The following is a 134,859-nucleotide window of genomic DNA, read 5'->3' as shown; positions in this document are numbered from 1 at the left end:
GTAATAATTCTCTCACTCTGACGGGAGGTAATTATTCTCTTGCTCAGACAGGAGGTAATTATTCTCTCACTGACCGGAGGTAATTATTCTCTCACTGACAGGAGGTAATTATTGTCTCACTGACCGGAGGTAATTATTCTCTCACTGACGGGAGGTAATTATTCTTTCCCGACAGGAGGTAATTATTCTCTCACTGACGGGGGGTAATTATTCTCTCACTCTGACAGGAGGTAATTATTCTCTCACTCTGACAGGAGGTAATTATTCTCTCACTGACAGGAGGTAATTATTCTCTCACTCTGACGGGAGGTAATTATTCTCTCACTCTGACGGGAGGTAATTATTCTCTCGCTCAGACAGGAGGTAATTATTGTCTCACTGACAGGAGGTAATTATTCTCTCTCACTGACGGGAGGTAATTATTCTCTCACTGACGGGAGGTAATTATTCTCTCACTGACAGGAGGTAATTATTCTCTCACTCTGATGGGAGGTAATTATTCTCTCGCTCAGACAGGAGGTAATTATTCTCTCACTCTGACGTGAGGTAATTATTCTCTTGCTCAGACAGGAGGTAATTATTCTCTCACTGACAGGAGGTAAATATTCTCTCACTCTGACAGGAGGTAATTATTCTCTCACTCTGACGGGAGGTAATTATTCTCTCACTGACAGGAGGTAATTATTCTCTCACCCTGACGGGAGGTAATTATTCTCTCACTGACAGGAGGTAATTATTCTCTCACTGACAGGAGGTAATTATTCTCTCACCCTGACGGGAGGTAATTATTCTCTCGCTCAGACAGGAGGTAATTATTCTCTCACTGACAGGAGGTAATTATTCTCTCACCCTGACGGGAGGTAATTATTCTCTCGCTCAGACAGGAGGTAATTATTCTCTCACCCTGACGGGGGTTAATTATTCTCTCACTCTGACGGAAGGTAATTATTCTCTCACTCTGACGGGAGGTAATTATTCTATCACTCTGACGGGAGGTAATTATTCTCTCACTCTGACAGGAGGTAATTATTCTCTCTCACTGACAGGAGGTAATTATTCTCTCACTGACGGGAGGTAATTATTCTCTCACTGACAGGAGGTAATTATTCTCTCACTCTGACGGGAGGTAATTATTCTCTCGCTCAGACAGGAGGTAATTATTCTCTCACTCTGATGGGAGGTAATTATTCTCTCACTCTGACAGGAGGTAATTATTCTCTTGCTCAGACAGGAGGTAATTATTCTCTCACTGACAGGAGGTAATTATTCTCTCACTCTGACAGGAGGTAATTATTCTCTCACTCTGACGGGAGGTAATTATTCTCTCACTGACAGGAGGTAATTATTCTCTCACCCTGACGGGAGGTAATTATTCTCTCACTGACAGGAGGTAATTATTCTCTCACTGACAGGAGGTAATTATTCTCTCACCCTGACGGGAGGTAATTATTCTCTCACTGACAGGAGGTAATCATTCTCTCACTGACAGCAGGTAATTATTCTCTCACCCTGACGGGAGGTAATTATTCTCTCACTGACAGGAGGTAATTATTCTCTCACCCTGACGGGAGGTAATTATTCTCTCACTGACGGGAGGTAATTATTCTCTCACCCTGACGGGAGGTAATTATTCTCTCACTGACAGGAGGTAATTATTCTCTCACCCTGATGGGAGGTAATTATTCTCTCACCCTGATGGGAGGTAATTATTCTCTCACCCTGACGGGGGTTAATTATTCTCTCACTCTGACGGGAGGTAATTATTCTCTCACTCTGACGGGAGGTAATTATTCTCTCACTCTGACGGGGGGTAATTATTCTCTCACTCTGATGGGAGGTAATTATTCTCTCACTCTGACGGGAGGTAATTATTCTCTCACTCTGACGGGGGGTAATTATTCTCTCACTCTGATGGGAGGTAATTATTCTCTCACCCTGACGGGAGGTAATTATTCTCTCACTCTGCCGGGAGGTAATTATTCTCTCATTGACGGGAGGTAATTATTCTCTCACTCTGACGGGAGGTAATTATTCTCTCATTGCCGGGAGGTAATTATTCTCTCACTCTGACGGGAGGTAATTATTCTCTCACTCTGACGGGAGGTAATTATTCTCTCACTGACGGGAGGTAATTATTCTCTCACTGACGGGAGGTAATTATTCTCTCACTCTGACGGGAGGTAATTATTCTCTCACTGACGGGAGGTAATTATTCTCTCACTCTGACGGGAGGTAATTATTCTCTCACTGACGGGAGGTAATTATTCTCTCACTCTGACAGGAGGTAATTATTCTCTCACTGACGGGAGGTAATTATTCTCTCACTGACAGGAGGTAATTATTCTCTCACTGACAGGAGGTAATTATTCTCTCACCCTGACGGGAGGTAATTATTCTCTCACTGACGGGAGGTAATTATTCTCTCACTGACGGGAGGTAATTATTCTCTCGCTCAGACGGGAGGTAATTATTCTCTCGCTCAGACAGGAGGTAATTATTCTCTCACTGACAGGAGGTAATTATTGTCTCACTCTGACAGGAGGTAATTATTCTCTCACTGACGGGAGGTAATTATTCTCTCACTGACAGGAGGTAATTATTCTCTCTCACTGACGGGAGGTAATTATTCTCTCACTGACAGGAGGTAATTATTCTCTCACTCTGACGGGAGGTAATTATTCTCTCACTGACAGGAGGTAATTATTCTCTCACTGACGGGAGGTAATTATTCTCTCATCCTGACGGGAGGTAATTATTCTCTCACTGACAGGAGGTAATTATTCTCTCACTGACGGGAGGTAATTATTCTCTCATCCTGACGGGAGGTAATTATTCTCTCATCCTGACGGGAGGTAATTATTCTCTCACTCTGACGGGAGGTAATTATTGTCTCACTGACCGGAGGTAATTATTCTCTCACCCTGATGGGAGGTAATTATTCTCTCACTGACGGGAGGTAATTATTCTCTCACTGACAGGAGGTAATTATTCTCTCACTCTGACGGGAGGTAATTATTGTCTCACTCTGACAGGAGGTAATTATTCTCTCACCCTGATGGGAGGTAATTATTCTCTCACTGACGGGAGGTAATTATTCTCTCACCCTGATGGGAGGTAATTATTCTCTCACTGACGGGAGGTAATTATTCTCTCACCCTGACGGGAGGTAATTATTCTCTCACTGACCGGAGGTAATTATTCTCTCACCCTGATGGGAGGTAATTATTCTCTCACTCTGACGGGAGGTAATTATTCTCTCACTGACAGGAGGTAATTATTCTCTCACTCTGACGGGAGGTAATTATTCTCTCACTCTGACAGGAGGTAATTATTCTCTCACTGACAGGAGGTAATTATTCTCTCACTGACGGGAGGTAATTATTGTCTCACTGACAGGAGGTAATTATTCTCTCACTGACAGGAGGTAATTATTCTCTCACCCTGACGGGGGTTAATTATTCTCTCACTGACGGGAGGTAATTATTCTCTCGCTCTGACGTGAGGTAATTATTCTTTCACTGACGGGAGGTAATTATTCTCTCGCTCGGACAGGAGGTAATTATTCTCTCACTGACGGGGGTTAATTATTCTCTCACTGACGGGAGGTAATTATTCTCTCACTCTGACGTGAGGTAATTATTCTTTCACTGACGGGAGGTAATTATTCTCTCGCTCGGACAGGAGGTAATTATTCTCTCACTGACGGGGGTTAATTATTCTCTCACTGACGGGAGGTAATTATTCTCTCACTCTGACGTGAGGTAATTATTCTTTCACTGACGGGAGGTAATTATTCTCTCGCTCAGACAGGAGGTAATTATTCTCTCGCTCGGACAGGAGGTAATTATTCTCTCGCTCGGACAGGAGGTAATTATTCTCTCACTGACGGGAGGTAATTATTCTCTCGCTCAGACGGGAGGTAATTATTCTCTCACTGACGGGAGGTAATTATTCTCTCACTGACGGGGGTTAATTATTCTCTCACTGACGGGAGGTAATTATTCTCTCACTGACGGGAGGTAATTATTCTCTCACTGATGGGAGGTAATTATTCTCTCACCCTGACGGGAGGTAATTATTCTTTCCCGACAGGAGGTAATTATTCTCTCACTGACGGGAGGTAATTATTCTCTCACCCTGACGGGAGGTAATTATTCTCTCGCTGACGGGAGGTAATTATTCTCTCACTGACAGGAGGTAATTATTCTCTCACCCTGACGGGAGGTAATTATTCTCTCGCTGACGGGAGGTAATTATTCTCTCACTGACGGGAGGTAATTATTCTCTCACCCTGACAGGAGGTAATTATTCTCTCCCTGACGGGAGGTAATTATTCTCTCACCCTGACAGGAGGTAATTATTCTCTCACCCTGACAGGAGGTAATTATTCTCTCACTGACGGGGGGTAATTATTCTCTCGCTCAGACGGGAGGTAATTATTCTCTCGCTGACGGGAGGTAATTATTCTCTCACTGACAGGAGGTAATTATTCTCTCACCCTGACGGGAGGTAATTATTCTCTCACTGACAGGAGGTAATTATTCTCTCACCCTGACAGGAGGTAATTATTCTCTCACCCTGACAGGAGGTAATTATTCTCTCACTGACGGGAGGTAATTATTCTCTCACCCTGACAGGAGGTAATTATTCTCTCACTGACAGGAGGTAATTAATCTCTCACTGACGGGAGGTAATTATTCTCTCACCCTGACGGGAGGTAATTATTCTCTCGCTGACGGGAGGTAATTATTCTCTCGCTGACGGGAGGTAATTATTCTCTCACCCTGACGGGAGGTAATTATTCTCTCACTGACGGGAGGTAATTATTCTTTCACTGACGGGAGGTAATTATTCTCTCACTAAGTAAGGTTAATTATTTTCTCACTTACTGAGTTTCTCTCACTGACGGAAGGGTTTTCTTTACTGAAGCCCCTCCCCCTCCGCGGCAGGCGGCCGCTTCCCGCCAATTCCTGAACCGCCTGGCACGCGGCGACGCCCTGACGTCTTTATCCTTTGCCCCACCCCTGCGTCATTACGTACGAGGAAGAGGAAGTGGAGTTACTTTTTTATTGGGGGCGTGGCTGATGGTCAGGTTGTTGTCCAAATTCAGATCCTTCCCGCAGCGTTTAATGCCAGCTGATCCCAGTTTCCCCATCAATTTCTGTTTTTCTTTATGTCAGCGCTGTAACATCCCCAGTTCTTTATTTAAAATTATGCACAAAATTAGGATCGAAACCAGAGGTTTTATGCAAAAAGATCGTTTTCAATTTATCCAACCTCTTTCATCGCCTTAATGTAGGTTGCTTTATTCGTTTCCAGAATGTGAACATCACTTACAAGGCCAGTTTGTTGTCCATCCGTAGTTGCCCTCGAACCGAAAGATTTGCCAGGTCATTTCAGAAGGCAGTTAAGACTCAACATTTTTGCGCTTTTTGAGTTATATGTAGGCCACGATGGGTAAGAACAGCAGATTTTCATCCCCAAATGTGATCCATGAAGCAGATGGGTCTCAAAACATTTGAGTCAACTAAGTATTTTGGAAATATAATCATTGTTGTAATGCTGAAATAGAAGGCAGTAAGGTGATGACAGATTTTTAAATTTTGAAGGATTTTATTAGGGCTGACATGAACAAAAAATGCTTCCACATGCAACTGAGACAAAAACTCGAGGTCATAAACAAGGGAGATTGCAAGGAAAGCAATTAAGAATTGCACGAGCTTTCAGAGTGCTGCTGCAACAAGACCGAGACAACATGGAGGCTTGGGTTGATAATATTTATGCCACAAATGCCAGGCAATGGTCATTTCCAACAAGAAGGAATGTGGGCATTGCCCCTGACATTCAGTGGCATTGCCATAATTGAATCCTCCACTTGACCAGAAACCAATTAGACCAGCTATTCAAATAAAATGGCTACAACAGTAGATCACACTCTGGAAATTCTGTACTGACTTTCCAAAGCCTGTCCACCATCTACACATCAGGAGTATGATGGAATACTCCTCAGTTCCCTGGATGGGTGCAGGGAACACCAACTTAAACATTCAATCCCACCATCATTGATGCACAGTGGCAGCGGTAAATGCCAATTACAGGTTGCACTGCAGTAACACACCAAGATTTCTTTGACAACACCTTCCAAGCCTGTGAACTCTACCATTTAGAAAGTCAAAGGCAGTGGGTGCAACGGAACATCCCAGTTGAGAGTAAATTCAGCATTAGTTTTGCGGACCTCAATATAAAGCTTATCTATTTCACCTAGTAAGCTTTGCAATACATGAACAATGTCATTTAGAATGTTCTAGTGGGTTGAGTTTAAAAATGCAATGATCTAATCAGGAGTTGGTTGCTCACACACAGGGAGTAGGGGTCATTTTGGACAGAGGAGAAGTCAAGAGAAGTTAGGTACTCAAGGCTATAAAGGTTGGAAACTTGGTGCACAAGAACGCTGGGAACCAACAATCAAATAAAGGAAGCTGGAGTTAGAAGGATGAGGGGTAATCTAATTGAAACTTACAGAATATTGAATGGCCTGGACTGAGTGGATGCTGGGAAGATGTTTCCATTGGTAGGAGAGACTAGGACCCGAGGGCACAGCCATAGAGTAAAAGGGAAGACCTTTTAGAACAGAGATAAAGAGAAACTTCTTCAGCCAGAGAGTGGGGAATCTGTGGAATTCATTGCCACAGAACGCTGTGAAAGCCAGGTCGTTGAGTTTATTTAAGACCATTTAAGCCCATTGTGTCTGCTCCGCTATTCAATCATGGCTGATAAATTTCTCAACCGTTTCTCACGCTTTCTCCCCGTAGATAACTAGGTTTTTGATTGTTAAAGGGGGTCAAGGCTTCGGGGAGAAAGCGGGAGAACGAGGTTGAGAAACTTATCAGCCATGATTGAATGACAGAGCTGACTCAATGGGCTGGATGATCCAATTTCTGCTTCTATGTCTTATGAACCTAGTTACAAAGTATGACGAGGGCAGAATGGTAGATGTCGTTTACTTGGATTTTAATAAAGCCTTTGACAAGGTTCCACATGGTAGACTAGTTAGTAAAATTAAATCACATGGGGTTAAGGGTGAGCTTGCCAATTGAATACGAAATTGGCTTAACTGCAGGAGACAGGGTGATGGAGCGTTGGCTTTCAGACTGGAGGCCTGTGCCAGCGGTATTCCACAGGGATTGGTGTTGTGTCCACTTTTGTTTGTCATTTATAAATGATTTAGAGGAGAATATAGAAAGCATGGTTCGTAAGTTTGCGGATGACACCAAGATTGGTGGTATAGTGGAAAGGTGAACACAGTTATCTAAGATTAAAGAGAGATTGTGATCAATTGGTTCAATGGGCTGAAGAGTGGCAAATTTAGTTTAATTTGGAGTACTGAAACAAACAACACTTATACAATTAAAATGGGCCCTTGGGTAGTGTTCTAGAACAGAGAGACCCAGGGGTTCAGGTACATAATTCTTTGAAATTTTCATCACATAGATAGGGTGATTAAGAAACATTTAGCATGCTTATTTTCATTGCTCAGACTTTTCACTACAGGAATTGGGACATTATGTTAAGATTGGGACGTTAATGAGGTGTCTTCTGGAGTAATACCAGTTCTGGTCTCCCTGTTATAGGAAGGATATTATTAAAGTGGAGAGGGTTCAGAAGAGATTTACCAAGATATTGCCAGGTATGGAAAGTTTGAAATATAAAGAAAGGCTGGAATTTTTTTCACCAGAGTGTAGGAGGTTGAGAGGTGACCTGATAGAAGTTTATAAAATATTGAGGAGTATAGGGAGAGTTAATGGTATTTCTCTTTTCCCAAGGATGGGGGGTTTAAGACTAGGGGACACATTTTTAAGGTGAGAGGAAATTAATTTTAAAAACATGAGGGACATTTTGTGCAGGGCCATGGGGAATGGACTGGGACTAATAAAATTGCTTCTCAGGAGAACTGGCAGGAATTAAGTGGGCATCATGGCCTCCTTCTGTAACCACTCAAAGACTGGCACAGCAGGTTCAGGGAGGGTTGAAGTATGGCTTACTTTTTAAAAATATTAAACAGGAGTAGTAAAAGGATATGCTATTGGAGTTGGAAGAAGGCAGATGAGAGAAGACTTTTTAATTCAATCTTGCAGTGTGGGCATTGCTGACTAGACTGGCATTTTGTCTGTCCCTAGTTGACCTTGAGAAGGTGGTGATGAGCCACTGCAGTCCATGTGCAAACGAATGGTTGAGAGACATTAAGTAAATCGCAGGTCTCATCCTGATCAAAGTCCAGTGATATTTCTGATTTCCAGAGCATCCAAATGTACTCAATGCTTTCCTCCTCCACATGCCAGTTCAGATTTATTAGGATGAAAAATGTGCCTGGCAAAGGCCTGGACTGGTAGACCCCAGTGTTGTTAAGGAGTTCTAAAGATTTATCGAGGTCATTGTCAGGTGATCTATCCAGTATCAGCTCTTTGGACAAGACTTTGTGGCAGTTATAACTGAGTGGCTTGCTAGGCTATTTCAGAGGGCAGTTATGAGTCAACAACATTGCAATGGATCTGGAGTCACATGTAGACCAGACAGAGTAAGGATGGCAGTTTTGTTTTCCTAAAGGACATTAGCAAACCATTTGGGATTTTCACAGAAGTGGCAGTGGTTTCATGGTTACCATTAGGCTTGTAATGCAAGATTTCTTATGAAATTCTACCCTCTGCCATGGCAGGATTTCTACCTCAATCCACAGAACATTATTAACCTAATGATCCAGGTACTATGCTGGTAAGATTAGATTAGATTAGATTCGATTCGTTTCCCTACAGTATGGAAACACGTCCTTTGGCCCAACAAGTCCACACTGACCCTCCAAAGAGTAACCCACGCTGACCATTCCCCTAGCCTATATTTACCCCTGACTAATGCACCTATCACTACGGGCAATTTAGCATGGCCAATTCACCTGACCTGCGCATCTTTGGTTTGTGGGAGGAAACCGGAGCACCCTGAGGAAACCCACGCAGATACAGGGATAATGTGCAAACTCCACAGACAGTTGCCCGAGGTGGGAATTGAACCCGGTCCCTGGCGCTGCGAGGCAGCAGTGCTAACCATTGATCCACTGTGCTGCCCCCTGAACACTCCTCATTCCATGAAACATAAATAAAAACATGAAAAATTGAGACTGCATTATTTTATTTACATATTATACTCTCCCAACTAAAGCTTCAAACTTGTTTCAGAGGGTTTGTTCACAATTTTAAAACTGAGATCAATACAGTTGCAAAACAGATCTAGCAGCATCTGCAGAGAAAGAGTTAACATTCGGAGTCTCTATGACTCTTCAGAGTGAAAAACTAAAACTGGACTTGAATAGTTAGCTCTGTTCTGTCTCCACAGATATTGCCAGACTTGCTGATTTTCTCCGGTATTATATGTTTGTTGCAGATTTCCAGCACCCACTGTATTTTGCTCTAATTTTAGTGACCAAACAGGTTTACCTATGGAATCAAGATGGGTTGATAGGAACAGACCACAGATTACCTATAATCCAATAGAATCACAGATCAAACTCAGAACTGAATAGCTCACTGCTGCTCCTGTTTTTTGTGGCTTATTGCTTAAGTCGACAAGCAGGTAATCCTCCTCTTTGAATAATAAAGTTCCAACAACCAGTGTGAATGATGAATTTGTATGTGTAATCTGGTCCAGCTATCATGAGGTCAATACATTACCTTTCAATGTCAGATGGTTCCCCAAAAGTAGTGTGCCTAATAAGTTAGTTTAATTTTACCTTCGAGATCAGGTTCATGGGGCATTGATACTATTGTTGAGGATCCAGAATAACCTGCCAGTCCTGGGAATGGTCACATCTGTTGTTTATTGCAAGGCATGAAAATCTGGCATGGCACCTGCTTTCAACTGTTCTGACGTTTTATACCAATCCAACAATTTAAAGGTGACATTTCTTAGCTTTGATCGTGACCTCTTTCTTATCCAACTAGGTCGATTAATCTATCACATGGTAAGGCGTTTGACCCACACCGAAATTAAAATGGAAGTTTACTACACTTACAAAAATTTAATGCCAAATCCAGCAGGATGGAAACAACAGTTTTAGCCTTTGCCAGACACCATTCCTCAACCCAATGAGCATAAATCTGAACTGGTCAGAGGAGGAAAATGTCGAGTATATTTGTGTTCCAGGAATCAGATGCAACACTCTACTCTTATCAGGATGAGAACTGCAAGATACTTTACGTTTACCCAACGTCTCAACCATTAATCCAAAACATTGGATAGGAGATGGCTTCTATTTGGTCACTCAGGAAAAAAGAACAAACTTCATTTATACAGTACCTTTCAACACAATGCCCCAAAACACTTTACAGCTAATGATGTATTTCAGAAGTCTGGATATTATTGTAATGTAAGAAAGACAGCAGCCAATTGATGTGTATCAAACCTCCCAGAAAAAGGAATGGGTATAATAATTAAATAATGGTGGTTAAGACTGAAAAATGTGTTGCTGGAAAAGCGCAGCAGGTCAGGCAGCATCCAAGGAGCAGGAGAATCGACATTTCAGGTATGAACCCTTCTTCAGGAATGAGGAAGGTGTGCCAAGCAGGCTAAGATAAAAGGTAGGGAGGAGGGACTTGGGGGAGGAGCGTTGGGAATGCGATAGGTGGAAGGAGGTTAAGGTGAGGGCAATAGGACAGAGAGGGGGTGGGGGCGGAGAGGTCAGGAAGATGATTGCAGGTCAAGAAGGCGGTGCTGAGTCCAAGGGTTGGGACTGAGATAAGGTAGGGGGAGGGGAAATGAGGAAGCTGGAGAAATCTGCATTCATCCCTTGTGGTTGGAGGGTTCCTAGGCGGAAGATGAGGCACTCTTCCTCCAGGTGTCGTGTTGCCATGGTCGAGGCCAAGGACCTGCATGTCCTTGGCGGAGTGGGAGGGGGAGTTAAAGTGTTCAGCTACGGGGCGGTTGGGTTGGTTGGTCCAGGTGTCCCAGAGGTGCTCCCTGAAACGTTCTACAAGTAGGTGGCCTGTCTCCCTAATGTAGAGGAGGCCACATCGGGTGCAGCGGAGGCAGTAAATGATGTGTGTGGAGGTGCAAGTGAATTTGTGACGGATATGGAAGGATCCCTTGGGGCCTTGGAGGGAAGTGAGGAGGGAGGTGTGGGTGCAAGTTTTGCATTTCTTGCAGTTGCAGGGGAAGGTGCTGAGAGTGGAGGTTGGGTTGGTGGGGGGTGTGGACCTGACGAGGGAGTCGCGAAGGGAGTGGTCTTTCCGGAACGCTGATAGGGGAGGGGAGGGAAATATATCCTTGGTGGTGGGGTCTGTTTGGAGGTGGTGGAAATGACAAAGGATGATACAATGCATCTGGAAGTTGGTGGGGTGGTAGGTGAGGACCAGTGGGGTTCTGTCCTGGTGGTAATTGGAGGGGCGGGGTTCAAGGGCGGAGGAGCGGGAAGTGGAGGAGATGCAGTGGAGAGCATCGTTGACCAGATCTGAGGGGAAATTGCCGTCTTTGAAGAAGGAGGCCATCTGGGTTGTTCGGTATTGGAATTGGTCCTCCTGGGAGTAGATGCTGTGGAGGTGAAGGAATTCGGAATATGGGATGGCATTTTTACAGGGGGCAGGTTGGGAGAAGGTGTAGTCTAGGTAGCTGTGGGAGTCGGTCGGTTTGTAGTAAACGTCTATGTTGAGTTCGTTGCCCGGTACCTTCCCCTGCAACCATAAGAAATGCAAAACTTGCGCCCACACCTCCCCCCTTACTTCCCTCCAAGGCCCCAAGGGATCCTTCCATATCAGTCACAAATTCACCTGCACCGCCACACACATCATTTACTGCATCCGCTGCACCCGATGTGGCCTCCTCTACATTGGGGAGACAGGCCGCCTATTTGGGAACGTTTCAGAGAACACCTCTGGGACACCCGGACCAACCAACCCAACCGCCCAGTGGCTGAACACTTTAACTCCCCCTCCCACTCCGCCAAGGACATGCAGGTCCTTGGTCACCTCCATCGCCAGACCATGGCAACACGACGCCTGGAGGAAGAGCGCCTCATCTTCGGCCTAGGAACCCTCCAACCACAAGGGATGAATGCAGATTTCTCCAGCTTCCTCATTTCCCCTCCCCCCACCTTATCTCAATCCCAACCCTCAGACTCAGCACCTCCTTCTCGACCTGCAATCTTCTTCCTGATCTCTCCGCCCCATCGCCCTCACCTTAACCTCCTTCCACCTATTGCATTCCTAACACCCCTCCCCCAAGTCCCTCCTCCCTACCTTTTATCTTACCCTGCTTGGCACACCTTCCTCATTCCTGAAGAAGGGCTTATGCCCGAAATGTTGATTCTCCTGCTCCTCGGATGCTGCCTGACCTGCTGCGCTTTTCCAACAACACATTTTTCAGCTCTGATCTGCAGCATCTGTAGTCCTCGCTTTCTCAATGTTGGTTAAAGGGACAAATATTGGCCAGGACACTGGGAAGAACTTCCCAGCTCTTCAATATGCTACCGTGGAATCTTTTACATTCACTTGAAAGAGCAGGCAAGGCGTAGGTTTAACACCTCCAACAGTGCCACACTCCCTTACTTTAGCTTTGTCCCACTAGAGTCGCTGAACTGTGACCTTAAAGCAAAGCTTTAATCGTACAACACGGAAACAGACCCTTCGGTCGGACTCGTCCATGCTGACCAGATATTCAAAATCAACCTAGTCCCATTTACCAGTATTTGGCCCATATCCCTCTAAATACTTCCTATCCATATACCCATCCAGATGCCTTTTAAATGTTGTGATTGCACCAGCCTCCACCACTTCCTCTGGCAGCTCATTCCATACAGGCACCATCCCCTGTGTGAAAAAGGTGCTTTTTAAATCTTTCCCCTCTCACCTTAAACCTATGTCCTCTAGTTTTGGACTCCCCTACCCTGGGGAAAGACCTTGTCTATTTATCCTATCTATGCCCCTCATGATTTTATAAACCTCTATAAGGTCACCTCTCAGCCTCCAATGCTCCAAGTAAAACAGGCTCTCTTTATAGGTCAAACCTTCCAACCCTGGCAACATTGTTGTAAATCTTTTCTGAACAAGTTTAACAACATTTTTCCTACAGCAGGGAGACCAGGATTGAAGATTCGAGTGAGGCAAGAGTGTTACAACAGAGCCGTGACTGACACACACAGCAAAGCAACCAGATTCAGCATTAATTTCATTCAGATGGTTATTAGTTCAATCCTGTTTCCACAGTTGAATTCGCTGCACTCCGATGGAGAAAAACATTTTGTAAACATAGCACTTTTACAAAAACAAATTTAGGGAATTTTATTAATTGAATTGAATTTTATGTTACATAAATTGTTCAGTAACAAAACTGTAGAAGTACAGTCCTTATCTCCATGTACGTTACAGATTTGTGCTGCAGAGGACAAAAGCCCTACATTCTCACAGTCATTGATGTCTGCAACATTGCATTGTAAATAAATGTGTTATTAAAGGGTACAAACTGCCTTGTGATGATTTTGATGGCCTCCTGGGCAGCAGCTCCTAGGGAAATAAAAATATCAAACACAGCAATTAACAATGTAAATTACTGCTAACCAACTAACATGCAACGATACATAAAACCTTTGAGGTTAATAAACAATGCTGTATGATAGGAACATGAGAAATCACAGCCAGAATCGATATATGGTCACCTCAAAAAACACAGCTGGAAATGGCTTCAACTGGTTTGGATTAAGCTTACATACATCATTTATATTATGCAGCTATCCCTTACTTGGTAGATTGTGCTGCAGAGAAGTAACCTGCTGCATTAGGAGTCTGTGGACAGTTTTGGTTGAGAGTTCTGTTTGGTGTAGTTGTATGTTTACCAGTTTGGCTTGTATGGCTGTTTGGGAGTTAGAGACTTTGGAGGCTAGTTTGGCATTGATGGTGGTGAGGAAGAAAGAGTGAGATGTTTTTGGGAGCCCTGTGGATGGGGAGGGGTCAAGTAGGGCCTGATTATGAAAGCCATGGACAAGCATCGAAAGCCAGGTCTTTGGCAGCCTGCCTTTGGAATTGTTTTCCTTTTCTCACACTGATCTTCAGAATCCAGCAGTGTTCCAGTGAAGCTCAAGCTAAACCTGAAGAGCAGCACCTCACCTCTTGGTGAGGCACACTGCAGCCTTTAGACTCAACACCAAGTTCAACAATGAGACAGTAATCTCTGTGCATTTTGGTGTATGTTTTGTAGATTTCAGTTTTAATGTTGTTTTTGGATTGAAGGAGTTGTCCATAATTCCGATATTCACACCTCATCCAGACATTTTTATATTTCGTTACTTAGTACAATACCAATTTCTTTAATCTTGGACTACCAACACTTTTGTCGTTTAATCTCTCCTGTTTTCTACCCCTTCACAAACCTTCCCTTTTGTTCTTCCTGTCATCCCAAAACATGCTTTAAACCTTGTTCAAAATATACTTTCTCAACCCTCATGAAAGACCAAAAACGCTAACTTTGTTTCTCTCCATGTGCCTGACCTGCTGACCATTTCCAGCACTTCACCCCTTCACCACAAAAGGTTGTTCATGTTGAAAAACTCAAAACTGAGAATGGATACCTTTAGGAAAAGGTATTAGGGGATATGACAGCAAAACAACATTGTATAAGATGCAGTTGAGGCAGGGATTAAACATCTAGTTGAATGGCAAAGCATTAAAAGTCAGTGATTAAGACAACTTATATTTAAAAACTTTGAGAAGGTGCAGTGCAGGAAGTAAAAACAAGGCAAACAGTTTACATTGCAACACAACCAACGTGACAATTAGCTGCAATCCAAAATCACCCAATCTGAAAGAACTGAAACATACCTCCCAAAAATGAGGCAACAGCATGTGGTTCGGAAGCACCATACCGACAACTGAAAGAGAAAAGACATGCTCTTCAGAAACCTTTACGCATTTTAATGGATTTAAATTGCCCATAAAACACAGCAGCAATTTCCCTTGTAGGTGAATTGCAAGGATAGTCTCAAGAGTTCTTTCCTGTGGCCCTCAAACCTATGTCCAGGAGCATTAAAGTTAAATATTTAAGTTCAATCAACTCCATGTTTCTAAATTTAGTCACCAGACACCTAACTGTCATAATTAACATAGTCTTAGATACAAGATTAATCACAAGGAAATTAGGACAGTAAGTAGGAGAAATGCTTTCAACTGGAGTGATACGATGGTGTGGAATGAATGTTTGGAGTCAGTAATTATACATTGTACATCTAATATAGTTTCAAGGAGCTGATGCTGTTGGAGGATTGGTGAAACTCCACACTGATCTAATCTTAAAGGGGTCTGAAAAATTCAATCCAAGGAACGGTGGCTCAGTGGTTAGCACCACTGCCGCACAGTGTCAGGGACACAGGTTCAATTCCAGCCTTGGGTGACTGTCCGTGTGGAGTTTGTACACTCTCCCCATGTCTGCGTGGGTTTCCTCCCACAAACCAACGATATGCAGATCAGGGGAATTGGCCACACTAAATTGCCTGGTCAAGGATATGTAGATTAGGTGCAATAATTAGGGGTAAATATAGGGCAGGGGAATGAGTCTGGGTGGGTTACTCTTCAGAAGGTCAGCGTGGACTTGTTGGACCAAAGGGCCTGTTTCCACACTGGAGGGGTTCTAATATAAAATGAAGAAACCACCCCCATCCTCAATTATTGTAGTTTCAGGATGCTGCATCAACTAGTGTGCAGAATTCTGAAATACCGCTATGCTAATAGAGTGCCAGGGCTCTGAACAAGTTGGTTTTAGGGGATTGTGAAATCCCCACATTGAGAGGAAATATGAGCTCGATGGGATTCTAAAGGAGTTTGAGGTGGGTGAATTGAACAGTAACACGTGAACCTCTCCCAGCTGCTTTTCCCTATTAGAGACATCTTCCATTGAGGTGTCTCTAGACAACAGTGACATGTACAAGAACACAAATACAAAAACATACAATTCATGAATGTAGTCATCCTTCACGGATACAGAGACACCCCACTCCTGCAGCAAGCCAACCACACACGATTTCAACTTTCCAATGTCCTCTTCAACTTGGTTATTACAAACACCTGTTGGAACAATAATTCATTACCACCACAAAACACAGCTGCTTTTAACAAAATAAACACAAGAGCTCTTGACTATTGGGTTACAGTTCAGCAACAATCCAATCCATGATCAGTTCAGCAATTCTACCAGGAGACAGAGACCAGGAGCAATCAAGAGCTGCTGAGGAAACTGACACACTCAACTGATGCACCAGCTGAGATCAGTGGTCCAGGAAACATATCCTGGTTTTTCTAAAGTTTATTTCCTGCATCCCCACTGACCCACTCTGCCATCATATTATTTCAGGAAGTAGAGTGATTCTGTTGGAAGTACGTGGTGGTAGAACCACCAAAGCGATATCACAGAAAATGACAGAATAAGCCCTGACGGAATAAACTGAGGTCCCCACTTCAGGCTAGAATTAGGAGGAAGCAAGCTAGGAAAAAGTTAACTGTGATGGAGTTAGTAAACAGGAGTGCACATTCTCACAACTAACCAGCTGGTCACAGGTCAGTGCTAATAATAAGTTTATCTCCTATCCTGTGCTCAATTATTCTATGTACTTATGATACAAAATCTCAAATTCAAATTTGCCAATGGCACAAGGAGTGGCAGCATTATAAACTGCTGACAAATATTCAATTACAAGGAGGTATTTCATTAAGTGAATGATATTGATTTACCACAGATTTGCTCAATTTTGGTAATTATGAGGTCATTTATTTTGGATCTTAAAAGGAAAGATTACTTTCTGAATGGTTAAAAGTTAGGAGTTAGGAGTTCAAAAAGACTTAATGATCTATGAACATAAATCATTAAAATGTCATAAATTTACAGAAATTAGTGGAAAAAAGTTATTTAAATGCTGGCCTTTGCATTGGGAGGATTAGAATACCAGGAGGTAGAAGTCATGTTTCAGTGATAGAAACTGCTGAAAATGTGTTGCTGGAAAAGCGCAGCAGGTCAGGCAGCATCCAAGGAACAGGAGAATCGATGTTTCGGGCATAAGCCCTTCTTCAGGAATCCCTTCAGTGATAGAAAGTCCTGGTTAGATCAAACCTGGAGTGTGTTCAGTTTTGAGTACCACAGCGTGGGAAGGATATATTAGTCTTGGAAGATTTACGTGAATTATACCTGGTCTCCAAAGGTTAAATTACAAGGAGTGAGCGCAGCAATTAGGATAGCATTCCCTGAAAATCATAAAGTTATGGATCACACCTTCAAGTGATTAAGAGAAATGTTATTTTTTAAAATTCACATGTAGGATGTGGGTATCGCTGGCTGGCCAACATTTGTTTTCCTTGAGGAATTACTCTCAGTGTAACACCACTGAATGTCAAGGTTAGGGGGAGGTTTGGTGGTTAGATTGTCTTTTATTGGAGACAATCATATCTTGGCATTTGTGTGGCATGGATGTTACTTGCCACTTGTCAGCCCAAGCCTGGACATGGTCCAGATTTTGTTGTATTTGAACATGGACGGCTTCAGTATCTGAGGAGTTGGGAATGGTGCTGAACATTTGCACAATCAGCAAACATCCCCACTCCTGACCTTCTGATAGAGGGAAGGCCATGAATGAAGCAGCCGAAAATGGTTGGGCCTCAAACACTATCCTGAGGAACTCTTATAGAGATGTTCTGGAACTGAGAAGACTGAACAACCACGACCATCTTCCTGCAAGCCAAATCAGGATCACACCCAGCGGAGAGTTTTCCTCCTGTTTCCCATTGATGCCACACTCGGTTGAACGCAGCCTTGTTATTAAGGGCTGTCACTGCCACATCACCTCCCCTCTGGAATTCAGCTCTTCTGTCCATGTTTGAACCAAGGCTGTAATGAGGTCAGGAGTGATCCTGGCCAAACCCAAACTGCTCACTAATGCCCAGTTTGTTATTGATGCTCAAGAGTAGCCTAATGGGGTGGTAATTGGTTGGGTTAGATTTGTCCTGGTTTTTGTGAAAGGACATATCTGGACAGTATTCCACATTGTCAGGGAGATGCCAGTGTTGTAACTGCACTGGAAGAGCTTGGCTAAGGGAGCAGCAAGTTCTGAAACAAAAATATTCAGTACTATTGCCAGAATGTTGTTAGGGTCCATGGCCTTTAAACTATCCAGTGCCTGTTACTTAATGTCACATGGAGTGAAACAAATTGATGGAAGGCTAGCATCTGTGATGCTGGGGACCACTGGAGGAGGCGGAGATGGATAATCCTCTTGGTACTTCTGGCTGAAGATTGCTGTAAAAGCTTCAGCTTCATCTGTTGCTGAGCTCTACCACCACTGAGGATGGGAGTATTTGTGGAGTCTCCTCCTCTAGTGTATTGTTTAATTGTCCATCACCATTCACAACTGAACATGACATGACTGCAGAGCTTAGATATGATCTACAGAATATAGGAATGCTTAGCTCTATCACTTGCTGCTTATGCTGTTTAGCACGTAAGTAGTCCTGTTTAGTGTTGTCACCAGGTCATCACCTCATCTTCAGGTATGCCTGGTGCTGCTCCTGGCATGCTTTCCTGCACCCTCCATTGATCCAGGGTTGATCCCCTGGCTTAGAGGGAGTGGGGGATATGCTGGGCCATGAGGTTACTGATTGTGTTGGAGTATAATTCTGCTGCTATTGACGGCCCACAGCATCTCAGTGCTTCAGTCTTGAGTTGCTACATCTATTCAGAGTCTGTCCCATTTAGCACGGTGATAGTATCACACAACACAATGGGGGCTACACTGCAGTGGTTGTTCTTACCGATAATGTCATGGACAGATGTATCTGCGGCTGGCGGAATGGTAAAGATGAGGACAAGTATGTTTTTCCTGCTTGTTGGTTCCCTCACCACCTACTGCAGACGCAGTCTAGCAGCTACATCCTTTAGGACCTGACCAACTCAATCAATAGAGTCATAGAAGTGTACAGCACAGAAACTGACGATTGAGTCCAACTCGTCCATGCCGACCAGATATCTAAAATTAATCTAGTCCCATTTAGAACATAGAACATTTGTCAGCTCTTGGCCCATACCTTCCTATTCATATACCCATCCAGATGGCTTTTAAATGTTGTAATTGTACCAACCTTCACCACTTTCTCTGTCAGCTACTTCCATACAGACACACCCTGTGTGTGAAAAGAGTGTTCCTTAGGCCACTTTTACATCTTTCTCCACCTCACCCAAAACCTATGCCCTCTACTTCTGGCTTCCCCCCATCTCAGGGAAATGCTCCCATTGATTTTATAAACATCTAAGGTCACCCCTCCGCCTCCGACACTCTAGGGAAAACAGCCCCAGCCTGTTCAGCCTCTCTCTATAGCTCAAAACTTCCAACCCTGGCAACATCCTTGTAAATAGTTTTTGAACCATTTCAAATTCCAGAACATCCTCCCTTTGGAGAGGAGTGCAGAATTGCATGCAATATTCCAAAGGTGGCCTAACCAATGTCCTGTACAGCCACAACATGACCTTCCAACACCTGTACTCAATGCACTGACCAAAAAAGGAAAGCATACCATAGAGTCACAGAGATGTACAGCATGGAAACAGACCCTTCAGTCCAACCCGTCCATGCCAACCAGATATCCCAACCCAATCTAGACCCATCTGCCAGCACCCAGCCCATATCCCTCCAAACCCTATATTCATATACCCATCCAAATGCCTTTTAAATGTTGCAATTGTACCAGCCTCCATCACTTCTTCTGGCAGCTCATTCCATACACTTACCACCCTCTCCATGAAAACATTGCCCCTTAGGTCCCTTTTATATCTTTCCCTTCTCACCCTAAACCTATGCCCTCTAGTTCTGGACTCCCCCACCCCAGGGAAGAGACTTTGTATATTTATTCTAACCATGCCTCTGATAATTTTATAAACCTCTATAAGGTCACCCCTCAGCCTCTGACGCTCCAGGGAAAACAGCCCCAGCCTGTTTTCAACTTCTCGCTATAGCTCAAATCCTCCAACCCTGGCAACATCCTCGTAATTCTGAACCCTTTCAAATTTCACAGCATCCTTCTGATAGGAAGGAGACCAGAATTGCACACAATATTCCAACAGTGGCCTAACCAATGTCCTGTACAGCCGCAACATGACCTCCCAACTCCTGTACTCAATACTCTGACCAATAAAGGAAAGCATACCAAATGCCTTCTTCACGATCCTATCTACCTGCGTCTCCACTTTCAAGGAGCTATGAATCTGCACTCTAAGTTTCTTTGTTCAGCAACACTCCCTCGGACCTCACCATTCAGTGTATAAGTCCTGCTCTGGTTTGCTTTCCCAAAATGCAGCAGCGCGCATTTATCTGAATTAAACTCCATCTGCCACTCCTCAGTCCATTGGCCCATCTGATCAAGATCCTGTTGTAATCTGAGGTAACCGTCCACTACACCTCCAATTTTGGTGTCATCAGCAAACTTTCTAACTATACCTTTTATATAAACTATTTGGATGTGAACATAAATGATGAAGAGTAGTGGAACTAGCATCGATCCATGTGGCACTCCACTGATCACAGGCCTCCAGGCTGAAAAACAACACTCCACCACCACCCTCTGTCTTCTACCTTTGAGTCAGTTCTGCATCCAAATGGCCAGTTCTCCCTGTATTCCATGAGATCTAACTTTACTCATCAGTCTCCCATTGGGGAACCTTTTTAAACGCCTTACTGAAGTCCGTATAGATCATGTCCACCACTCTGCCCTCATCAATCCTCTTTGTTACTTCTTCAAAAAAAACTCTATCAACTTTGTGAGGCATGATTTCCCACGCACAAAGCTCTGCTGACTATTCCTAATCAGTCCTTGTCTTTCCAAATGCACGTACATCCTGTCCCTCAGGATTCCCTCCAACAACTTGCCCACCACCGACATCAGGCTCACTGATCTATAGTTCCCTGGCTTGTCCTTATCACCTTTCTTAAGTAGTGGCACCACGTTAGCCAACTTCCAGTGTAAGCACCTCACCTGTGACTATCAATGATACTAATAACTCAGCAAGGAGCCCAGCAATCACTTCCCTAGCTTCCCACAGAGTCCTAGGGTACACCTGATCAGGTCCTGGGAATTTATCCACCTTTGTGTGTTTCAAGACATCCAGCACTTCCTCCTCTGTAATATGGACATTTTTCAAGATGTCACCATCTATTTCTCTATATTCTATATCTTCCACGTCTATTTTCACAGTAAATACTGATGCAAAATACTAGTTTAGTATTTCCTCCATCGCCTGCGGCTCCATACAAAGACTGCCTTGCTGATCTTTGAGCATCCCTATACTCTCCTTAGTTAACCTTTTGACCTTAACACATTTGAAAAAACCCTTTCGATTCCCCTTAACTCTATTTGCCAAAGCTATCTCATGTTCCCTTTTTTCCCCTCTTGATTTCTCTCTTAAGTATACTCCTACTGCCTTTATACTCTAAGGATTCACTCGATCTATCTTGTCTATACCTGACATCTTTTTCTTAACCAAAACCTCAATTTCTTCAGTCATCCAGCATTCCCTATACCTACTAGCCTTTCCTTTCACCTTAACAGGAATATAAATTCTTCTCCATCTAAACCCTTAACACTATGGCAGTCCCAGTCAATGTTTGGAAAGTTAAAATCCCCCACCATAACCACTCTATTACTTTTACAGATAACTGAGATCTCTTTACAAATTTGTTTCTCAATTTCCCTCTGACTATTAGGGGGTCTATAATACAATCCCAATAAGGTGACCATCCCTTTCTTATTTCTCAGTTCCACCCAAATAACTTCCCTGGATGTATTTCCTGGAATATCCTCCCTTAGCACAGCTGCAATGCTATCCCTTATCTAAAACGGCACTCCCCCTCCTCTTTTGCCTCCCTTTCTGTCCTTCCTGTAGCATTTATATTCTGGAACATTAAGCCTCCAGTTCTGTCCATCCCTGAGCCATGTTTCCATAATTGCTATGATATCCCAGGCCCATGTTCCTAACCATGCCCTGAGGTCATCTGATTTCCCTGTTAGGCCCCTTGCATTGAAATAAATGCAGTTTAATTTATCAGTCCTACCTTGTTCTCTGCTTTGTCCCTGCCTGCCCTGACTGTTTGACTCACTTCTTTTCTCAACTGTACCAGTCTCAGGTTGATCTCTTTCCTCACTATCTCCCTGGGTCCTACACCCTCACCGTACTAGTTTAAATTTTCCCAAGCAGCTCTTACAAATCTCCCTGCCTGTATATTAGTCCCCTTCCAATTCAGATGCAATCAGCCCTTCTTCACTATCATAACTACCTGCGACTCCACTTTCAAGGAACTATAAATCTGCACTCCAAGGTCTCCTTGTTCAGCAACACTCCGCAGGACTTTAGTACTGCTGCTGAGCCACTCTTGGTGGTGGACATTGAAGTCGCCCAAACAGAGTACATTTTGTGTGTTTCCACCCTCCGTGCTTCTTCCCAGTGTTGCTCAACATGGAGGACTATTGATTCATCAGCCAAAGGAGGACGGTGCATGGTAGTCAGCTGGAGGTTTCCTTGTCTATGTTTAACCTGAGACATCATGAGGTCGAGAGTCAATGATGAGGCAACTCCCTCCCAACAGCTTACACCTCTAGCCAACAGCTCTGCTGGGTCTGTCCTGTCAGGACATATCCAGAGATTGTGATGGTGGTGGCTGGGACATACTCATGGAATCATACCTTACAATTACTGTAAAGCTGTAACTGGACTTGTCAGTGAGACAGCTCTCCCAATTTTGGCACTCGTTCCCATGTATTAGTAAGAAAGACTATGCAGGGTACAAAGGGCCGTTTTTGCTTAGGTCGATGCTAGGTCGTCTTCCTGGTTTCCTTTCTTCATTGAGACTTGGCTGTGGATTTTTACACTGGAATGACATACTAGGCCATTTCAGAGGCAACCACATTGTGATTTCAGATGTACAGCATGCAGGCCAGACCAGGTGAGTGAGGTTGGCAGACATCATTCCCCGAAGGACATTACTGAACCAGATGGGTTTTTTCTGACAATTGATCAATGGCTTCATGGCTATCAGCAGATTCTTAATTGCAGATTTTTAAAAAATTGAATTTATTAAAAATTCCACCATCTACCGTGGCAGATTAGCTGAATTTCTGGATTAATGGTCAAGCAATAGACTAATAGCATTATCACCTTTTCAATGGGATGGTCAGGTAGATAAGAAATAAAAATTCTTTTGGCTGTGAACATATAGTTCAAGAATATGTAGTCTAAAAAATATAATCAGACCATTTAGGACACAAGATAGTAGACACATCAATATGCAAGTGGGTGCAATGGTGGCTCAGTGGTTAGCACACCTGCCTCACAGCACCAGGGAGCCAGGTTCGATTCCATCCTCCAGTCTGTATGGAATTTGCGCATTCTCCCAGTGTCTGTGTGTGATTCTTCAGGTGCTCCGGTTTCCTCCCACAATCCAAAGGTGTGCAGATTAGGGTGAATTGGCCATGCAAAATTGCCCATAATGCATTGGTTAGGTAAACGAGTCATGGGAAATGCAGGGTTTATAGGGATAGGGTTTTTTTTTTGGTTGTGGGGGGGGGGGGGGTGGTAGTGGGGGGTGTTCTGATCTGAGTGTGATGATCTTTGGAGGGTCAGCTTGGACTCGAATGGGCCAAAATGACTGACTTCCACACTGTAGGGATTCTATAATTCTATTCTATGACAAAGGGTGACAAGAGTTAGGAACTTGTTTCCCCAAACAACAACTGGCACTAGGTCAACTTCGAATGTTAAATCCGAGATGGATAGATTTTAGTTATGCAGAGGTACAAAGGGATAGGGGATAAAAGGTAATGTGGAGTTCAGTACAACCTGAGGCTGGCTCAAAATGCTTTTTGTGCTAATAAATGAAATTTGTAAAACATTGTCAGTATTAATATTAGAAGGTCAGTAGCCAACTTGTGCATGAGCTCCCATGGGCAGCAATGTGATCAGTTAAATTTTTTTCCCCCCAAGTGATATAGATTGCTGGATATCTTTGCACTCTTGTGAAATAGTGACATGGAAACATTGACACACGGCTGAGTGGGTGGATGGGATCTCAGATTATGTCTCATTTGAAGAACAGAACTGACCGTATGGCCTTCTTTCAGTACTGCACTGGAGCACCAGCCCAGAATTTGGTGCACGATTGGTTAACGGGCTGAAACCCACAAACTTCGGAGTCAGAGGCGAGGGTGCTATCCACTGAGCCACAGTGACACTGAATAAGAGAACATTCACATGTAGGTGAAGTTACCTAGTCTTACCAGACTATAGGGCCAAGCTCTCATTAGATAGAAACAGTTACAGGTGGTTTAACCAGAGGGTCACCATGCCTCAGGTAAGGGCAGAGGTTGAGAAGGACAGTCCTTCATTGTAACCTTAGCCAGTGCAGGAATTGAACCCATACTGTTAGCCTCATGCTGCAATGCAAACGAGATATTCAGCCAACTGAGTTAACCAAGCCCCTCTATATTACGAATTTCAATCTGAAAAACATATGGAGTTAATCTGAACTTGAGAGTTACACCTAGTCAGGAAATAGGTGTCAGGAGATAGTTCCATAACCGACATGGAATTACATACCTGGGTATCGCCCATGTTGCCTGTGAAAACAATCCACAGCTCGTAGCATTATGTACAAAACCATTTCACTGTCGAGATTCTCCATACAAGATGCTGTATGACAAAAGAAACAGGATTAGCCAGAGTTTTACAGCCTCAGTGAAGATGAGAGGTCAAGCATCCTGGAAAGGGTTTTGGAACAAGCTGATGGGAAAGGTCGCAGTTCAGTGATCAGTTACTGTGTGAAGTTGATTAGAAATAAGCAGCACTGATCGAGACTGGGCAACTATGCTACATGCAGAAAGGAACATTGACCATTTCCACAGATTAAAATGGTTTAATATTATTGAGCAAAGTACAAGACAGATATTCTACCTTTCATTGCTATCTGAAGTGCAACAGATAAAAAAAAAAGTGCTCTGTTGTCAAATAATTAGCAATCAAAACTTGACGATAAGGCACTTAAGTTGTTCATCTTGAAACATATAAATCCTGAAGGTACATGACCAGATGGATGGGGAAGGGAGGTTTTCTCTTGTTGGAGAATCTAGTTTAAAAATAAGGTGCCACCCATTTAAGACAGAGATGAGGCAAAGGGCTCAGTGTCTTTGGAATTTCCTTCATGAAAAGGCAGTGGATGCAAAATCTGTCAACATTTTTAAAGGTAGAGTAGAAAGATTCTGCTGGAAATGTGTTGCTGGAAAAGCGCAGCAGGTCAGGCAGCATCCAGGGAACAGGAGAATCGACGTTTCGGGCATAAGCCCTTCTTCAGGAATGATTCCTGAAGAAGGGCTTATGCCCGAAACGTCGATTCTCCTGTTCCCTGGATGCTGCCTGACCTGCTGCGCTTTTCCAGCAACACATTTCCAGCTCTGATCTCCAGCATCTGCAGCCCTCACTTTCTCCTCCTAGAAAGATTCTGGACTACCAAGGGAAGGAAAGATTACTGGGGATATGCAGAAATGTACAACTGAAGTTAAAATCCGATCAGCCATAATCTTATTGAATAGAGGAAGAGGCCCAAAGGGCGGAATAGCCTATTCTTGTTCTTTCTTCATAAGCAAATGGACATCACAAGGCCAGCATTTACAGTACTGCCTATCCCAAACCGCTCTTCAAAAAGTGGTAGTGAGCTGCCCCCTGAAGTCCACGTGGTGTCGACGCACCAACAATTATGTTAAGGAAGCTACTCCAGGGTTTTGATCTAGTGACAATGAAGGAACAGTGATAGATTTACAAATTAGGATAATGATTTGCAGGAGAATTTGCAAGTGGTGGTGGTCCCACGTTCTGGCTCTGGGTGGTGGAGGGTGTAGGTTTGGAAGATACTACTGAAGCAATTGCTGCTGTGCATCTTGTAGATGGTTAAATGTGCAGTGGGAGTAAATGTGATATTGTGACAGATGGGTGAAACCTTTGTCATAGACATTGGTTTTAAATTAGCATTTTAAAGAAGGGGAAAGAGACAGAGAGAGAGACTTAGGGAGAGTATGCCAGAGCATCGGAACAAGCAGCTAAAGCCACAGCAGTTACTGGTGCTGCCTACATGTGCAGAATCTGGCAGTCAAAAATTAGAAAGGTGCTAATATAAGACAAGTTTTGATTTTTGATGTTCAATGTTCGTAAATGGGAGCAAAATATTTCTGGAAAATTAGCTGTGAGGTTTACTGATGATGAAGCATACAACCACACAGAATCAAAAGGAACATATCAAGCAACAAATCTCTCTCACTTTAGACAATCTCTCAAAATTTTCACTTTTCTACAAAGCTTAAATTTGATGAATACGAGTGTCTCTTGAAAGATAAGGACACCAAACGTACAGGAACACCATCAGATTTAAGTTCTCAAGCAAATCGTATATCATCCTCACTGCTTCTTTGATGATGCTGGATCAAACCCTTATCAAACAGTACTGTAGGAGCACGTTCAATACAGCAATTCAAGGTGACGTTGAGGCACCTTCTTAAGTGCAGCTAGAGACGGGTAATATTATGCTGGCTCAACCAACAACATCCTTATCCCAACATTCATCTTGTTAAAGATCTTGCCTCAGAGTCAATATGGGTTGAACCCCATTCTAATCAATCCCTGGCAGTGAAGATGGGAGTTCCAGCTGTGAACACTGGTTTGGTGTTTAGATTAGATTCCCTACAGTATGGAAATGGTATTCCGAGACATAGCCACATCGGTTTGGTGTAATTGACCGCCATCTCATGGATAAGTCATTATTACAAACCTTAAGAGCCTTCTACCACTTGGGGCTTATTACGCAATTCTGTGATATAATGTGGTGAATGCCGATAATGCCAATACATCCTTCAATTACGATATGCCTCCCCTGCCTGCCAAGAAGTGGATTTTAACAGCGATGTATCGTATCCCCTGACCAGTAAAATGGAGGAGAAACTGAGGACTGCAAATTAGATGGAGGGTGTGGTGCTGGAAAAGCACATCAGGTCAGGCAGCATTTGAATCGACGTTTCAGTTAAAAGCTCTTCATCAGGCTTTTGCCCAAAACATCGATTCTCCTGCTCCTTGGAAGCTACCTGATTTGTTGCGCTTTTCCAGCACCACACCCTCGACGGTAAAATGGAGGTTCAGCCCCTCTGATAGTGTAACACACCTACAGTACAGAGGTTTGACGCAGTTCAACACATGGTCTTCCAAAATTCTGAATAAATTAAATGCTTACAACTGCAAAACTCCTGTAAAACAGCACAACAGTTTTGTCACAAATCTTTCATCTTCAGACATAGTCTGACTTACTGCTCATGCCTTTTTTTTTAAAAGTATAATGATATTCGTAGCCCCATAAATTGATAACATTTACCTATTTCTTCTTTATTTGTCGTTTCTGCATTGAACTCCTCTGCCAGCGAACGACATCGCACAAGGCGAAGAAAAGCAGCATTCCTGCCTGGTGGGGGAAGACAGCCATGATCAGGATTAGAAACAATATCGTTCAAACTAAAAATTCACTCAAAACAAATTAGGGGAAACTGTGACAAAATATGCAAGAGCATTATCATCCCTTCCCCCTTCTGATTAAATTGCAGACAAGTTCTGCTATCAAGAAAAGTTGGAAAAATAGTTCCTGTATCAACCTACAACACTAACCATCTTTAAACCTATAGGTTAGAATAGTCATTTACTGTCACTTGTATTTATGAAAATATAGTGAGAAGTCTATAAGTCACCATAACTCAATGATATTTTAATTATAGAAATAATAAAAAGAAATCATTTAGACGAAGTTAAGACAAAGTTCACTTGTGTTCCCAGGTTTATGAAATGGATAAGGGACTCTGCTACTGCTGAAGCAGCCCCCTGCCACTACAAGGACATCAGACAGGACCCACTACTCTTTCACACAGCAAGACACCTGATCTCAACTGGGCTAAGAATGAAATTCAGTAATGGGATGTCAGATTGGGATGTAACTCAGATGCTAAAATTCAGTCTCCAAATCTTTTCACCTCTCATCTCCTTTAAAGGTGTGGTTTAATTGAATGCAGAACAGGCTCAAGGGGCTGAATAAACTCTTCCTAAAACACCCTTAAAGCCACACACATTTATTAAGCTTTTGGGCAACTATCCTAATGTCTCCTGATATGTCAGTTTCTGTCTAATGTATAATTCTGTGATGAACCTTGGGATGTTTCGCCCTGTTACAGGTGTAACTGTTAAATCCAAGTTGTTTATTTAAAAAGCAGGGCCCTACAACCAGTAAAGGCTGTTTGTTTTAGACAGCAGCAGTGAAGGGGGAACTGGCAGCTACCGATGCACCCTTGTGAAAAATGTGTAGGAAAGTTACACAAACCTAATCACTTGATCTCCTCAATGATGGCAGGTGTTAAAATCATTAGCAGGTCAATACAAAATTAGAATTTGCAGCATCATGGGAACCCTACCCTTTCTGAAATGAGCCCACATGAAATGAATAATCAAAACAAAGGGAAAGGATTTCAGGACTTTTGCAAAAAGCAATGATCAGGAAAAGATGAAATTTGTTTTTTCATCCCAAAATATGGGCATCACTGGCATTAATGTTCATTCTTAAGTACCCTGCAAAGAGAGTGTGGGCCTTCTTAAAGCTCTGATCCATCTTCTCAGCCACATCAGGTAGTAGCAAGGAGTCAGCAACTTTCGGGTGGCACTGGAGTCATACATAAACCAGAGCAGGCAATGATGGCAGCTTTTCTTTCCTAAAGAATGTTAGTGAATCAACTGTATGTTCACAACAATCCCACATCTTTTCATTTCTACATGTTCTAACCAGAATACAAATTTGTAAATTACCAGGATGGGACTTAAACTCATTCTCTGGGTAATGTGTCTAATAACATCACCACCACACTACCCTATTCACTTTGTTGCTTCATGCAGTTTGAGAACATTAAGCTCTTATGTATTGTCAAAATGGCAAAGCACTGCCAACTAGTGGTTGCAGCAAGTTCACTTACAGAAAAGCCAAATGTCTTTCTCAGAGATGGTATCGGGAGGCTGCAGAAGGAACATAATTCATTTTTAATTTGGACATCGCAACACAAAAACAATGAATCAACAGTGGCCATAACAGAAGCTAATCCATGTCCCATTCTCAAATCATGAATAGAGAACGTCCACTGTGATGTAAACTGTGGGATTTCTCTGCATAATTTTTACTGTTAGTTTTTAATGTTAATCCACCAGCAACTGGTGGATTTGGATAATTATTTGGATAGAAATAGCGTGCAAGGTATTGGGAACTGGCAGAAAATCATTTAACAAGCTGGTGCACACATGATGGGCTGAATAGCCACCTCGTATAAAACTAAGAAAAAGAACAGGATAGACCGCATGGCAAAACTTTGAAGAACAATATTGCACAAGGATCAAACTCTGGAAATTTGCAAAGACAAACACTATTGGTTGGAATTGTAACTAAATTCCACAATTAATTGGGTAATAGCCAAGTTGGGTTGTGAGGCTTAACTTGCTTACTGAGGGGTCTTAGTTTGATTGTTACTTGCAATAAAGTTTAAATCATTGTTTCAGTACTTGATTGAGATTGCTTCATGAGTTGGACCAAAGGGTCTGTTTCCATGCTGTACATTTCTATGACTCTAAATAGCCGGACTAGAGGTAACTTGTGGTGATTTACCCAGAACAGATCACATTCTGTGGATTTCAATCTGAAGAGGCACGCTGCACTAAATCTTTGTCATTGTACTTTTTAACAGCAACCGAAAACTGCTTTCAGGTCTCCAGAGTGGAGGAGGGTCTCAGGAAGTTTGTTTTGTGCTTTTTAAAGCAGAGGTGGTGAACAGGAGAAACAAGAGCAGACATTGTTGGAGAAATTCAGCAGGACTGGCTGTACCTGTGAACAGAAAGTAGATTTAACACTGAGTCCAATGTTAACTCTATTTTCTCTCTACAGCCGATGCCAGATTTTACCCAGCATTTTCTGTTTTTGTTTCAGAAACTCAGTGCTCCATTTTATTACGGTGAAGGGGAGCTTTCTGAAAATAAAGCTGTTCAGCATGATGAAGGGTTTTATAAACAAGGAGAAACCTTTCCAATGACCAGAAACCAGAGGACATAGTTTTACTTTAATAGGCAAAAGAATCAGAGTGGCACAAGAACATTAGCCATTATGATTTGACAAAGACTGTGTGAAGTTCAGTGGAAGCACCTTCAACTTCAAATCTAAATTGGATAAATACTTGGAAGAGAAGTTGCAGAGCTATGGACAGAAGTAGCAGGGGCCAGAAAACATCTAGATGGCTATTTTAAGAAGCCAATAAAGGTTTGATAGGAACAGGAATAGGTCCTTTGGTCCAATGAGTCTCCCTCAACATTCAATTAGAACTTGGCTGATCTTCTATTTAAATACTTTTCCTGCACTATTTCAAATCGCTAGCTCAAATTAATAGTCTCTAGAAACTTATCGATTTCTATACTTAACTGGCTTAATGATTGTGCTTCCAAAGCCTTCTGGGTATAGCTTTCCAAAGATTCACCACACTCTGTGAAAACAATTCTCCCTCAGCTCAATCTTAAATGGCTGCCTATTATCCTGAGATTATATTCTCAGCTGTAGACTCACCAGCCAGAAGAACATTATATCTAGATCAGCCTGTTATGTCCCATTAAGAATTTGTAAGTTTCAGTGATAACACTTCTTATTTGCCTAAACTCTACAAAATATAGTTTCTTCAACCTCTCTTCATAAGTAGATCGCACCATTCTAGAGATTAATCCAATGAATATCCATTTGAACTCTGTCTCTGGCAAGTACATCATTCCTTAGAAATGCAAATGTTGTAATGGTAGTGTTCCTACCGCTGAGCCAAAAGGCCTGGGTTCAAGTCCTGCCTGTTCAAGAGGTGCATCATAACATCTCAGAACAGGTTGATCAGCAAATATTTATCCTTCCTTCAACAAGGAGACCAAAACTGTACAACAGTACTCCAGGTGTGATTTCACCAAGATTCTACACAACTGCAACATGAAATCTTCTGTACTCAACCCCCTTTGAAACGAATGACAACATGACATTTGCCTTCCTGATCACTTGCTGCATACAAGCTTTTAGGTAACTCATGGACATGCAGATCCTTTAGGCACCCACACTTCCCAACTTCTCACCATTTAAGAAATATTGTCCCTTTCTGTTGTTCCCCACCAAACCTCACACTTAGTCACATTATGTTTCATTTACCACATTCTAGCCTACTAAACCTACTCAAACCAACCCAGTTTAATGTCATTAATGTCATCAACAAAATTTTAAAATATTACAATTGGCTCCCATATCCAAACCAATTTTGTAGACCATGAACAATTGTGGACAGGCACTGATCTTCTAGTATCCCACTTGTAACAACTTACCATCCTGAGAATCATCTGTTTATTTCTACTCTCTGTACAACAGCCAATTCTCAATTCAGACTAGAATGTTTTCCTCTGTCATGTGCTCTAATTTTATTTGTCATCCTCTTATGGGAGACCTTATCAAAAGCCTTCTAAAAATCTAAATACAGTACATCCATTGGTCTTCCTTTGTTTAAGCTACAAGTAACATCCTCAAACAACTCACGTTTGTCATACATGAATTACTTTGCATTAACGCATGTTGACTCTGCCCAATTTTGCCATTTCTTTAAGTGTCCAGTTGTCAGATGCCTTTATAATAGGTGAAATGTTAGAATCGCTCTCTTACGTCAAGCTAACAGGTCTGTAGCTTTCTTCCTCCCTTCTTAAAGCACAGGGTTACAAAGAATAAAGAAAGTTTACAGCCCAGGTACAGGCCCTTCAGCCCTTCAAGCCTGAGCCGATCCAAATCCACTGTCTAAACCTATCACCCAATTCCTAAGCATCTGTATCCCTTTGCTCCCCACCTATTCATGCACCTGTCCAGACGCATCTTAAATGCATTTAGCAAGCCTGCCTCTACTATCTCTGCTGGCAACACGTTCCAGACACCTACCACCCTCTGTGTAAAGCAGTTTCCGTGTGTATCCCCCTTAAACTTTTTACCTCTCACCTTGAACGAGTGACACCTCGTTATTGAATCCCTCACCCTGGGAAAAAGCTTGTCTCTATCTACCCTGTCTATACCCTTCATGATTTTGTAAACCTCAATCAGGTTCCCCCCTCAATCTCCTTTTTTCTAGTGAAAATAACCCCAACCTACTCAACCTTTCTTCATAGCTAGCACCTTCCATACCAGGCAACATCCTCATAAACCTTCTCTGCACGCTCTCCAAAGCGTACACATCCTTTTGATAATGTAGCAACCAGAACTGTACACAGTATTCTAAATGCGGCCGAACCAGTGTCTTGTACAATTTTAACATGACTTGCCAGCTCTAATACTCAATACCCAGTCCGATGAAGGCAAGCATACTAAATGCCTTCTTGACCACTTTATCCACCTGTGCAGCCACCTTCAGGGTAAAATGGACTTGAACTCCCAGATCTCTTCTGCTCTTCAACTTTTCCCAAGGCTCTTCGGTTTACAGTTTAGGATTATATTCTAATTAGACTTCCCAAAATGCATCACCTCACGTCTGCATGGATTGAACTCCATCTGCCACTTCTCCGCCCAACTCTCCAGTCTATCTACATCCTCCTGTATTTTCTGACAGGCCCTTATGTTTTCTGCTACTCCACCAAACTTCATGTCATCTGCAAACTTACTGATCAGAACAACAATGCCCTCTTCCAAATTATTTATTTATATTACAAACAACAGTGGCCCCAGCACTGATCTCTGTGGAACACCACTAGTCACCTTTCTCCATTTCGAGAAACTCCCTTCAACTACTACTCTGTCTCCTGTTGCTCAACCAGTTCTTTATCCGAGATTAGAGTGGTCTTGGAAAAGCACAGCAGTTCAGGCAGCATCCAAGGAGCAGGAAAATTGACATTTTGGGCAAAAGCCCTTCATCAGGAATACAGGTAGAGTGCCTGCAGGGTGGAAAGATAAATGAAAGGAGGGTGGGGGTGGGGGACAAAGTAGCATAGAGTACAATAGGTGAGTGGGGGAGGGGATGGAGGTGATAGGTCAGTGAGGAGGGTGGAGTGGATAGGTGGAAAGGAAGATAGGCAGGTAGGACAGGTAAAAACAGTGACTGCAGATGCTGGAAACCAGATTCTGGATCAATGGTGCTGGAAGAGCACAGCAGTTCAGGCAGCATCCGAGGAGCTTCAGCAAAATTGACGTTTCGGGCAAAAGCCCTTCATCAGGAATAAAAGACAGAGAGCCTGAAGCGTGGAGAGATAAGCTAGGGGAGGGTGGGGCTGGGGAGAGAGTAGCATAGAGTAAGAGCTTCAGGGCAGAGGAAATGACCTGTGAGTTGCAGTGGGAGAGGGACTCCCTGAGATTCTTATAGAGAGAGGAGGAAAACTTCTTCAAGGCAGGCATCCTTGCAAGAGGATTCGCAGTAGGGTTAAAATCAACAAGGTAAAAACACAGCATCCGCAGTCATAGATCCCATCCGGCCCTGGGGATTTGTCCAACTTAATAACCTCTAGCCTACCCAACACATCTTCCCTCCTTATGTCAACGTGATCCAGAGTAAACAAACGTCTATTTCTAATCTCAACATTCATCATGTCCCTCTCCTCTGTGAACACTGATGCAAAGTAATCATTGAGAATATCACCCATTTTCTCAGGTTCGACACACAACCTTCCTTCCTTATCCTTTAGTGGGCTGACCCTTCTCTCGTTGCCCTTTTGCTTCTCATACAAGCATAATGGTCTTGGGATGCTCCTTAATTCTGCTCGCTAAAGTTATTTCATGACCCCTTTTAGCCCGCTTGATTCCTCGTTTAAGATTGGTCCTACTCTCCCAATATACCTCCAAGGCCCATTCTGTTCTTAGTTGCCTGGACCTTATGTACGCTTCCCTTTTCCTCTTGGCTAGTCGCACGATTTCTCCTGCAAGCAATGGTTCACGAATCTTGCCTTTCCTATCCCTTGTTTTCAAAAGGGACATGCCTATCCTGCACTATCTTCAACCTATTTTTGAAAGCCTCCCCCATATCAAATGTGGACTTCCCTTCAAATAGCTGATCCCAATCCACATTTCCCAGCTCCTGCCTAATTTGGATATAATTGGCCTTGGCCCAGTTTAGTACTCTTCCCTTAGGGCCACTCTCACCTTTGAGGAGAAAGTGAGGTCTGCAGACGCTGGAGATCAAAGCTGAAACTTTATTGCTGGAACAGCACAGCAGGTCAGGCAGCATCTAGGGAACAGAAGATTCGACGTTTCGGGCACATGCCCTTCTTCAGGAATGAGCAGAGAGTGTTCAGCAGGAGAAGATAAAAGGTAGGGAGGAGGGACTTGGAGGAGGGGCGTTGGAAATGTGATAGGTGGAAAGAGGTCAAGGTGAAGGTGATAGGTCGGAGTAGGGTGGAGGCGGAGAGGTCAAGAAGACGACTGCAGGTCAGGAAGGCGGTGCCGGGCTGGAGGGATTCGGCTGAGACAAGGTGGGGGGAGGGGGGATGAAGAAACTGGTGAAGTCCAAGTTCATCCCCTGTGGTTGGTGGGTTCCCAGTCGGAAGATAAGACGCTCCTCCTCCGACCGTCGCGTTGTGGTGGTTTGGCGGTGGATGAGTCCAATGACCTGCATATCCTCGGTGGAGTGGGAGGGGGAGTTGAAATGCTGTGCTACAGGGTGATTGGGTTGGTTCGTCCGGGTGGCCCAGAGGTGCTCTCTGAATCGCTCCGCAAGTAGGCGGCCTGTCTCCCCAATATAGAGGAGGCCACACCGGCTGCAGCGGATGCAGTAGATAATGTGGGTGGAGGTGCAGGAGAATCTGTGGCGGATATGGAAGTTTCCTTTGGGGCCTTGGAGAGAAGTGAGGGGGGAGGTGTGGGCGCAAGTGTTGCACCTCCTGCGGTTGCAAGGGAAGGTGCCGGGAGTGGAGGTTGGGTTGGTGGGGGGTATAGATCTGACAAGGGAGTCGCGGAGGGAGTGGTCTCTACGGAAAGCTGATAGAGGAGGGGAGGGAAATATATCCTTGGTGCTGGGGTCTGTTTGGAGGTGGCGGAAGTGACGGCGGATGATGCGCTGTACATGGAGATTGGTGGGGTGGTAGGTGAGGACCAGTGGGGTTCTGTCCTGGTGGCGGTTGGAGGGGCGGGACACAAGGGCGGAGGAGCGGGAAGTGGAGGAGATGCGGTGGAGGGTATCGTCGATCACGTCGGGGGGGAAATTGCGGTCCTTGAAGAAGGAGGCCGTCTGTGTTGTGCGTATTTTGAACTGGTCCTCCTGGGAGCAGATGCGGCGGAGATGAAGGAATTGGGAGAATGGGATGGCGTTTTTACAGGGGGCGGGGTGGGAGGAGGTGTAGTCCAGGTAGCTGTGGGAGTCGGTCAGTTTGTAGTAGATGTCCGTGTTGATTCGGTCGTCTGAGATAGAAACAGAAAGGTCTAGGAAGGGGAGGGAGGAGTCCGAGACTGTCCAGGTGAATTTGAGGTCGGGGTGGAAGGTGTTAGTGTAGTGGATGAACTGTTCAACCTCCTCGTGGGAGCACGAGGTAGCGCCGATACAGTCATCAATGTAGCGGAGGAAAAGATGGGGGTTAGGGCCAGTGTAGTTGCGGAAGATGGATTGTTCCACATACCCTACGAAGAGGCAGGCATAGCTGGGGCCCATGCGGGTGCCCATGGCTACTCCTTTTGTTTGGAGAAAATGGGAGGATTGGAAAGAAAAGTTGTTCAGGGTGAGGACCAGTTCAGTCAGTCGAAGGAGGGTGTCGGTGGAAGGGTACTGGGTGGTACGGCGGGAAAGGAAGAAGCGGAGTGCTTTGAGTCCTTCGTGATGGGGGATGGAGGTGTACAGGGACTGGATGTCCATGGTGAAGATGAGGCGTTGGGGACCGGGGAAGCGGAAATCCTGGAGGAGGTGGAGGGCGTGGGTGGTGTCACGGACGTAGGTGGGGAGTTCTTGGACCACGGACGTAGGTGGACGTAGGCTGCATCCGCTGCAGCCGGTGTGGCCTCCTCTATATTGGGGAGACAGGCCGCCTACTTGCGGAGCGATTCAGAGAGCACCTCTGGGCCACCCGGACGAACCAACCCAATCACCCTGTAGCACAGCATTTCAACTCCCCCTCCCACTCCACCGAGGATATGCAGGTCATTGGACTCATCCACCGCCAAACCACAACAACGCGACAGTCGGAGGAGGAGCGTCTTATCTTCCGACTGGGAACCCTCCAACCACAGGGGATGAACTTGGACTTCACCAGTTTCTTCATCCCCCCTCCCCCCACCTTGTCTCAGCCGAATCCCTCCAGCCCGGCACCGCCTTCCTGACCTCTCCGCCTCCACCCTACTCCGACCTATCACCTTCACCTTGACCTCTTTCCACCTATCACATTTCCAACGCCCCTCCTCCAAGTCCCTCCTCCCTACCTTTTATCTTCTCCTGCTGAACACTCTCTGCTCATTCCTGAAGAAGGGCATGTGCCCGAAACGTCGAATCTTCTGTTCCCTAGATGCTGCCTGACCTGCTGTGCTGTTCCAGCAATAAAGTTTCAGCACTCTCACCTTTGACTACAAATATTCTAAAACGTACAGAATTGTGGTCATTGTTCTCAAAGAAATCACCCACTGCAACTGAAAAGGATATGGAAGATATAGACTGGAGAGAAATAGGTGGTTATATCTTGCAAAATGTCCATATTACAGAGAAGGAAGTGCTGGATGTCTTGAAATGGATAAAGGTGGATAAATCCCCAGGACCTGATAAGGTGTATCCTAGAACTCTGTGGGAAGCTAGAGAAGTGATTGCTGGGCCTCTTGCTGAGATATTTGTATCATCGATAGTCACAGGTGAGATGCCGGAAGACTGAAGGTTGGCTAACGTGGTGCCACTGTTTAAGAAGGGCAGTAAGGACAAGCCAGGGAACTATAGACCAGTGAACCTGACGTCGGTGGTGGGCAAGTCGTTGGAGGGAATCCTGAGGGACAGGATGTGCATGTATTTGGAAAGGCAAGGATTGATTAGGGATAGTCAACATGGCTTTGTACATGGAAAATCATGACTCACAAACTTGATTGAGTTTTTTGAGGAAGTAACAAAGAGAATTGATGAGGGCAGAGTGGTAGATGTGATCTATATGGCATTCGACAAGGCTCCCCATGGGAGACTGGTTAGCAAGGTTAGATCTCATGGAAGACAGGGAGAACTAGCCATTCGGATACAGAACTGGCTCAAAGGTAGAAGACAGAGGGTGGTGGTGGAGGGTTGTTTTTCAGACTGGAGGCCTGTGACCAGTGGAGTGCCACAAGGATCAGTGCTGGGTCCACTACTTTTTATCATTTATATAAATGATTTGGATGTGAGCGTAAGAGGTACAGTTAGTAAATTTGCAGATGAAACCGAAATTGGAGGTGTAGTGAACAGCGAATAGGGTGACCAGATGGGCCAATGGGCTGAGAAGTGGCAGATGGGTTTTAATGCAGATAAATGCAAGGTGCTGCATTTTGGGAAAGCAAATCTTAGCAGGACTTATACACTGAATGGTAAGGTCCTAGGGAGTGTTGCTGAACAAAGAGACCTTGGAGTGCAGATTCATAGCTCCTTGAAAGTGGAGTCGCAGGTAGATAGGATAGTGAAGAAGGCGTTTAGTATGCTTTCCTTTATTGGTCAGAGAACTGAGTACAGGAGTTGGGAGGTCATGTTGCGGCTGTACAGGACATTGGTTAGGCCACTGTTGGAATATTGCGTGCAATTCTGGTCTCCTTCCTATTGGAAAGATGTTGTGAAACTTGAAAGGGTTCAGAAAAGATTTACAAGGATGTTGAAAGGGTTGGAGGATCTGAGCTATAGTGAGAGGCTGAACAGTTCGGGGCTGTTTTCCCTGGAGCGTTGGAGGCTGAGGGGTGACCTTATAGAGGTTTACAAAATAATGAAGGGCATGGATAGGGTAAATAGGCAAAGTCTTTTCCCTGGGGTGGGGGAGTCCAGAATTAGAGGGCATAGGTTTAGGGTGATAGGGGAAAGATATAAAAGAGACCTACGGGGCAACTGTTTCACACAGAGGGTGGTATGTGTATGGAATGAGCTGCCAGAGGATGTGGTGGAGACTGGTATAATTGCAACATTTAAGAGGCACTTGGATGTGTATATGAATAGGAAGGGTTCGGAGGGATATGGGCCGGGTGCTGGCAGGTGGGACTAGGTTGGGTTGGGATATCTGGTTGGCATGGAAGGGTCTGTTTCCATGCTGTACATCTCTATGATACTACCACCTGGCCTGACTCATTCCCCAACACCAGGTCCAATATGGCCCCTTCCCTCATCGGACTATTGACATACTGCTCTAGAAAACTTCCTGGACACTACTTACAAATTCTGCCCCATCCAGACCTCTGACATTAAGTGTATCCCAGTCAATATTGGGAAAGTTAAAACCTCCCATCACCCCACCCTGTTGCCTCTACATTTTTCCATAATCTGTTTACCTATTTGTTCTTTTACCTCACACTCACAGTTGGGAGGCCTGTAATACAGCCCCAATAATGTAACTGCACCCTTCTTATTTCTTAGCTCTCCCCATAATGCCTCCTGCTCAAGCCCCCCATAGCATCTTCCTTTATCATGGGCCGTGATATTATCCCTGATCAGCAATGCGACTCCTTCCCCCCCTTTTACTTCCCTCCCTGTCCTGTCTGAAGTGTCTATATCCTGGAACATTTAGTTGCCAATCATGTCCTTCCTTCAACCAAGTCTCTGTGATTGCAATAACGTCATACTCCCAGGCACCAATCCAAGCCCTAAGTTCATCTACCTTATCCACTACACTCCTTGCATTAAAGTATATGCAATTCAGGCTGCCAGTTCTTTTGCGTTCATCTGCTCTTGGCCTACTCTTCCCCTTGGTAATGCAAACTTCATGATCCTTACAGTCTCTAGTTTCCATCTCGCTGCCTACTTGTCTTCTCTTCTGGTTCCCAGCCCCCTGCCACATTAGTTTAAACCCACCCCAACAGCAGTAGCAAAACTCCCCGAAAGACATCAGTTCCATTCTGGTTCAGGCATAGACCATCCAATTTGTAGTAGTCCCACCTTCCCCAAAGCCGGTCCCAATGTCCCACAAATCTGAACCCCTCCCTCCTAACCATCCCTCAAGCCACGTGTTCATCCTGCCTATTCTTTCATTTCTACTCTGGCTACCACATGGCACTGGTAGCAATCCAGAGATCACTACTTTTGAGGTCCTTCTCTTCAACTTCTCTCCTAGCTCCCTGAATTCAGCTTTCAGGACCTCATCTCATTTTTCTACTTATATAATTAGTGCCTAAATGCACCACAACAATTGGCTTTTCACCCTCCCCTTTCAGAATGGTCTGCAGCCGATCGGTGACATCCCTGACCCGAGCACCTGGGAGGCAACATACCACCCGGGAGTCCCGTTTTCAGCCACAGAACCACCTATCTACTGCCCTCACAATAGAATCCCCTATGACTATGGCCCTACGAGTCTTGGCTGGTTACAATTATAGGCTGTAACAACCTTTCTAGAATCTGGAGTTAGAAAAGGTAATCACCGATACATCCACTAATCCAATTGTTGTTTTCTTCAACATTTTGGGATGAAATTTATTTGCTACAAGGGATGTATCAACCCTTAATTCAGCTAAATTTTCAAGTCCACCCTCTTTACTAAATCTAATTTTTATTGGTTCCCCAATTATACAAGTCTCTAAGTTGCTTAGTTTTTCTGGAGATTTTCAGTGAAAACAGATGAAAGGTAACTGCTTAGTTTCTCTTCCATTTCCATTCTTTTTTCCAAATTCTCAGTTCCCATTTGTAATGGGCCTCCATTTCTCCTTGTTAACCTTTTTCTCTTTCCTATATCAATAAATGCAGACAGCAAAAGCCTGTGTACCTCATTCCTTACATTCATTTTCCTGTCTCCATTTCCTTACTGGTTCCTTGGTCCTCCTTTGCCAATCCTAAATCACTCCCAGTTCACAGGCTTGCCACTTTTTCCAGCATTCATGCAAGCTACTTCCTTTGATCTAATGCAACCTTTAACTTATTTTATTGACCACGGGTTAATTGGCCTTCCCCACTGAGTAACACATTTGTCACATTTCTTTTACCTGTCTACCATTAAATCCTTCTGCATTTTCCCTATCCACCATAGCCAACTTGCCCCCTCATACCCTCAGTTTCCTTTGCACAGACTTAAGGCCTTAGTTTCAGAATGTCAAAATCAAACTTAAGACATTTACACTACTATGTTATGGCTACCATTTCCCAAAGGTTCCTTTACAACAAAGTTATTAATTAGCCTTTCCCATTACACAACACTCAATCCAAAAACAGCTCAATTCCAGGTTGAAATAAAAACAAATTGCTGGCGGTACTCAGCAGGGTCTGGTCTGATAATTGGCCTAGGAGTAGGTCAGAACAGGCGACTGTACTAAAAGCAACCATAGTCATAAGAGATCGGAGTATGGGGTGGATATAAAAACATGGAAGGATAGAGTCAGGCTGTAGAGTTATTGAACTTGATGTTGAGTCCCAGAGACTCCAGGTACCCAAGAGGAAAATGAGATGCTGTTCTTCAAGCTTGCACTGAGACTCGCTGGAACATTGTAGCAGGCTTACGACAGAGATTTTGATATGGGAACATGGTCTGTTGAAGTGGCAGGCAACTGGAAGTCCAGCTCACTTTTGAGGACAGAATGCCAGTGTTCTGCAAAGTGGTCACTCAGTCTGCATTTCATCTCCCCAGTGTAGAGGAGACCAAACTGAACAATGAAATACAGTGAACTAGACTGAATGAAGTACAAGTACATTGCTGCTTCACCTAGAAGGTGTGTCTGGGACTTTAGATAGTAAGGAAGGTAGTGCTAAAGAGGGAGGTATTACACTTTCTGTGATTGAATAGGAAGATGCCATAGGGATAGGAGGTGGTGTTGGCAGTGGAGGAGGCATGGACTAGAGGGAACGGTCCCTGCGGAATGCTTACAGGGAAGGGAACATGGGTCTTGTCATAGCATCCTATTGAAGGTGACAGGATTCTCACCTACTCCTGGGCCTTCTACCATATTAAATGGGTTACTCTCAGTACCGCTTACCTAACAGACTTCATCTTTTGCATAAATACCACTTTCGCCAAGCCGCTAACAGTTCTGATGACTCAAAATATCAACTCTGCTTTCTTCCCACAGATGCTGCCAGACCAGAGTTTTGCCAGCATTTTCTGCTTTTGTTTCAGATTTACAACATCTGCGATTCTTTGTTTTGTTTCAATTCCTGGTACCTTGCTTGATTCCATAATTCTTGAAAAGGTAGAGGAATGAGCCACATAAACACAAAAGCAAAACACTGCAGATGAAAATCTAAAAATAATATAAATCTATATATAAAGAATATGAAAGTTGGGTTACAATGTCAGGGTACTGTCTTTTTGGATCAGACATTAAACTGAGGCCTGATAGGAACTTGTGCAGGTGGATATAGAATATTCAGTTATTACTGGGAGGAGACATCAGGATTTTCCCTCCTGCCTGCCCAACAGGATCATAATCAGATTAGGTGATCATTCATCACATTTAGTTTTGATGGGCTTGGTAACTTCTATAAAGCAATTCATTAGTAAAAATGCAATAAGGAAAGAGTCGAATACTACGTAACTTTACCCTGCCAATAGATTCCAGTATTTCAGTGACATAGTCACCTATAACAGATGCATCTTCTTTTGCCTTTTCACGATATCTGTGAGAAAAAAAGAAGCAGAATCAAGTACACAAACATAACACAGAAACAAGAACTGTCAGCTATTTCAAACTAGACACCAAATGAAATGATGTAAAGGGTGGAGATGGTCACCAGACCTGTGATCCAGTGTAGTACGGAGCAAGTACCACCTTGCTTGAGATTCCATCTTTCCAAAAAGCTGACAAAGCGAGATTTTTCCGTTCATGTTGCTATGAGGAGCTGTGACAAGCAGATGGCACTCTAAGGGCAAGGCGCTCTCTGTAATCTGATCTTGTGATCATGACTGATTTCTAAAAGAAAATTCCAGCTGAGGCCTGATGAAAGGTCTGAACTGAAATACTAACACACTTTCAAGATTTACAGCAGTATCTGATTCTATCAAAATCTGGTATTGATTCTTATTGTGAGAGAGATGGGGCCTATTGGAACGAGAGCTTTAATCCTATTTAAAGTCCTATTTAATAATCGTATTTAAAGTTCTGTTTGAATGGAAATATCACACCAGAACCAGAAAGTCAGGTGTTAGTTGGGTATTAAAAAGGTATTTACAACATAGAATCAGGCCACCCGGACTGACAGGCTCAGTTTCGAAGTTGTGTGCCGTATGTACGCTTCCCCGCCTTGGCAGTGAAATAGGGATAAGACCGAGGACATCTCGGAGAAAACTGAAGGCTTGGATACAAAGAAGCAGAACGCAGTGGATGACATTGTGGCATCTCCTTGGTGAAGCCTGAGACAGACTTTTTACAAAATTTGTTCAGGCGATTTGGGTGTCATTGGCTCGACTAGCTTTCGTTGTTCACCCTTAATTGCCCAGAGTACAGTTAACAATCAAACACTGTGGGTCTGAAGTCACATGTAAACCAAACCAGCTAAGGACAACAGATTTCCTTTCCTAAAGGACATTAATGAACCAGATGGGCTTTTAAAACAAAGTCGGTGGAGTAGTGGACAGTGTAGAAGAATGTACAGGTTGCAGAGGGACTTGGATAAACTGCAGAATTGGGCCGAGAGGTGGCAAATGGAGTTCAATGCAGCTAAATGTGAGGTGGTGCACTTTGGGAAGAATAACAGGAAGGCAGAGTACTGGGTCAATGGAAAAATTCTTGGTAGTGTGGATGTGCAGAGGGATCTTGGAGTCCATGTACATAGATCCCTGAAAGCTGCCAGCCAGATTGATAGTGCTGTTAAGCAGGCATACGGTGTGTTAGGTTTTATCGGTAGAGGGATTGAGTTCCAGAGCCGTAATGTCATGCTGCAACTATACAAAATGCTAGTGTGGCCGCACTTGGAATATTGTGTACAGTTCTGGTCGCCTCATTACAGGAAGGATGTGGAAGCATTGGAAAAAGGTGGAGAAGAGATTTACCACGATGTTGCCTAGTCTGAAGGGAAGGTCTTATGAGGAAAGGCCGAGAGACTTGGGTCTGTTGTCGTTGGAAAGACGAAGGCTAAGAAGGGATTTGATAAGATAGACAAGATAATCCGAGGATTAGATAGGGTAGACAGTGAAAGTCTTCTTTCTGGGATGATGATGTCAGCGTGTACGAGGGGGCATAACTACAAATTGAGGGGCAATAGATTTAAGTCAGATGTCAGAGGCAGGTTCTTTACTCAGAGAGTGGTAAGGGTGTGGAATGCCCTACCTGCTAATGTAGTTAACTCAGCCACATTAGGGAGATTTAGACAATCCTTGGATAAGCACATGGATGATGATGGGATAGTGTCGGGTGATGAGCTTAGATTAGTTCACAAGTCGGTGCAACATCGAGGGCTGAAGGGCCTGTTCTGCACTGTATTGTTCTATGTTCTATGACAGTTGCTATTTGGCCAGGTCTCTCACATTGAATTCAGATTTCACCACCTGCCAAGTGGGCATTCAAACCCATGTCCCCACAGCATTAGCTTGGGGCTCTAGATTGCTGGTCCAACGAAGTGACTACTACGTCACTGCCTCCCCTATGTAGTATAGGGACTTTCACACAATCCCCTCAGTCCTGAAACTAGAATCTAACCCATTTTTACACTGATGAATTTTCTCTCAGTTATAAGTGATTCTACATGAAAGAAGTTGAGAAAAACAAGTTTAAATTCCTACAAATCATGACCACAGCAAGAACGTTTCTACTGATTGTACAGTCTCTTAGAAAGACCATATGGAAGGCTAGTGTGACAAGTTGAAAATCCCTAGACTAGATGCAACTCTTGCAATATGCCCATAATAAAAATAATAATTTGCATTTATACAGTCCTGTTCATACCTTCAAGATGTCCCAAAATATTGGGTCAACAATGGCATACTTTTGAAGTTCACTCACGTATGTCAAGGAAGAAAGTTAGCAGCTAAACTTCATACAGCAAAATCCCACAAACCACAGTGCAATAAAATCAGATCGTATACTTTAGTGATTGTGTTTGTGGAATAAATAACGGTTAGAAGACCAGCTACTCTTTTCTCTGAAGGGTAACTACAGCTTATACAGCAATGTGATCATAATGAAACGATCCAATGTGCTTTACAGAGCATTATAAAACAAAGTGTAACATTGAGACACTGGAAGATATTTGGACAGATGACAAAACTTTGTCAAAGAAGTTTAAAGGACTGCATTAAAAAGGAAAGCAAAAGTAGAGAAGAGAGTAGCAGGGAGGGAATTGGCACTTGGGACTGGGCAACATCAGGCCACGGTGGTGTGATTATAATTAGGGATACTCAAAAGATCAGAATTAGATGAGCACAGATCAAGATAGGGAGCAACAAAGTTATGGAGGGATTTGAAAAAAGGGATGAGTATTTTAACATATAGTTGTAAGATAAAAAGGAAACAATGAAAGTCAGGGAGCACACGAGTGTCAAAGAAATAGGATGTTTTGATGTAAGTTAAGATGCAGGCTGCACAGTTTGAAATGGTTTCAGGTGTACGAGATGGCAGAATACAGAATACCAGGAGAGAGTGCTAGAGGTAACAAAGACATGATGAATGAGGGTTTCCTCAGACTAACCCTACTGTAGACGAGCTTAAACATGGTGAAGTCGGGTGCTTTTATGGAGGTCATACAGGCAGTCTGAATGACGACATGAATACGAGGTCAGAAGCTAATTTCATAATGAAATGTGAAAAAGGCTGTACACAGACTGACTTAATCTCTGACTGGTCTCTGTATGTTCACATTGATGTCTGGATGGATGGAGTTCGGAGTCAGGACCAAAAATAATGGCTTTCAGCTTCCCAACATTTACTATTGTGGAATCTATTACAGTTACCAGAGAAGGGAGGTCTCCACTAAAAATATGGTACTTCAGACAGCATGACACTCCCTCAGGACTGACCTTCTGACAGTGTGCATACCCTCAGTACTGACCCTCCAATACTGCAGTGCTCCCTCAGTACTGATCCTCCAACAGTGTGGCCCTCCCTCAGCAGTGACCCTCTGACAATGTGGTTCTCCCTCAGCTAATGTACTTGGAACATTAGCCCACACATGGTGCTCATGTCTTTGGAGTGATGCTAGAGTGAATAACTCAGGAGGAGGAAAAACGCAGTAAGCAGCAGGATAACCTTTAGTTGTCAGGGAAGACCTCTGCAGAGGCAGAACATTAGGAAAAAGAAAAGCTTCCTCATATCAGGACAAAGGACACTTTTGAGAACAGCTGAGAGGAACTGATGGTACTCAAATTCACCAAACTATGGAAAAGGCAAATACTTTGGTTAAAGCACTTCGGTTACATACATGTTCTGCAGTCTAATGAACTTGGTCGAGTCTGCAATCATGTCCGGGATAGTGCCACGTACTGGCAAGTTTCCTAGTCCTTCTTTTTCCACAAATTGCTTCACAGCTCGGGTTAGGATCCAAAATGAAGGACTCTGAACAATAAACACAACCAGCAGGTCAAGTATGGTCTTGCACATGCAACCATCACTGCAGTTATAGGCAAACACAGCAATTCTAAGAACAAAGACCTCCCAATAAAACCGACACATTCAAACAATTTGGTGTTTTTTTTATTTCCTCCTGTTAGGTTCTTTTACTCTTGCGGTTCTTATACACTTGAAGCAACTGCAGCACACCAACTTCTGTGAACAAGCAGCCAAATTTATTAAACACAGTACAGTGCAAGCTTTCTGGAGGAACCTTTAACACACTTCACAGAGCTTACGGGGTTGTGGCAAAAAGGAAACAGTTAAAGTTTATTAAAGCTTGTACAATCTAGATGACCCTCTTTGGCCACCCCACCCCCCCTTACAGGCTTGCAAGGTTGAGTCCAAGTGAGGCACTCAACAAAGAAAATACATTCTCTTCATACAGGTCAGTTGGCCATGCTTACAGATGCTCTGGCCACACACACACACCACACTATACCACACCTCCCCTTCCCCCACCCCCCAGTCACATGCCATACAAGCATTATTGTTGGAGGGAATCCTGAGGGACAGGATGTACATGTATTTGGAAAGGCAAGGACTGATTAGGGATAGTCAACATGGCTTTGTGCGTGGGAAATCATGTCTCACAAACTTGATTGAGTTTTTTGAGGAAGTAACAAACAGGATTGATGAAGGCAGAACGGTGGATGTGATCGATATGGACTTCAGTAAGACGTTGACAAGGTTCCCCATGGGAGACTGGTGAGCAAGGTTAGCTTTCATGGAATACAGGAAGAACTCAATTTGGATACAGAACTGGCTCGAAGGTAGAAGACTGAGGGTGGTGGTGAAGAGTTGTCTTTCAGACTGGAGGCCTGTGACCAGTGGAGTGCCACAAGGATCGGTGCTGGGTCCACTACTTTTTGTCATTTATGTAAATGACTTGGGTGTGTACATAAGAGGTATAGTTGGTAAGTTTGCTGATGACACCAAAATGGAGGTGTAGTGGACAGCGAAGAAGGTTACTTCACAGTACAACAGGATCTTGATCAGATGGGCCAATGGGCTGAGAAATGGCAGATGGAGTTTAATTCAGATAAATGCGAGGTGCTGCATTTTGGGAAAGCAAATCGTAGCAGGACTTATACACTTAATGGTGAGGTCCTAGGGAGTGTTGCTGAACAAAGACACCTTGGAGTGCAGGCTCATAACTCCTTGAAAGTGGAGTGCAGCTAGATAGGATAGTGAAGGAGGCATTTGGTATGCTTTCCTTTATTGGTCAGAGTATCGAGTATAGGAGTTGGGAGGTCATGTTGCAGCTGTACAGGACATCAGTTAGGCCACTGTTGGAATATTGCATGCAATTCTGGCCTCCTTGCTATTGGAAGAATGTTGTGAAACTTGAAAAAGTTCAGAGAAGATTTACAAAGATGTTGCCAGGGTTGGAGGATTTGAGCTATAGGGAGAGGTGAATCGGCTGAGGCTGTTTTCCCTGGGGTGTCAGATGCTGAGTGACCTTATAGCGGTTTATAAAATCATGAGTGGTACGGATAGGATAAATAGACAAAGTCTTTTCCCTGGGATGGGGGAGTATAGAACTGAGGGCATAGGTTTAGGGTGAGAGGGGAAAGATATAAAAGAGACCTAAGGGGCAACTTTTTCACGCAGAGGGTGATATGTGAATGGAATGAGTTGCCAGAGGAAGTGGTGGAGGTTGGTACAATTGCAACATTTAAAAGGCATCTGGATGGGAATATGAATAGGAAGGGTTTAGAGGGATGTGGGCCAGGTGCTGGCAGGTGGGAGTAGATTGGGATGGGGTGTCTGGTCGGTAAGAATGAATTAGACCGAAGGGTCTGTTTCCATGCTGTACATTTCTATGGCTCTATGACTCTATAAGACAACCCCCTGTTACTCACAGTCACATGCTACCCCAGGTACAATGGCAGGATGAGATCATCTTCGGAGATAATGCAAATACCAATGCCCTAATCCTGGGGAATCTTTATGTAGACAATTTCCTGACTCAGTGATTTCCCAAGACAAGGAAGGTGAGAGAGATCGCTGACCAGAAAGCATTTCTGAATGGGAGATTGAATGGATAGTTTAACTTGACAACTAGCAGGGGATTAATGTCTAATTGAAGTGTAAATTACAGTGGATAGTCATCCGCATTGTTTCATGGCAGTCGTTCCCATCCAAAGATAGGGTTAAACTGCACTTTCATATTACATTAATGTTCACAGAGGTAGTACAATTTAATCTTGTAACATTACAATCCTATCCTGTGAGTCACTACTGAAGCAGTCCTATTCAAGTGCAATGTTGTGAAATGTAAAAACACGTTGTAGACAAAATTGTAGGCATTGAGCACCATGCCAGGAAGATGGCATAACACATTCTTTTCTGAAATAACAGTAGGTAGTAACCTAGTTGTCAGCTACCAAAAGACAACTGACACCAACTCATTCAGCTTACCCTTTATGAACAAATGTTCAAGTGAGTTACAGGTCTTAGAAAGAAGGGGACACAAATCAAAGGGAAATATCAAATCCCAGGTCATTACCTACTCTAATAACGGGGGGAGAATACCTATTAGATTAGTCAATGGATCTCAACACTGTGCTGTCTTATCCAATAGCTCAGGATAACACGTTAAACAAAAACTGATCTTGTGTGTGCGGGTGGGTTGGGGAATCAGGGATAAAGACATAATATAGAACATTCTCTTCTTCAGATTAAAATGTTCAAATGTTTTCATTAAAAAGGGTTTGTTTTGTTCTTTAGTCCAACCTGCGCATTGATATTGGTGCATCTCTCATCCTTGAACAGCTCTTCTACGTTACTTGGAATCTACAAAGATACATTTAAAGAGAAGAACATGTCAGAAATAGAAGATACCATTTCAAGTATTGAATTATACAGCACAGAAGGAAATCATTTGCTCTATTGTGACCTTATTCACCCTTTCAAAGTGACTCCATTTAGCTCCACTCTACTGCTATTTCCCTATTAGCCCAACAAATGGTTTTCCTTTTCCAGTGCTTTCCAGCAGCACAATGGCTCAGTGGTTAGCACTAATGCCTTACAATGCCAGAGACCTGGGTTCAATCCCACCCTCAGGTACATGTCTGTGTGGAGTATGCACATTCTCCTTGTGTCTCTGTGGGTTTCCTCCAGGTGCTCCGGTTTCCACTCAAAGTCCAAAAATGTGGTAAGTTAATTGGATTGACCATGGGAAATGCAGAGTTATAGGGTAGGGGAGTGGGTCTGGGTGGGATGCTCTTCAAAGGGTCGATATAGACTTGATGGAATGAACTGCCTGCTCCCACACTGTAGGGATTCTGTGATTCTACTTATCCATTTCTCTTTGGAAAGCTCCCATTGATTCTGCTCCTACCAGCCTTTTCGGCAGCACGTTCCATAACTTGATGCAGAGAACATCTCCATGTTTCACTCCTGCTTTTCTTAAGCCTTTTACTTTAAATCTGCATTCTCTGGTTAACATCCCACCAGTCATTCCATCAAATCCCTTCTTAACCTCTGAAAGACTAACAGATGCATGAGCTAAGATGGTTAAATGCATTCCTCACCCAAATGTATATTGCAATGAGCAGCCCAGTCAGTCAGTCATCAACTATTAACAGTGAGGCTAAACAGCTTACTAATCTAATAAATATGGAATGGGGACATGCTAAATTTCTAGCTTTTTGCTCTGTGTGCGGTTTTGATTTATTTTGAAAAGAATTTTAAGTTTTGAAAAGTAGGGACTATTGGGAGGAGCATTTGAATTCACAAAGCATCAGAAACGATCTTTCTAGGAGAAGCTGGTAGTTCCAATATTGACCTAGAGCAGACCTGATTCATCTTCTACAACTCAAGTCATTCTTAAAATGTCAGATATTCCTCCATTCTACTGTGACTAATGATTTGCTGACTAATCCTGAAAAGAAAAAATCTGATTTTTTTTTAATTTTAGGACTAGAGATGCAAAGTGAGAACTTAACATATGCTGGAATGAGAGAAGACCAGCACACAACTTTAAAGCAGTTTGCCTATGAGTAATACTGGTTCCCCTCCAAGCCACACGCCTATCCTGACTTGGACCTATATAACCAATGCATCACTCAAAATCCTGGAACACCTTCATAACAATACAATGGTTGTTCCTAAACCCCAAGGACTATATGGCTCAAGATGGCAGCTCACCAACACGTTCATGAGGGTAATTAGGGATGCGCAATGCGTGCTGGACCAGTCGACCATGCCCATATTGCATGAAATAATGGAATAAATGAGACTCATAGCTTTTAAGATGATGACATCAAAATAAAGGTGAAAATGGCAGACAGAAGCAAGATCTTGAGGAAGGTGGCCAAGTCTAAATGGAGAACTGACCTAAGAACATAACAAACACCTGCCCTTGCCATATGTAACTCAGCAGCTGAACATCTGACAGAATGTTCTCCCTCTGCAAAGGAGTTGGATCCCACACTCAACAGAGTTCAGCAAGCTGTTACAAATTGCTGAAATCCACAAAAATGGGCAATGGTCTCCTTGCTGGTACTGATCCTAATGGCGACTTTATGAAAAGTTAGATAAAGCAGACTCATGACCCTTAGATGAATTGTCTATTGGCCCAGAGTAATCCCTAATCCCATGACTGATTAGCTATGACTCAATCACTTCCAGACAGTATTGGCTGCATTGCAGAAGCACAGATACAGCTGTACGAGTTCTGTCGACTGCAGCTGTGGGGACACAGCAAGTGATGTAACAGCTCCTAAAATGCATGTCCTCTATTGCATCAGCTACACAATGTGGAGTATATGAAGATCTTCAACTTCCAAGCTACAGCTTGGATGGCAAGGGAAGATGTAGCAGCATGACATGAGGAGGAGATACCTTTACTAATCTTCTGATATTTGTTCACTGGTGTGTCAATCTCATGCTCAATATCAGAAAGCAGCACATAATGAAACAATGGCACCAGCAATCATACCTTAGTAGGATTCAGGGCAGTGTTGACGTTTTTGATTGCTTCATCAAAGTTCTCTTCATCTTCTGGTGTTCCATTGTCTTTCTTTAATAATCCTGAATTAATTCGCAAGGCAAGAAAATGAAGTAATTAGTGGCCTTGTGGCCATTAAGTGAGGAGAGATCAGCTTTTCTAGTCCCTCCATCGCTGGTATCATCTTATAAATTTCCTCTGCCCCTTCTCAAAAGCTTTGATGGTTTTCCTGAAGTATGGTGCCCAGACCTGGCGACAAAACTCGAGCTGTGTTTTATAAAGGTTCAGCATTACCTCCTGGCTTTTAGACACCAAGCCTTTGTTTATTGCTTATAAAGGCCATGGTTCCAAAATCCCTTTTAAACAGCTTTCTCCATTTGTCCTGTCACCTTCCAAGACCGACAACCTGACCCGTACAGCTCGAGGTCACTTTTTTCTGGCACTTTCACACCTTCACCACCCACCCCACCCCCCAACATCCATTCCAGTTAAAATGGGACCATTTAGTTTGCAACGATCTTCCTGCTCTTCCCATCAAAATCATTTGAGAGTATATTTGATGAAGAACTTACATTCAAATTTCAGTGGCTATTGGGTCACATATAGCAGTACGTTATGCCATGGCAGGGCTGAGAGAAACAATGCCTCACATGGTCATATTTTTGGTGCATGCCCACTGGAGTTTTTGAATTGCACAACATCAGGCTACAGAGGTTCAAACTCTCAACCTTCAGATTGCTGACCCAATTGCCTGACCATAGAACATAGAACATTACAGCGCAGTACAGGCCCTTTGGCCCTCGATGTTGCGTCGACCTGTCATACCAATCTGAAGCCCATCTAACCTACACTATTCCATGTACATTCATATGCTTGAATAATGACGACTTAAATGTACGTAAAGTTTGCGAATATGGACAGCACAGTGGTTAGCACTGCTGCCTCACAGCGTCAGAGACCCAGGTTTAATTCCTGCCTCAGGTGACTTACTGTGTGGAGTTTGCATGCTCTCTCTGTGTCTGCGTGGGTTTCCTCCGGGTGCTCCGGTTTCCTCTCAGTCCAAAAATGTACAGGTCAGGTGAATTGGCCATGCTAAATTGCCCGTGGTGTTAGGTGAAGGGGTAAATGTAGGGGAATGGGTCTGGGTGGGTTGCGCTTCGGCGGGTCGGTGTGAACGTGTTGAGCTAAAGGGCCTGTTTCCACACTAAGTAATCTAATCTAATACTGTTGCAGGCAAAGCATTCCATACCCTTACTACTCTGAGAAAAGAAACTACCTCTGACATCTGTCCTATATCTATCACTACACTACAGGCACTATTAATTTGACAAATAAGTTAGGAAGACCCCAAAACAGAGAATTAGCTGTTTATGTGCACCAAATCTGACAGAACCATCCAGAAACCAAAACTACAATTTCATACCTTGACGTATTAACTCTCGAAATGCTTCCTTTTCTTTGTACGTTTTTGGTAACTGACTACTGTGCTGCATAGTTTAAAAGAAAAGGAAACGTGAGTTTCTGCTCGTAGAGGCAATCCCAATCACAAAGATCACAAAAATACAGTACCAATGGCTTTAAAGGGGGATGTCAGCACAGGACTATGTTGGGATTACTCAACAAGAAAATATGAATTTATGTAGATCTGTCAGAATATCAAAGACCCACAGCACTTTGCAGCCTTGGACCTACCTTCTACAAAACATTTGATCTATTCACTTATGAGATATGGGCATCATTGACCAGGCCGACATTTATTGCCCGTCCCTGTTTACCCTTGAGGTGGTGGCGTTGAACTGCCTTCTTGACTTACAGCGGTCTGTGGGGTGCAGGTAGACCCACAATGCTGTTACGGAGGGAATTCCAGGATTGTGATCCAAGCAAGATGGTGACTGGTTGAAAGTGAATTGCAGGGGGTGCTGGTCCTATTTACCTGCTTCCCTTGTCCTTCTAGATAGCAAAGGTTACAAGTTTGGAAAATGCTGTCAAAAGGAGCCTTGGTGATTTGCTGCAATATACCATTTAGATGTTACAAACTGCTACCACTGTGCATCAGTGGTGATGGGGGTTAATGTTGAAGGTGGTAGATGGGATGCTGATCCAGCAGGCTGCTTTGTCTTAGTGTTTAGGAATGAAGCTCCAACCATGTAAGTGGAGACCATTCCAAAACACTCCTGACTTGTATCTTACAGATGGTGGATAGACTTTGGTGAGTCAGAAGGTGAGTTACTCATCTTGGAATTCCCAGTCTTTGACCTACACTTGCAGCCAATTTAGTTTCTGGTTATAGTGAGCCCCAGGATATTGATGGAGACGAATCAGCAATGACAATGCCATTTAACGTCATGGGGTGATGGGCAGATTCTCTCCTGTTGGAGATGGTCATTGCCTGGCACGTGTATGGTAATAATGGTCACTTGCTATTTATCAACCCCAGACTGAACGTTTTCTAGTCGGTGTAGCATGCATCAGAGTCTGTTACTCTGTACCCCGCTTAATACACTTGGCAACTCTTCAATCAGTGAACATTCGCACTTCCAACCATATGGAGGAGGTAAGGTCATTGATGAAGCAACTGAAGGTGGTATGAGCTAAGAAACCACACTGAGGGACGTTTGAAGCGAAATCCCGTGGCTGAAATATCTGGCCTCTCAACAGTCACATCCATCTTTGTTTGTGCTGGGTATTGTTTGCAATATCCCTTAAATAGTAGCCATCAGATCTTTTACAGCCACCTGAGGGGCCTGACAGATTTTCGGTTTAAATGTCTCATCAAAAGGCAATCTTCATAATGTCACTGGCAGTGTCACTCAAATTCTCTGCAGTGAGTCTGGCTCAAGGAGGTCAGTGTATCAGACGTCCTTTGACAAGGTATTGCACAAGAGGCTGCTGAATAAGAGCTCTTAAGTATTAGGGGCAAAGTGCTGGCATGGATAGAGGATGGGCTGACTAGCAGAAGACACGAGAACAGGGACAAAGGGGTATTCTTCAGGATGGCAGCCCGTGACTAGTGGAGTTCCATAAGGGTCAGTGTTGGGGCCACAACTGTTCACGTTAATGACCTGGATAAAGGAACAAAGGGCATTGTTGCTAAGTCTACAGATGACGCAAAAGATGGTTGGAGGGACAGGCAATGTTGAGGAGGTGGGGAGGCTGCCGAAGGAGCTGGACAAGGCTGAGAGAATGAACAAAGAAGAGACAGATGGAACACAAATGTGGGAAATTGTGAGACTATGCACTTGGTAGGAACAATAACAGCTCAGACTCATTTCTAAAATGTGGAAAGGCTTCAGAAATTTGAAGCACAAAAAGATTTGGGAGCCCTAGTTCAGGATTCTCTTCAGGTGAACATGCAGGTTCAGCCAGGAAGACAATGCAATCTTAGCACTAATTTCAAGAGGGTTAGAATACAAGAACAGAGGTACACTGCTGAGGCTACGTAGGGCTCTGGTCAGACCACATTTAAAATACTGTGTGTAGTTTTGGACCCCAGCCCGAAGGAAAGATGTGCTGGTGTTGGAGGGGGTCCAGAGGAAGATTAAAAAAAAATGATCCCAGGGATGAAGGCCTTGTCACATGAGGAGCAGTTGAGAACTCTGGGTTTGTACTTAATGTAGTTTAAGTTGGATCTCATTGAACTTCCAGAATGCAAAGGGGCCTGGATGGAGTGGATATGGAGAAGATATTTTCACTAGTCGGAGAGAAATGGACCGGAGGGGTACCACCTCAGAGTGAAGGGACAACCCTTTAGGACTGAAATGAGGAGGAATTTCTTTAGCTAGTCGGCAGTTAATCTTGGAGGCCATCATTCAGCGTACTTAAGACAGAGATAGATAGGTCCTTGAATGGTAATGGGAGCAAGGGTTATTGGAGAAGGCAGGAGAATGGAGTTGAGAAACATATCAGTCATGGTTGGAAGGGGAGGGGGGGGGGGGGGGGGGGGAAGAAGACTGGATATGCCAAATGGCCTAATTCTGCTCCAATGTCTTATGGTCTTACCTGCTAAGCCACAGCTGATACTTGATAACGTTACTCCAAAAAGTAATAATAACGAGCAGGTGGTAAATAATTTATGAACGTCTGACTTTCAAGCCCTCAAACATACAAAGGTTATCCCATACAGGGGTGTAAATCTAAAGATCCAACATACAAATATTTCCTGTACTTATGAACTGTGATCTTATATTGTCCTGTTTGCATTCGGACTTGCGTAGAAATCAACTTGCAAACAGACTCAAACAAGGAGCCCATTCACTACCCAGGGACTGCCTGTAACTGGTTGGACCTAAAGACATATTATAATGCGCACTGCATCAAATGTATTTCCCTTACTCCTCGTCTGAAGTGATTAATATTTGTGCAGATACAGTTCCATGGTCACACAGAGCACTCTGCAGACTCATCCAAGTGATCTCTGATGGAGATATTATGGACATTCAGACTAGCATCAGCATTCCTGGAATAGGGAAGGAAATGTCAGCCAGGGAAACAACATTCCTGACTGCGATCTGGTGAATCTTACTACACCAGGGTGGGGTCTGCATTGTCATGGCTCATGCAAGGACAGACTATATGAATAACGATGACTTAATTAGCAGCACAGCATCCCAGCAAAACCTGAAATAGGATAAGTGAAGACTGGGTCAGCAAGGAGTGGCGGGCGGGGGGGGGGGGGGGGGGGAATAAAAGGGGAATTAAATAAATCACCAGGAGGCAGAAGTTAAAATCACTGCTTTTCACAAACACAAAACATCCATAAAGATTTCCCCATGGTAGGCTCATTTATAAAGTCAGGAGGAATGGGATACAGGGAGATTTGACTGTCTGGATTCAGAATTGGTGGTTGACAGAAGGCAGAGAGTGGTTCTAGATGGAAAGTATTCTGCCTGGAGGTCAGTGTTGAGTGGGGTACCGCAGGGCTCTTTTCTTGGGCCTCTGCTCTTTGTGGTTTTTATAAGTGACATGGATGAGGAGGTTGAGGGGTGGGTTAGTAAATTTGCAGATGACACAAAGGTTGGAGGTGCCATTGATAGTATTGAGGGCTATTGCAGGCTGCAGCGTGACATAGACAGGATGCAGAGCTGGGCTGAGAAATGGCAGATGGAGTTCAACCTGGATAAATGCGAAGTGATGCATTTTGGAAGGTCGAACTTGAATGTTGAATATAGGATTAAAGACAGGATTCTTGGCAGTGTGGAGGAACAAAGAGATCTTGGTGTTCAAGTACATAGATCCCTCAAAGTTGCCACCCAAGTGGATAGGGTTGTTAAGAAAGCAAATGGTGTTTTGGCTTTCATTAACAGGGGGATCGAGTTTAAGAGCTGCGAGGTTTTGCTACAGCTTTACAAGTCCCTGGTGAGACCACACTTGGAATATTGTGTCCAGTTCTGGTCGCCGTACTATGGTAAGATACAGAGGCTTTGGAGAGGGTGCAAAGAAGGTTTACCAGGATGCTGCCTGGACTGGAGGGCTTGCCTTATGAAGAGAGGTTGACTAAGCTTGGACTTTTCTCTCTGGAGAGGAGGAAGAAAAAAGGTGCCCTGATCAAGGTATAGAAGATAATGAGAGGCATGGAGAGAGTCAATAGCCAGAGACTTTTCCCCAGGGCAGGAATGACTGGGACGAGGGGTCATAGCTTTAAGATATTAGGAGGAGGGTATAGAGGAGACGTCAGAGATAGGTTCTTTGTGCAGAGAGTTGGAATGCATTGCCAGGGCTGGTGGTGGAAGCAGAGTCATTAGGGCCATTTAAGTGACATGCACATGGACAGCAGTGAATTGAGGGGTGCGTAGGTAAGGTTATTTTATTTTACGTTAGGATTAATCCTCGGCACAGTATTGTAGGCCAAAGGACTTGTTCTGTGCTATATTTTTCTATGTTCATTGCATCGAATGGCCCAATTTCATAATGGCATCTGAAACATGCGAAGTGAAACAAATCCTGTGGAGATCAAAAGTAATTCTTTGTAACATACGCAGAACTATTTGCAGTTATATATTTTCTCAGCTGGATAAGGATTACTTATCAAGGTAATATCAACAAAAAAAATCTACAACCTACCTCACTGCACCACTTTTCCAGGTATTTGGCTACCACAATTATCCATGGAGTGTGACTATGGTCCTACAATATTAATGGCAATAAACTGTTACTAAACTAACACATAATACAACTGCACAAGTATCCATTACAGTGTCAAACGGAACATTATTTTTGTGCATGAGTTTTTAGGTACTTAAAGGTAAGTTTTAGTGCTCAGGAATACTTTCCTGCTTTAGGTACCTGGTACTACTGTAAAATAACACCATTTTCTGCAACTATAAATTGAAACTGTGTTACGACACGGGGTAAACCCCTTATGTTAATTTTAAACCAGCAACACAGAAAAGATTCATCCTGTGCAGTAATCTGTGAAAATTCGAGATGCCAAGAACTACTTAAAGTAAATAGTAACAGCTTTATTTCTTAAAGTATAACAGAGAATAATTAACTATTTACAACTTCTTCCTCTAACCTATCTTTTACTTTCCCTTCTATAATACTCATCCAATAAAACAGAGTAAGATTTAATTAAAAAATTCAAATTTCATAACCAGCCAGCTGTCAAATCTTCTCTTTGTATCTTCCTCTGTAGATTGGCTCTCCAGGTTGGTGTTGATGTTTTATTCTGTGCAAACTCCTTCTCTAGACAGGTACTTCTCAGAGAGTTCTGACTAGCAGCCTACATCTGTTGGTCTTTTGGCAGTTCTCCCCCCAGTTGTTTGCATTTCCACAGTCGTTATCCCCAAAGCATCAGATTGGGTCATTGGTTTTTAAGATTGTCAATATACTAAGCTCAAACTCGATTGGAGTTTGGTATTTTGGGGGGATATAATTTAAACTGATTGGCCTAATTAAAATTTGTTTTTGTCTCCAGGCAACCATCTACCCTAGCTGCTGGATCAAAAGGTTACATTATATTTTGTTCAGAACACTTGGTGCTGTCAGGTAGTTCTGCTAGCTTTTAACTTTCTTAAAAGGTACAGTATACTTCTATGCCTTCATAACAACTGTGAGGACTTGAGAAACATGAAAGTTTGTAACTTGAAAACCAAGTCTCTCACCTTCAATCACTCCTCTAGCCTACTCTGCACATTTTCATTCTCAACGCAAAACTGCAAAAGCAATTTCTAAGCCCTCTAAATCATTTTTAGCACTGGTCATTTTCTTAAGGACAGAAAAAATAGGAGCAGGATTGGTCATAGTACACTTGGAACCTGCTCTACTGTTCATTAAGATCATGACTGATCTCCACTCCACTTCCATTCCACCTCCCTCCCTTGATCCGCATATTATCGGATTCCTGTAATGACTGAATAATCTCTTGATCTTAGTCCTGAACTTACACAATGACAGGATCTGCAACTCTCTGGAATGGAGGACTTGAAACATTCACAACTTCTGAGTGGCAGAATTTCTTTTCTCATCTCAATCCTAAGTGGCTAAATCCACAACCTGAGATTTGGAGCCTTTGGTCCTATACACGTCAAATCTTGGGAAATTGATGCTCTTATTAAAAAAGGACCTTCACTGTATTTGCTGCTAACCTTTTTGTCCATTTTATCCAAGTCGTAGGCCTGAATGTGATCCTTCAGATGTGGGAAAGGTGAGTCAAGTCTCAGATCTTCCAGCGCATTATCTGGGTGCGATTCCACAACTGAAAAGAAAACACATGCATCAAGTACCTTGAGGTCTTGCATTCACATCACGATTTGGTTGCTAAAGTTTGCTGCATCCCAATCGTCTCAACAATCAAAGTTTGATCATAATCCATGGCTCACAAGGGAAAATATTTTTTTTTAATTTAAAAGGCACAAATTAAGGATTTTGAATGCTATAGGTCATATTAACACTCCAGAGGACAATTATTTACATATGCACATATGTGTATTTGCAAATATATTTGTCCCTCTTTGAAAGAGGGATCAAACTTATCACACCCCGCCCCTCTTTAATCTTACAATCCGTTCCCCCATTTTAAGTTACTCTTGAACGAGCTTCCACCCAACTTCTCAAGCTGCTTGTTTTGGATCACAACAAACTTCTCCATGACACAAATTCTCATCCATCTTCTAGTCCTTTTGCCAATCATCTTCAATTTCTGATATTTATCTATCAATGCTCCTGCCATTTGGAACGGTTTCTCCCTAATAACTCTGTCAATACCTCTAAGACTGCAAAATAGGAGGAGAAAATCCACCAAATCTGTTCTGCAGTTCAATGAGGTCATGGCTGTCCAATAATCCTCAACTCCACTTTCCTGCCTTCTCTTCATTACCCTGGATTCTCTTACTGATAAAAATCCATCTATCTCAGCCTCGAAAATACTAAAAGGCACAGCCTTGAAAGGTCTTTGTGATAAAGAATTCCACAGGTTCACTACCCTCAGATAAAATTGCTCCCCATCTCTGTCTTAATTGGGCAACCCTTCCTCTGAAATTATGCCCTTTGGCCCAACTCTGCCACAAGGGAAACAACCTTTCCAGGTTCTATTTGAATTGTGGTCTGACTAGTGTCTGAAGAGTTTCAGCAAGTTTTGAGAAGGTTCCAGCTCAGCGACCAAACTTACATCCTGTGTCAGCAAGATTCCCATTTTTATACTGCATTCCCATAACAGGTCAACAGTTCAGTTGCCTCCCCAATTATCCACTCAACATGGGTTCTAGTTATTAATAAATGTGGAAAGCAGGATTTCCTCTTCATGAAGCCTTGCTGACTCTGCTTGATCATATTCCTAAATGCACTCTTATATCCTTTGTAAATGATTCTAACATTTTAGCAAATGACATACTAAGCCATCTCCCTATCCTGTTTGGGCAGCACAGTGGTTAGCACTGCTGTCTCACAGCGCCAGAGATCCGGGTTTAATTCCCGCCTCAGGCAACTGTCTGTGTGGAGTTTGCACATTCTCGTGTCTACGTGGGTTTCCTCCGGGTGCTCCGGTTTCCTCCCACAGTCCAAAAATGTGCAGGTCAGGTGAATTGGCCACGCGAAATTGCCCATTGTGTTAGGGGCAGGGGTAAATGTAGGGGAATGAGTCTGGATGGGTTGCCCTTCGGCGGGTCGGTGTGGACTTGTTGGGCCGAAGGGCCTGTTTCCACACTGTAAGTTATCTAAAAATGTCTGTTTGTTTGCAGTTACATTGCACATTGGCAGTTTTCAATCTTCTGAGAATTTTTCACAATCTAAGGACTTTTAGAAAATTATTGCCAGTGTATCCAAAATCTCTCAGCTACTTCCTTTAATGCCTGAGGGTGCAACCCAGCCAGCCCACCTTGCATAAGTTTGACATCTATTAAATCTTCCCTGAATTTTCTCTGCTCACTACACAGCAGTTATGCCATTTAATAAAACAATACACTGATCCTGTGGTATTATCTGATTCACTTTGAGCAGCAGCACAGCAGAATGAGCATTACTGCTCAAGAAGTAGAATTATACGAAAGTCTACCTGGATGCTCCTTTACAGCCAGTCTCATGTAGCCAACCAGCCCATACGTCCGACACACCAGCAGTGGCACATCAGCTTTCCAAAGGATGGCTGATAAACGTAGCAATGAACTGACAATGGGAAACATAAGTCGATCAGTTTATATAAAATGCATGAAAACAGAAAACGTTGGAGAAATTCAGCAAGTCTGGCAGCATCTGTCAATAACTCCAAGGACATTTCTTTGTAACTCTGCTTCAAAGAACTATCTGAGCTTACTGAGTTTCTCCAGCAATGTGTTTTTTAATTTCAGATGTCCAGCATGCACTATATTTGCTTTTATACATCTCGTTTATTTTATAGTTAAGTGGATGGTCATGTGTAAATAACTTAAAACAGCAATCCCTTAGATTGACTTATCTATTCTCTGCTACTCAAAGTGGGGAGAAAGTAATATTTTTGCTTGTTATGGAGTCAGAGATGTACAGCATGGAAACAGACCCTTCAGTCCACACCGAACAGATATTCTAAACCAACCCAGTCCCATTAGCACTTGGCCCATGTCCCTCCAAACTCTTCCTATTCACATATCCATCCAGATGCCTGTTAAATGCTGTAATTATACCAGCTTCCACCACTTCTTCTGGCAGCTCTTTCCATACATGCACCAGCCTCTGCATGAAAAAGTTGCCACTTAGATCCCTTTTAAATCTTTCCCCTCTGACCTTAAACCTACACCCTCTAGTTTTGGACTACCCCACCCCTGGGAAATGACCTTGTCTATTTACCCTATCCATGCCCCACATGATTTCATAAACCTCTGTAAAGGTCATCCCTCAGCCGCTCCACAGAAAATAGGCCCAGCCTATTCAGCCTCTCTCTACAGCTCACACCCTCCAACCCTGGTAACATGCTTGTAAATTTTTTCTGAACCCTTTCAAGTTTCATAACATCCTTCCTATAGCTGGGAGACCAGAATTACATGCAGTATTTCAATAGTGGCCTAACCTATTGCCCTGTACAGCCACAACATGAACTTCCAATTCCTATACTTAATGCACTGACCAATAATGGCAAACATATCAATCGCTTTCTTCACTATCCTATCTCCTTGCGGCTCCACTTCCAAGGAACTACGAACCTGCACTCAGAGGTCTCTTTTGCTCAGCAACTCTCCGCAGGACCTTACTATGAAGGTAGCAATTTTTGAGATTTGAAGCTCAAGTCGATGATAAGTCTATAAGTTAGCTTGCTGAGCTGGAAGGTTTGTTTTCAGATGTTTTGTCACCATACTAGGTAACATCAGTGAGAGTCTCCGGTGAAGCGCTGGTGTTATGTCCCGCCTCTCTATTTATGGGTCCTGGTTCCTTAAGGCGGGTGATGTCATTTCTGGTTCTTTTTTTCACCCAAGGGAAAGTAGATGGGATCTAAGTCAATGTTTTTATTGATGGAGTTCTGGTAGAATGCCATGCCCCTACAAATTCTCGAGAGAGTCTTTGTTTCATCTGTCCTAGGATGTGTGCGCTGTCCCAGTCAAAATGGTATCCTTTTTCGTCTGTATGTATGGAAATGAGTGATAGTGGGCTGTGTCTTTCGGTGGCTAGTTGGTGTTCATGTATCCTGGTGGCAAGTTAGGACATACAACCAGCGCATCACCGGAGACTCTCACTGATAATGTTACCTAGTATAGAACATAGAACAATACAGTGCAGAACAGGCCCCTCAGCCCTCGATGTTGCGCCGACTTGTGAACTAATCTAAGCTCATCCCGTTACACTATCCCATCATCATCCATGTGCTTATCCAAGGATTGTTTAAATCTCCCTAATGTGGCTGAGTTAACTACTTTAGCAGGAAGGGCATTCATGCCCTTACCACTGTGAGTAAAGAACCTGCCTCTGACATCTGTCTTAAATCTACCATGCTTCAACTTGTAATTATGCCCCTTCGTACAAGCTGACATCACCATCCTAGGAAAAAGACTTTCACGGTCTACCCTATCTAATCCTCTGATCATCTTGTATGTCTCTATCCAATTCCCTTCTTAGCCTTCTTCTGTCCAATGAGAACAGACCCAAGTCTCTTAGCCTTTCCTCATAAGAGCCTCCCTCCTGACCAGGCAACATCCTGGTAAATCTCTGCACCTTTTCCAATGCTTCCACATCCTCCCTGTAATGGGGGAACCAGAACTGTACACAATATTCCAAGTGTAGCCACACTAGCGTTTTGTATAGTTTCAGTATGACATTACGACTCCGGAACTCAATCCTTCTACCAATGAAACTTAACACACCATATGCCTTCTTAACAGCACTATCAACCTGGGTGGCAACTTTCAGGGATCTATGTACATGGACTCCAAGATCCCTCTGCACATCCACACTACCAAGAATCTTTCCATTGACCCAGTATTCTGCCTTCCTGTTATTCTTCCCAAAGTGAATCACCTCACATTTAGCTGCATTGAACTCCATTTGCAACCTCTCAGCCCAATTCTGCAGTATGGTGACAAAACATCTGAAAACAAACTTCCAGCTCAGTGAGCTAACTTACATACTTACCATGAAGCGTATAAGTCCCACCCTGATTTGCTTTCCCAAAATGCAGCACCTCGCATTTATTTAAATTAAACTGCATCTGCCACTCCTTGACCCATTGGCCCATCTGATCAAGATCTTGGTGTACTCGGAGGTAACCTTCTTCACTATCCACTACACTTCCAATTTTGGTTCATTTGCAAACTTACTAAGTATACCTCCATCATTCATATCCAAATCATTTATATAAATGACAAAAAGTAGTGGACACAGCACCGATCCTTGTGGCACACCACTGGTCACAGGCCTCCAGTCTGAAAACCAACCCTCCACCCCCTGTCTTGTTAGCATGTGTCTCAGAAGCTAATGGACAATATCATTAAACTGCCCAAGAAAGAACAGGCATTCACTCATTCCTCTTTTAAAATATCTGATTTGCAGAGAAAACCAAGCAACTTGAGGCCTAATGGTCAGGTGACTGGCCAAGTAATCCAGTGATGGTGACATTACTCAATCCCACTGCAATAAATTGTCAATGTTTATTCAATATTCTTGACTGTCCGTGGCCTGTCATCAGATTAGATGACCATGAAACCATCACCTGTTGTAATAACCCAAATGCTCCATGAAACATGGACAAGTAGTAACGAGATGACTAATAACCAGCACATAACCCAGGACTGACAGCTCCAGTACAGCACTGCAGGGTATGGTGCTCTCTTTCAACAGACTTTAAAATGAGGACCTATTGTCCATCATGTGGATGTAATGGTCCCATGTTCGTATTTCAGAGAACAGCCTGCAGGAATAACAACTATCCTTTCACCAAAAATCACTAAAAACGGATGTTCTTGTCATTTAACACATTGATGTTGTGGGTAGTTGCTGTGCCCAAACTGGTAGCCACATTTCCTAAGGTATAACTGTGATGAGACCTCAAAACTGCTGAATTTAGCTCTAAACTACTTTTCCCACTAGGTGGTAGAGGCAGTGGGTTTGATAGATGCTGTTGAAGGAGCTTTGGTGAATTTCTGCAGGGTATCTTGTAGATGGTACACCCTGATGCCTCTGTGTATGTCAGTGAAGGAAGTGAATGCTGAAGCTGGTAGATGCAGTAGTCTGTCTAGATAATGTCACGTTTCCTCTGTGCTGACTGCAATCACTCTATTGACAGCATTCCTGACATGTCAGGCTTTTTAATGGAGAAGAAAGGTACCAAACAACTATTTAAAAAACTGCTGCTTACCTTTCTGAAAGTTGAGTAGCAATCACTATATTGAATCGGAGGAAGAACGTGGGGTCATTTTCAAGCAGCTGTTCAAGGCTCTGAAAAAGTGTCAAGATTTCATAACTCAGTCAATTCCAAAAGAAAACACAGTCATACACATAAATCTTAGCCTCAAATGTAAATACCCTCCTATTATCTTTTCTTTACAAAAATTGCTGGCTGCTCACACAAATGTAACTAGATAACTGATGTCCTTCCTTAATCACTGCTGTCTGTGTGACACCAGTCCCATTCCTCAAGGTTGACCAGGCCTGGAAAGTCCAAGTCATCCACAGCCTGGAAACAGGGTAAAATGATAAACTGAGATCCTATTCCCCTGTCCTGTTGGCATAAGGTGATGATGTGGGACCCTGGAATGGAACCATTTAGATTTGAGAGCACTCCCAAGAAAGCAGAAAGGACTCCATCCTAGGCCCAGCCCATCAGCCCCACACATCACCGACTAACCAGTCTGTCATCCAGCGGCGTTCTTTGTGCGTTGTGTTGTATGTTCAATTAACTAGCTTGGGAGATCAGTGAGGTTTCAATAAGTTCAAACAATAATGTTTTTCTATATCTTAAAATAAGATATACAGCTTCACAGTAGCATGACTATCTTTGGTGAAGCCATGATGCATCCCTCTCTCATGTAATCTTCTCCATCATAGTAGGAGGCATTACACACAACACTGCAGACATTAACCCTTTCAAACAATGTTGTGGGCAAGTGACTAACTCATTGTGCACTCCAAATAACTCATGCCATGGCCATTCAGTCCGTTACATCTATACTGTAATTTACAAACGAGCTGCCAGTTAGTCCACCATGGTTTTTCTCTCCTTCTTCTTTCCTTTTCAAAATATTTATCAATCCAATTTCAAAATCTGCCATAAAATCTGCTTCCACCACCCTTTTTACAACACAACATAGGACACTGCTCCTGTCAAACAGGACAGGATACATCAGTTTATGACATTGCTTGTTGTGAAATTAAAAACTTCCTTACCTCCTCCATGAAGTTTCCACTGACATCACTATTCAGCTCCTGAAGGAGCTCCATGGCTGCCTGGGCTCGGTTCTGAATGGAAAAAGAAACAGAAATACTAAACCTTCACTCTAGTAATGAACGTCAAAACGAATACCCTCCCCTGACTAAACAGTTACAGCACAGAGACAGACCATTCAACTCAACCCCAGTGTTTAAGCTCCACACTGTCCTGCTCCAGCCCTATTTCATCTCCCATCACCATGCTCTTCTAGTACTTTCTGCTTCAGGCATTTATCCAGACTCTTAAATGAATCTGTAGTATTCACCTCCACCCTTCTTTGAGAATTCTGCATTTCTGTCATTCTAAAAGACATTTCTCGTGAATGGAATATAACAGTAGCGAAATTGTACAGTAGCTGTACAGAACCTTGGTAAAACCACATCTGGAGATCAAAATTGTACACAATGCTCCTTATTTGAAAACAAATAATTTTATTAGCAGTTCAGAGAAGGTTCACTTGACTCATTCCTAGGATGAAGGGCTTATCTCAGGAAGACTGAACAGGTTTGGCGTGTGGCCATTTGAGTTTTGAAGAACAAGAGGCAATCTTAGTGAAATATGAAAGATTTGGAGACTGGATAGGATGAATACCACAGAGATGTTTTCTCTTGTTAAGGAGACTAAATGTAAGGGATGTAGTTAAGAATACATGGTCTTTCAAGTTTGAAATGAGGAGAGATTTCTTTTCTCTGATGTTGAGTGTGCGGAAGGTTCTTCCCAGTAGGTAGTGGGGCTGTCCTTAAATATATTCAAGACTGAGACTAGATTACTTATAGTGTGGAAACAGGCCCTTCAGCCCAACAAGTCCACACCAACCCGCCGAAGCACAACCCACCCATTACCCACCCTAACACTACGGGCAGTTTAGCTTGGCCAATTCACCTAACCTGCACATATTTGGAGTGTGGGAAGAAACCAGAGCACCCGGAGGAAACCCATGCAGACACAGGGAGAATGTGCAAACTGCACACAGAGTCGCCCGAGGCAGGAATTGAACCCGGGTCTCTGGCGCTGTGAGGCAGCAGTGCTAACCACTGTGCCACCATGCTGCCCACCACTGAGATAGATAGGTTTTTGATAGACGAAACAATTGAGTATTATGAGGGGCAGATGGGAAAGTGAATCTAAGACCACAACCAGATCAGCAAAGATCTTATTGAATGGGGTATTAGTCTCAAAGGGTCAAATGGCCTAACCAGCTCATATGAAAATTCCACTGTATTTATCAGTGACTCGCTTCAGTTCATTGCCCCTCATTCTGGTCTCTTCTGGAAGTGGAAAAATCTTTGCCAGGTCCATCTTTTCAAACTCCTTTTATAATCTCAAATCTAGAAAGAAAAAGAGACCCAACCTGTTCAAATTTTCCAAACAAGTACAGGTTGGTCCATCTACGAAAGGTAATGGCCATGCAGTAAACAGTCTGTTCCAGATGGACTTGATATATGTTTGCTGATAGCTGACTAGACCAGTAGTTGAGAAGCAGATTAGTGCTGCACATGAAGCTGCCAAGTGTGACTATGCGTTGCTGTTTGCACTTTACCAAATCACTGTGGCTCCCTCATGCCAGCCCAAGGAGGGGTCATTATTTCCCCCTGTTGTTGATTAGCAACTGCCAGTTGTGATATCCAATGACTACGGCCTTCACTTCACAAGCTTCATTGATTAAGAACACAAAGCACCCTACTGGTCTTCTGGCTTTGGATTTCTCACCATGCAGAAGGTCCTTGGGAAGTTGCCTGCTGACGAATGCAGGACTCTTCCTTTGAGGGGGCTGCTGCATGTGATTTGGCCCTACCAGGATATGCCCTGTAGACAGGGAAATTTGGAAATACCGTGCTTCTTTTTTCAACAACAACATCTCATTCATTCGGCACAGCAAAGTACTGCAAACATAAGGCTGAAAATACAGGATCACAGAAACAGGAGTAGGCCATTCAGCCCCTTAAGCCTGTTCCACCATTCAATGAGGTCATTGCTGATCTATGGCCTAACTCCATATATCCTGTTTTTGTCCCATATCCCCGAATCCCTTTGCTTAACAAACATTATCAATCTTAGATTCAAAATTAACAAATAGTCCATCATCCACTGCCATTTGTGGAAGAGAGTTACAAACATCTCCCACAGTGTGTGTCTAGAAGAGCTTCCTAACGTCTCTCCTGAATGGTCTGGTCCTAATTCACAGACTATGCCATCTATTTTTAGAATCCCCATCGGAAACAGACTTCCGATATCTACCTTGACTTCAATCAGATCACCCCTTTAACCTTCTTAATTCTAGAGGAAACAGGCCTAAATTGTATAAACCCTAAAGTCCAGGTATTGTCTTTGTAAATCTAATGTTGTATCCCCCCCCCCCCCCAAGGCCGATCGATCCTTCCTAAGATGTGGGGCCCAGATCTGCTCACAGTGCTCCAAGTGGGGTCCAACCAGGGTTTTGTATAACTGCAGCAAAACATCAGCATCCTTATCCTCCAATCTTCTAGATATAAAGCATTCTATTAGCTTTCTTTACTATTTTCTGCACCTATTTGTGGCATTTTAAAGATAAATGCACATGAACCCTAAGTCTCTTTGCACATCCATTTTCTTTCACTACACATGAACTTAACTTGAAACATGACTTTCTGACCATTATCCAAGTCGTTAACAACGAATGTAAATAACAGGGACTCTAACACAAATCCTTGATGGACACCTTGTGGGATGGTCACATCCTACCAATTAGAGTACCTACCCATCATCCCTACTTTCTGTTGTCCATCTCTCAACCAATTTCCCAGCCATGTCAGTAGTTTGCCCTTAATTCCATAGATTTTAAAATAGTTAACAGTCTCTCACGTGGAACTTATTTCAAATGCCTTCTGGAAGTCCATATAAACAACATCCATAGACATTCCCCTGTCTACTACCTCAGTCATGTCTTCAAAGTTTTCCATGAGGTTTCTCAGGCATGACCTACCGGTCACAAATCCATGCTGATTCTTCCTGATTAACTGAAAATTTTCGAGGTATTTATTTACCCTATCTTTGATGACAGACTCCAACAATTTCCACACCACAGCTGTTAGACTAACTCGTCTGTAATTCCCTGGTTTTCTTCTTTCACCCTTCTTAAAAAGTGGAGTGAGATGGTGTAATTTTCTAATACAGAGTGACAGCTCCTGTATCTAGGGAACTCTGAAAGATTATAGTTACGACATCTACATTGTGCTCCCCTACTTCCATTAACACCTTGGAATGGAAACAGTCAGGTCCTGGGGCCAACTTCATGTTACTCCATCCGCAGACCAGCTAAAGGTGGTAGCTGCTTCCCCAATGCATGCATTCAGCTCTGCATCAAGGAACAGATTAGATTAGATTCCCTACAGTATGGAAACAGGCCCTTTAGCCCAACAAGTCCACACCGACCCTCTGAAGAGTAACACACCCAGACACATTCCCCAACCCTATATTTACCCCTGACTAATGCACCTAACACTATGGGCAATTTAGCATTGCCAATTCACCTGACCTGCACATCTTTGGATTGTGGGAGGAAACTGGAGCACCCGGAGGAAACCCACGCAGACACGGGGAGAATGTGCAACGCCAGACGGTCTGTCACTGCATGCCCAAGGTATATAAAACACGTTGTCTGATCTAGGATGCTAGTAAACTCCTTACATCCCTGCAGGGAAGGCCAAGGTCAGGAGCGTGGAGACGATGCCAAACAGAGAATGCCAGACAGATATAACCACTTGATTAGAATATTATCCCAGAAATCTTTTTATTGCACCTTGTCCAGTGCCTCCAATTTGTTTTTAATTTGTAGACTAGAACTATGCAAAGCACTCTACAGTTATACAAACAAAAGTGTAATGTAACTTCTCTGCTTTTCAATTCGATTTCACCAGAAATGAATCCCAGAGTTTCATCTGCCTTTTTAATATCATGTTAGTCTCTCTCATTCTCCCTCTTTGGAAGGCACCGAATCCGCTTGTTATACAGTTCCAGCAGGTTTGGCCTTGCTGTGTCAGTACTCAGAGAGCACTCAGCTGCAGCTGACACTTGAAAGCATGGCCACACCATCAGGTGGCACCCAGGCCCTCTTCACTGAGCGTCAGTGCACAGAAGGACCATTTCAGATCATAGCTACAAGAATGTAAAAACAAAATCCAAAGCACTCACCAGTCCAATACTGTTTTTGGTTAGGAAGAAGCTGCAAGAGAATATAATTCAGTCAGTGAAAAGCTGTGGAGCCAAGAACTCTAGCAAACCTAGAATCAATGGGTATAGGGGTAAACTTTCCACTGGTTGGGAGTCATATGTGACACGTAAGATGATGGTGTGGTTGTTGGAGGTCAGTCATCTCAGCCCTAGGATATTTCTGCAGGAGCTCCCCAGGGATGTATTGTAAACCCAACCATCTTCAGCTGCTTCATCAATGACCTACCCTCCATAGTGATCAGACGTGGAGATGTTGCAATGTTTGACACTATTTGCAATGTTTCAGATATTGATACAGTCACTACACACGTGCAGCAAGATATGGTCACACTCAGGTTTGGGTTAAGAGAGGGCAAGGACCATTTGCACTATGTAACTGTCAGGTAATAGTAACCTGCAACAAGCCAGAATCTAACCATTGCTCTTGGATATTAAATAATATTACCCACGCTGAATCTCCGAAGATATTAGCATTACCACTGATCATAAACTGAATGGAACTGAGAAACTCTGAATCAACTGCAGCTCATTTAGCCCCATTTTTGGTTCTCTGTGTTCCACCATCATTCCCTTCCGTCTTGCATCATCAACACCTTTTTCACTTAAGCCCTTGTGCTTTCCACCCCATCACAGCCTTTCCATTGTGTTCTTTCCTTTCCTGCCAGGGTTCCCTTTCCTCTGTACTTGGCTAAAACCAGTTGCCTCTAAATTTTTCCAGGTCTACTGGAAGATCATCCAATTGAAAGATTAACTCTGCTTTCCCTCTTCAGAGATGCTGCCAGACCTGCTCAGTTTCTCCATCATTCTCGCTGTTTGTTTCAGCCTAATGTTAACTGTTGTAAAAACCCATCTGGTTCACTAATATCCCTGAAGGAAGGAAACCTGCCAACTGTTCCCAGTCTGGCCTACAGGTGACTTCAGGCCCACAGCAATGAGGTTGATTCTAACTGCGCTCTAGACAACTTGAGACTGATAACGCTTGCTTAACCTTATAGACTCACATCCCGTGCTGTGATAAGGGATGTCCAAAATGTACAGTATTGTTTCTCCATTCTCACATTGTGCTTATCTTTGTGCCCCATTCAGAGTGAAAGAAAACATTGATCATTTCAGAAACCATTCTGGAATCACATCACACTGCACACAAGAATCAGCAAGCACAGCTTCCAACAGCAATAAGTCCCACCAAAGAAAGGTGAACAATATCACATTTTACAGAGTTCAAATGTACAAAATATTTCAGGTCAAAGAGTTCAAACATCAGTCACTGGGCTTGAGAAGGAATGGAACAGAAGGTATTCGGAGCAAAAAAACCATAGATTAAAATGTCGAAATAAGGTGAGTAGATTCAATACTGAGGAAGGGAGTTCTGGAGGTCCAGATGAGGAGGAGTCTGGCCTCCACCAATTCAAAAAATGACATTGTCAATGTTAAACCGCACATGGACAAAATAAAATGTTAGGCTGTTAAAAAAACTCACTTATTGCCAACATCCTCCCCAGCGACGGTGCTGCCATCTACAATGGTAAAAGATCCAATTCCTAGGGAATGAGAATTGTGGAAATAAAGATTACAGATGGATTGGCTGTCATTGATCATATTTTGTGTTTTATTGGGATAGTAAATGCTCCAATCTTACCAGGAAGCACCAGGTTCTTCAGGATTTCAGTTCCAGTGGCGCTAGCGTTAATCAGACAGACATGAGCAGCCTCCAGTGCTTCCTGACCATGGTCTCCCCACAGCCTAACAGAGGGAATACAGGGAGAGCTATTAAACTTTTAACTCCGAAGCAGAGAGATCTTGAGTCAACCCAAGGTTGGTTAACATGGTGCCACTGTTTAAGGAAGGTGGTAAGGACAAAGAACAAAGAAAATTTACAGCCCAGGGACAGGCTCTTTTGCCCTCTAAGCCTGAGCCGATCCAAACGTACTGTCTAAACCGGTCGGTCAATTCCTAAGCATCTGCATCCCTCTACTCCCCACCTACTCATGCACTTATCCAGACGCATCTTAAATAAATCTACTGTGCCTGCCTCTACCATCTCCGCTGGCAATGCGTTCCAGACAGCCACCGCCCTCTGTGTGAAGTACTTGCCGTGTATATCCCCCTTAAACTTTCCACCTCTCACCTTGAAAGTGTGACCTCTCGTTATTGAATCCTTCACCCTGGGAAAAAGCTGGTCTCTATCCACCCTGTCTATACCCTTCATGATTTTGTAAACCTCAATCAGGTTCCCCCCTCCATCTCCTTTTTTCTAATGAAAATAAACCTAACCTACTCAACCTCTCTTCATAGCTAGCACCTTCCATACCAGGCAACATCCTCGTAAACTTCCTCTGCACCCTCTCCAAAGCGTCCACATCCTTTCGGTAATGTGGCACCCAGAACTGTACACAGTATTCTAAATGCAGCCGAACTAATGTCTTGTACAACGTTAACATGACTTGCTAGCTCTTATACTCAATACCCCATCCAATGAAGGCAAGCATACCATATGCCTTCTTGACCACTCTATCCACCAGTGCAGCAACCTTCAGGGTACAATGGCCCTGCACTCCCAGATCTCTCTGCTCATCAACTTTTCCTAAGGCTCTTCCATTCATTTTATAATTCACCCTAGAGTTAGTCTTGCCTAAATGCATCATCTCACATTTGTCTGGATTGAAAGCCATCTGCCACTTTTCTGCCCAACTCTATATCCTCCTGTATTCTCTGACAGTCCCTTATGCTTTCTGCTACTCCACCAATTTTTGTGTCATCTGCATAATTGCTGATCATACCAACAGTGCCCTCTTCCAGATCATTTATGTATATCAGGTTAGGTGAATTGGCCGTGCTAAATTGCCCGTAGTGTTAGGTGAAGGGGTAAACGTAGGGCAATGGGTCTGGGTGGGTTGCGCTTCGGTGGGTCGGTGTAGACTTGTTGGGCCGAAGGGCCTGTTTCCACACTAAGTAATCTAATATAATCACAAACAACAGTGGCCCCAACACTGATCCATGTGGAACACCACTGGTCACCTTTCTCCATTTCGAGAAACTCCCTTCAACTACTACTCTCTGTCTCCTGTTGCTCAACCAGTTCTTTATCCAGGTAGCTAGAACACCCTGCACACCATGTGGCTTCACTTTCTCTATTAGTTTACCATCTAAAGTCTTACTAAATGCCTTACTAAAGTCCATGTATATGACATCAACAACCCTTCCTTCATCTAAAAACTTGGTCACTTCCTCGAAGAACTCTTAAGTTGGTAAGGCATGATCTCCCCCACACAAAACCATGTTGCCCATCACTGATAAGCCCATTCTTTACTAAATATAAATAGATCTTATCCCTCAGTAACTTCCCCAGCAACTTCCCCATCACTGACGTCAGGCTCACTGGTCTGTAGTTACCCGGAATATCCCTACTACCCTCCTTGTACAGGGGACAACATTAGCAACCCTCCAGTCCTCCGGCACCTCACCACAAAGGTTGCCACAAAGATATCTGTCAGGGCCCCAGCTATTTCCTCTCTCGCCTCCCTCAGCAACCTGGGATAGATCTTATCCGGTCCTGGGGATTTGTCCACCTTAATAACCTCTAGCTTACCCACACATCTTCCCTACTTATATCAACGTGATCCATACTAATCAAACTTCTATCTCTAATCTCAACATTCATCATGTTCCTCTCCTCAGTGAACACTGATGCAAAGTGATCATTCAGAATCTCACCCATTCTCTCAGGTTCAACACACAGCCTTCCTTCATTATTCTTTAGTGGCCCAATCCTTTCTCCAGTTACCCGCTTGCTTCTTATATAATAAAATGCTTTGCGACAAGCCAGGGGACTACAGACCAGTGAGCTTGACGTCAGTGGTGTGCAAGTTGTTGGAGGGAATCCTGAGGGACAGGGTGTACATGCATTTGGAAAGACAAGGACTGATCAGGAATAGTCCGCATGGCTTTGTGCGTGGGAAATCATGTCTCATGAACTTGATTTGAGTTTTTTGAAGTAACAAAGAGGATTGATGAGGGCAGAGCATTAGACATGATCTATGTGGATTTCAGTAAGGCATTCCCATGGGAGATCAGTTAGCAAGGTGGGATCTCGTGGAACACAGGGAGAACTAGCCAGTTTGATACGGAACTGGCTCAAAAGGTAGAAGACAGAGGGTGGTGGTGGAGGGTTGTTTTTCAGACTGGAGGCCTGTGACCAGTGGAGTGCCACAAGGATCGGTGCTGGGTCCACTACTTTTCATCATTTATATAAATGATTTGGAAGTGAACATAGGAGGTATAGTCAATAAGTTTGCTGATGACAACAAAATTGGAGGTGTAGTGGACGGCGAAGAAGGTTACCTCAGATTACAATGGGATCTTGACCAGATGAACTGATGGGTTCAGGAGTAGCAGATGGAGTTTAATTTAGATAAATGTGAGGTGCTGCATTTTGGGAAAGCAAATCTTAGCAGGACTTATCCACTTAATGGTAAGGTCCTAGGGAGTGTTGCTGAACAAAGAGACCTTGGAGTGCAGGCTCATAGCTCCTTGAGAGTAGAGTCGCAGGTAATAGGATAGTGAAGGCGGCGTTTGGTATGCTTTCCTTTATTGGTCAGAGTATTGAGTACAGGAGTTGGTAGGTCATGTTACGGCTGTACAGGGCTATACAGGACATTGGTTAGGCCACTGTTGGAATATTGCGTGTAATTCTGATCTCCTTCCTAGCGGAAAGATGTTGTGAAACTTGAAAGGGTTCAGAAAAGATTTACAAGGATGTTGCCAGGGTTGGAGGATTTGAGCTACAGGGAGTGGCTGAACAGGCTGGGGCTGTTTTCCCAGGAGCGTCGGAGGCTGAGGGGTGACCTTATAGAGGTTTATAAAATCATAAAAAGGTATGGATAGGGTAAATAGACAAGATCTTTTCCCTGGGGTGGGGGAGTCCAGAACTAGAGGACATAGGTTTAGGGTGAGAGGGGAAAGATATAAAAGGGACCTAAGGGGTAACTTTTTCACACAGAGGGTGGTATGTGTACGGAATGAGCTGCCAGAAAAAGTGGTGGAGGCTGGTACAATTACAACATTTAAGAGGCATCTTGTTGGGTATATGAATAGGAAGGGTTTGGAAGGATATGGGCCAGATACTGGCAAGAACGATGACATGGACGAGTTGGACTGAAGGGTCTGTTTCCATGCTGTACATCTTCATGACTCTGACTGCCCCTATTTCCCCTCCACTCAATACAAACAAACATGCCAAGTAAAATTAAACTGCACAAATGTTCATGAACCCCATAATCTCCTGCCAAGTCATGGTTGAGTTGGACCAAAGGGTCTGTTTCTGTGCTGTACATCTTTATGACTCTAAAACTTCCGTGATCTCACATGAGGCACTGGAGTGCTGCTGGAGATAGGAAGTTATTGTTTACAACAACTACTGAACTCATCTTTTACACAGTGAACCACTCCAAGATAAAGATGCACAATTCAATGAAATGTGATGCTGTGCGATAAAGAGAGAAAGGTGACCAAAAGTGGTAGACTTTTAAAGTGTCTTAAAGGAAGACATGAGGCAGACAGGCAAAGGGAGGGAGGGTATACCAGAACATGGGACCACGTCAACAGAACGCACAGCGCCAATTACAGTCAGACATCCACAAGATGTCAGATAATCAGAAAAAAACAGATTACTCTTCAGGGTTGTGGGTCTGGGAATGATTTCAGGGATACAGAAGAGACGTCACAATGAAGGATTTCAAAAGGAGGAGCATTTTCACAAGCAGGTGTCAATGTAGTTCAGTCAGCAATGAAGAGAACTTGGCATAATGTGATATGGAACCAGTACACAGAGACTGCTGTTTGTGCTGATGGTTTCGATAGAGATGGAGATGCTGTGACCTATGTTGAATTCCCTGGACGACCAGAGAAACAAAAAATGAAAAACCAGAGTTCCCGATTCTCATCGGCTTCCTACAAACCTCCCACTGGAGACCAACCACGCCTGGCCATCAGATTAGGGTAGAATGGGGTTTACGTTTGGCTACAACATTTCTGGTGGTCCAACAGGGTAAAAAAAAAAGGGCTGCAGATGCTGGAAACCAGATTCTGGAGTAGAGTGGTGCTGGAAAAGCACAGCAGGTCAGGCAGCATCCGAGGAGCAGGAAAATCGACGTTTCGGGCAAAACCCCTTCATCAGGAATAGAGGCAGAGAACCTGCAGGGTGGAGAGACCACTCTAATCTAGAAGCTGATGGTGCAACAGCCTCCTGCAGACATTAGCTCAATGTGACAGAGCAATGAGCCAACAGTCAGGATGCAGAGACTGCACTGTCTCTCCCCCACCCCCAGTACCTGGCAAAGACACATCGGGGTGGGGGTGGGGGGCTATGCTGCTGGATCATCAGCCAGGAGGGAATGGGGAGGGGAATCCTGTCAGAGGGATCCACTGGGCAGTAGGATAGTGTAGGGTGGGGGGGGGGGTAGTGGGGGGGTGGGGTGGGGTAGGGTGGCCAGGGAGCTCCAATGGGGAGGGTCCAGTGGGTGGGAATATGAGACCCGGGGGGCGGGGGGGTGCCCGCAGGTTACAATGAGCGAGTAACCCAGTGGGTGGGTGGGTGGGTGGAGGGACCCGTCCCCCGTCCCCCGTCCCCCGTCCCCCGTCCCCCGTCCCCCGTCCCCGTCCCCGTGTGTCCGTCCTCCCCCTCACCGCAGCTGTCGGTCATATTTCTCCTCCTTCTTCAGGCCGCTCCCCGCCGCCATGGTGACCCAGCGCCAGGTAAATCCCGCGCAGCCGCAGATTCGCCACGAGCGGCGCTGGCGGCAGCTCGGCAGCAGAGGGCGCACTCAGCTCACACCAACATCATCTTAAAGGGGCAGTGTCCCTCCGCTGTTAAAGGGGCAGTGCTCCTGCTCTGTTAAAGGGGTCAGCACCCTGCTTTCTTAAAGGGACAGTGCTCCTGTCTGTTAAAGGGGTCAGCACCCTGCTCTCTTAAAGGGGCAGTGCTCCTGCTCTGTTAAAGGGGTCAGCACCCTGCTCTCTTAAAGGGGCAGTGCTCCTGCTCTGTTAAAGGGGTCAGCACCCTGCTCTCTTAAAGGGGCAGTGCTCCTCCTCTGTTAAAGGGGCAGAGTCCCTGCTCTCTTAAAGCAACAGTGTCCCTGCTGTCTTAAAGTGGCAGTGCTCCTGCTCTGTTAAAGGGGCAGAGTCCCTGCACTAGTAAAGGGATAATGTCCCTGCTCTGTTAAAGGGGCAGTAAAGGGCCCTCTGGTACCACCGTGATAATGTCCCTACCCCTGAACTGGGAGGCCATTGTTCATGTCCCACCTTCTCCAGAAGAGTGTTATCACATCTCTCACACGTTGATTAGAAAAATAGATTTTTTTTCAAATTAAAGGGGCAGTGAACCTGCTTTGTTAAAGAAGCAGTACACTGCTTTGTTAATGGTTTGTTATAGATACAACAAATGCCCTTGTTATTTAAAGGAATAGTGACTGAAGTAAATAATGTGTAATCTGTAGCTCAGTTAATAGCATTCTGGCCCCTAAGTGATAAAGTTGTAAATTCAGATCCCACTCCAGCAGTTGATCACAACTATCAAGGCTGGCACACCAACTCAGTACTGAGGGAGTTCTGTACTCTCAGAAGTGTCTTTAAGAGATATTAAACCAAGTCACATCATGTCATCTGAGGTAGATGTAATAGTTCTCATCACCACTGTCAGACGTTCAATGGAGTTACCTCCAGGGTCCTGAATTGCATTGATTATTCAATCAACATCCCATAAGCAGATTAATTCTTCATGATTATATTGCTGTTATTGGAGCTTGCTATTGCAATGAATTATTATTATTTGGGAACCTGTGATTTAAAAGAGGTAAATGAGTATTTGGTTTTCAGATTGCGAAGGTGACTTTTTTAACAGATCAGAAACTTTTTTTAATCATTGGTTCAAAACAACATTTTCAAGAAATCATGTGACTTATGCTAAATAATAAGGGGAGCTACCAATAATTGCTGAAGTGTTTACTAAAGTGAGCTGTTTATGACCTACAGAAAGAGAAGGTGCTGGAAAAGCACAGCCAATCAGGCAGCATCCAAGGAGCAGGAGAATCGTGTTTCGAGCATAAGCCCCTCATTCATGATGAAGGGCTTATGCTCGAAACATCAACTCTCCTGCTCCTCAGATGCTGCCTGACCCGCTGTGCTTTTCCAGCACCACACTCTTCGACCCTGATCTCCAGCATCTGCAGTCCTCATTTTCTCCACAGAAGGAGAAGTCAGCCAAAAGTAGGTTTGCATTTCAGAAGCAAAGATCTGCACCGGTATTTTAGATTTTGACAGTCTCCAGGCTATCAGAGCTGGAAAGAAGTCTGACTGCTTTAGCAGCCCTTAATCTTTTTTCTCAGACTTCTGTGAGAAAAGTAACTGAGTTAGCCAGTGTCTGTGTGTCTCAGAAAGAAAGAGTAAAGGAAAGAATAATTTCTGGTAAATGTGTAGAAAGTCACTGAAAGGAACCACTATCAGCTGAGTAAGAAATCTTCAAATGAAGAGACGAGTGATACTTCACTGAGGTTGATTGTCTGTAGTGGATATTGGTATGCAAAAGATTTGAATCTTTCTTTTTTACTGTTTGTGATATGATTTCAAATTGTCATGTAGCTTTTTTTAAATTTTATTTTCTTTTGTTAAAAGTACATTGATAGCCTCTTGTGACAATGTTCAGTGACTGATCATCACGTTGATCAAAATACAAAAATAAAATGAAGCCAGATTTCATGCTGGGATTCAACTTGTTCAGTATCACCATCGCCATAACAAAGTGGTACTCTCAGTAGGATGGAACTCCATTTATGTTAAGGTGCTATTAAACTATGTCTCCCAGTACTTTTTTTTTGCACCCATAAAATCTATGCTTGTTTGTTTCCCTGTGTGGTGCTCATTTTATTTGCTTATTTCTATGCCATTTCAATAAACCACCTTGCTTCTGAGCTAACAATCCCACCATGAGCTCGCTGCAATGCTCCAGTGAAGAACAACACTGGATCGAGAAATAGCACTTTGTTTTCTGCTCAGGTACTTCACAGCCTCAGGATCTCAGTTATGAATTCCACATCTTCAGAGTGTGACTGCCTGATGTCTGTTCTCACATTCTCTCTCTCACCCTTCCCCGACAGTCTCGTCTTGTTAGTGCATTTCTCTCAGCAGATAGGATGCATTTTCTCCCTTTCAAAAATTAAAATAATTTGGAATTATTTTACACCTCTTTTTCTGTTTCACCCCCATTAGTAAACCTCTTGTTTTTCCATTGGTCCCCACACTGTCTGTTCCACCCCCCCTCCCCCCACCTTTGCTACAAAAGATGTAAAAAACACTATTTTCCACTTCTTTTCTGTTCAGTCACATTGGACTCAAAATGATTTCTCTGTTTCTCTCTCCCCAGATGCTGCCAGACCAGCTGAGTTTCTCCAACAGCTTCTGTATTTGTTTCTATTTTCTATGCTTATATGTGCTGGAAAGAGCATAGGGAATCTGAGATGAAAAAGACCAGAGTGCATGTAGTTCATCCCCGAGCAACCTGACGGCCATACAAAATGGATCAGTGGTGCTGGAAGAGCACAGGAGTTCAGGCAGCATCCGAGGAGCAATAAAATCAACGTTTCGGGCAAAAGCCCTTCATCAGGAATACAGGCAGGGAGCCTGAAGGGTGGAGAGATAAGTAAGAGGAGGATGGGGGTGGGGAGAAAGTAGCATAGAGTACAATAGGTGAGTGAGGGAGGGGATGAAGGTGATAGGTCAAGGAGGAGGGTGGAGTGGATAGGTGGAAAAGAAGATAGATAGGTAGGACAAGTCATGAGGGCAGTGCTGAGCTGGAAGGTTGGAGCTGGGGTGAGATGGGGGAAGGGGAAATGAGGAAACTGTTGAAGTCCACATTGATGCCCTGGGGTTGAAGTGTTCCGAGGCGGAAGATGAGGCGTTCTTCCTCCAGGCGTCTGGTGGTGAGGGAGCGACGGTGAAGGAGGCCCAGGACCTGCATGTCCTCGGCAGAGTGGGAGGGGGAGTTGAAATGTTGGGCCACGGGGCGGTGTGGTTGATTGGTGCAGGTGTCCCAGAGATGTTCCCTAAAGCGCTCTGCTAGGAGGCGCCCAGTCCCCCCAATGTAGAGGAGACCTCATCGGGAGCAACAGATACAATAAATGCAGGTAAAACTTTGATGGATGTGGAAGGCTCCTTTGGGGCCTTGGATAGAGGTGAGGGAGGAGGTGTGGGCACAGGTTTTGCAATTCCTGCGGTGGCAGGGGAAGGTGCCAGGATGGGAGGGTGGGTTGAAGGGGAGCGTGGACCTGACCAGGTAGTCACGGAGGGAACGGTCTTTGCGGAAGGCGGAAAGTGGTGGGGAGGGAAATATATCCCTGGTGGTGGGGTCTGTTTGGAGGTGGCGGAAATGTCGGCGGAGGTTGGTAGGGTGGAAGGTGAGCACCGGGGAGTTCTGTTCTTGTTACGGTTGGAGGGGTGGGGTCTGAGGACGGAGGTGCAGGATGTGGACAAGATGCGTTGGAGGGCATCTTTAACCACGTGGGAAGGGAAATTGCAGTCTCTAAAGAAGGAAGCCATCTGGTGTGTTCTGTGCTGGAACTGGTCCTCCTGGGAGCAGATACGGCGGAGGCGGAGGAATTGGAAATATGGGATGGCATTTTTGCAGGAGGTAGGGTGGGAAGAGGTGTAATCCAGGTAGCTGTGGGAGTGGGTGGGTTTGTAAAACATATCGGTATCAAGTCGGTCGTCATTAATGGAGATGGTAATGGAGTTGTTGATTAATGTCTGTTGATTGAGTCCAGAACAGATCCAGACAAGACGTGAGAAAAACCTCAAAGGAACATTCGTCCTCCTGCTCCTGCTAAGCCAATTTTTTATTACAAACAGAAATAGAAACTGCTGGACAGACTCAGCAGGTCTTCCCTGAAGAAGGATCCCGAAATTTGAAACATTAACTCTGTTTCTCCCTCCACAGCTGCTGCCAGACCTGTTGAGGTTCACCAGTGTTCTCTGATTGTTTGTTTCAGATCTCCAGCATCCACAGTCATTTATTTTAAATTATTTACTACAGGGAGGTGCAAAACAGGCCATTCGGTCTATGATGAAGATTCTGCCCCATATAAACCCCACTTACCTCAGAGTAGCTCTTTCCAAAAACCAAAAATATTCTCAATGATAGCTCAGTTTCCGGTGGGAATCTCAGGATGGCGAAAATTGGAGTGGGCATCCTGGGTGATTTTCCGTTGTGTCAGTAAAGAAGTCCCAGGACCTAGTGATGAGATTGCTGTGGTCAGATGAATTCCTGCAGGTTTCAGCATGTAGTCTCCCACACCCTACCGACCTAAACCCCACAATTCCACCACTGCTCACCCAACACTTTCATTCTTGCAATGTCTCACCTTGCCAGTTAGAGAATGAGTCGACTTATCGCCATCGCACAGTAGCAGCAGTGTTTACCATCCACAAGCATCCACTGCTGCCACCACCAATGCTCAATCGCAGCAGTGTGTACCATCTACAAGATACATTGCAGAAATTCACAAAGATCCTTAGACAGCATCTTCCAAACCCATGGCCACTTCCATCCAGAAGAGCAGCAGATATATGGGACCACCAGCCTCTGCAAGTTCCCCTCCAAGCCACTCACCATCCTGCCTTGGAAACATATCACCATTTGTCTAGTGTTGCTGGGTCAAGATCCTGGAATTCCCTCCCTAAGGGCATTGTAGGTCAACCCACAGCACATGGACTGCAGCGGTTCAAGAATCCACCCCCAACAATAAGCTTTGCCTGATCAGGAAGGAGAGATCACATCTGGAGTGAGGCACAGCCCAAGGGAATATATATTTCTGGGATTTGGTGCCGTGTGGGAATTTGCTGCAGAGGGGAAGATGTGTTTTTTGTTTTTTCCACTTCATAGTTTATAAGGTCTTTTAACAGGATTAACTGTAATTGGGTATAGAAAGTCTCTGTGGCCAGGATCGAGAGTCCAAAGGGCTGTGCTGCCTGCCTGGTGCCTGGGTTCAGAATATCTCACCTCAGCTGCAGAGGAACTTGGAGTGGGAGGGGAACGATCCAGTTGTTGTGGTCCATGTAGGTGCCAAAGATATTGGTAGAAAGAGGAAAGGAGTTCTGCTGAAGGAATATGAGAATCTCGGGGTTAAATGAAAGGACAGAACCAGAAAGGTAATAATTTCCAGATTACTACCTGATCCATGAACAAATTGGCACAGGTTTAACAAAACTGAAGAGTTAGAAACCGCACAACACCAGGTTATAGTCCAACAGGTTTATTTGGAAGCACTAGCTTTCGGAGCGACGCTCTTTCCACCAAGTGAAGGAGCAGCGCTCCGAAAGCTAGTGCTTCCAAATAAACCTGTTGCACTATAACCTGGTGTTGTGTGATTTTTAACTTTGCCCACCCCAGTCCAATACTGGCATCTTCAAATCAAAACTGAAGGGGTAACTGCATGGCTCAAAGGTTGGTGTGGGAGAAAAGGGTTTGAATTTGAGGGGCATGAGAAGGAGGGAGCTGTTCCAATGGGATAGGGTCCACCTGAATCATGCTGGGATCAGAGACCTGGTGAATTGTATAGCTCGGGCTGTGGGTAGGGCTTTAAACCAAATAGTGGGGTGGGGGGGTGGGGTCATTGGAATGGAAAATTATAAAATCAAAGGTAATGCAGAAGGCAAGATTACAGGTTAGTGACGGGGTGGATTGTTACCGGAAACTAAAAGGAAGGGACAGAATATATGAATGTCATATTGTACCAAGAAACCATAGAAGTATAAGGAAATGTGATGATAGAAAAATGTATAGGCCTTGTATCTTAATGCACAAAGCATTCCAAATAAAGTAGATGAACTGACAGCAAAAATTAAGGTAAACAAACATGACCTTAAAGCCATTACAGAGACACGTTTACAATGAGATCAAAACTGGGAACTTAACATGCAGTGATATTTGACCTTTTGGAGAGATAGGCTGGATGGAAAAGGTGGTGGGGTAGCATTGTTAATATGAGATGAAATGAGGACAATTGTGAGATTTGATTTTGGCTTGGATTGAGTCCAGTCCATTTGGACAGAGGGCAAAAACAGCAAAGGAAAGAAGACATTGATAGGAGCAGTGTACAGATTCCCAAACATAAAACCACTCTGCGGGAAAGTTTAAAGATCAACAAATAATAGGAGCAGGTTAAAAAAAAGAGCAATAATTATGAGTGACTTTAATCTTCATTTGATTGGGTTAATCAAATTAGAACGATGAGCTACATCAATGAATTCATAGAGTGCAGTAAAGATTTTTTTTCCAGAGCAACATGCCATGGAGCCAATCACGGATCAAGTTATCTTGGATCTGCTAATGGATAATGAGGCAGGTTTAATAAATGACCTCTGAGTAGAAGCTCCTTAAGAAGTAGTCATCATAACATGACAAAATTTAATACTCAGGTTGAGAGTGAGAAATTTGGGTCAGAAACAAATGTAATGGGCATAACAATGAAATGAGGACAGAGTTAGCTAAACTGAACTCACCAGATAGATTAGCAAGAAAGACAGTAATCCAACAATGATAGACATTTAAGGAATTAATTCATGACTCTCAGCAAAAGTACATCCCAGTGAAGAGACAAGATTCTAAAAGAGGGATAAACCATCCATGGCTAACCAAGGAAGTTAAGGAGAGCAGTAAGTTGAAAGAAGAAGCATATAAGGAGGCAAATGTCAGTGATAGCCCTGAATCCAGCAAAAGAGGATAACAAAATAACTGAGAAAATAAATTACAAGGCAAACTAGTGAGAAATATAAAAACTGACAATAAAAGCTTATTTAAATATATTGAAAGGAAGAGAGAGGTCAAAGTGAACATAAACCCTTTAGAAAATGGGAGGCAGTTTTGGGGAAACAAAGAAATGGCAGAGATATTTTGTATCTGTCTTTATGGTGGAAGATATTTCAAACATCCCATTAATGCTAAAGAATACAGGAAGAAATTAAATCCCATCACCATCACTAAAGAAGTGTTTTAGATAAGCTCATGGGGCTAAAGATAGATACGTCCCCTGGCCTTGATGGCTTACAACCTAGGATCCGAAAAGACATAGCTGCAGAGATAGTGGATGCATTGGTTGTAAATTTCCAAAAATCCTTGGATTCTAGAGAAGTACCAGAGGATTGGAAAACTGCTAATGTTACAGCCCCCATTCAAAAAAGGGAGGGAGGGAAAAAATAGGTAACTAAAGGCCAATTAGTCCAACATCTATTGTTGGAAAAGTATTGGAATCAATTATTAAGGAAGTAACAGCAGAACTTTTGGAAAATCATAATCTAATGAAACAGAATCAACATGACTTCATGAAATCATTTCTGACTCATTTGTTAGAGTTTTTTGAGGAAGTTTCAACCAGAGTGGATAGAGGGGAATCAGTAGATGTGTTGTATTTGGATTTCCAGGATGTGTTTGAAAAGGTACCTCATAGAGAATTAAGATATAAGATAAGAGCCCATAAGAGCTGTTGGAGGGAGTACCTTGGCATGGATAGAGAATTGTCTCATGGACGGGAAACAGTGAGTGGGGATAAGTGGTTATTTTTCAGGTTAATGACCTGTGACCACAGGGATTCCACAGGGATCAGTGCAGGGACTGCAACAGTTTACAAATAAAGTGAATGTACTGTAGCCAAATTTGCGGATGACACAAAAATAGGTGGAAAGGCAGGTTGTGAGAGGGATACAAACAGTTGAGAGAGAAAATTGCCACTCGGACACACCACCCTAAGCCCGGGCCAATACTTCTGTCTCAGGCTTGCTGCGGTAAAGCTGAGCACATTCTGGAAGAAGAGCATCTCACTTTTTGCTTGGGAACCCTGTAACCTTCTGGACTCCACTTTGAGTTGAACAATTTTAGGACCTGGGCACCATCTCCCATGTCCTTACCCCAACATCCACACATCAGGCCTCGTCATCACATGAGCTGTTCCACAAACAACTCATTGTCAGCCATTAATGGTCCCCATCAGCAGCTATTCATTCTCTCAGGCTGACCTTTACCCATTTCTTTGTCTGTCCAGTTGTTTTTCTCTCTCTCTGGGCTTCATCTCTATCTATCATTTATTCCTCCCCTTACCCCTAACCCATCTTCAGCAATATGCCAAGCTTTTCCCAGCTACCATCAGTTCTGAAAAAGGGTCACTGGACCTGAAACATTAACTCTATTTCTCTCACCACAGATGCTGCCAGGCCCGCTGAGTTTCTCCAGCAATTTCTGATTTCGCTTTTCGTTTACAGAGAGATGTTGATTGGTTAGGTCAGTGAGCAAAAAGTTGGCAAATGTGGGAAAATGTGAAGTTGCTCATTTTGGAAGGGTGAACAAAAGAACAGAATATTATTTAAATGGCAAAAAACTGCAGAAAGCTGCAACACAAAGGAACTTGGAGGTCGCTTGTGCATGAAACACAGAAAGCTAGCACATAGGTGCAGCAGGTAATCAGAAGGATTAATGGAATGTTAGCCCTTATTCCAAGGGGGTTGGAGTATAAGAGTAGGGAGGTCTTACAGTAACTGTACAAGATGCTGGTGTGACCACATCTGGAGTACCGTGAACAGCTTTGGTCCCCTTATTTAAGGAGATATCATTTTATTGGAAGCAGTTCAGAGAAGGTTCACTAGGATAATCCCTGATATGGAGGGATTGTTTTCTGAACAAAGGTTAAACAGGTTGGGACTCTATTCACTGGAGTTTAGAATGTGAGGTGATCTCATTGAATCATATCGTCAGCAAGGCTTTGTACAGGGGATGCCTTCTCTCACAAAATTTGACAAAGATAATTGATGACAGTAAGGCAGTGGGTGTTGTCTACATGGAATTTACTAAAGCATTTGACATGGCCTTTATGGTAGACTGGTCCAGAAGATTAAGTCACATGGGATCCACAGTGAGTTGGTAAATTGGATACAAAAGTGGTTTGGTTATAGGAGACATAGGGTAGTTGCGGAGGGGTGTTTTTCTGACGGGAGGTCTGTGACTAGTGATGTTCCACAGGGTGAGTGCTGGGACCTCTGTTGTTTGTAATAAATATAAATGATATGGATGAAAATGTTGGTGGTCTGATCAGTAAGTTTACAGACAACGTGAAAATTGCTGGAGTTGTGGATAGTGAGGAAGGTTGTTGAAGGATACAGTTGGACAGAGATCAGTTGGAAAATTGGGGGGAGAAATGACTCTTCATCATGTTTTCTTCATCTTCAATGTTGTACATGAATGAATATTTAATATCCAAACACACAACTCCCTAATGATTTATTGCTTCCAGTTAGGATCCCATTAGATTTGTGGGCTTTAATTTCTGATCCCAGTAGACTGCAGAGCAGTCTTGGAGGCCTGGCAAACCCTTAGCCACTGCCCTGGTTGAGATCTTGTCTGGGCCTACCCAGCTCTGAGGGGCTCCCAGCTCAGCAGGCCGCTGCATCCACCCAGTAACTCTCTGTTGTGATGTGAGTGAGTCTGTCCTCTCAAACAGTCTCCACTTGCTAACCAGATGTGGTTTAATTCAATTTTTCAGCTTTTTCTTCTCTTTAATCTTTCTATCCATCTGCACTAATTCTTTGATCTGTGACTAGAATCACTCCAGCTCTCGGCATTAATTGATGCATCTGTTTTACAGCCAATTATGTTCGTCAGAACACTGTGGTTCCTACCAGCTCCTCACCCAGATACACCATTGAATGTCAACTGATTGAAACAACAAAAACTAAGCAGCACTGTGAGCAGACCTGGGCACCACACCGTAGGAAAGACTGACTCCCTTGGAGGGAGAACAACATAGGTTTACAATAATGATGCCTGGACTTCAGGGGATAAGCCGTGAAGAGAGATTGTACAAATTAGGGCTGTTTTCTTCAGAATTTACAAGGTTAAGAGGTGATATGATTAAAGTCTTCAAGACATTAAAAGAATAAGACAGGGTAGATAAAGATAAACTAGGTGTATGAATAGGAGGGATATGGGCTGGGTGCTGGCAGGTGCGACTAGATTGGGTTGGGATATCTGGTCGGCATGGACAGGTTGGACCGAAGATTCTGTTTCAATACTGTACATCTCTATGACTCTATGACTCTATCACTATTTCCACTTGTTGTGGATTCTAGAACTGAGGACATAGTATAAAAACTAGGGCCAGACCATTCAGGAGAGATGTTAGGAAGCACCTCGACACACAAAGGTTGAGAGAAGTTTGGAACTCTCATCCAAAAATGGCAATGGATGCTGGATCTGTTGTTAATTTTAAATCTGAGATTTTTTGTTTAACAAAGGTATTAAAGGATACACCAGGCATATGGAGTTAGGCCACAGATCAGCCATGATCTCATTGAATGGCAGAATAGGCTAGAGGGGCTGAATGGCCTATTCCTGTACCTATACAACACTTTTAACATAATCAAATGTCCCAAGGTATACAACAAAAATATCACACTGAGCCACAATGGGCAGTACTAGGGCAAGTGACCAGAAGCTTGGTCAAAGAGGCAGGTTTAATGAGAGTCTTAAGAAAGGAAAGTGAGATGGAGAGGCTGGGAGGTGGAGGGAGGGCATACCAGTGCGTAGGACTCAGGTATCTGTACTCCCAGCTGCCAAGGCCTGTTTGAGAGGTGTTCAGATATCTTGGAGTGTTGTGACACCTTGCCTTTCCTCGTACTTTCTCATTTTCACCTGCTTTCTCTTCCCATCCTCTCCACAGCCCACTTCTTGGGATGCCACCACAGGCAACATCTCAATCAATGTCACTTCCCCAGACAGTTTCACACTGCTGTTTGTGAGAGCTTCCTTTGACCCAATTGGTTCTGTCATTTCCGACATTGTCACAGCAATGGCATGTAAAAGAGAACTTCATTAGCTGTGGGGAAACAAAAACATAGAAGCATCTTGAGGTTTCAATAGTTGGGAAGAATTTATTCTACCATTTCATAGACCAGTTCTTCAAATGCCCAGCAGGGTGCAGTGTGATCCACACAATGCATGGAATTATAGATACACTCAAACCCCATCACTTGATCATGAAGCTAAATGGCAATATTATGCACGGCTTCCTGGTGAGGACTACACCTACCATTCCACACACTGAGCAAAAACAAGTTGACATTAAATCTGGTGTTTAAAATGTTCCCTCTCCCCCCCACTGCCAGTCCCTACTTCACTTTGCTGATGCAGAATCTCACAAACTTTAAAAGGCAGGAGCTAATCTGTATGTAACCCTATTCTGTTCCTGTCTTGGGAGTACTTGATGGGAACAGTGTTGGAGAAGCTATACTTTGTATCTAACTCCATGCTGTCCCTGTCCTGGGAGTGTTTGATGGGAGACAGTGTAGAGGAAGCTTTACTTTGTATCTAGCACTGTGCTGTCCCTGAGCTGGGAGTGGTTTGATGGGGGACAGTGTAGAGAGAGCTTTACTCTGTGTTCCTGATGAAGGGCTCTGGCCCGAAACGTCGATTTTTCTGCTCCTCGGATGCTGCCTGACCTGCTGTGTTTTTGCAGTAACACACTCTTAACAGCTTTATTCTGTATCTAACCCTGCGCAGTCCCTGTCCTGGAAGTGTTTGATGGGAGACAGTGTAGAAGGAGCTTTATTCTGTATCTAATCCCATGCTGTTCCTGTTCTGGGAGTGTTTGATGGGGACAGTGTAGAGAGAACTTTATTCTGTGTCTAACCTTGCGCTGCTGTGTTTAAAATGAAAGGTTTCAATGTCCTGCATTAACATCTGTCTTCTTGATACGTTTAAAGAGGAATTCATATCAAAGAAGATTTAGATTTAGTTAGATTCTTTCCAATTTAACAACCTTGTAGTATCTCGGAATAATGCAAGTCCCTCTTCCTTTCCCACTCATCTCCTTACCCTCCCCCAACAATGGCAACAGTCAATTTGACCGCTGGAAAATGTTAAATTGAGAAATTTTATCCAATCTTTTAACAAGTTGAAAAAGATTTAAAGTTTAAATTTTCAAACTTCATTACCAAATTCCAATCTAGTTTATGTTTAATTCAGCAGTGAATGAGTGAGTGAGTGGATGATGTTATTCTGTTTCTTCAGTGTCTTAAAGTCAATTGCTCAGTCAACAACTGAGGAAAGATTAACCTGAGTACAAAGTTATGAACGACAAGCAGAAGTAGGCCGTTCAGCCCCTCAAGCCTGTTCTATCACTGTATTAGATCATGGCAGATCTGCTGAGTCCGGAATCCCACATTCTCATCTTGATTCCCTTCCCAACAAGAATCTATCCACATAAAAATGGAAAAAAACTGTAAATCAGAAACAAAAACAGAAATTTCTGGAAAAGCTCAGCAGGTCTGGCAGCATCTGAGGAGAGAAATCAGAGTAAACGTTTCAGGTCGGGTTACCCTTTCTCCGTCTATCCAGAGGAGAAAGTGAGGTCTGCAGATGCTGGAGATCAAAGTTGAAACTTTATTGCTGGAACAGCACAGCAGGTCAGGCAGCATCCAGGGAACAGGAGATTCGACGTTTCGGGCACAGGCCCTTCTTCAGGAATGAGAAGGGCCTGTGCCCTCATTCCTGAAGAAGGGCCTGTGCCCGAAACGTCGAATCTCCTGTTCCCTGGATGCTGCCTGACCTGCTGTGCTGTTCCAGCAATAAAGTTTCAACTCCGTCTATCCAGATCCACCTTAACCCTATTCTCAGACACTCACTTCACCAGCCTCTGAGCCAGTGGCCCAAACTCCCACAATGCTCTGAGAGATCATTTCTCCTCCTCAGCAACCCCTGATTTTGAAACCATTACCCCTAGTTCTGGACTAACCCACAAGAGGAAACATCTTTCCCACGTCTACCTTATCAAGAGCATTCAGGATCTTAGACACCTCAATCAGGTCACCTCTCACTCTTCTAAACTCCAACGGAAACAAGCCCAGTCTGTCCAATGTTTCCTCATAAAACAACACAATTGTTCCAGGTATCATACAAATAAACCTTTGCTGAACCACTGTTAGTGTACTGGCATTCTTCTGTAAATAAGGAGAACGAAACTGCACTCAGTATCGGGGATGTGGCTTCACCATTGCCCTGTGTAAGTGAAGCATAACATCTGCACTCTTATGTTCAATTCATTTGTATGAAAGGATTTCATTTCATTAGCCTTCTCGATTACTTGCTGTCCCAGCATGCTAACGTTTTGTGACACACACACACACTAGAACACCTAGATGCCTCTGCAGGAGCAAGTCATTACAAATGCTGGAATCTGTACTGAAAACAACAAATGCTGGAGATCACTACGGGTCAGACAGCATCCATGGCGAGAGAACAAACTAACATTTTGAGTCTAGATGACTCTTCATCAGAGCTGAAGTCCCTCTGCACATCAGAATTCCACGGTTGTTCTCCATTTAAATAATGTTCGTTTTTATTTTTCCTGGCAAAGTGAGCAGCTTCATATTTTCCCACATGATTCTCCAGTCTTCCTTTTGGCTTTGTTTCCTTTAATTCTGCTGCTTTTTAAAATTCGAGTTTTGTAATCATGTACAGCTCGTTCTCCTATAATGTGGTTTATTAAGCACGATTTGGCTGGAACGCGATTTGTGAATTGTGGACTTTTTTTTAAAAGTGAACTCCCATTCGCTATCACGTGACTCCATCCCCAGCACCAGCTGAGCAGCAAATCCCAGCCTCAGGATCCTCTGCCTACAAAATGCAACTTCAATGTCTTCAGCTAAAACAGGAATGCAATCAGCTCTGCAAGCCTTGAAACTGAGCCTGAAACTGGGAGTTGAAGTCCACATTTAGAACAAATGTTATTTCAAACCAGGGTTGGGAGGGGAGAATCTTGGGGAGAATTGGAATTCCGCGTCGGCATCATGTGGTCAGTTGGCTCACACATTTTCTGGTGAAGAGCTTGGTGAAAGGTACAGTGCTGTAATCAGTGATTGTAGTCAGAAAGTGTTACATTTACTGTACTATTTCATTAATAAAGGATTTAAAGATTTACTTTGACAGTGCTATCCTTTGTGTTAGGCTACTATTTTTGTTTCCATTTTTACCGATATTTCCAATGGTTTGCCCCAACCCTGTTTTTCCCACAGGCAGTTATTTGTATTGCGCGATTTTCTATGACATGGAGTCACACGGGAACGCAGTTATAAGAGAACTACCTGTACATAACCAAGATGGTGCCGGTTACATCGGTGGAGCTGGGTGGTGCCGAAGAATGGGTGACTTTCATTCCAGCGGCAGTGGCATGCCGAAGGGGACTAGAACCTGGCCATCAGGACCCTTGGTCAAGATGGAACGCTTAACAAGAAGGAGAAGTCAGGCACTTTATTTATTTCTATATTCTTATACCTTTATATTCAATGTTTCAGTTTGTGTTTCTGTGTTTTAAGATCGTGCTGGAGAGTGGCAACACTATACAACAAAATTCATTGTATTTTGTAACAAGATACATGTGACAATTAATAAATCAAATCAAATCAGACCAGATTTCTTGCCTCCTCTGTTTGCACATTCAGTAATCATCTTCACAAAGACTTTCCAACCTACCTTTGTGTCCTACCTACGACTTTAAAATGTCGAGACTGCAGAACAGACCATAGGGGGACTTCACTCATCACTTCCTGCCAATTAGATAAGGATACATTCAGGCATACTCTGTGATTTTCCAGCTGGCCAGTCTTCTATCCATGCTAATATGCTACCCCTGTATTCACTTTGTACAAAAACCTCTGATTGTGACACAGTATCAAATGCTTTCTGGAAATTCAAGTACAATACATCTACAGGCTCCCCTTTACCCACAACATGTGCTATTCCTTCCAAAAACTCAAATAAAGTGGTTAAACACGATTCCTCTTTGACAAAATCATGCCGACCCTCCCTAATTTCCGAAGTGCCCACCTATAATCTCTTAATCAAGTCTAACAGTACTCCCTCACCAATTTCAAGGAATAATGGGAGTTCCTGTTTTCTGCCTCCTTTCCTTTCTGAATAGAGGGTAGTGAGGATAGAAATTGTGGGAGCACTGGCCAAAATCCTTCAGTCTCCCCCTAGACTCAGGGAAGATGCCAAATGTTTGGAGAATTGCAAATATTACAGCCTTGTTCAAAAAAACGTTCTTAGGATAATCCCAGCAATTACAGGCCAATCAGTTTAACATGAAGTACAGTAACAACGTTTAAAAGACATTTGGACAGCTACGTGAATAGGTTTAGAACGCTATAGGCCAAATGCAGGCAAATGGGATTAGTTTCATCTGGAAAACTGGTCAGCATGGACAGGTTGGACCAAAGGGTCTATTTCAGTGCTGTATTACTCTATGACTCTATGACACTAGTGTAGGGAAACTTCGAGAAATAATCATTTGACACAGAATTCATAAGCACATGGAAAATAATGAGCTGATTAGGAAGAGCCAGGACAGATTTCTAAAGAGGAAATGATGTATAACTAATTTGCTGTAATTGTTTGAAGAGGAAACAGAAAAGGTTGATGAAGGTAACACTATTGGTGTGGTGTACATGGATTTCCAGAAGGTGTTTGAGACAGTGCCACACAACAGACTTGTCAGGAAGGTTACAGATATGGTATAAATGAGACAATAGCAACATGGATACAAAATTGGCTGAGTGATAGGAAACAGAGAACAATGGTTCTGTGGGGGAAACTTGGTTGTAGAGTTCCCCGAGTGTCAGTGTTTGGGATCTTTGGTGTTCTTGATTTATATTAATGATCTGAATTGTGGAATGCAGGGGACAACTTCAGAGTTTGCAGATGACACAAAACATGGAGAACTGTAAGCAGTAGAATGGACAGTATGGAACTCCAGGTGGATATTGACAAGTTGGTGGAGTGGACAGATCGGGGCAGATGGGGGCAGATGAGGGCAGATGGGGGCAGATGGGGGCAGATGGGGGCAGATGAGGGCAGATGGGGGCAGATGGGGGCAGATGGGGGCAGATGGGGGCAGATGAGGGCAGATGGGGGCAGATGGGGGCAGATGGGGGCAGATGGGGGCAGATGGGGGCAGATGGGGGCAGATGAGGGCAGATGGGGGCAGATGGGGGCAGATGGGGGCAGATGAGGGCAGATGGGGGCAGATGGGGGCAGATGGGGGCAGATGAGGGCAGATGGGGGCAGATGGGGGCAGATGGGGGCAGATGGGGGCAGATGGGGGCAGATGAGGGCAGATGGGGGCAGATGGGGGCAGATGAGGGCAGATGGGGGCAGATGGGGGCAGATGAGGGCAGATGGGGGCAGATGGGGGCAGATGAGGGCAGATGGGGGCAGATGAGGGCAGATGGGGGCAGATGGGGGCAGATGGGGGCAGATGGGGGCAGATGGGGGCAGATGAGGGCAGATGGGGGCAGATGGGGCAGATGAGGGCAGATGGGGGCAGATGGGGGCAGATGGGGGCAGATGGGGGCAGATGGGGGCAGATGAGGGCAGATGGGGGCAGATGGGGGCAGATGAGGGCAGATGGGGGCAGATGAGGGCAGATGGGGGCAGATGGGGGCAGATGGGGGCAGATGGGGGCAGATGAGGTTCATTGCAGAGAATTTTGAGGTGATGCACTTTGGTGATGCACATTGAAAGACAATATAAACCAGGGGACACAATTCTACAGGGGCCGGAGGGAAGAGCAGAGGGACCTGAGTGTATATCTGCACAACTGTTCAAAAATCATACCATCCCATAAACACACCCTTGGCAAAAGCATGTTCAGTCAAATAGAATGGCTCACATGAAGCTGTAGCAGAGAGAGAAAAAGAGAGAGAGAGAGAATACCAACTTTTTGCTGTGGTCAAGAGAGATGTAACAGCTTCCACAACCAACTTCAAAGCCCCAGCAACTACTGGAAGCTAAACTAAAATTTTGGTTCTGTGGGAGCCTGACTCCACCCATTCATGCTGCTTCTATTGTTCCAACTTTTAAAAAAGCCCAGGTCCTTTATTGAAATTCTCAGCATTTATGGCTGAAAACCTCTCTTCAAAAAAACCCCCGGACAAAATACAGCTCTTAAAGTAATTGTATTGTCACATCTCCACCTTTAAAAATAATGAATCACTCATATACATTTCAAAAACCTTTAGTCTAATGGTATTCATTTACTACAATACATTTACTCTACATGTGAGTGGTTTGTTCCTGGGCTGTATATTCTCTGATGGATGGTTAGATAGTGCTCTGGTTGTCTTTAGCGCTCAGAATTTGATTCATTTTATTATTTAGACCAGTTTGTTAACATTTCATTGCCCTCGGTCCTGGGTCTGTGTAATTTTATGGAAATGGAGAACATTTTGTCATGTTTTTGAATGAAACTTTGGCACAACATTCCTAACAGGAATTGATACCAATCTGAAATAAAAAAAATTCCTCTGGCTTTTCCCTCTCACAGATACAGAGAATGCTGGAGAAACTCAGCAGGTCTGGCAGTTTCTGAGCATCGAGATGCAGAATTAACATTTAACTCTGAGGAAGGATTGCTGGACATGAAATGTCAACTCTGATTTCTCTCCACTGATGCCGTCAAACCTGTTGAGCTTTTCCAGCAATTTCTGCTTTCGTTTTCAATTTTCAGCATCTGTAGTTCTTTCGATTTTTGTTTAACATTTAAGTCTAATTTGACACTTCTTCAGAGTTTGTGTCTAATACCCTTTTGAAATAATTTTGCTTTCAAGCAGTGGTTTCTTCGCAGGGATTTCCAGCGTTCGCTCTGCATAGGAAACTTTATTTCAAATTTCCCTTTAATTCATTGATATCTTGTACATATTTTACATCAATATCCAGAAAAGGACCAGATCTGATTTTATTCATAAGGGATGTGGGACATGGACAGGTTGAGGTTGGGGTGGAATTTGGGATGAAGCGACATGGAGACACAGCCAGGGAGACTGTCAATGAAAAGAGCTTTCAGTTCTTCCAAGTATTGAGTTACTCCAATGCACTGATCAATCTCCCTTTACAGGATGATCGCGGATCTAAATCACATTGTCTTGAGCTAACATAGTACAGTGTGTGCCAACAACATGCATTTAATATATTTCTGGATGGATTGCTCAGATAAACCAGGATTTTATCACATTGAAATCCTGAAATTGGCTGTGCTTGAGGAAGCCACAAACAAAAAACAGATTATCTGGCCATTTATCTCGTTATTGTAGTTGGGAGCTTGATGTGCTCAAATTACAAACACCACAAAAGTGATGATTCGGACGTACTTCTCGTGTAGGTGACTTCTACTGCCTTCCAAAGGTACACAAAGCCAACACACCGGGACGTCCCATCGTGTCGGGAAATGGGACCCTATGTGAGAATCTCTCTGGCTATATGGAAGGCATCTTGAAACCTATTGTACAGGGATCTCCAGCTTCTGTCGCAATACTACGGATTTCTTACAGAAACTCAGCACCCATGGACCAGTCTTACCGGGAACATTCCTCGTCACAATGGACATTTCCGCACCCTACACCAGCATCCTCCACAATGATGGCATCGCGGCAACAGACTCAGTACTCAACACCAACAACTGCCAGTCTCCAAACACCATCCTACAACTCATCCGCTTTATCCTTGATCACAACGTCTTCACCTTTGACAACCATTTCTTCATCCAGACACACGGAACAGCCTTGGAGACCAAATTTGCACCGCAATATGCCAACATTTTTATGCACAGGTTCGAACAAGATTTCTTCTCTATGCAGGATCTCCAACCGACATTATACACCAGGTACATTGATGACATTTTCTTCCTCTGGACCCACAGCAAGGAGTCACTGATAAAACTACACAGTGACATCAACAAGTTTCATCCCACCATCAAACTCACCATGGACTACTCTCGACTATCTGTCTCATTCTTGGACACATGCGTCTCCATCAAGGACGGACACCTCAGCACCACACTCTACCGCAAACCCACAGAAAACCTCATAATGCTACACTTCTCCAGCTTCCACCCAAAACATATTAAAACAGCCATTCCCTATGGACAAGCCCTACACGTACACTGGATCTGCTCAGATGAGGAGGAACGTGACGGACACCTGGAAGTACTCAAGGATGCCCTCATAAGAACGGGGTACGATGCTCAACTCATCGACCGCCAGTTCCGACGTGCCACAGCAAGGAACCGTAATGACCTCCTCAGGAGACAGACACAGGCTGCAACTGACAGGGTACCCTTCGTTGTTCAGTACTTCCCAGGGGCTGAAAAATTATGCCATGTTCTTCGTGACCTGCAACACATTATCAATGAGGATGAGCACCTCACCAAGACCTTCCCCACACCTCCACTACTTGCCTTTAAACAACCACCAAACCTCAAACAGATCAGTGTTCGTAGCAAGCTGCCCGGCTCTCAGGACAACTCCATACAACCCTGTCACGGTGGACACTGCAAGACGTGTCAGATTGTGGACATAGATACCACTATTACGCATGGGAACACCTCCCACCTTGTACATGGCAGGTATTCATGTGACTCAGCCAATGTTGTCTATCTTATACATTGCAGGGAAGGATGCCCGGAGGCATGGTACATTGGGGAAATCGAGCAAAGGCTATGACAACGGATGAATGGGCACCGCACAACAATCAACAGACAGGAGGGTTCCCTCCCAGTTGGGGAACACTTCAGTGGTCCAGGACATTCAGCCTCGGACCTTCGGGTGACCATCCTCCAAGGTGGACTTCGGGACAGGCAGCAGAGGAAAGTGGGCGAGCAGAGGCTGATAGCTACATTTGGTACCCATAGGGAGGGCCTCAACCGGGACCTTGGGTTCATGTCACATTACAGGTGATCACCATTGCACTACACACACACACACAGATATTCCTACACACACACACTCTCACATACACACGGACACAGGTACACACAGACGCGCACATAGACATCCACACACACCCTTATAGACACACACACTCCCACACATGCACCCCCTCATAGACTTAAGACACTCTGCACTCACTACACACACACACACACACACACACACACACACACTTTCTCACACTCACAACCCCCACCCCAGACAGACACACACACAGACAGACAAAGACCCACATGCACACATTTATCTTGTGTGGTGAATTTTTTTGTACTTGCAGAGTTACATTGCACTTTGCTCAAAAATTGTCAATCACCTGATGAAGGATCCTCGCTCCGAAAGCTAGTGTGCTTCCAATTAAACCCGTTGGACTATAACCTGGTGTTGTGTGATTTTTAACTTTGTACCACAAAAGTGATTGCACTTCAAAAGGAATTCATTGTGAAGTGTTTTAGAATATCATAAGAGGATCCAGTTGCTATTGGCCTGCCAGAGCACAGGGCTGCTCTCTCATTAGAGAGAGACAATTGGTGATGGTTTAACCTGAGAGTCACCATGCCCCAAGTGTGAGGAGATGTTGAGAAGGAGACCACAGCCAGTGCAGTCAAAAGCTGGCTGCTTAGCCAACTGGGTTAACCAATTCCACTTATGATTTGGAGATGCCGGTGTTGGACTGGGGTGTACAAAGTTAGAAATCACACAACACCAGGTTATAGTCCAACAGGTTTTATTGGAAGCACACTAGCTTTCTGAGCATCACTCCTTCATCAGGTGATAGTGGAAGGCTCGATCCTAACACACAGAATTTATAGCAAAAATTTACAGTGTGATGTCACTGAAATTATTCATTATACAACTCATCCGCTTTATCCTTGATCACAACGTCTTCACCTTTGACAACCAGTTCTTCATCCAGACACATGGAACAGCCATGGGGACCAAATTTGAACCCCAATATGCCAACATCTTAATGCACAGATTCGAACAAGACTCCTTCTCTATGCAGGATCTCCAATCAACATTATACACCAGGTACATTGATGACATTTTCTTCCTGAAGACCCATGGCGAGGAGTCGCTGATAAAACTACACAGTGACATCAACAAGTTTCATCCCACCATCAAACTCACCATGGACTACTGTCAACTATCTGTCTCATTCTTGGATACATGCATCTCCATCAAGGATGGACACCTCAGCACCACAATCTACTGCAAACCCACAGACAACCTCACAATGCTACACTTCTCCAGCTTCCACCCAAAACATATTAAAACAGCCATTCCCTATGGACAAGCCCTACGTGTACACCGGATCTGCTCAGATGAGGAGGAATGTGATGGACACCTGGATGTACTCAGGGATGCCCTCACAACGGGGTACGATGTTCAACTCATCGACCGCCAGTTCCAATATGCCACAGCAAGGAACCGTAATGACCTCCCCAGGAGACAGACACGTGCTGCAACCGACAGGGTACCCTTCGTTGTTCAGTACTTCCCAGGAGCTGAAAAACGACGCCATGTTCTTCATGACCTGCAACACATTGTCAATGAGGATGAGCACCTCACCAAGACCTTCCCCACACCTCCACTACTTGCCTTTAAACAACTGCCAAACCTTAAACAGATCATTGTTCGCAGCAAGCTGCCCGGCTCTCAGGACAACTCCATACAACCCTGTCACGGTAGGCGTTGCAAGACGTGTCAGATTGTGGACATAGATACCACCATTACACGTGGGGACACCTCCCACCGTGTACATGGCAGATACTCATGTGACTCAGCCAACGTTGTCTATCTTATATATTGCAGGCAGGGATGCCCGGAGGCATGGTACATTGGGGAAACCGAGCAAAGGCTACGACAACGGATGAATGGGCACCGCACAACAATCAACAGACAGGAGTGTTCCCTCCCAGTTGGGGAACACTTCAGTGGTCCAGGACATTCAGCCTCGGACCTTCGGGTGACCATCCTCCAAGGTGGACTTCGGGACAGGCAGCAGAGAAAAGTGGCCGAGCAGAGGCTGATAGCTACATTTGGTACCCATAGGGAGGGCCTCAACCGGGACCTTAGGTTCATGTCACATTACAGGTGACCACCATTGCACTACACACACACACAGATACTCCTACACACACACACACACAGGCACTCCTATACACACATACACACGGACACACAAATACACAGACGCGCACACAGACACCCACACACACCCTTACAGACACACACACTCCCCCACTCACACATGCACCCCCTCACAGACTTAAGACACTCTACACTCACCACACACACACACATACACTTTCTCACACTCACAACCCCCAACCCAGACAGATTAGAATCAATCTAAACATCATGGCATAGACAGAGAACACAGGGGGCCAACACCTTTAACATATTGTCTAGCTATCACCATTGTTAACAGCTAACCCGAGAATGCAACTTTTAAAAAAAGGTTTTGTGATTTACACATGAAAGAAATGAAACTATCACTGTATTCTAACAGATGAAAGGTTTAACAGACAATCAATTTTTCAATGTATAATTTCAGTTACATCACACTGTAGAGTTTTGCTATAAATTCCGTGTTACGATCGAGCCCTCCACAATCACCTGATGAAGGAGCGTCACTCCGAAAGCTAGTGTGCTTCCAATTAAACCTGTTGGACTATAACCTGGTGTTGTGTGATTTTTAACTTTGTACAATTCCACTTAGGCATTGTACAATCATAAAAGTGTCCAGCACAGAATATAGAATAGTATAGCACAGGCACAGGCCCTTCAGGGCACCATATCTGTGCTGACAATGATGCCATTTTGAACTAATCCCATCTGTCAGCACATGCTCCATATCCCTCTACTCCCTGTCTGCTCATGGGTCAGTCCAAATACGTCATGAACATGTTAACATATCTCCTTCTATCACCTCCCATGACCTACCACCCTCTGAGTAAAATACTTTCCTCATGCATCTCCTTCGAATGTTCCCCCTCTCACCTTAAACCTATGCACCCCTAGTATTTGATGTTTCCACCCTATCCATGTCCCTCAAACAGTACGATATATCATGGGGAGATGATGGTGTAGGAACAATGTCACTGAGCTAGGAATTCCAGACCTCTTGGTTAACATCCTGTATTCAAATCCCACCATTTCGCTGATGAAATTTAAATGTGGTAAAATGTTTACCTGTAACCACTACCAATTGTCATTAAAACAAAATCTTCACCAATGCTCTAAAACCTGCAATCTTCTCCTGGCTATGTGACTCCAGACTCACAGCAATGTGGCAGACTCTGGGCAATAAATCCCATAAATGAGTACAAATATACTCCATAATGTGAGTCACCTCACCTGAAACCATTCAGCCTCTTGTGTCTGTGCTAACTATTTACAAGGTATCCAATGATTCCCACTTCACTTGGCCTTTCCACTTACTTATTTCCCTGTAGTAAGCATTGAATTCCGTGTTAAATTTACTTCCACTAGGGAATGCAAATTTCAAATCACAATTCATTGTGTGAGAAAAAGCTTATCTTCTTTCTGATTAACAGATTTGATGATAAATAAAACATAGAAACATAGAAAATAGGTGCTGGAGTAGGCCATTCGGCCCTTCGAGCCTGGACCACCATTCAATCTGATCATGCAATCTTAGTGTCCCATTCCCACCTTCTTCCCATGCCCCTTGATCCCTTTAGCCACAAGTGCCACACTCAGCTCCCTCTTGAATCTACCGAATGAACTGGTCCCAACAGCTTCCTATGGGAGAGAATCCCAAGGTTCACAACTCTCTGAGGGAAGAAATTCTTCCTCATCTCAGTCCTGAAGGGCTTACCCATTATTCTTAGACTGTGACCCCCTAGTTCCGGACTTGCCCAACATCTGGTGCATTCTTCCCAAATCTAGCCTGTCCAGTCCCATCAGAATTTTACATGTTTCTTTGAGATCTCCTTCTAATTTTCAGTGAGTACAAGACCAGTTGATCCAATCTTTCTTCTTATGTCAGTCCTGCCATCCCAGGAATCAGTCGGGTGACCCTTCGCTGGACTCCTTCAATAACAAGAATGTCCTTCCTCAGACTATGAGAACAAAACTGCACACAATCCTCAAATAAACCGTGAGAAACATTAAAAGAATTATTCAAAATGTTCTACAAAAGTACATTCCATTAAAGGCAAACTCTCGGAAAGAATGATTTACTAATAGCCTGTCAGGGATGGAGTATACCGGATCAAAAAAAAATGAGACTGTAGTATTGCAAAGAATGGGGACAATTCAGAAACTAGCAAAGAAATTCCAAAATGTGGATAAAAAAGCAGCATAAAAAAATTGAATGCTGGTGTGAAATACCCCAGAATATAAGAACTGATCATAAGAGTATATAACAAGGAAGAGAATAGCTAAAGTAAACATTTGTACCTTAGAGGGCAGAGTTCAAAGAAATTATTGTGGGTAATGAGAATTGACGAGATGTTGAACAAATCTTGTGTCTGATTTCATAGTAATAGATTCTAAAACAGTCCAAGCGGATTGGGAATTAGCAACTGTGTCACCACTATTCAAGAAAGGAGATAGGAAAAAAACAGGGAATCATAGAATTGTTACATCACAGACGGAGGCCATTCGACCCATTGTGTCTGCACTGGATTTCCGAACTGCTGATGGGTCAGTCAGACATCAGTCATGGGCAAATTTGCTCGAACCCATCGTTGCAGATGTCAGGGTAATGCACTCAGCAAAAGTCAGTGTTGTTTAATGAAGGGGAAATCTAATTTGATACATATTAGAGTTTTATGATAATGTTACCAGTAAGGGAGATAAAGGGCAATCAGCAGGTGTAGTACACTTGAATTTCCAAAAGGCCATCAGTAAGGTGTCACACAAAAGGTTAATAGGCAAATTTAGGGCTCATGGATTTGGGGCGATGTGAATTATCATGATTGGAGGATTGGTTAATGGACCAAAATCAGTAAATAGGAATGAACCGGGCATTTTAAAGTTGTAGACTATTACAAGTGGAATGCTACAAGGATTAGTTATGGGCCCTCAACAACTTGCCATCAGTATTAACGACTGATGCTGAGTTAGAGAGTAAGATGCCCACACTGATAGCAATACAAGGTCAGGTGGGAATGCAAGCTACAAATAGAATGTGGAGAGGCTGCAAAGTGATGTGGAAAAGTGAAGTCAGTGGAAAACAAGGTGATAGACATAATACAATGTACAGCAAGGGAAGGTTATTCATTTTGGAAATAAGAACAGAAAATTGTTTACAAGGTGTGAATCTTGTAAACATTGATGTTGGCAGAGACTTCTGTATCTGGCAAGGATCAGAGTAAATTAGTTTTCATGTACAGTAAGCAATTAGGAAGGCAAATGGCATTTTGCCTTTATTGCAAGCAAATTTAAACTTTTTTTTATGGTATTCATTTACAGAAGGTGGTGAGCACTGGGCATTTGTTGCCCATCCCTAATTGCCCTGGAACTGTGTGTCTGGCTGGGGTTATTTCAGGGGGTAGTTAACACTCAGTTGCATTACTGTGGGTCTGGAGACACACATAAGCCAAACCAGGTAAGGAGAGCAGATTTCCATCTCTAAAGGGAATTAATGAACCATACAGGTTTTAAAACAGTCAATCATATTTTCATGGTCTCCATTACTGGAGACCTTTCAGTTCCAGAATTTTATTAATTCAATTTAAATGCTGTGTCATTATAAAGTGTGTGGTCTCCATATCCAGGGAAAGGGCCCATACTTGGTACAACAAAGATTAATTCAATTGCTCCAAGTCCCTGGATATATTGAATGAATGAATCACCACGGTATCCCTACAATATGGAAACAGGCCATTTGGCCCAACAAGTCCACACAGACCCTCCAAAAGTAATCCACCCATTTAGGCTCATTCTTTGATGGGAGGCTATGTAAACTGAGAGAAAATTCTCTGGACCTCAGAAACTAGGGAATATGAGTCCTGGATTAAAAAGTGAAGTTGTAGTCCTTGGAGTGCAGGTTCATAGCTCCTTGAAAGTGGAGTCACAGGTAGATAGGATAGTGAAGAAGGCGTTTGGTATGCTTTCCTTTATTGGTCAGAGTATTGAGTACAGGAGTTGGGAGGTCATGTTGCGGCTGTACAGGCCATTGATTGGGCCACTGTGGAATATTGCATGCAATTCTGGTCTCCATCCTATCAGAATGGTGTTGTGAAACTTGAAAGGGTTCAGAAAAGATTTACAAGGATGTTACCAGGGTTGGAGAATTTGAGCTATAGGGAGAGGCTGAACAGGCTGGGGCTGTTTTCCCTGGAGCGCGGAGGCTGAGGGGTGACCTTATAGAGGTTTACAAAATTATGAGGGGCATAGATATGGTAAATAGGCAAAGTCTTTTCCCTGGGGTCAGGGAGTCCAGAACCAGAGAGCATAGGTTTAGGGTGAGAAGGGAAAGATATAAGAGACCTAAGGGGCAACTTTTTCACGCAGAGGGTGGTACGTGTATGGAATAAGCTGCCAGAGGAAGTGGTGGAGACTGGTACAATTGCAACATTTAAAAGGCATTTGGATGGGTATATGAATAGGAAGGGTTTAGAGGGATATGGGCTGGGTGCTAGCAGGTGGGACTAGATTGGGTTGGGATATCTGGTCGGCATGGATGGGTTGGACCAAAAGGTCTGTTTCCATGCTGTACATCTCTATGACTCTGTGATTAAATGGTGGAGCAGGTTCAATGGGCCAAATGGCCTACTCCTGTCCCTATTTCCTGTGTTTTTTTTGCCAATCCCCTTAAATCAGTGGCTCCAGATACTGACTGGACTTTCTCCTAAACTACACAATGCTGAGGTCAGAAAAGGTGTTTATATAAATGCAAGTATTCCTTACTCCTTTGTTTGTTTCATGAAAATCATTTTGTGGCCAATTTAACCTGTTGGTGATTCTATAAAGTGTGATATCAGGCTAACATCCCTATTATAAAACTTTCTTAATTTCTGCTGGCCTGAATGGGACTCAATAGCTTGTCTCGGCCTTTCCTGAGAGTTCAAGTACACTCCACTTATAGACTTGCTATGTTATTGTCCCGTCTTTAGAATTGTCTTCTCTATTTTATATTTCATTTCCTTGGTCTTCCTGAGAAATGTGTCACCTCACATTCCTGTAGGTTTGGAGGGAGATAGTCTGGGTAGACACAGGAACTGGTTTCTACCAATGGTGGAGCTCAGATACAGGGTCAGAGTTTAAGGATAAGGTGGTGATTATTTCGGACTAAGAAAAAGAGAAATCAAAGGTTAATGAACAGAGACATAGAATTTTTACAGCATAGAGCGAGGCCCTTCAGCCCATTATGTCTGCACAGGTCATCCATCTATTCTAACCCCAATTTCCAGCACTTGGCCTGTAGCCTTGTATCCTGTGGAGTTTCAAATGCTCATTTCAATCATTATTAAATGTCATGGTAGTTCCTGCATCGACCATCCGAAAGACAGTGAATTCCAGATGCCCACAATCCTCTGGGTGAGAAATATTTTCCTCAAGTCCCCTCTCAACCTCCTGCCCCTCACCCCCTGGCTATTAACCTATCTAAAGGGAACAAATTCAAGTTTCTCTCTATCTACAGTGTTTATGCCCCTCAGAACTTTGTACACCTCAATCGGATCTCCCTCAGCTTTTTCTGCTCTAAGGCAACTACTCTCAGTTTATTGAATCTCTCTTCATATCTGATTTGTTTCAGCCCTAGGGAACTTCCTGGTGAATCTCCTCTGCACCCTCGCTAGTGCAATCCTCACAGTGTGTGACCAGAACTGCACACAGGACTCCAGCTGTAACCTAACATTACAGGCAGCTCCATCATAACCTCCCTGCACTTGTACTCAATAGAGACAAAAGAAACTGCAGATACTGGAATCCAAGGTTGTCAAGGTAGGAGCCTGGAAGAACACAGTAAGCCCTGCAGCATCAGGAGGTGGAGAAGTCAACATTTCGGGTTTATCCCTTTCTCAGGACTGGGGATGAGTGACGGATAAAGGGAGTGGTGGTGCTGATGAATTAGGGATTGGTGCAGACAGTCAGAGCTTACAACCTGGTTGGTAATGGGAGGAATGAATCCGATTGGTGGCTGGAAGGGATGAGGTAAAAACAATGACTGCAGATGCTGGAAACCAGATTCTGGATCAGTGGTGCTGGAAGAGCACAGCAATTCAGGCAGCATCCGAGGACAGGAAGGGATGGTTGATCAGAGGAATGCGGAGGGGGTTTGGTGACGGGTGGGGTGGGGGGGAGATTTGAAGTTGGAGAACTCAACGTTGAGTTCTCTGGGCTGTAGGTTGCCCAAATGGAAGGTGAGGTGTTTTTTACGGTCTGGTTTGCTGTGACAATGAAGGAGGCCAAGGATGGTCATGTTGGAAAGGGAGTGGGAAGGGGAATTGATGGTGACTGCGAGGTCAGGTCAGCTGACCCCTGTGGGCCCGGCTGTGATGCTCAGTGAAACGTCCCCTTGTTTACGTTTGGTCTCCCCGATCACATCGGGAGCAGCTGATGCAGTAAACTAGGTTATCTCTCTTCCATCAACCAACCAGATCATACCGTCTCCCTGTGTTCACCTATCCTTATCTCACCACCCTGTTTCCCACCCCACACCTGAATCTAGCTGCAGCTCCCCTTACACCTACCCCTAGTCCTGAAGAAGGTTTACACTCGAAACATTGATGAATAAATTGATGATTGTACTCAATGCCTTGATGAATAAAGGCAAGTATCCTAAATGCCTTCCTAACGACCCTGTCCTGCTGCCTTCAAAGATCTGTGCTCACACACACCAAGGTCCCCCTGTATTTCCAAAGGTTCTGCTATTCATTATGTGCTCCCTTGCTTTGTCAGTGCTCCCAAAAGGCATCACCTCTCAGTTTTCAGGATTAAATTCCATTTGCCACTGTGTTCCGTCAATCTGACTAGCCCGTCTACATTGTCCTGTAGTCTTAGGCTGTCCTCCTTGCTATTTACTACATCACCAATTCCCCTGTCATCTGCAAACAAACTGATCTTAGCTCCTCCCTTCATATCTCAATTATTAATGTACAAAACCAACAGTAAGGGACACAGCACCAAACCCTATGGTGTGTCCCTGGACACAGGTTTCCAGTCACACAAACATCCTTTGACCCAATCATCCTCTGCTTCCCGCCGCTAAACCAAATTTGGATCCATTTTGCCAAATGGCCCTGGATTCCATTGTTTGTTACTGATTTTTGAGAAGATTCGTACCTTGGGTTGAGGTTACAACTTACAACCATCGTTTCCGAGCTTCTGAAGCAGTCTGCTGTGCCAGACCTTGTCAGAAGCCTTAATGAAATTCATGTAGACTACATCCACTACTCTACCCTCACCAACACACCTAGACACCTCCCCAAAGAGTCAAATTTGTTACACATGATCTCCCCCTTACAATCGATTTTCAGTGAGTGTGTGGAGGATTACGTACTGAGGAAGTCAATCCAGGTGTTCGCCCAGCATGGAACCCTGGATGAACCAGGACATACAGAACCTGCTAAAAACCAGGCGTTAGCCCTTCAGATCAGGAGAGCCACTCAAATATAAGGAATCCAAGTATGGCCTTCGCAGAGCCATTAAGACAGTCAAGGACCAATACCGATCCAAACTAGAGACCCAGACAGACACCCAGCGACTATGGCAAAGACTGAATGACATCACAGGTTCTTAAAAGAGACAGTGCAAGGTAGCAGACGATGACACATCCCTCCCAGATCGTCTCAATGCCTTCTCTGCTCGCTTTTGAGCAGAAGTTTGGTGAAGAGGTAACACCTATTCTGACGAGTCCTGACGAACCTATCCCAACAGTCAGAGGTCAGATCAGTTTTCCTTCATGTGAACCCAGGGAAAGCGATGGGACCAGACGGAGTACCAGGCCGTGCACACAGAGCATGCAGAGATCAACTGGCAGAGGCCTTCTGACATCTTCAACCTCTCCCTGCAGCAGGCCACTGTCCCTGCCTGTTTCAAGAGGGCCAACATCATCCCTGTGCCTAAGAAGGCTCATGCAGTATGTCTCAATGTTTACTGCCCAGTGACCCTAACCTCGGTGGTCATGAAGTGCTTTGAAAGGCTGGTCATGGCATTAATCAACTCCAGCCTCCCCACTACTCTTGGCCCAATCCAGTTTGCCTATCGGACCAACAGATCCATGTCAGATGCCATATCACGTGCCCTTCACTCCTCCCTCGAACATCTTGACACCAAGAACAGGTATGTAAGAATTATACTCAACACTATTTTCCCCTCGAGACTGATTACTAAACTTAGTGATCTTGGTCTAAGCCCCACTCTCTGCAATTGGACCTCCGTTTCCTGACCCACAGGCCACAATCAGTGAAGACTGGGGACAATATTTCATCCTCACTAACATTCAACACTGGAGCCCCCCAGGAATGCATACTCAGCCCCCTACTGTACTCACTGTCTACCCATGACTGTGTTGCTAAATACCAGACTAATACCATTTACAAGTTCGCTGATGACACCACCATAGTTTGTCAAATCACAGATGGTGACGAAACAGACAACAGATGGAAGGTGGAAGACCTGGAAAGATGGTGCACCAGGAACAACCTAGCTCTCAATGCCGGCAAAACCAAGAAACTCATTATTGACTTTCAGTGAGATGTTACTCATGCCCCCCTACACATTAACAGTACAGAGGTGGAACAAGTGGAGAGTGTCAAGCTCCTGGGAGTGGTCATCCATAACAAGCTTTCTCGGACTCTTCATGTGGACGCACTGGTTACAAAGGCCCAACAACGTCTCTTCTTCCTCAGGCAGCTGAGGAAATTGGGCATGATCGTGAATACCCTTGCCAACTTTTATAGGTGCGCCACTGAGAGCATTCTGTCCGGATGTATCACTACCTGGTTTGGCAACTGTACCATTCAAGATCGGAGACTGTTACAGAGAGTGGTGAACTCAGCCCGGACAATCACAAAGGCCAACCTCCCATCTATAGAATCCATCTACCAGGCCCGCTGTCATGGAAAGGCCGCCAGCATTCTCAAAGATCCGTCCCACCCTGGCAATGTTTTTCTACAACCTCTACCATCAGGGAGAAGGTACAGAAACCTGAACACGCACCAGTCGGTTTCAAAACAGTTTCTACCCACCTGTTGTTAGAATACTGAATGGACTCACAAACTCTTATCATTCGCCTGTACCTGTGTTTTTGTTTTTTGTTGCTGTTTACCTATTATTTACTATCTATGCTATTTAACTCTGTGATCTGCCTGTATTGCTCGCAAGACAAAGCTTTTCACTGTGCCTCGGTACACGTGACAATAAATTCAATTCAATTCAATACAAAGCCAAGTTGGATGTCTGTGATTGACTCTGGCCTCTCCAAATGGAGATTAATTCTTCAAAGTTTGTGCGAAGATTTGTAGCTCAGGTGCTCGTTGCTGTGGTTCTGTTCGCCGAGCCGGACGTTTTTGTTGCAAACGTTTCGTCCCCTGGCTAGGCGACATCATCAGTGCTTGGGAGCCTCCTGCGAAGCGCTTCTTTGATGTTTCCTCCGGTGTTTATAGTGGTCTGTCCCTGCCGCTTCCGGTTGTCAGTTTCAGCTGTCCGCTGTAGTGGTTGATATATTGGGTCCAGGTCGATGTGTTTGTTGATGGAGTTTGTGGCTGAATGCCATGCCTCTAGGAATTCTCTGTCTGGCTTGCCCTATGATAGTAGTGTCCCAGTCGAATTCATGTTGCTTGTTGTCTGCGTGTGTGGCTACTAAGGATAGCTGGTCGTGTCGTTTCGTGGCTAGTTGATGTTCATGTATGCGGATTGTTAGCTGTCTTCCTGTTTGTCCTATATAGTGTTTTGTGCAGTCCTTGCATGGGATTTTGTACACTACATTAGTTTACAATGTGATGGTACAGAGAACACCGAACGGAGAATTCACTACAAGGGTATACAGGAAAGCCACACACACAGACCAAGTCCTAAACTATGAAAGTAACCACCCCAACACACACAAACGAAGCTGCATCAGGACACTATTCAAAAGGGCCACAACACACTGCAGTACACCAGAACTGCAAAAAGAAGAAGAGGAACACCTATACAAGGTATTCGCCAAAAACGGATACCCGCGCAACTTCATCAACAGATGCCTAAGAGAAAGACCACAGAACGAGGACATACCACAACCAAAAGGACTAGCCACACTACCATACATCAAGAGCATTTCCGAACTGACAGCCAGACTACTGCGACCACTAGGACTCATAACAGCACACAAACCAACAGCCACGCTCAGACAACAACTCACCAGAACAAAGGACCCGATACCCAACATGAGCAAAACTAATGTAGTGTACAAAATACCATGCAAGGACTGCACAAAACACTATATAGGACAAACAGGAAGACAGCTAACAATCCGCATACATGAACATCAACTAGCCACGAAACAACACGACCAGCTATCCTTAGTAGCCACACACGCAGACAACAAGCAACATGAATTCGAATGGGACAACACTACTATCATAGGGCAAGCCAGACAGAGAACAGCCAGGGAATTCCTAGAGGCATGGCATTCATCCACAAACTCCATCAACAAACACATCGACCTGGACCCAATATACCAACCACTACAGCGGACAGCTGAAACTGACAACCGGAAGCGGCAGGGACAGACCACTATAAACACCGGAGGAAACATCAAAGAAGCGCTTCGCAGGAGGCTCCCAAGCACTGATAATGTCGCATAGCCAGGGGATGAAACTTTTGCAACAAAAACTTCCGGCTTGGTGAACAGAACCACAGCAACGGAGATTAATTCTGTCCCTCAGTATTTTCCCCACTACTGTGGCCAGAGGGGATTTGAAAATTAATGTCAAAACCCCTACAATCTCCTCCCTTGTGACATCTTATCTGGGCCTGGGGAGTATTCCTGAAGAAGGGCTTCCTGAAGAAGGGCCTGTGCCCGAAACGTCGAATCTCCTGTTCCCTGGATGCTGCCTGACCTGCTGTGCTGTTCCAGCAATAAAGTTTCAACTTTGATCTCCAGCATCTGCAGACCTCACTTTCTCCTGGGGAGTATTCTACTTCTAAGCTGTAATGGCATGCTGGCTCAGTGGTTGGCACTGCTGTCTCACAGCGCCCAGGGACACGGGTTTGATTCCAGCCTCGGGTGATTGTCTGTGTGGAGTTTGCACTTTCTCCCTATGTCTGTGTGGTTTCCTCCCACAATCCAAAGATGTGCAGGTTAGAGTGAATTAGCCATGCTAAATTCTCCATAGTGTTCAGGGATGTGTTAGTTAGGGTAAATGTAGGGGAATAGGTTTGGGTGGGATACTCTTCAGACGGCTGGTGTGGACCTATTGGGTCAAAGAGCCTGTTTCCACACTGTAGGGATTCTATTCTAAAAACTGCTAATAGCCCCTTCCTCTTGACACTAATTCATTTGGGTATACCTCATCTGTCTCCCTGATTCCTACACCTACATGGTCCTTCTTGATTGTGAATACAGATCCGAAGCACTCATTTCAGATCTCAGCTACATCTTCCAGCTCCTCTGACAGATTGCCACTTTGGTCTCTAATGTGTCCAACTCTTTTCTTGCCTATGATATAATTTCTTAGAAAACGTCTTTGTATTTTCCTAAACATCACCTCACCAGTGGGTTTTCTTTTAAGTTGTCAATGTTTTTAGTTCAGAGGACAGTGAGAGCACCATGTTTTGAATAGATTTAAGGTGCAGGCAGATAGATTTTTAATCACTTGGGAATTGGGGGATATTGGGGGGGTGGGAGGGTGGAGTGGAGGGAAAGTGCATTGAAGCCCAAGTTCAGCCAGGATCATATTGAATGTAGGAGCAGGCTCAACGGGCCAAATGGCCTACTCCTGTTCTTATTTCTTAAGCTCAGATTTTCTACATTATACTTCAGCTGCCATGTGACCACCCATTCCATCAGCTTGTCCTCTTTCCTCATCATCATTTACAATGCTCTCAAGTTTCTTGTCATCTGTGAATGTTGAAAGCAGATTACCCAAATCCTGGTTACAAAGAAAAGCCAGAATCCTGATGGTGAGCCCTGAGGAACCCCAGTACCAAACCCCTCAGAGTTTGGCTGACAGGGGAGATAGAATAGTGTAGGTTGGATGGGCTTCAGATTGGTATGACAGGTCAGTGCAACATCGAGGGCCGAAGGGCCTGTACTGCACTGTAATGTTCTATGGTGCTATCACTGGGCTAGTAATCCTCCATGGATATGGCTCCAATTCCCACAGAGCAACTGGTGCAATTTAAATTCATCGAATTGAAAATTAGTCTCAGTAATTGTGCCCATGAAGCTATTGCTGATTTGATTTATTATTGTCACATGTTCTGAAGTACAGCAAAAAGTTTTGTTTTGCGTACAGTACAGGCAGATCATACAGTACAGAGTGCATTAGGGTAATAGAACAGAGCGAGGAGTACAGCTGCAGAGAAGGTGCATAGACAGCAAGATCGACATTAAATTTGAACTCTGAGAGGTCCATTGAGCAGTCCAATAACAGCGGGGAAGAAGCTGTTCCTGAACCTGGTGGTACGTGTGTTTAAACCGTTGTATCTTCTGTCTGATGGAACAGGGTGGAAGGGATTAAAACCAGGCTGGGAGGGGTCGTTGATTTTAATTGTAAAGTTCACCAACGTCCTTTATGGCAGGAAACTGTTGTCTTTTCCTGGTCTGGTCTACATGTTACTCCAGGCCCACAGGGATGTGGTTGACTCTTACCTGCCCCCTCAAATGGCCTAGAGAGCCATTCAAGTTCAAGGGGAAGTGGCGCTGGGCAAGAATCACAGGCCTCTCAGGAATGTTCACCAGAGCTTCCTGTTGGTCATCACCTGGGGGAATATTGTGCATTTGTCCTGTAGGCTTCCTGACATTTTAAAGGACAGACTTCTTGCAGTACTGGCAATGAAGGGGTTATTAACTGCTGCCTCTCTCTTTCCAAAAAAACACTGCTGTTTTCTCCATGCTTCGATGACTAAATATGAAACCAGAAGCTGTTTCCTATTCGATACCCCAGCTAAAAAGAACGCAAGGGCTGGGGAGGAATGTGCATTTTGCTGGTGGGTAGTTAGAGTGTTAGTTAAGGAGCATATATTGGTAATTGGTGAAAGATAAAGGAAAACACGAGAGCTCTTGCGGTGCAGTGGCAGTGTCCCTATCTGTCAGGTAGGAGGCCAGGTTCAATTCCCATCTCCTCAATTAGAAAGTATAAAAAAAACGCTTATGCCTGCTTGACACAAAGAAAAATGTACCGTGATATAGACAGAGCTAACTGCAAGCTGGTGTTTGTACAGGGAGCTCAGTTCTAGCTGCTCTGAGTTACAGAGAGGTACAGTTGACATGTTTATTTTACCGCTGTGTTTCTTTTTACCTTCAGCAGTATTTTTGGACAGAAAATCTGACTGCGTAGAGAGGGTTTGTCACAAGCGAGCTAAGGAGCATTTTATTTCATTTTCTCTGACTGTTGAAACTGGAAGTTGTGCAAACGGATTGATTGAAGATGCGTACTGCTGTGTTTGGTCCCCCTCCCGGAGCTAGAGGGAGGGGAGTGATTGAGGAAGTGGTGTTATAGCTGTAAGATCTGGGATTCACTTGCAGCAGCAGTAGGAGTTGATCCTGCAGCATCGTTGTGCGGCGCTGCTGAGCTCTCTACTGTTCACCTCACACCTTCACATTCCCGGGATATAAAGCCTGCTGATACTCCCACCGCCTTCTCTCTCTCCCACTGCCTGGCGCCACCTCCAAAACAACAACAACAACACCAACCCATGAACGGGCAGGTGAGAGACAGGCAGAACTGAGGGAAGGGCGCTCTGACTCCAGCGTTTCAATCCATCAGCGCCCCTGCCCTCTCATCATGAATGGACAGCACTGCTGGGGCTACGGGGATGATAACGGTAGGCATTCAATCCTTTCACTGGAATTCGGATTTCTCAGTACTTTGTGAAAGAGTAGGTAGCTGCAGTCGCTAAACGGAAAGGGGCATCGTTTATGTGATGGCTGTATGTACAGTTAATGTGTGATTCATTATCAAAACAAAACCTCTACTCCTTCTGAACTTGTCAAAAGGCAAATAATTCGGAGAATCTAACATTGATCCCTCCGAGGTCCTAGTATTGGAATCAGGGTATTGCAAGTTTTATCAGGTAGTTTTAATTGTTTGTAATTCTGGGCATAAACTCCCTCTTAGCTCCAGCTTACTGTTCTGCAGTGAGTCTGGACAGAGATCACTGAGGGGGGGATTTGTAAACGTGGCGGGTGAGGAGGGGGGTTATAAATGTGGGGGAAGGTGAGATTTTGCTGAGCCCTCCAAGTTGTTGGGATCCGTAAGGCACTGCCTGCAAGGCCGGTGGGAGCAGATTCAGTAGGAACTCTCAAAAAGGAATTAGAGAACTGGCAAATGGAAGAGAAGGTGTGCAGGTCTCTGAGGTAAGAGGTATTGCAGCAACCCTGGTCTGTACCTGTCTAGGTAATGCTTTGAATGGGATTTAGGCACAGTCCTTACCCCAGTGTGACTAAAATAGCTTTTGAATTCACCAAACTCAGATAGCAGAAACAAGCTAAAGGATACACTGGGTAAAGAAACCAGAAGGGCTTTAGGGGAAGGAGAGCCGGATGGAAGGGCGAGTGCTTTCTGAGAGCCAGCACCAACTCAATGGAGTGAATGGCCTCTCTGAGCCACTGTATTGTGAATTCTGTTTTCTCTTACAGGCCCCTCAAACTGGCACAAGCAGTTCCCGTTCGCACAGGGGGACCGGCAGTCACCCATTGACATTGTGCCCGCTCAGGCTGTTTATGATGCCAGCCTTACACCCATCTCCATATCCTACAGTGCCTGTACCTCGCTGTCCATCTATAACAATGGTCACTCCGTCATGGTGGAGTTTGAGGACTGTGATGATAAGACAGGTAAGAAGCATGGAGGTGGGGGGAAGGCAGGGCAAGGGTGTTGATGGGTGGGGGAGTGGGGCATGGGGAGAGGGGAGTCAGGGGAAGTGGGGGGTGGGGGAAAAGGGAGCCGGGGAGAAGAGGGCGAGGGTGGTGCTTGGGGGAGAGGGGTTCGGGGAAGTGGGAAGTGGGGCGGGTGGGGGAGAAGGGAGCCGGGGAAAAGAGAGTGGGGGTGGTGCATGGGGGAGAGGGGGTTGGGGAAGTGGGGGGGGGTGAGGGAGAAGGGAGCCAGGGAGAAGAGGGCGGGGGTGGGGCATGGGGAGAGGGGGCAGGGGGGGATTTAAGGTGTTGGTGGGGAAAGTGAGTTGAAAGCACCAGAATGAACTCAGCACCTCAGCACCTTGCAAAGTGTTTCACAATGAGCTGTTTTTACATTGTGTTTGCTGTCTCAGTGTAAGACATGCAATTGTCAATGTGCACAAAGCAAGATCCCACGAGCAACCTGATAATAACCAGGGAATTTGTTTGTGTGTGTGCAAGGTGTCAATATCGGCCGTCACATAGAGGAAGTTCGCGTGTTCTGTTTGAAGGAGTGTTATGTGATCTGTTCACCAACCAGATGAGGTTAAGATCAAAATCTCCCTGTAGTTTAGCTCCTCGGCAATGAGTAATATGTGTAGACTGTTCATGAAATGTTGTAGAGAACTGGAATGACCCACAGTTAACCTGCTTGGTTTCAGTTTTTAGTTATGTCGGCATCATAGACTAACATCATCTGTATCCCACCAACACTTGGTGTGAAGCTCCCTCTGTATCTCTGACAAACCTCCTGCTATGACATTCACTCACTTGGGAGCCCTGCAAAGTGGGCAGGGGCAGGGGAGCAGGCAGCAGATTGGGCTGACTCCCAGTGAAACAGCCCCATCCATCCCCACGTTTAAGTCCCTTTCTGATGCTGGAAAAGGGAAGTAGCCCTCAGTGTAATGTGTGTTACCTCTGCACATCCCAGAGCAATACTTTTTTAAAGTGTAGTCACGTATACTGTAGGGAATGCAGCACCCAAGTTATGCAAAGAAAGATCCCAAAAGCAGCTCTATGCTGATGGCCAGATTATTTTGTTTGGTGTTAATGATTAGGGATTTACATCGACCAGATGACAATGAATAGCTATCCCCCACCTCCATTCCTCTTCAACATAGTGTCACAGGGTGTATTGCATCCAGGGCAGACAGGGCATTAGTCTAATGTCCGACCTGAAAGATGGTTCCTCTGACAGAGCAGCACCACCTCAGTACTGCACTAGAAGTGCCAGCCTGGGTTATATTCCCTGCACTATCCAATGGAAAAGAATATTGCAGTGGTAGGAATAATGCTTCATTGGTATAAACCAATAGAAATAAGCAGAATGCTAAAGACTGCATGGGGTGTCAGATTGAAAGTTCAAACATTTAAGATGTTGGTCCAGTCTTTGTCAATGTGTCCAGTCATAGAGACGTACAGCATGGAATCAGATCCTTTGGTCCAACCCGTCCACGCCGACCAGATATCCCAACCTAATCCAGTCTCCTTTGCCAGCACCCGGCCCATATCCCTCTAAACATTTCCTATTCATAAACCCATCCAAATAACTTTTAAATGTTGAAATTGTACCAGCCTCCACCATTTCCTCTGGCAGCTCATTCCATACACGTACCACCCTCTGTGTGAAAAAGTTGCCCCTTAGGTCTCTTTAATATCTTTCCCCTCTCACCCTAAGCCTATGCCCTCTAGTTCTGGACTCCCCAGCCCAGGGAAAAGACTTTGTCTATTTATCCTATCCATGTCCCTCATGATTTTATAAACCTCTATGAGGTCACCCCTCAGTCTTTGACGCTCCAGGGAAAACAGACCCAACCTATTCAGCCTCTCCCTATAGCTCAAATCCTCCAACCCTGGCAATATCCTTTGCTGGAGCGTTTCTGTATCGGTAAGGTCTAGGTTCCAATTTACACACACACACAGTTGAGCACACAATCTGTGTGCAGTACTGAGGGAAGGCTACACTGTCACGGCTGCAGGCTTCAGCTTTGAGATGTTCGATCAGCCTAGGGTTGGTGAGCGTTAAAATTCCACAGCACCATTGCAGTGCACCTCCACAAGCTAAAAACAATCTACTGCAAAGAGACAATAATATTAGGAAAGTGAGTGACATGTGTCTTTATTGCAAGGTGACTGCAGTAGAAGGGCAAGGAAATCTTGCTACCATTGCTCAGGGCTTTGGCGACACCAAAATGCATTTGTGTCCTCACTTTAGGGGAGTCCTCCGCAGTTTACTTCCCAATATTAATCACTCACCCAATCCCAAGGTGAAAAAGAATCCATTAGTAATTCATCTCATTGTTGTTAAGGAAATAGGAGCAGGAGTAGGCCATTCTGCTCCCTGAGCCTGCTCCATCATTCAACACAATCATTGCTGATATTGGCCTCAATGTCACTTTCCTGCCTGCTCCTCACATCCCTTGATTCCCCAAGAGAACAAAGGTCTGTCGATCACAGCCTTACATGTACACAACGATGGATCATACACACCCCTCTAGGACTGAGAATTCTAGAGAGACACAGCGCTGGGTGAGGAGCTCTCCCCTCAGCTCAGTCCTGAATGAAACAAAATCAGGAAATTGCTGGAAAAGCTCAGCAGGTCCGTCAGCATCTGTGGAGAGAAATCAAAGTTAACTTTTCGGATCGGGGACTCTTCTTCAGAAATCAGTCCTGAATGATACCTGTTTAATCCTAAGGCTGCACCACTGTGCTTCAGGATCCCCAGTCCGAGGGGAAACTACCTCTGTGTTTACCCCCTTAAACCCCTTCAGAATCTTAAACAAAAAGCAAAGAGCTGGAAATCTGAAACTGAAATAGAAATTGCTGGGGAAACTCAGTAGGTCTGGCAGCATCTGTGGAGGGAGGAACAGAGTTAATGTTTCTAGTCTGCTGTGACTTTTCTTGTACTGAGGAAGGGTCACTGGACCTGAAATGTTAACTCTGTTTCTGTCTCCACAGATGTTGCCTGCTGAGTTTCTCCAGCAAATTCTGCTTCTCTTCAGAATCTTGTTTCAATGAGATCACTTCTCATTCACCTAAACTTCAGAAAAATGAACCCAATTTACTCATCATTGAACAACGCTTTCATCCCAAGAACTTATCTCATCAACCCTGGCTGAACTCTCCAGTGCACGCATATCCTTCCTTAAATATACGGGACACAACTGTAAATCTGGGTCTCACCAAAGCCCGGAACAACGGAAGCAAGGTTTCCTTTCCCTTCTACTGCAGTCACCATGCAACAAAGACATATGTTACTCACTTTCCTAATAACTAATAATATTGTCTCTGTACATGGTTTTAGCTTGTGGAGATGTACTGTGTGTAAACTGGCTGCTAGACGTCCTACATTACAATAGCGACTATACTTCAGAAAGTGCTTAATTGATTTTGAGAAATGATGAGGTATGGCAGAAAGTGATCAGACACAGGCATAAAGAAGCAGTGTCTCTGTCAAGCTGAAGACAAATGACCACAAAGTGCTGGATATCTGAAAAACAAACAGGATTTACTGGAAACAGTCAGTGAGGAGATCAACTAGGGTTAGCCTACCATCATAACCCACATCCTGTACTTACATATCCCTCCTTTCTCTGACTGAGGATTGAAAAGCTATCGGGGGAGGCAGGGATATAGATTAAGAGCCACAACCTTCATGAATGAGGGAGCAGACTTGGTGGGCAAAATGGCCTACTACTCCCAATTAATACGTTCACATATTTATATGACACTCTGAGGAGAAGGTCCACAGTGCTAAGGTTCTGACTAAACACACACACACAAATTCTGCTTTACTGCATATTTAAAAGAAAATCATTTTCAATGAGCATCAAATGGTAAGGCCTGTTTTTATTATAGAGTGGTAAGCTTTGCTGTCAAACACAAGTTAATTCGCACTGTTTCTTCTCTCTCGCTATCTTCATCTCCCCCATCCATGCTGTTTCTCCCTATCCCCACCTTGCTACTCCATTTCATTGTTTAGTAACTGCAGGAGGCCATTCATTCCCATGAGCCTGTTCTGTCATACAATTAGATCATGGCTGATTGTTTCATGATTCCACAATCCATTGATAAACCCCGTCTCTCAAAGATCTGCATTCGGGAATTTTCAATTAACACCCCTAGCATCAGCAACCTTTTCAGGGGGAGAGTTTTAGATTGCTTGAAGTAACACTCCCTGATTTTCTCTCTCTCTCTCCTTTTAATGATTTTAAACAGTTCAAATAGTTCATGCTTTTATCTTCTGTGCTCTACCAGACTCATCAATGGGACCTTTAACCCTTTTTAGTCTCCATGCAGCACTCCTTATCAGCTGGAACTAGGTTCTGTTACCTCAAGTACCTGAGAGATGTACAGGAGATAAAATGATGTTGAATCAAAATAATTTCAGACTGAAATGTATCTAACTCCACATCAATTTGACATAAAATGTTGGTGAATTTGCTAGTCTTGGAATTTGATCGGTGCAGGATGCAGAATGTGGTGCTGAAAGGGTCAAATCATTTCTTGCAATCTTTTGCCAGTTAATTATTCATTCAGAAACGCAGCATGATATATTACAGAGTCAAGGCCATAACTGACACGGAGGATGGCTTTCTTGCTAAACGAGCTATAAATGTGAATCTAAGATTTGCAAACTGCAATCACATTGAACGTGATGGCTGTAATTCCCCTGCGGCATTTGTCCTTCTGGCTGGTAGAGGTCACGGATTTAGAAGGTGCTGTTCAAGGAGCCTTAGTGATTTTTGCAATGTATCTGCTAGACAGTGTACAGTGCACTGCTGTCAGTGAGTGGGAGACCTGACTCCAATTCTGGTGTTCCATCATGTTGCCCCGTCAGCTGCTTTTTTCGCCTTTTGCTGCTTTAATCAACTGTTTTTGGTGAAGGGAGGAGGTGGGGAAAATAACAGCAGACACGCACTCCCAGATAATCAGAAACTACTCTAACAACCAGTTTCTCATGCTGTAGTTACTCGACTCGAGTTTAATGAAAGGTTTCGGGTGACGTGAACTGGGAGGTCTGACATCCTTCCGGTCTCTTGGTTTGGGCTTTAATCCCTCTCTTACCTTAAGCCAAATAAAACCTCCATGTTAGAAATTGAGGAAAATTACAGGAATTAAGCCATGGGTTATCACTGAGTCAGAGCAAGCGAAGGACTTTGCATTCTTCTTTCTTTATGACTTTACTGAACCCAATAAACTAGTCCGAAAGCAGCGATAGACTCTACTTGAGCAGAAAATAATTCCAACACACCACAGCTGTAGCTCAGTTGGTAATACATCTGTGAGTCAGCAAGACCTGGGTCAAGTCCCACTCTGTAGACTTGCATGATTAATCTCGGCTGTTAATCCCAGAAATAGGGAGCTGTAAGTACTGAGGGAGTGTTACAGAGAAACACAGAAATAGGTGCAGAACCTCAGCATTGTGAGGAGAAAACAGCAAGACCGTTTCCCACCCAGATCTGAACAAAGGACATTGGACTCAAAACGTCAAATGTTTCTCTCCCCACAGACGCTGCCGGACCTGTTGAGTTTCTCCAACACGTTCTGCTTTTGTTTCAGATTTCCAGCGCCCACATTTTTTTGCTTTATCTGAGGGAGTGCAAGACTGTCAGAGACGGTGGTGCTGAGGGGGTGTCACACTGTCAGAGGGGGCGGCGCTGATGGGGTGCCATGCTGTCAGAGGGGGGCGGTGCTGAAGGGGTGCCACGCTGTCAGAGGGTGTGGTATTGATGGGATGCCACACTGTCAGAGGGGGCAGTACTGATGGGGTGCCACGATGTCAGAGGGGGTGGTGCTGATGGGGTGCCACGCTGTCAGAGGGGGCAGTACTGATGGGGCGCCAAGCTGTCAGAGGGGGCGGTGCTGATGGGGTGCCATGCTGTCAGAGGGGGCAGTACTGATGGGGTGCTACACCATCAGAGGGGGCGGTGCTGATGGGGTGCCACACCGTCAGAGGGGGCAGTACTGATGGGGTGCTACACCGTCAGAGGGGGCGGTGCTGATGGGGTGCCATGCTGTCAGAGGGGGCAGTACTGATGGGGTGCTACACCATCAGAGGGGGCAGTACTGATGGGGTGCTACACCATCAGAGGGGGCAGTACTGATGGGGTGCTACACCATCAGAGGGGGTAGTACTGATGGGGTGCCACGCTGTCAGAGGGGGCAGAGTGAAGGTTTGAGGCAGGACTGAGGGAGTGCAGCACTGTTGGGAATGTTTTGGTGATGTGGGGAGGGTGTCACTGTTGAGGGGTACCATTAAGGACATGCTGACATGATCAGGGCAGCAGGGCTAACGTTGAGTGGAAGCTACAGGTGGGGCTGTGGGTGTGGAGCTGAAACCAGGTATGGACCATGTCACCTCCTACCCCCCCCCCCCCCCCCCCCCCCCCAACTCACCTGCCATTGGCTGCCTGACATGTCAATTCTCAGCCTACACCGCCAATAGAAAAGCAAGGTGTCCATCAGACTGTTTCACTGAGAGGTGTGAATTATTCCTGTACCTGCCTCGACAGTAAACAGTAATTCATCGAAAACATCCTGATCTTTTATATTTCCCTATTTGAGTTCCCTCCTGGGTTCCAGCTCACTGTAGTGTTTTGGTGATTTAATCTTCAATTCCAGGGAACTCCAGACTAATCCAGGAGGGTTGCCATATCCTGGAACCCATGATGTGGGAGGAGCTGGTGTTGGACTGGGGTGTACAAAGTTAAAAATCACACAACACCAGGTTATAGTCCAACAGGTTTATTTGGAAGCACTAGCTTTCAGAGCGCTGCTCCTTCGTCAGGTGGTTGTGGAGTAGGATCACAGGACACAGAATTATGGCAAAAGATCATAGTGTCAATCAATGACGTGATATGTTGAACAAATACATCTCCTGGAACAACACTGGGTAATGGTGGGAGGTTGCTTTCTGAATGACAATCCCATAACCTGGATCCCAGTGTTACCGGGAGATACCCAATTCCATGCACCGAGTCAGTCCATACTCGTGTTGTAGCTTTGCTTAAACATTAGTCCTTTCTGGAGAAAAAAGAGATTATGCTAAGAGGCTTGGAATTGTACAACTTTAGTGTTTAACTAGTTCCCATCTCCAGGGATGACTATTCACCAAATCCCTTCAATAAGGCTCCGTGACCCAGTTGGAAGAAAAACCAAGGAAGAATAGAACTGTAATGCTGGCCATTGCCAAATAGCCAGCTAATCCTTGCTTTACAAGTGTCAGCTAACCAGTGGCTGAGTACTGGAGAAAAAAAACTGTACCTTGGAATTGAATTACTGGGAGAGGGACAGAGGTAGTCAGGAGTGGATTGAATTTAATTTGATAGATTGATATTGGCAGGTAGTTAGAGCCTCAAAGGGTTAGATGTGAAGCAGCTTGTTTGTTCTGTTTGAATTTCAAAACCAACATGGAATTGCAACGTCTTGTCTCTGTTCTGTTGATCAATGTGAGAATGAATGATGGCTCTGACACACACACACACACACACACACACACACACACACACACACACACACACACACACACACACACACACACACACACACACACACACACACACACACACACACACACACACACACACACACACACACCACCCCCTCCGTTCCCATGGTTGAGGGGCTAAGGTTTGCCTGCTTTGTGGGAAACAAGCATCCACAATGGGGAAGCTGAAGGAGCTTCCAGTCCATTCTGCCCATCATGTCTTTGCTGGCTCTGTCAAAGCTTTATTCTAATCCCACTTTACCACAGCCATGAAGGAGTGAGGTGTAGTTCTTAGAGCTAAAGGGATCAAAGGATATGATGAGAAAGTGGGAAAGGGGACTGTTGCTGATCAGCTTCATCATACTGAGTGATAGAGCAGGCTTGAGGGGCAGAATGGCCTACTTTCTATGTTTGATTCAAAGATAGAATACAAGGGCCTCTTCCTGTGCCAAAGTAACCCATTCCCCAGGAGGTTGCAGAAAGATATTTCTGCCAAAGACTCTTGTCACTTTCTCAGGGTCATTTTAAAATTCCTGTCCCCTTATCAATGACTGCCCAACTAGAGGGAACAATCTCCCTCCTCCAATCAAAAATAAACTCCACTGAATCTGAACTGAAAACAACAAATGCTGGAGATCACAGTGGATGAGGCAGTATCCATGGAGAGAGCGAGTTAACGTTTCGAGTCTAGATGACTCTTTGTCAGAGCTGACATGAAGGGGAGAACATGCCTCCCACTCAGAGCATCGTTACGGTAAGCAGTTAGCAGGAGAGCACAGGAAATACTTCAGAGATGGCTGTAAGCTCTCCCTGAATAAGTTGCAGCATCCCAACCCCCCCACCGACCGTGGGCACCCGAGATCTCTGACACGAGACCGCCCAGCTGGGGAAAGGACCGTCTGTGAATGTGACAGCTCCTCCAGGGTCTCTGCCAGGTCTCTAAGTGCAGACAGCAGGAGGAGTGCCACCCCACACAGCTCAGCAACCACCTCATGCCTCCACACCGCAGCATAGTGAGTGGGCACGCATTGGACCAGTCAGTCCCCTCACTGTATTGGAGTGGAGGGCGCTCAGCTTTAAGGAGAAACAGGTGCCATCTGCCCCTTATCTCTGCAAATCTCCTCCTGTCTGAGTGCTAACTTGCACCAAGTTCCAGTCAGTCTTCACTCCACAACTCCCTGTCTTACCACTGGTTCAACGAGGCATCTGTCTTTAAAAGATCCTCACCCTTGGTTTCTAAACCTATCCCCAGTGTCTCACCTCCCCGTCTCGAGAGTTTCTTCCAGGCCCACACGCTCTGTGCACTTTACTCTGGCCTCCTGCGTATCATATGAATCGCTGCAGCAGAGGGGGCTGTGCCTTTGGCTGCCTGAGCCTTGGGGATTCCCACCCTACCTGGGATCCGAACTCAGGGATTCCTTCTCTCTGCCTGGGCCCCAAGCTCTGGGGATCCCAGGATTCCCACCCTACCTGGGATCCGAACTCAGGGATTCCCTTCCTGACCCTCTCCTGCTTCCTCTGCCCACTTTCCCTCTTGCAGGTTGCTAGCTGATGAAGGAGCGTCGCTCCGAAAGCTAGTGCTTCCAAATAAACCTGTTGGACTATAACCTGGTGTTGTGTAATTTTTAACATTTGGTAAAGACATGTTGTAAAAGGCAGTTGTTGAATGCGACATGAGCATACTGTAAATGTGAGTGTTTGTGGTGTATTAGGAAACCTTTGACAGGGCCTTCAGTGGTTAATTTTACCAGCAGCCATGAGGATTGTAGGTGAATCAAATTACTGCGATGTAACTTCTGCCAACTTGGCATTTGATGTGCATACATTATTCAGGGTGACCCACTCCTACCTGTTTCATCAGAGGAGGGACATCCATCCTGACTGATTCTTTTCCTCCTTTGCTACCACGTTGAAGAAAACAATGAGGCCATTTGACCCTCAAACCAGCTCTACCATTCTGGTGGGTATGTATTCCCTTTTAACTTAATCCTTTAGGTACCGGTGTCGTTCTGACAATCTGTACTGTACCTACTCCAGGTTGAGTGAATCCCAGCCAGTGTGACTCCCTCTCAGTCTGGAAGCTTAGTAAGGCAGATGGAATCTTCTGTTCTTCATCTGTGTTCGCGTTACTGCTCTGACAGGTCTTCAATCAATGGGCAGCTTCATGGAAAGAGAGCTGATTGGATATTTCGTGAGCAAAGAAAGGAGAAAAGTTGCTGTTCTGTTCACATGCCTCCTGCTGGTGTCTGAGGCTGTCACCTCACCTGCTGTTCTCCTGTTACCAAAGGAAACACTCACTGGTTTATCAGTGAGGGGTGGGGGAGCCGGGGGAGGAACCCCCACATCGAGGACCCTTTGCTGCTTCGACTGCCTGCCCTGGATGAATCATTTACAGGCTGGTAACCAACCAGTTAGATTGGATTTGATTGATTATTGTCACATGCACCGAGGTACAGTGAAAGGTTTTGTTCTGCGTTCACTACAGACAGATCGTACCATACAAAGTGCATTAGGGTTAATAGAACAGAGCGAGGAATACAATGTTGTGGCTGCAGAGAAGATGCACCAAGTGTGAGGTCAGCATTAAATTTGAGAGGTCCATTCAGAAGTCTAATAACAGCGGGGAAGAAGCTGTCTGTGAGTCTGTGTGGACATGTATACATTCTGCCCAGTGGAAGAGAGTGTAACTGGGATGGGAGGGGTCTTTGAAGTTGGCTGCCTTCACGAGGCAGAGGGAAGTGTAGACGGAGTCAATGGATGGAAGGTTGGTTTGTCTGATGGACTGGGCTGTGTTCACAACTCTCTGTAGTTTCCTATGGTTTTGGGAAGAGCAGTTACCAAACCAGGCTGTGATGCATCGGGGAAGTATGCTTTCTCTGGTGCATCTGCGAACATTGGTCAGTGTCCTGGGCATGAACCCACCTTCTCTGGTCATCAAATCCTGGAGCAGGACGTGAACCTGGAAATGTTACCCACTGCACCACAAGACTGCCCCTGGGTTAATGACTATTGAGTGATTGAAATCTTCTGGTCTTCATTTACTTCTTTGTTCTTTAATTCTTTCTTTATTTCGTCCTTTAGTTTGTCCTTTCTCAGTGTATAAAGGGATCTGTTCCTTAGACGACCCTTGAATTACAGCAGGGTGCTGTGGGGTATGTGGATTAGATTATTTAGATTTGATTAGATTAGATTAGATTAGATTACTTACAGTGTGGAAACAGTCCCTTCAACCCAATAAGTCCACACCGACCCGCCGAAGCACAACCCACCCAGACCCCTACATTTACCCCTTACCTAACACTATGGGCAATTTAGTATGGCCAATCCACCCTAACCTGCACATCTTTGGACTGTGTGAGGAAACCAGAGCACCCAGAGGAAACCCACGCAGACACGGGGAGAACGTGCAAACTCCATACAGTCAGTCGCCTGAGGCAGTGCTAAGACAGGAACCTCTGATACAGACTAGACTGAGATAGCCCTTGGTAGGAATGTGCCCAGAATGGGCTTTAATGAGGAAAGGTTAGGCAGACAGTGCCTGATTCTGCTGGAGTTCAGAAGATTGAAGGGTGACCTATCAAAGGGGGTAAGACACCGTGATCTTAGTAAGGTGGATGTGGAAAGGATGTTTCATTTTGTGGGTCAGCCCAAAACTTGGGGACACTGTTTTAACATTAGGGGTTACTCTGGGATGAGGATATTTTTCTCTCGGGGTGACAGGATGGGGTCATAGTTGTGTGATTTCTGGAACACTCAGCCTCACATGATGGGGGTAGAAGTGGATCGCTTCTTGTCAGACCGGGGGACCAGGGTGGGGGCTGATGGGAATGTGGGGAATCCGAAACACAACCAGGTCAGACATGAATAAAGCCAAACTCCCGCAGATACTGGAAATCTGAAACAAATGGAGACTGTTGAAGAAATTCGGCAAGTCTGGCAGCACCTGTGCAGAGAGAGACCGAGTTAATGGTTTGCGGATAGACAAACAAATCAGCCATCATCTTCTTGAATAGGAGCAGGTTTGAGGAGCCGAATGGATCCCTTCTGCTTGTGTTTTGTGCGACTGACCTTTGTTACAACACGACAGTGAACCCTTCTGTTAATTAAACCAAACATCCAGAAAAGCTCACCTCGCCTCTGTTAAAATACAAGTGACAGAGAATTCCCAGATTCCACTATTTAATGAAAATAACATCAATTTATTTTCTTACTCTAAAAGTGAACATTAAACAAAACAAATTCACAAATCTAAGCCCCCTTTTCTCGTAAATGCTGTTCTCTGATTTCAACTCGATAACATTTGGATGGATAACTGAAACACCACAGTATATGAGGTTACAGGCTAAGTGTTGGAAAATGGCAGTAAGTAGATGGAGGCATGATCACTGGTGTGGGCACGATGGGTCAAATGGCCTGGTTCCATGCTGTAAAAACTGTCTAACTGTGTTAAAGCTGCTATCTAAATGCAAATTATTATTGTGTAGTAGTGAATGGCTTTCCTCACCTTCTTCCTGATCTTTGCAGTGGTAAGTGATGGCCCACTGGAAAACCCCTACAAACTGAAACAGTTCCATTTCCATTGGGGACGGAGAGGCAGTCAGGGATCGGAACACACCGTCGATGGCAAGTCATACCCTGGTGAGGTGAGCAAGAGTGTCTTTGACCGATCAAAACCTGGATGGGGGTGGGGGAGGGGATGAGATGATGGGGTCTTTCCCAGAAGTAACAATCTCCAGGGTTCAGATTCTCACTCCAGTTACTCACTGCTACCTCCTCCAATTCCATTGCTTAGTCATTGATAGAATGTAAAAGCTGGTCAAATATTTCCCGTCCCTAGTTGCCCCTTGAGAAGGTGGGGGTGAGCTACCTTCTGGAACCGCTGCAGTCCATGTGCTGTAGGTAGACCCACAATGTCTTCAAGGATGGAATTCCAGGATTTTAACCCAGCAACAGTGAAGGAACGGTGATATATTTCAAAGTCAGGATGGTGAATGGCTTGGAGGGGAAACTTGCAGGGGGTGGTATTCCCACATATCTGCTGCCCCTGTCCTTCCAGGTGGAAGTAGTCATGGATTTTTAAGGTGCTGTCTGAGGATCTTGGGTAAACTTCTGCAGTGCATCTTGTAGATAGTACATACTGCTAAAAGTAGTGGGCATGGGTATAGATTAGGGGTCAACCTTCATGAACTGACTGAGACAGTGAGTACTGATAGATCCTGAACCTACACCCATGGCCCCCTGCCTCCCATCCTTGTACTTGTCTGATATCCCTGATCAGGGTCCGGCCTGGCTCGGAGGCCATTGTTCAGGAAGAGATGTCCAGGTCTTACTTTTGTGTTACTGTGGGGTGCTGAGGCTAACTGTAGCAGCTCCATTCCAGGTCAGGCTGAGAAGGGAGAACCATTTAAGGTGACTCCTTAGCTGTATAACTTTCAACCCTGATTTAGGTAGGGACAATGAAATGGGGGAAAAGGGCAGGTGAAAGGCACTGAGTCATTTGGAGATATAGTGCAGAAACAGTGGACTAAGTGGCTATCTCTTGTGTGCTAACGATCCTAATTCTGTGGTCCAGGTCATTAAACCATGGGATGTACCACAGGCTAAATTGAAAAGGACATCGCGTAAGGGATAGCACAGTATCCAATCCTTGCTGGGTCATTAAGATATTGAATATTGAGAGGTGTCCTGGGATATCTGTTACCCAGCGGTGAATTCACAAGCTGCTAACTTTTCATTGTGCAACGTACTGGCCTGTATCTGTATATGGGCCTGACCTCAATTGGCACCCTCCCACTCCCCCAAGGACACGCAAGTCCTGGGCCTCCTCAACCACCGAATCCAAGCCACCCAACGCCTGGAGGAAGAATGCCTCACCTTCCACCTTGGCACCTTCCAACTACACGGCATCAGTGTGGATTCCTCACCTTCCCTCCCTCCCCCCACCTCATCCCAGATCCAACTTTCCAACCTAGCACCACCCTCTTGACCTGTCCTACTTGTCCACCTTCCATCCCACCTATTCACTCCACCCTCCTCTGCGATCGATCACCTTCACTCCCATCTGCACCTACCTATCGCCTTCCCCCCCACACCCCTATTTATCTCACGACCTCCCTCCCCTCCACATTCCTGATGGAAGGGTTTATGCCCCAAATGTCAACTCTCCTGCTCCTCGGATGCTGCCTGGCCGACTGTGTTTTTCCAGGCGCCACACTTTTTGACCTTTGGGTGAAGTTGCGTGTACTTTATTCGTCATGACGTATTTTACCTGAATAGTGCCATTCGAAGATGTAGTAAGAATAGGCCATTCAGCCCCTAGAGCCTCCTGCTGTTCAATGTGATCATGGCTAATCTGATTGTAACCTGAATTCACAATTCTGTCTGCACCCTGGTAACCTTTCACCCCTCTCCCATTTATCAAGAATTTATCCACCTCGGCTTTAAAATTATTCAGGGATTCTACCTCCACCACCTTTATCGGGAAGAGGGTTCCAGCCCTCTGAAAGAGTAGGTTTCACCTCATCTCGGTTTGTCAATGGGCAGCCCCTGGTTATTGATCAGTCAGCCTGAGGTTTAGGCTCTCCCACAACAGGAAGCCTCCATCTTGTCAAGAGTCCTTGGAGTCTACTACATTTCCATTAAATCACCACTTATTCTTCTGAATGCAGTGGATACAGGCCTAGACTAGGATCCCAACAGTGTGAAAAGAGGCCATTCGGCCCATCAAGTCTGTACCAACCATCCAAAGAGCATTTCACCCAATCCCTGTAACTTGGCATTTACCACGGCCAATCCACCTAACCTGTACATCATGGGTAATTTCACATGGTCAATCCAACTACCCTGCATATCTTTGGATTGTGGGAGGCGGCCCACGCAGACACTGGGAGAATGTACAAACTCCACACAGACAGTCACCCGAGGGTGGAATCGAACCCCTGTCCTTGTCGCTGTGAGGCAGCAGTGCTAACCACTGAACCACTATGCTACTGCCTGGCCAGCTTTTCCTCATAAAACAACCCCCCTTACTCCAGGTAATCATCTGGTAAACCTTCTCTGAACTGCCTCCAATGCACTTACATCTTGTGCACAGCACTCCAAATGCAGCCTCACCAGTGTCTTTACATAAACTCCATAATTTTGTATTTATATTCAGTTCACCTTGTGCTAAAAGAATACCTTCCACCTGTTGCCTAACCCCTTGCTGTAGCTGCATGCTAGTCTGTTGTCTGACCTTCCCACACTGCCGTGCTACCTTGTGTGTCACAGTCTACATCAATCCATCCATCCCACCCAGAAACACCTAGGACAGGCAAGGTAAAGAGAAATCCGAATCCCAATTTGGTGTGAATACAAGTTTAGAGAAATCGCTTCCTGATCTCCCTCCTACTCCAGTCTACCCCCAATTTTGCAAGTTTTTTTTCTAAGTGATCAGAATGAGCCCAGAAGGGTTCTTCCATATAATTGGGTCTTATTTAAACAGGAACAGGTTAGCTCTCCCTTGTGTGGTTTATGCACGTTTTTGTTATCATTTATTGTAAGTTTTGGGTATCATGTGGGTTTTCTGTGTCTCTGAAATTAACAATTAACTTCAGCATTTCTGTAACCATGGTGATTTCCCTGAAAACAGCCTTTGAGACCTAGTTTGAAATGAATATTTTTTGTGCACAGTGCGTTTGTTAGACATTTTTGGAGCTTGATTTTTTTTTTCTGCTTAAGAAAACCACCCATCACTCAGGGATTTTTTTTTAGTTTTACTTTTGAATTTTGGATATTCCAATGAAACCCTTTGATGAAGATTGCTGTTTTTAAACCTGTGCTTCTGAGAAGGGAAGGAAATAGTGAAGGTCATCTTAGAGTGAAAAGTAAGTGTTAGTCCCAGACTAGAAGTGGTGGGATTGTACCCTGAAGAGATTACTGAAAGCTGAATATGTTTAACTTCAGGTGTATGAAGGCTTCTTCCTGGAACTGTCTGCAATTGAGTCCATACATTAAATTACAAGAAATTTAAATCTATCGGGGCATTAGTGACAGAGACTCTGTGTGAACAGTCTATAAGTGGCATGTTTGGAGATCGTTCAGCATGTGAACCACAACTAGATTGTCCCCTAGTGTAGACTTCCATAAAGGATAGAGTCCTTCCCGTTTACCCTACCTTAGAAACTAAATGGCTTCAAACTGGGTGAGTCAAACCCCAGCATACAGTGGCACTACAAGTCCTGACCAGATTAGAGATCATAAAGTCATAGAGATGTACAGCACAGAAACCGACCCTTCAGTCTAACTCATCCATGCCGACCAGATATCCCAACCTAATCTAGTCCCATTTGCCAGCACTTATCCCATATCCCTCCAAACCCTTCCTATTCATATACGCATCTAAATACCTTTTAAATGTTCTAATTGTAGCAGCCTCACCACTTCCTCTGGCAGCACATTCCATACACATACCACCCTCTGCGTGAAAAAGTTACCCCTTCGGTCCCTTCTAAATCTTTTGCCTCTTATCTTAAACCTATGCTCTGGACTCCCCCACCCCAGGGAAAAGACTTTGTCTATTTACCCTATCCATGCCCCTCATGATTTTATAAAATTCTATAAGGTCACCCCTCAGCCTCAGATGCTCCAGGGAAAACAGCCCCAGCCTGTTCAGCCTCTCCCTGTAGCTCAAATCCTCCAACCCTGGCAACATCCTTGTAAATCTTTTCTGAACCCTTTCAAGTTTCACAACATCCTTCCGATAGGAAGGAGACCAGAATTTCACACAATATTCCAACAGTGGCCTAACCAATGTCCTGTACAGGTGCAACATGACCTCCCAACTCCTGTACTCAATACTGTGACCAATAAAGGAAAGCATACCAAACGCCTTCTTCACTATCCTATCTACCTGCAACTCTGCTTTCAAGGAGCTATGAACCTGCACTCCAAAGTCCCTTTGTTCAGTAACACTCACCAGACCTTACCATTGAGTGTATAAGTCCTGCAAAGACTTGCCTTTCCAAAATGCAGCACTTCATACTTATCTAAGTTAAACTCCACCTGCCACTCCTGCGATTGGATTAACGTTCCTATCAATCACACAGCTGGAATTGACCAGGATCTGTGTTGTATACCTGTTCTCCATCCACTGCAGCTTGCTGGAGGGGAGATCCTGCATTGAGCAGCAGCTGTGTCTGAGCTCTTTGTGCTGCAGCTGACAGATTCCCTGTTTGCAGGGAAATGGACAGGTACGTGCATTAGGAAGGTTTAGAGGTATACGGGCCAAATGCTGGCAATTGGGACTAGTTTGGTTTGGGAAACTTGGTCAGCATGGATTAGCTGGCCTGAAGGGTCTGTTTCCCTGCTGTATGATTCTCTGATTCAGTTGAATCAGACTGAATGCTGCTGACTGGGGAGTATCTTGGCCCCTCCTGATGTGGACAATCAGAGTTTGTTTCTCCGTCTCTTTCAGCTTCACTTGGTTCACTGGAATTCGACAAAGTACAAAACCTTTGGGGAGGCGGCAGGGTCACATGACGGACTGGCTGTGGTCGGTGTGTTCCTGGAGGTAGGTCCTGACCTCTATGGCCAGAGAGCGAACACTTACTGTCATATCGACTGAATCATTCTCGTTTTACTCTCCATCAAATTCAATCTACAATAACCAACTTTTTGTGTGTCTCTGTGTGTGTACATGAGTTTACATGTGTGTCCAAATGTGTGCACATGTTTGTGTGTCTGTACGTGTGCATATGTCGCTGACTCCAGCCAAAGGTCAGAGCTGCCACAATTATTGCAGCAAATCTATTTTGTTCAAAAGAAATGATTTACTTTTAAACAGGGCTGGGTTCTGACCTCCGAACACTTTACAGGCAGTAATTTCCTGAGGAAACATGACATTCCGAAAACAGCAGCAATCTGTGCTGTCAGTCACCCACTAAGCAGTGACCAGTCATCAGTTCTGGTGTCTTTATGTAAAGAAAGATATCATTTCAGTGGAAGCAGTTCAGAGAAGGTTCACTGGGATGATCCTGGTTATGAAGGGACAGTCTTAGGACCAACGGCGAAACAGGTTTCAGCTGTACTCACTGGAGTTTAGCAGAGAGAGAGGTGATCTCATTGAAACATACAGAATTCTTAAGGAGCTTGACAGGGTCAATGCTGGGAGGATGTTTCTCCTCATGGGAGAGTCTGGGACCAGAGGGCACAGTCTCAGAATAAAGGGGCAGCAATTTAAGACTGAGATGAGGAGTAATTTCTTCTGAGGTCTCTAGAACTCCTTGCCACAGAGAGCAGTGGGGGCAGAGTCCTTGTGTATATTTAAGGCTGAGGTAGATTCTTGATCAGTCGGGAAATCAGTCGGGCCGAATGGCCTACTCCTGTTCCTATTTCTCATGGTCTTATCTGAGCAGTGATGCTGGTGAAGAGAGTAATATTGGCTGGGAGACTGGGCAGAATTCCGCTGCTTTTTGAGATATTAACACAGAATCTTTCTTTGACAGAGCAGAGACTGGCATTGTAGGAATATGGTGAATTGCAATCACAAGTCCCAAGCTAATATTCTGGGTTCCAATCCCATGCCATCAGCTGGTGGAATTTAAATTAAATTCATATTGCTAGAATTGAGAATAAATATCTAGTCTCAGTGATTGTGACCATGAAATTACCATGAATTGTCATCAAAACCTATCTAGTTCACTACTAATGTCCTTTAGGGAAGGAAATCTGCTATCTCTACTTGATGTAGTCTACCTATGATTCCAGACCCACAGGATGAACAAGGAATGAGTGGATTGCTCTCTGAGGAAAGGTTAGACAGACTGAGCATGTATCCCCGAGAGTTTAGATTAGTCAGAGGTCACATAATTGAAACATTTCAGATCCTGAGGGGACTGGACTGGATGGATGTGGAAAGGATGTTTCCTCTTGTGAGACATTCTAAGATGAGAGGGTCATGGTTTAAAAATAAGGGGTTACTAATTTAAAACCCAGATGAGGAATTATGCTCTCTGAGGGTTGAGAGATTTTGGAATTCCAAATCTTCAAAAGGCCATGGGTGCAGAATCTTTCAATATTTTTAAGGCAGAGGGTGATAGATTATTGATGACCGAGAGGATGAATGAATATTGAGGGTATGGAATTAGAATGGTTAGGTAGTGGTTTTTGACTAGTGCAGAGGAAATGGGCTGAATGGTCATCTTTCTGTGCTGTAGACCTCACTGATCCTACGCAGAATGTGGAGTTGAAGTTCAAATCTGATCAGCTGTGATTTTATTGATTTGGAGGAGCAGGCTCGTAAGGCTGAGAGGCCTCCTCTCGTTCCTTGTTCATAAACAGCTGGCACTTCATTACCCTCTGAAGTGGGCCAGCAAGCTGTTCCCTTCAGGGGCAGTTAGCAATGGACGACAAATAAAGGACAATGGACAGTACAACACAGGAACAGGCCCTTCGGCCCACCAAGCCTGTGCCAACACGTGATGCTTTTCTAAACTAAAATTGTTTTGCCTCTATGCTGTCCGTATCTCTCTGTTCGTTGCCGATTCACATACCTATCCAGATGTCTCTGAAACATTGCTATTGTATCCCCCTCCACCACCTCCACTGGCAGCACATTCCAGCCACTGACCACTCTCTGTGTAAAAAAACCTGCCTCTCACATCTCCTTTAAACTTACCCCCTTTTAACCTTAGATTAGATTAGATTCCCTACCGTGTGGAAACAGGTCCTTCAGCCCAACCAGTCCACACTGATCCTCCGAAGAGTAACCCACACCCCTCTGACTAATGCACCTAACATTATGGGCAATTTAGCACGGCCAATTCACCTGACCTGCACACCTTTGGAGCACCCGGAGGAAACCCACGCAGCAAACTCCACACAGACAGTCACCCGAGGCTGGAATCGAACCTGGGACCCTGGTGCTGTGAGGCAGTAGTGCTAACCACTGAGCCACCGTGCTGCCCCTGAGCCACCGTGCCGCCCCTAAACCTATGCCCCTTAGTAATTGACATTTCTACCCTGGCCATTCCACTGATACCCGGGTGATATGAAAGAGCAGTGAACAGCCTCCACCTGAAGGGTTCGCGTTCCAGTGCAGGGTTCTTCAGTGCTGTCACTGTCAGCTCAGCCAGGGTTACATGGGAATTCACTCTCTCCCTGTTACTCAGAGGAGGTTTCTGTGATATATAAAGGAAATGGAGACACGGGAGAGACAGCATATTACTTACAATCGTGATAGTTAAACTGAGATTTATAATTATCGGGAAAAATTAAACAAGCCTATTTTCATTGGAGTTGAAACTTTATTGCTGGAACAGCACAGCAGGTCAGGCAGCATCCAGGGAACAGGAGATTCGACGTTTCGGGCACAGGCCCTTCTTCAGGAATGAGCAGAGAGTGTTCAGCAGGAGAAGATAAAAGGTAGGGAGGAGGGACCTGGAGGAGGGGTGTTGGAAATGTGATAGGTGGAAAGAGGTCAAGGTGAGGGTGATAGGTCGGAGTAGGATGGAGGCGGAGAGGTCAAGAAGAAGACTGCAGGTCAGGAAGGCGGTGCCGGGCTGGAGGGATCCGGCTGAGACAAGGTGGGGGGAGGGGGGATGAAGAAACTGGTGAAGTCCAAGTTCATCCCCTGTGGTTGGAGGGTTCCCAGTCGGAAGATAAGACGCTCCTCCTCCGACCGTCGCGTTGTTGTGGTTTGGCGGTGGATGAGTCCAATGACCTGCATATCCTCGGTGGAGTGGGAGGGGGAGTTGAAATGCTGTGCTACAGGTTGGTTGGGTTGGTTCGTCCGGGTGGCCCAGAGGTGCTCTCTGAATCGCTCCGCAAGTAGGCGGCCTGTCTCCCCAATATAGAGGAGGCCACACCGGCTGCAGCGGATGCAGTAGATGATGTGGGTGGAGGGGCAGGTGAATCTGTGGCGGATATGGAAGTCTTTCCACCTATCACATTTCCAACGCCCCTCCTCCAAGTCCCTCCTCCCTACCTTTTATCTTCTCCTGCTGAACACTCTCTGCTCATTCCTGAAGAAGGGCCTGTGCCCGAAACGTCGAATCTCCTGTTCCCTGGATGCTGCCTGACCTGCTGTGCATATCGGCATGCCTGTTGAAATAAAGTTTCAACTTTGATCTCCAGCATCTGCAGACCTCACTTTCTCCTCCCTATTTTCATTGGAATCAAACATGATTCCGGAGGTTTTAAAAATTCCAAAGTGGTTTGTTCGGGTTGATAGAGAGAGGATATCTATGCTTGTAAAGAAGACTAAAGCTGGGGGCCATAAATATAACGTTGGCACTTCCTAATCCAGTAGGGAACTTGAGAAACTCTTCTTGACTGAGAATGTTGAACTTGCCCCCATTAGGGAGAAGGTAGTGGAAGAGTGTGCCCAATGAGGTAAGGTGTGGAAAAGGTTCGTGTGGGTAGTAGGTCCCACCTCAGTCTAGATTCTGTGACTTACAATCTTATTCTCCACAACCACCTGATGAAGGAGCAGAGCTCCAAAAGCTAGAGCTTCCAATTAAACCTGTTGGACTATAACCTGGTGTTGTGTGATTTTTAACTTTGTCCACCCCAGTCCAACACCGGCATCTCCATATCATGACGTCAGGCTAGGTGGGCCAAATGGCCCTTGACTGAAGTATAAAGTTCTACATTAGTTAATCAGAGATACCCTTAGCCAATCTCATCTCACTATATTTTAAAATTCTCACCCTCTCTTTCAGACTGGAGATAAACATGCCGATATGCACAAATTGACAGATGCCTTGTACATGGTTAAATTCAAGGTAAGGTCGATGTTTGTGGTGGTATAGAATTGTCCATCTGCCCTGGGTGGAGGCAGGGCAGCTTTAAATCTGACAGAGAGTCAGAGCTATTCAGCACAGAAACAGACCCTTCGGTCCAACCTGTCAACCAGATATCCTAACCTATTCTAGTCCCGTTTGTTAGCATTTGGCCCATATCTCTCTAAACCCCTTCTTATTCATGTACCCATCCAGATGCCTTTTAAATGCTATAATTGTACCAGCTTCCACCACTTCCTCTGGCAGCTCGTTCCATTCACATTTATGGTGGTTGTTTTGTTATTCCCTTGACTATTAGTTTACTGCCTTGAAGAAATGTTGGAGCTTTATCTTGGAGTCAGTCACTTTACCACAAAGTGGATCGTTAGTCATTTCATTGGTCAATTTTGTTTTCTGTGGTTGATTCAAACAGTCTGTCTGACCAACTGCTCACAGGTTTC

The 134,859-nt window shown here is 44.5% G+C and overlaps 2 protein-coding genes across 2 annotated transcripts in view; one reads left to right on the top strand and one right to left on the bottom strand.

The window, feature by feature from the left end:
* Window positions 1-13,269: 13,269 nt before the first annotated feature.
* Window positions 13,270-76,062, bottom strand: nae1 (nedd8 activating enzyme E1 subunit 1). The gene is made up of 20 exons (XM_043706532.2): window positions 75,964-76,062; window positions 70,919-71,022; window positions 70,760-70,820; window positions 69,241-69,271; window positions 65,028-65,099; window positions 64,000-64,079; window positions 60,238-60,347; window positions 58,334-58,443; window positions 56,808-56,870; window positions 52,171-52,234; window positions 50,739-50,830; window positions 48,530-48,589; window positions 45,603-45,736; window positions 41,792-41,867; window positions 29,094-29,133; window positions 27,461-27,547; window positions 24,649-24,741; window positions 15,977-16,091; window positions 14,853-14,902; window positions 13,270-13,541 (listed from the first exon to the last, which is right to left on the bottom strand). The coding sequence occupies exons 1-20, from the start codon at window positions 76,014-76,016 to the stop codon at window positions 13,432-13,434; spliced, it is 1,605 nt and encodes a 534-aa protein (XP_043562467.2). The 5' UTR covers window positions 76,017-76,062; the 3' UTR covers window positions 13,270-13,431.
* A 35,364-nt stretch (window positions 76,063-111,426) lies between these two features.
* The window catches only part of ca7 (carbonic anhydrase 7), a 46,493-nt gene continuing 23,060 nt past the window's right edge, over window positions 111,427-134,859 (top strand). The window contains exons 1-5 of the mRNA XM_087995699.1: window positions 111,427-112,080; window positions 112,895-113,092; window positions 125,163-125,281; window positions 130,093-130,188; window positions 134,339-134,401. Of these exons, the coding sequence (XP_087851825.1) occupies window positions 112,041-112,080; window positions 112,895-113,092; window positions 125,163-125,281; window positions 130,093-130,188; window positions 134,339-134,401 (516 nt within the window). The 5' untranslated portion in view covers window positions 111,427-112,040. The remainder of the gene's footprint in view (window positions 112,081-112,894; window positions 113,093-125,162; window positions 125,282-130,092; window positions 130,189-134,338; window positions 134,402-134,859) is intronic.

The sequence above is a fragment of the Chiloscyllium plagiosum genome, unplaced genomic scaffold (assembly GCF_037043375.1).
Source record: "Chiloscyllium plagiosum isolate Xiang-an unplaced genomic scaffold, Cpla_swu_hap1 HiC_scaffold_17, whole genome shotgun sequence".
NCBI lineage: Eukaryota > Metazoa > Chordata > Chondrichthyes > Orectolobiformes > Hemiscylliidae > Chiloscyllium > Chiloscyllium plagiosum.
The sequence above is the reverse complement of the archived record's forward strand: the minus strand, read 5'-3'. Positions and strand labels throughout refer to the sequence as shown.

Excerpts from the sequence above, each read along its gene's own strand:
- nae1 (XM_043706532.2), bottom strand. The coding sequence starts at position 76,016 with ATGGCGGCGGGGAGCGGCCTGAAGAAGGAGGAGAAATATGACCGACAG. Across the intron at positions 64,080-65,027 it reads GTGGAAACTTCATGGAGGAG|AGCCTTGAACAGCTGCTTGA; the intron begins GTAAGGAAGTTT and ends ACACTTTTTCAG. Across the intron at positions 50,831-52,170 it reads TCGAGAGTTAATACGTCAAG|GATTATTAAAGAAAGACAAT; the intron begins GTATGAAATTGT and ends GAATTAATTCAG.